Here is a 111,127-nt window from a genome sequence, read left to right as displayed (position 1 = left end):
AGTTTGTGACCATTGTTCCTTGTTATCCCAAGAGGTGCCCTGGTGAACAGAGTATCTCCAAGCCCTTGCTGCTTGAATCCCCCTAATGAATTTGTAGCCAGCCACAGAATCACCTCACCCTTCTCTTGCGGAGGCTGAAGAGGTCCAGGTCCCTCAGTCTCTTCTCATAGGTCTTGTCCTGTAAGCCCCTAACCATGAGTGGCCCTCTTCTGGACCCCCTTGAGTCTATCACCATCCTTCTTGAACTACAGCACCCAAAACTGGATGCAGTACTCCAACTGCAGTCTGACCAATGCTGCATAGAGGGGAAGTATCACCTCCCTGGTTCTATTCGTCATGCATCTGCTGATGTATAATAAAGTGTAGTTAGCTTTGTTGATGATTTTGTCACACTGACTCATGTTCATCTTGGAGTCTGCTATGACTCCACGATCCCTTTCCGCTTCTGTGCTGCTGAGGGTCACTTCCCAGCCAGGTGTGCTGGATATTTTTGCACCCTCAGTGCAGCACTCTGCACTTGTCCTTGTTGTACTGTATCCTATTATGTACTACACACTTTTCTAACCTGTCCAGGTCTGCCTGCAATTGTTCCCTACCCTCTGGAATGTGCACTTCACCCCACCATTTAGTATCTTCCACAAACTTGGACAGAGTACACTTCACACCCACATCCAAGTCACTGATGAAGATATTGAAGAGTACAGGTCCAAGGACCAAACCCTGTAGGACCCTACTACCCACATCCTTCCAGATACCAACCCATCTACCTCCACACTCTGGGTGCAACCGCTAAGCCAATTTTCCACCCACCAGACCATGTAAATATCTGTGTCTCAGCCTCCAAATTTATGAGAATGAAGGGCCTGTCCTTCAAGTATAAGACTTTCACACATCAGTTATGGGCCCAGGCTTCACTACCTTGTGTTCAAGAAAACACCACAGCCCATGGGGAGAAGAAATGTTTATACAAGCATAAATTACCTTTGGGGGTTGTAGGGGAATGGGACTCAGGCAAAAAATATGGACACAGTATACAAAAGCATACTGTATAGTACAATAAAGTGCCTTCTGTCCACATCCATCCCAAAGTAGCCAGCTGCAAGAGGCAAATGCTCCACCCTCCTCAGTAGGACAGAGCAACGTGTACGTAGTATGCAAGCAATCCTAGGCTAGCCATTCATCTCTTCATTCCCAACTGCAGTGTAATGTACATTGTTATACGAAAAAACTGATGCAAGTTACCAGGGGGCAATTTAGCCAGATTCAAAAAGGGATCAGACACATTCTTAGAGAAAAGGTGCATCAGTAGCCACTGAACATAGGAGTTAGGGGTACAGCTTCTGAATCAGAACTTCCTAGAGGCCCTAAATGCTGGAGGCTGCAAGTGGAAAAGGTCATACCCTTGTCATTCTACCACTGTCTATGACACAGGATCCTGGATATGACAGACCTACAATATGATCCACCAAGTGCAACCACTTCTTGCATGTTCTCATTTGTCTCTCCAGGACCCAAGATGTACCAAATACTTTTCAGCTCTCTGAAGTACAGGCGAGCACTTACTTGCAGAACGATACAAAATCCTTCAGTTTCAAGCAGTTTTAACAACTTTTAAATCAAAGTAAGGAACTTAATAGCTCAGTGTTTGCTCCCTGGAACTCTGCTGGCTCCATTTGCCAGGATAAGTACATGCATCTCATCTTACATGAAAGACACAATGTGGTACTGGAAAAAAAATCCTTTATTTTAGTCACCGAAATGCAGTGCCCCTCTTCATGCACGTCTGGCAGCACAGATATTCACTGCTACTTCATTACAGCCGTGTAGAATGAAAGGTAGATACACCAGGATTAGTCATCTGAAAGAAATCATGCACATTTCAGTTCATCTCATATAATCATCAGGAAACCATTTCCAAGGCAATGAAATACTAGAAAAGCAACTAAAGCATGTCATTTTATTCCTACCTAGGTGAGAGACAAAGCTTGACAGTGCTATTGGTGATGCTGCAGCTTATGCAGTGTAACTAGTAGGAATTAGCACCTTGCCTATCTGCCCATAACCATCATAGGTTTCAAGGGGAGCCTCAAACTTCAGGACCACTTATACAGCTAAAAATGAGCTGCATCTTATCAATGGAAATATTCTGAGCCATTTTCAGAAGTGTTAACTGCCTAAACCAGGAGTGGGCAGTTATTTGGGCTGGAGGGCCACTTAATGAGTTTTGGCAAGTTGTTGAGGGCCACACGCATTCACTCCCCACAGCCAGGCCAGAGTTGGCACATGAGCAGCAACAGGAGCCCAGGGTCTGCAGGGCTGGACTGCATCTGCCAGGTACTGTGGGGAACACTGGGCAGAAGCAGCCCCTTCCCCAACCTGGCACCATGAGGCAGGTCCTGGGTAGGCCACACATGCCCCAGCCTCTGCTGGACACCATTCAGTGCTGGGTGGGCAGGGAGGCAGTACTGCTTCCACCCAGTTTACCTGGCAGCACTGGGGGAATAGAGCTTAGTCCTACAGACCCTGGGTAGGCTGGATTGCTTCTACCCACTGGCCCCCACTTCACCAGCAGGTCAGGGCCTGTCTCCCAAGACTAGACTATTTTACATAGATAAGGTTATTTCTAGAAGAGTCAGTCCAAAGACATCTGCATACTATGTAAATTACTATGGCTTTGGGCCCATATTTCAGCTTGGATTGAATGCTTGATGTGATTGGATTTGAAATCAAAACCTGTGTTGTTTCCCAAACTATTACCTTGAAAATAGCAGTGAAAGACTGCAGAGTATCTCTAGGCAAAGTGCGTAGAACAAAACTAGACCATTGTGTTCAGTCACGCAGAGGAAACATCAAATTCACTCACTAGACAATACTACTGTGTTAAAACAGCAGTTAAGTTAAATGCAAACTTTTCCAAACTAAACCAAACCTTTCACTTGGTATACTCTGAAAGAGTCATGGTCATTATCATGACTGCTAATTTAATTCTTTTCTACTAAGGCCAAATAGGAAATATTTATAATGCAGGTCAGCCCATAAGAAGAGTCATGGCAACATTAAAATCTAATTTTCTGATGCAGAAATAGCTAGTTTACCAAAAATAATTTTATGCTGAACAGTCATCCAAATTGCCACAGCCTAAATGTCAAACCTTACATTCTATACTTGTTTTTCCATATAAGGCTCAGATTCAGAGTTAAGGTCCCTAACCTTCGATCAGGGTCTCACATAACCGCAGATCACTCTAAATCAGAGGGGCTCAATGAACCCCTCCCTGGATTTGCATGAACTGAGTGGCACACACTTTCAGAAAATAAAATGTATGCACTACAGTGCTTGTTTCCTTGCAGAGGGGATGAGGCAATAAGAGGAGGCGATCATCCAGACAGGGACAAGCCTGAACCTATGCTTATCTGCTCATGTCCTCACACCTTGAGGCATCCTTTAAAGCACTGTGTTTAGGGACCTCAACCAATGGGACACGATCCAAAAAAGGTGGCTCATCAGAATATATGAACAAAAAGGATTCTCCCTTAAAGAAAAGTGTGGGAAACCCTGGCTTTTCCCTTGCAGACTCTCAAGAGTTCCAACCTGCAAGGGGCTGCTCAGGGCCCCCCATACCCACACACTCCGCGGAATAGGTTTCAGACTGGTCATCAATATTGACAAAAGGGTCCCGGTACAAAAAAGGTTGAGAACCACAGCTTTAAAACTATCTCATGGCACCCCAAGATGTCACAGCACCCTGGTTAAGAATCACTGCTCTATAGTCCAGGCAGATACCCCAGCTCTGTGCTTAAGACAGTCAAATGAAGATCATCATGCAAAAACATCCGTTTAAAACCTGAAAGAGAAATAGATGAGTTACCAGGCTGATCAGCGCAACCTCCTTGCTTCACGTTCAGATTCCAGCAGCGTTAGGACATCCCCCTCGCGGACGGGTCCTTTCACGTTCCGGATAATGGATCGGCTGGTGTCATCCATGAATTCAACGCGAACCTACCAGGGACCCAACAGAAAAGTCTAAACAAGTGTATTTCACCATACCCTTCACCCTCTGAAACTCCTGTTCCAGATCGCTACATCCTACTCCTAACATACCCGCTATTCATGGCAACTAGAGGTGTGCCAATAGATCGGTTAGCTGTTGGGTTGGCACCAATAAAAGGTGGAGTGATGTTATCGGCTATTGGCTTTTTTTTGGTCGCTGTAGCTGATATTTATGGCCACAGGCCCAGAGCACCCTGATGAGCATACTCCTGTCCCTCTGCCCCACCACCAGCCAGAGGCCACCACAGCAAGCAGTGGGAGGGGGAAGGGATGTCAGGTAGCAGTCACAGGGCCCCATGCTCAGCAACTAAGTGACCAGAGGTCCTGCTTTGTGCACACAGCAGGGGCCTGAGCACTGGGGCAGCAATGGATATGTTGGACTGCGCACGGGTGGGGTAAGGCACTATGCAAGGGACACTTTGCTCCTCCGGGGACCAGGTGCCTTTGCAAGTGGCTCCTCCCTGGTGGCCACCGGGAGCTGAGCTATACAGGGCCCACTGGTGGTGGTGAGACAGCCATGTGCTCTGGGGCTCCAAAAACACCCAGCACCACTGTCCACGCGAGGGTCGGCCCTGCCTGCCAGGGACAGCAGCGGTGCAGGGAGCGCGGCTGCGCACAGGAGCCGTGAGCGAGCAAGCGAGGCAGCGGCATTCGTGGGTGCCTTCCTCACCAAGGAAGCGTGCACATGTGTATTATAAACACAGAACAAACAATCAAAGGCTTATGTCAGTAGTTTAAGATGCCTTGCACCACTTCTAAATATCAGTTATTGGATCAGCATCACCTATTGGTATTGGCCAAGAAAGCCTGTCAGTGTGCCCCTAGCGCCAGCCATCAAGTCTCAGCATCTGCCCTTAAAAAGTTAGGGACAGAGAAGTCGAAGCAAATTAAAATAACGAATCCTCCAGAGAAAGGTCAGGAACAGCCCGTCCCTCAATGACACAAAGAAGATTGCGAACTGACCGGGAAGGGGGAAACCGGTACCCAGCACCAGGCCACACTGGCAAGCACGCCTGAATACGCGGTGCTCAGCGCTACGGGACAGTGCCCAGGCCCGGCCCCAACGATTCAAACTAAAAGCCCCAGACGCCAGGATAACACAAGTGCATTTCTCGAAGGGGGCTTCCTGCGGCCAGGCCAGACCAGGCCGTGCCCGCGTCAGGGGTCAGCAAGCGAGACTAAACGGTAAGAGCAGCGGAGCCCGGGGCGCGGTGCCGGGCAGGCTCAGCCCCAGGGCCAGGAAACCCCCCAGCGCGGGCTCCTGCACCGCGGGAAGGCCGGAGCCGCCCCCCCCGCCGGGCCGCAGCGACGGAGCCGCACCGGCACCACCCGCCTGCGGCGCTCACCTGCGTGCACTGCCCCTGTGAGCCGGTCCGACCCAGCACCTTGGTCACCTGCGGACACAGACACGCGTCAGTGAGCGAGCGAGCGAGCGAGTAGACCACCCCGGCCCCGCACCCCCCGGCCCCGCACCCGGGCGAGCTTGATGGGCTGCACACGGCTCGTGTCCATGATGGCGGCGGCCGCGGCGCGGAGAGGGGGAACGTCCCCCCCGTCCCTTTATATAGGCATGCACCACGCGCTTCCCGCCCTGCACCGCGCTGGTCTCCTGCTTCCCAGCCTGCACCGCGCTCAAGATGGCGGGCGCTACCCCCATCGTCCGCTGGGTCCGCAACTTCCTGTTGGGGGTGAGCGGGGGGGTAAGCGAGGCGGCGGCCCGGGGTGGGGGTCTGGGCGCGGCTCCGCCTGAGACGCTGTCCCCTTGCCTTGCAGCGGAACCTGCAGACCAAGCTCAACCTCCGCTACACGGAGATCTCCAAGAGGTGCGTCCCGCCGGGGCCGGGCGGGGGAGCAGGCAGTGTCTTCCGCCCGCTGCGACCCCGCTCTCCAGCGCCCGCGGGCCGGAGCTGAGAGAGCCCCGTCTCGGGTTTTCTGGGCAGATGTGATCACAGCTGAGTACCAAGTTCTTGGGGTGCAGTTGCCCTGTCAGGCACCGGGAGTCTCTGCTGGTCTGAGATCTCCAAGGGCCAGGAGACGCTGAGGGCCTGGCAGGATGTCAGCGAGGATGTAAATGGTGAAAATTAGCAAGATGAGGTGACGCAGACGAGGGAGGGGGAAGAGAGCAGGGGGGAAAAAACGCTAAAGGGAGACATTAGGTATGTACGTGGGGATAGTAGGTATGTAGGGATCAAGAAGAGAGCAAATGGGAAAACGGGGCCTCTGCTCAGCAACTCAGGACAGCCAGTTACCGGTACCCAGGAGAAAACTGAACTCCTGAATGATAACTTTGCATCCGTATTTCAACAAGCCCTGGGGAAAATCACGCTGGATAGGGTACAGAATGAGCAGGGTAGACATGGCTGCCTTCTTACTGTTGCTGAAGAACTGGTGTGTGATCAATTAAAAAAAATATATATAAGTGAGCAGGACCGGATGAACTCCATCTGTGGGTGCTGAAGGAGCTGGCCCGAGTCATCACAAAACCCCTGGCGAAACTGTCCCGAAACTCGTCGTGCTCTGGAGAGGTCCCTGAGGACCGGAAGAGGGCCAGTGTTGTGTCCTTTAGAGCTGTGTGAAATTTCACCCCCAGGTTTGTTTTGATGTTATTTTGGGGTCAAAACAGCAAAATCAAAACGGAACAGATATGGTCGACACAGCCTCAAAATAAAACGAGGCAAGTTGAAACGTTTTGCCGTTTTGATGCTGTTTTGACATTTCACCCACAGGCTACAATGGGGAAGGTTAAAACAGCCTGTAACACTGTCATTTCTGGCCAGATTTGAATGAAACTTACAGGAATGGTAGCCCCTTCTGAGGGCATGCAGCGTGCCAGGTTTCAAGAAGATAGGTGCAGGGGGTTCAGAGAAACTGCACCCCAAAGTCTTGAGAGCCAAACTCATGTCACATGTATGTGTTAAGCCACAGTGGGGTTGAAACTGCAGGGATGGTAGCCCTTGCAGAGGCCACGCAGCCCGACAAGTTTCAAGGAGATAGGTGCAGGGGTTTGGGGGGAACTGCACCTCAAGCTGTGGATGAGCAAAACTCGACATGGGTAACACTGTGTGTGTTAAGGCACAGCAGGGTGAAAGCTGCAGACCTGCTAGCCCCTGTTGTGATGCCTGCCAGCTGTCAAGATGATGTGTGCAGTGGCATTCTGGGGCCCGGCACCACTAGCTGCTGATAGGCAAAACTTGTGCTGAAGATGCCCCATCACTTGTCACCAAGACCTGGGGGTAATAATTGACCACAGTATGAACATGAGCCGGCAGCGCGATGCTATAGCCAGCAGGGCCAACAACATGCTGGCATGCATCAATTGATACCTCTCCAGCAAAACCATTGCAAAGAAGTGATTCTCCTGTTCTACTCAGCTCTTCTCGGCATTGGTGAGACTGCAGCTGGAGTACTGTGCCCAGTTCTGGGCTCTGCACCTTAACACGGATGCGTTAAAGCTTGAGAGAGTCCAGAGAAGGGCTGCCCATATAATCAGAGACTTGCATGGCAAGCCATATGAGGAAAGGCTGAGGGACCTGGGACTCTTCAGCCTGAAAAAGAGATGGCTGAGAGGGGACTTGGTAGCAGCTTACTGCTACATCAGTACATCTAGGGCTCAGTGAACAACTGTTCACCAGGGCATCCTTGGGAGAAACTAGGAATAACAGTCACAGTCAGGACACCCTGGTTGTGAAGTAGTTTTCCTAATGTTGAGCCTGAAATGAGTCTGAAATGATCTTCCAGGAGATGGTGGGCTTAGCTGTGAGACGGTTAGGTGGGCACAAAGCTGACTGTGGGGTAGGACCCAGGGAGTCCTAATGAATGGATCAGTGTTGTCTTGGCGAGAAGTGGGCAGTGGTGTCCCGCAGGGGTTGGTGCTTGGTCCAGTAGTTTTCAACATCTTCATCAGTGATTTGGATGCAGGGACAAAGAGCTCACTGGCCAAGTTCACAGATGATACCAAGTTATGGCTATGTATGAGATGACACCAAGTCTCAGGCTAGCTATCAGGAGGCACTGCTTCACAGTCAGGGTAGCTAGGGTCTGGAACCAACTTCCAAGAGAAGTGGTGCTGGCTCCTACCCTGGGGGTCTTTAAAAAGAGGCTAGATTTACACCTTGCTGGGGTCATTTGACCCCAGCATTCTTTCCTGCCTGTGGCAGGGGGTTAGATTTGATGATCTGCTCAGGTCATCTGCTCCGACCCTACCAGTTATGAAACTATAGGGAAGCATAGTCATGCTTGAAGATAGGCTACAGATTCAGATGGCTCTAAAGAGGCTGGCAGGTTAGGCGAGTCAGAACCAAATGAAGTTCAACTCTGAGAAAGATAAAGTGCTCCACCTGGGGACGAATAATCCCCTGCACACCTGCAGGCTTGGAAACACCGATCTGACCAACACCACATGAAAGAGGCCTGGGGGTTATAACTGACCACACTAGGAACGTGAGCTGCCAGTGCAACTGTTGCCAGCAGGGCAAATAATACTCTGGCATGCATCGATTGATGAATCTCCAGCAAGACAAAGGAGGTGATTCTTCTGCTGTACTCAGCACCGGTGAGACCGCAGCTGCAGTACTGCGTCCAGTTCTGGGTGCCACATTTTAACAAGGACGTGGTAAGACTTGACAGAGTCCAGAGAAGGGCCACCTGTATGATTAGAGGCTTGCACAGCAAGCTGAACGCAAAAAGGCTGAGGGACCTGGGATTCTTCAGCCTGAAAAAGAGAAGGCTGAGAGGAGACTTGGTAGCAGTTTAATGCTACGTCAGGGGAGTACATCAGGGGCTCAATGAACAACTCCTTCACCAGGGCACCCTTGGGGAGAACCAGGAGTAAAGGCCACAAACTCCTAGAAGACCATTTCAGGCTCAAGATTAGGAAACATTTCTTCACAGTCAGGGTGTCTAGACTGTGGAATAAGCTCCCTCTAGAGGTGGTGCAATCACCTACCCTGGAGATCTTCAAGAGGAGACTGGACAGTCACTTTGCTGGGGTCACCTGACCCCACCTGTCACTTTTCCTGCCTGTTGCAGGGGGCTAGACCCAATGAACTTCTGAGGTCCCTTCCAGCCTTACAATCTATGAATCATGTATTAATACCACTGTAATGTTTCCATTTGGCTTCTCTTTCCTCTGCCTTCTTCCCCCCCCACTTTACCTTGTTTCTCCTCCTTCCCTATTTATATTTTCACTACATCCCCTCACACTTGTAGTTTCTCTCATTCCTGTTTTCCTGATCTCCAACTATTTTCTTTTTAACTGGTTAGCCTCTTTTCTACCTTGTATTCTGTCACTGTAATGTCTCCCTTTAGCCTTTTTCCCCCTGCTCTCTTCCCCACGCCCTGCTTCACCTTTTGTCTTTCTAATTTCTACCTATTTACATTATCACTGACAATCCTGCCATATTTGTATCTTCTCTCATTGGAGTCTCAGAACAGCAGAGACTTCCTGTGCCTGAAGACGGGTGACTGGGCCCAAAAGCTTGCTAAGAACTTTTTCCAACTACTCGGTCTAATACAAGGGATCACATCTACCCAAAGAACCTTGCCTGCCTATGTCCTTAGACCAACATGGCTACAACCAAAAACTCTGTCTCGTTACAGCATCCTTGTTCTTCCTGCAGATGTGTTAGTGTAGCCCAGTGCCAGGCCACAAGTTCGCTCTACATATCCTTTTTTACTAGTTTGCAGCTGAGCAATACTGAGTCTCTTTAACACACTCCATAGGCCTTGGAGTATGAGAGCCCCTTTTTGTATTTCATTTGCAGAAGACCAGAATATCCTGCTGTGCTCTGTGAGCCTTTAGTTTCATTAAAAGGTGCTCTAAAGTCAGGTTTCTAGTTCTGAGTGATAACCTGATGCATTAATAGTAAGAATCTGGTTTTTTGCTTAATATCTTGTATGCTTTGAAGCTTTTTTTTTTTTTTTAAACTGTCTTCTTAGAACTCAGCCACCACCTCAACTTCCCTTGGGTCCCAGTCACAAACTTGCGGATAACTACTACTGTACCCGGGATGGACGCAGAGAGACCTATCCTCCAATTATTGTTATGTCACCACAGAAAACCCTTGTATCAGGTGCTCAAGCTGGCAGGTAGGTCCTGTTTATCCTATGGCCTATGACCATACAAGATCTGCTGTGACTTTGCTAGCTAAGCAGGGTCAAATTAGGTTGAAAATTAGTGTGGAGTACTATAAGGAAGCACACAGATGCTAGTAATAGGATGCTGAATAAATGCCTCTGTGGATCTTCTCTTGAGAATCAGTATGATTAGGGCTGGAGCTGGATTCCTTAAAACCTCTGTGTTACCAGTAGCTCTGAGAGAGTTATATGTGTGAATGGGAGGGCAACAATGGGATCTGCCTTAACTCTGCAGTGAAAACACCTCCAAAACAACTAATATCCAAAAGAGTTAATGATTCCTGAAGCCTAGTCTCTCCTTCTTCCCAGCTCGGACTCTACAGTAGCAACAACTGGGAAAAAGGGAGTGACACCAGGAGTTCCACCAAGGAAATGGGAATTGTCAACAGATGAACCTTATCTGTAAAGTAAACAAGTATGAAGAGAAGTCTCAATATGACGGTATTTCTCAGGATTGATTTAAAAGAAACAGTCTGCCTGAAAAGTGAGCAAAGAGGTTAGCTTTGGTAGTATTAATGAGAACTTGCCTGTCTGAGAGAGTTTTGTTGGTGTCTGGTAAATAAATATTTATCTGTAATGTCGACTTTTGTTATTTTAGAGGACTCTCTCCATCTAAATGAGTTTTGGGAATGATTATTTCCTCCCCCCCCCCACAATTTTCTGTTTAAAGAAAAAAAAAAGGGGGGTCTGACTTTCTAAACTCCACATTGGTGGAGTTTTAGACCCAGGAACCCCTTGGAAAATCCCATCTCTTAGCTTTCATTTGTTTTCTTGACTATGGAGAAATAATAAAGCAATTCTTCTGTTGCAAAGAACTCAGAAATACCACAACAGGTCAGAATGGTTTTGACACTGGTTTCCTATTTGAAATCTCTGGATTTTGTGAATCTTGTGTTGTTTTTGTACACGTAATATTGCATGGCACCCTGTGGCACCCTCAAAAGGATCTCATGGCATCCTGCAGTGCTGCAGCACCCTGGCTGACAGTCAGTGCTCTAAGCAACACAACTTGGCTAGCACACAAACCTAGCAACTCCTGGAGAGAGACTCCAAAACACAGTTGTTGTACAAAGTAGAACTGATGATACTTCCATGTTAATTATTACCAGAGGAATACTCTGCATTGCTGCTACAGGGCAGGGTTTTGTAAGTGGTGCCATAGCCAGGATGGGGATTATAGCTCCAAATTCCTGATCACAGATGTTGGCTACTGAGACTAGCAATTTCCAAGCGTCTCCGGCCAGAGACATTTGTCCAAATTACTAGGACTAAACTCCAGCTCAAATATCACTTCAGACATGTGCAATTCTAATTGAAAAATTCTTCTAACAGGAGGTGAAGAACTTTGAGTAGTTGGTATAAAGTGTGCCATTCCATATGGTATGGAAACCTTTTCGACTGATAGTCTGAGAGATGACGTGCATTAAGTGTGATATTGACTGTTGTTCGTTGCCCAAGGAATCCATTTATTTCCTCTGCTGGCCATGTCAAGCTTTACTGACAATTTCTTATGCCTTTGGGACATACAGATTGCGCTTAATTCCAGAGTTTCCTTGAAGTGTAGGTGGGTTAACCTAGCCTGCAGGTAATGCAGCACTCAAATCCCTGGGCAACATGCATGGGTGGGGTGTGTGTACCCATGTGTGTGTAAGGGACTGCAAACTGACTAGGTCTTCTGAGTTTATATCCTTGTGCAGCTCAGTAAGCTGAGCTCTACTGATTTTTTTCCTTTTTCCCCAGTGAATTTTAAGGATTTGTTTGACCTTCTGGGTACACAGTGGGTAATTGCAGGAAGGTATTAGAATACTCTGGCATTTGAGCAGTTTAGACTTCATTCTTGTGAGACTGGTGAATAACAAGCCCAAGTGAAAATAGTACCTACCTTCTATCCTTCTGCCTCAGCTAGGTCAGGCTGAAAGCACCTCATCATATATGAGACAAGGTTGTATGTACAGATGGGAGGGGAGTAGGGCAAAAATGGGCTGTGACTTAACTCTGCAGTGAAAACATACCAGAAAGAGAACCTGCAATCAGTCATTTAATCACTCAGCAAACAAGTATTATGATTTCTGCTTTGCATGCAAAGGACACTAATAGGGGATATTGATTTGCATCAAAACTTAAAGGAAAATATGGCCCCTGCTGAGCCATGGGGTTTTGGTGACATTGGTGTGGGGGGGAAATAGGGGGTGTTTCCTCAGCAATCCCTTTCCCCTGCCACCCAGTCCTACCCTGCCCTGCCCTGGGGAAAAGTGACAGCAGTAATGTTTTCCATGTGCCAGCACCTGGGTTCCACCTGAACTGGCTCAATCCAGCCTGTAGCCCTAAAAGGGTGCTAACCCCCACCTCAAATAAAATGGAATTAGCTTGAGTAAAGCTGTGCTCACTGCCAAGAGGTCTGCTTACAGCAAGGTAATAAGCAATCTCACTGCAGAAACCTACTGAAAACAAGGCAATACAGCTAGGCAAGGTCAGCCAAGCTTCACTTGGACTGCAATGAAGCTACTTTTTCCTGTCTTCAGTAGTGTTTTACAGCTAGCTCCCTTAAGATATAGCTAAAGTAGCAAAATAAACATATTTTTAAAATGCATCTAATCTAAGGCTGATTAGGTTGAATAGCATCTAGCCCTTATGGCAAAGTGAATGATTAACCTTGCCATTTCTAAATCCAGTTTTAGCTGAATACTTGGTTCCTAGTCATAAAAGTAATACTCTATAAAAATCAAGTCATAAAAAATAAAGTTATAATGGTTTTATCTTGTATTTAACTTGGGCTGTATCTGCTTCCTTCTCAGACTTAAGAAAGGACCCTGAAAGACTGTCTTAACATCTCTCCCATGTATATAGTTGGTCCAATAAAAGAGGTCACCAAACAAATTTTCTTTGCCTGTTCCCTAGGCTGTCATGGTTACACCACTATTTCAGGTCTCATAAAATTGTCAGGGCAAATTACATCAGCTTTAGCATGGGATTTTGTTTCCTTGGAAGACTGCCACACCTTTTTCTTAGTCCTTCAGACTGTCCTCAGTATGTTTTCTAGACATTTATCTCAGGTTTTTTCTTGTAACTTTATCCCATTGCATGGATGTTTCCACTTGAGGCAATTATTTATCAGATTCATATGCCACCAGTCCCAAAAAAGGCTCAAGGACATGGATAAATGTACCCTGCACGGAACTACAATACTGTAGTAGATGATTTCCACCCCTCCCCCCAACATATGGTAGGATTTTTTTAAGCCATCCTTCTACAGCCTCTGCAATTGAAAGAAGTTTTTATGGAAGAAAACTTTCTAATCATAGAAAATTAGGGTTGGAAGGGACCTCAGGAGGTCATCTAGTGCAGCAGTTCTCAACCCTTTTTTTTTTTGCACGAGGACCCATTTGCCCCAGCCCGTGCCCCTCACTCCTGCCTTGCTGCCCCCCAGGCCCCAGTGTGCGAGGCAGGGGGCCCCAATCACTCCTTGCAGGCTTGGACTCTGCCGGCCTGCGTGGGGAAAGCCATGGTTCCTATGTTGTTCTCCTTTAAAGGAGAACCTGTGTTTAAAGTTTGTTGATCCATATTTTGTTTGCTTGCGACCCTTTCAAGTATTCTTGTGACCTAGAGGTTGAGAAACACTGCTCTAGTGAGCCCAGCCCTCTGCTCAAACCAGGACCAGCCCCAACTAGCTCATCCCAAGTGAGGCTTTCTCCACCAGGGTCTTAAAAACCTCCAGGGATGGAGAGTTCGCTGCCCCTCCGGCAGCCTGTTCCAGTGCTTTATAACCCTCCTGGTGAAAGAGCTTTTCCTCATTTCTACCCTAAACTTACGCTGCTGTTGCAGCTTGGAGCCGCTGTTCTACATCCGCCACCACGGACATCTGTAGAAAATTGAATTTTGCAGAATAGGAACATCTCCTTGCCCCTGTCCCCGGCTCGGCAACACGTCGGGGGGAGGAGGTGGCTATTCGTACTTGGCTTTGGTTCTTGCTGCAGAAATTTGGCAGAAGTCCCGGAGCAGGGAGGGGTGCAGCGCGGGAAGCCGGGTCAGGTTTGGGCTCAAGGGCGCTGACACACGTGTGTAGCGGTGGCACATGCGCACCAGTCCCCGGGCAGCTGGGGGCAGAGAAGGGCCGGGCCCACGTGCGCGGCACCGAGGCCACCAGGGGTCGCCAACAGCTTCAACGCGCATGGGTACTCCCCTTCGGATTTGCGGGTGCGATGTGCGCGTGCGTCCCGCGGTCCCGCCCCCCAGTTTTCTGCGCCTGCACCGACCACCGCGCGCTCTCCTTGTCTGCTGCTGCGTCGCGGTCGCGGGCAGATGGCGGATCGGCGGCTGCTGCTGCTGCTGCTGCTGGCGGGGCTGCTGGTGCCCGCGCGCCTCCAGTCGTCTGGACAAGGTCGGGATGGGGGGTGTCGCTCGAGCGCAAAGGGCTGTAAAGCGGCGCGGGCGGGACGCGCCCTCGGCAGCGCCTATTGGCTGCGCGCCGCGTGTTTCCGCCCCCCTCGCACACCCGCACTTCTCATTGGTGCGCGGGCCGCGTGGCGGGGGGAGGGGGGGCCCAGCTAACGGCCGCGTCCGCGCAGGGCCCGCGCCATGCCCCGAGCACGAGTTCCGCTGCGCGCCCGGCGGCGCCTGCTTCCCGCGCACCTGGCTCTGCGACGGCCACGACGACTGCGACCACGGGGAGGACGAGCGGGACTGCGCGTCGCCCAGCGCAGGTGCGGGGGGGGCCGGGCTGCCCCTGGGGAGGGCCCCCAGCGCGGCCCGGAGCGCTCCCCTCACCGCCCTGCTCTCCCCTGGTCGCAGAGGCGCCCCCGTGCGGCGTGGGCGAGTTCCTCTGTGACGGCCGCAGGGACTGTCCCGATGGCACGGATGAATCTGCCGAAGCCTGCCAGCTCCGGGAGGCCCGGTCCTCTGCGGGGCCCAGCACGGCCAGCACAGGTCAGAGGTGTGAATGGACCGAGATGGTCGCAGGCTGGGTGCGGGGCAAGAGCGCCGGCAGGCGGATGCTGGAGCTGGCGGGCTGGGAGTGTATAGTTGTGGGTGGAGATGCAATAAGGAGGGGATGCTTTGCCTGTTGGTCCTTTACAGAGGCACATTTTGCTCCTGAATGACTGTTTGACCAGACGTGAGTCACTTGTGCGTTTCCAGGGAGTGTTCGAGGCCCGAGACTTTCTTGGGTTGGGCAGAGGGAGTTCTTCAGTTTCCCCCAGTGCTATGTTAGTTCTGTTTGTGCCCTTTGCCATCTAAGTCACTTTTTCCTGGTGCACGTGGGCTTTTTGCACAGAAACAGCAGGGGTAGATCTTGCTTGAAAGATCCCCCTGTGGTGGTGGAAAGCAGGAGGGCTCATGATCTTGCACAGACTCCTTTTAGAGTTGGCCTCAAGCTCAGTGTGACAAAGATCATTTAAATACCCAATGACTGACTGTCCTGTGCTTTCATTTCAGAGACTCCATATGAGACCCCAGGACCATTTCTGCATCAAGCTCCCTTGTGGGTGATAGCTACCTTTGGTATGTGAGACTCCAAAGCTGCAGCTCATCTTGGCTTTTGCTTAGTGGAGTCAAGTGAAACAGGGCTCAGGTCAGAGTGATTCAGATGCTGTTTGTTCAGTAACAGCTTACCGGAGCCTTGCCCTGCTAGGTTTCTCAAACTCCCTCTTCTTGCAGCATGATGTAGCCCCACAGCCATCTAAGCCGTGTTGTGCCACCTGCTGCTTGAAGCGGAATCACCCAGCATGGGACAGGCACTAACTTCCCTTCCTTTCCACTCCTCCAAGGCACTCAGCCTGCTGCTTATCCTTAAAGGTTTTTGACTGGCCTGTCTCATGGGCACTGGGCTGGAGCAGCTGAATTGCATCTACTGTCTAATATAAGGTGATATTAAAGCAGTTCTCTGCTCTTTACTATGCAGTGCTCTTGAGTGTCCTGGTGGGTATAGGCTGCCTTACTGCATGGCAACAATCCAGAAAAAAGACCAACTTCACCAGTATCAGCCTTGAAAAAACTTCCAAGGAACAGCTCATGCCTGCCAGAAGACCCTCAACTACGTTTCCTTGATGGGTAGGTTTCTTACCCCTACGCTGGATCCAAACCATTTGGTGCAGCTACTCGGAAGGGGAGAGAGCCCACCCCTTCCTGAGCACCTTTGTTCTGGAGGGGAGAAGATGCTCCTTGTCCCATCCCAGCTTGCCACGAGCTCTTCTCTCTGGGAGATTATCCCCATGTCTTTCCTGTAAATGCACTTCTCAGCTGCCTGTGCCCCAGTGAGTTGTGTTCTCTGTGTGTGTGTGCAGGAGAACATTTTCCCTCAACACATGTTTGCACGCATGCATGCATAGTGCTCATCTCTGAGTAAGAGTAAGGATGGGGTCGCTCCCCACTGCCAAATTTTTTTTGTGGTATGGAAGTAGTTTTGACTGCAGTTCTACCTCCAGACTCCTCTGTTCTGAGAAACTTGCTGTCTCTTCTTTCAGTGGCTATTTGATAACTGGCCAGATGCGTGTGGGTGTTGGGGCAGATGTGTGTGGGTGTTGAATCCAGGGGAAACATCAAACTCCTGAATGCTGGGATACTTTGCTGATCTTTTGGCCTCTTTAGAGTGGTTTGTTTTCCCCCCACAGCTTTAAAACTGAAATGAAATCCAAAGCCCTGGCACAGAAGATTATCAAAAATAACACTTTTGTTTTTCTGCTTTTTTCAGGAATTTCCTGCCTGCAGGTTGGCTCAATCATCTTTGCACTCCCTGCAGATGCTATTCAAATAGATCTTGACAAGTTCTCAGGGGTTTGACTGGGTGACAGTTGCACTAAAATAAGGACATTCCCCCAGCACAAGTATATGTACTGTGGGAAATTGGCACTGGAGAATCAGAAATGACCCTTGTGGTGCTGTGAAATCAAATGTGCCATGAAGGTGATGGCAGTTCTTGGGATGCCATAATGGTTACCCTAGAGGGGATATTTCACATGTTGCTTCTCACCAGAGATTATAGTCATGATATAATTTTACTGTACTACAAGTCTTCAGAGTATTACTTGCTGGAATTAACCCATCAAGGAGTTGAAAAATTGACATGCTTCCTGTGCCCCTAGGCTTTTCACTGGTGACAGGTTGAGCTTTAGCTGTAGGCACATGATGTGGCATTCAGGACCTAAGCGCTCTTCACTCCCACTGAAGTCTATGTAAGAAGTGTTCTCTGCTTGTGTATTCAGCCTAGTGTTTCTATCTTAACGCTTGGTTTCCTAGAAGTTGCCTGTTTAATGTAGTTGGAAGAGCATCTGAGCAAATCTTGTCAAAACAAAAAGCAGCAGGAGTCAGTTTTGTACTTCATTGCTTTTAACTCTTTAATTTTGGTGTCATAACCAGTTGTTTCCTTCATGTTATCCCTTTCTGAAATCAATGCATGCAGTATACCATTGGCTTTTCAGTGTGTGTGTGTGTGTGTGTGTGTGTGTGTAGAGGGAACTGCTAGCAGAGGGGAAGGGATGTGCACTCTTTTCCCCCATTTAAGCCAGTAGTTACCTCTTTCCATGTTCGCTGAATGCAAGTTGAGAATTCTACTTAGAGGGCAAACACTCCTTCCAGCAGTCTCAGAGAGCAGGACTCCTTGGGATTTTGTACAGCAAGCACCTGTGCATTTGGAGCACAGGGGGGAGAGTTTGTAAGAGTTATGGATTATTTAAAATTCCACTTCTTCCCAGCTTTGGGATAGCACAGAATGAGAGGCTGAGTCTGTGAGGGTGCAGCACTCTGCTTCTGGATGACTGACAGATACGTGAAAATGTTACAGTTTATGGGGAATAAAACTCTTTTAAAGAACTGTTAGCAGCTGTTTGGATTTTTATTTCTCGGGTCATGTGTTTTGTGACAATGTAGCCACTGTGCTCAGCAGTGTATTGAATCCAAGAAGACCTGGCTTCTGGCCTTCCTGATTTGGAACACAAGCACAAGCATCCAACACTAATCACAACAGGATAGCTCGGCCCAGGGTGGAATGCACGGCCTTTTGATTTTGGATTGTGCAGGATCTTAGATGGTTAACAGGAGAACGATGTCCTTGCTTACCTGGAAGTAGGAAAACAATTGGCTTTTCTGCTTTCTAAAAAAATAAAGCATAAGTTGCGTAGGGTCAGGTTCTACCTCTTATGTATTCTGTCTCCTTAAGCTTGTGAAGTTCTGCCTACATAGTAAGGTTGCTGTCTGACAGTGTCCCTCAAGTATACTGTACTCATTTGGCCAGGCTACCTCCAGAACTGAGAACTGTCACTGTGTCTGTATGACTAGGGAAATGCTCGTACCGTCACTCAGCAGTACTGATTAGTCCACATGAATTGTAACGTGGATAAAGTTGCACTGTAGGAAGCAGCTTGCACAGAGCATCATAGAAGGCATGGTGCTGCTGCTGCTGGCGCCAAGAAGTTTTCACCATATCAGGGTGGTACTGGATTCCTTTAAACTCTGGAATAGGTCTTGGGTGAGCCTGTGTGCCAAGCAATTCACCTATCACTTAATTTGGCATCATCATGGAGTCTTAAGCAACATTAATGTGCACACTTAATAGATGCATCTGCTAATCCTGTACTGGGGTCTCAGCAGTCAGTTCAGGGTTCCTCAGTGCTCAATAGTAGTAAAATTACCCAGTAGGCTCTATGCAAAAAGGAATATATAGACGATTATAGAAAGGGGCCACAGAACACGTGAGATCAGAAGCAGGGCTTTGTTTTTTCTCTAGCCTCTTCCACTGGAGATTCTCAAAGCAGGTGACATATATTAACTAATTCACTGCAAAGTCATCTACAATGGGTTTTCAACATTTTTAACAAGTGTACACCTTCTGCCTCAAAGTTTCAGCTTATTTACCCCTTTATATTTTTTCCTGTTTTTAAAGGGGGGCAGGGGGGAGAGCAGATCAAGACCCCACGCTGAAGGAGGGACTGGACAGGGGCAGGCACTGCCCAGCTGGGGCAGAGTGTGGGACGGAGCCATGAATGGTTCTGCAGCCTCCCCAAAATTTGCTATAGCCCGCCCCCCCCCAGCACTGCTGTTGCCTGCCCTGAGTACAGCCCGGGCCAGAACCCCCTGCCGGGAAGAGCCCAGTGTGGCCCTGGCCCCAGCCCACTCTGTGTGCAGATGTGGTGGCACACGCCCCCTGTGTCCTCCCGGGGTGTGCACAGCGGTGGAGCTGCACCCCTGCCCATGGCTCAGTCCTACACCCTGCCTAGCTGCCAGCCCCAGTCCCAGTTTCTCCTCCGAGAGCTTAAGAGCTGGACCCAGCTCTTCTCCACACGGCCCAGCTGCATTCCTGGCCTCCCACGTGCTGCGCTGCAGCTGTGTGCATGCATGCAGTTCCACGTACCCCTTATGACCCTTTAAATACCCCTAGGGGTACACATATCCATAGTTGACAACCACTGAGCTACAAAATGGGGCAAAGAGTCAGCTGTAGTTGATCATCCTGCCTTCCTGTAGGCTGCTGAACAACATGAGGGGAACGACAGAAGCCATCAATACTTTCTTACTAGACTGTACAAATTGAGACAGGTTTTGGCTTGCATAGACTGGGCTAAGAGCCGGCAGATTTTCATCTTAGTTCTGTCTGTGAAAGCTTCTCTTGTTTCAATGCTGCAGAAAAGTAATGGTGGAACAGACAAGAGTTTTAATGCACAAATAGTTAATGAATGAACAAATCTTAAAGCAGTGCCTGAGCTGGAGGTAACTATGTTAGAGTTGACATTTGTTTTTGTTACCTCCTTAGCAATTAAGACATTAGCAGGGATTGAGTGAAAATGAATTCCCATGATGTGCTTTTTTTTTCCTGATTCAGGTACAGAAATGATAAATACTTGTATCTGTATCTGGAAATGAGCAAGAAGCAACCAACTAGAATGAAGAGGATAAAACGAGGAATGAAAGAAACGTATACCTGGATAGAGCTCCTTACATAAAAGGGCTAACACTTCAATCTTCCTAATGTTTTAAGGAGCTAGAACTTAGCTACCTCTGACCTCCACAGCTTAATTCCAGTCAGTAAATCTCATAAGCTATCAGCTTTGTGAGCCTAGCAGTACACAGAGCTCCAGCACAGCCTGTGGCCTTTGGCATTGGGGGTGGAGCACTCTCAATAGCCTCTTCACAAGCTTAGGGAGCTTTTCTTAGTTAACGTATGTAAGGGAAACACAAAGCCAGAGCCATCAAGCCAGAGGCCATAATTTTGTGGGTCTCTGGTGTGAAATGTCAGGTGCCATAAGGCAGCTCGGGATGAGGCGTGCGAGTCTCTACGCCAACCTGAAGATCGGGAGCCACCAAGATTGCTGTCCAACTCCAGAGAAAGAGGTAACTGTTTTCCCTTTTGCACAAGGCAGCCTGATTAAGCAGTGGAGCTCCATGCAAAATGTGACTGACGGGAACCAGGAGAAGAGCAACGCTCCTGTGCAACAGAATCGCCACTTCCTCAACATCAATGTTGGGGGCACATCTTTTCGGATTGCTTGCAAAGTGGCTGCTCGTTACCCCATCACCAGAATTGGGAAGCTGGCAGTTTACACAGACCCCATGAAAAAACTGCAGCTCTGTGATGACTACTCAGTGCAGAGGAATGAATACTATTTTGATCGTGACCCCTTCGTTTTCTGTTACATCTTCCATTTTTACCAGAGTGGGGTCCTTTGGATAATGGATGAGCTGTGCCCTGCAAACTTTGTGGAAGAAATTGAATATTGGGGCATTCATCTGCAATACTCCCAGCGGTGCTGCCGGATCCTGTTTGAGGAGAAGCAGTCTGAGCTCAAAGAGTATCTGAAAGTACAGAGGGAGCTGGAGGCAGAGCTTGAGCCCGCAGACCGGGAGGAAGAATTTGAGGGCAAGTGTCTGGGAGGGTTTCGGAAAGCTGTTTGGAACCTCATTGAGAACCCTTATTCTTCCATCCCTGCCAAGATCATTGCCATCATGTCCAGCTTCTTTGTGCTGATCTCCATTGTGAGCATGACACTCAGCACAGTGGAGGAGATGCAACACAAAACCGGAAAGGCGTGTATGGAGCAGCTGGAGGCCATCTGTGCTGTCTTCTTCACTTCTGAGTATCTCATGAAGCTCATATCAACATCCAGCTTTCAGAAGTTCTTGCGAGCTGCATTTAATGCTGTCGACATGCTGGCCATCCTGCCCTTCTACATCCAGATTCTCTTTGAATATTTAACTGAAGGGGATGTTCTCTACCATGAGGAACTGCACAGAATGAAGAGTGTGAGCAAGCTGGGGAAAGTCCTCAAACTCATCAAACTCCTGAGGATCTTCCGCATCCTCAAACTGGCTCGCCACTCCACCGGCCTCCGGGCCTTTGGCTTCACCATCCGCCAATGCTATCAACAGGTGTGCTGCCTCCTCCTCTTCATTGCCATGGGTGTTTTCACATTCTCTGCTTTGATGCACTCGGTGGAACATGATGTCCCAGGCACCAACTTCACCAGCATCCCTGATGCCTGGTGGTGGGCAGCGGTAAGGTGCAGCCATTCCTTACAAAGGGAAGCATTTTGTTTGGGTCGGGGGTACATGTGGGTAGTCAAATCATTCTGCTGTCCTGAGCTCAGTGCTAGGGGAATATTTACCACCCTACTGGCTGGACTCTGATGACAGAAGTCAAACTTGCAACTGAAGATGACAGCGCAGCACGCTGAACTCCTTAGATAGCTGGCAGATTCCCAAAGCCATCTTGGCCCAGAAGCAAAGCAGTTGATCAGGGGGCTCTGGCTCTGGCCTACAAATGTAGTGGAAGGTCACTGAAGTGGGGACACAGAGCACCCTGTGTCACAGCAGTTCAAGAAACCCAAGGGCAGCAAGAACTTCAAACTATACATCACATCTGGGCAGGATTAACCTCTACCCAGGCTGTGATGGAATAAGAACCTTGTGATCTGGATCAAGCCGCTTCACCTCTGCTCCTCTGTTTACTCATCTGTAAAATGGGGATAAGCACTTTACAAAAAATGCTGTGTGAGAGCTGGGCAGTGTTGCACTACTTTGTTGTAAGCAAACATTTTATAACAGAAAGAGCCTTTGAATCACAGGGCTCGGATGCGTGCATCTGAGAGGTCTGACAAGGTCATCCAAGGAGTGGACCTCGGGTACCAGGCAGGGAAGGACTGTCTGAACACACCAAGCACTGTGTGTTCTTGTTAATGGTGTTGGGTGATAAATCCTCAGGATCTGGGAAACAGTGAGCATCTGAAGCCAGAACTAAAGGGTGCCACTCCCCAGGGCAGCGGGACACTGAGTTCTAATGTGGCCCAGGCTCGGGGAGAGATGGGATGGCTGGGATCATGTTGGAGGGAGAGACATGTCTGTGGCCAGTGGATGATGCAGGAGACTCGCACGGAAAAATGCTTGAACTCACAGCAGGGACAGGAGGGCATGGAGATCAGGGACTGAGGGATGGTGATGTATCTTCAGGCCTGGTCTCATGAAGCAAGGGACATTAATAAGGCTGGATTTTATCCCCAGAGGACAGAAGGTACATGAACCTGGCTTGGCCAAGTGGGGTGTAAAGGGGCAACATACCAGTCAGGATCCAAAATCGGGGTAGAGAGAAACACGGGGAGGCTGATAGTGGGAAATGGGGCATGGAGCATGAGGGGTGGATCTATAGAGCAGGCCCCTACGTCACAGGAACAACAAGGGGGAATGGACCTGCACAGGGTAGGGGGGTCATTGAACTGAGCTGGGCTCAAGACAAATACACTGAGTTGCACTGTTCTGGCCTGAGTTCAGGTGAGAGGGCAGAGCCTGGCAGAGGGTGAAGCTTTTGTATTGACAATACGAGTCGTGGTTCCAAGAAAAGAAACAAAACATTTGAGACTCCCGGACTAAGCAGGGGTTTTAATCAATCGGTTATAAGGGCAGAAGGGACCACTGCATTTATCTAGCTTGATCTTCTGCATGGCCCAGGCCTCGCAACCACCCTGAATTAATCCCCATTTAACCTAGAGCTGGTCTTTTAGAGAGAGAGTCAATATTCAGCTCACACTGGCAAAGAATCCGCCGCAACAGTGGGACGTTGTTCTTAATTATGGCGAATTGTCCTCTCTGTTGTAAATTGTTCCTCATTTGCAGTCCGTATTCATCTGGCTTCAGCTTCCAGACATTGGCTCTTGTTCTGCCTTTGCTTGGGTGAAGAGCCCATAATTGAAGCTGTGTTCCCTGTGTAGGCACTTACTGTTTATGATTGAGTTTTCTTCATTTCAGTAGCTCCCCCTGTTCTTTCCCAGCGGTTGTATGGAGCCTACTATGGGAAGAACCAGCAGCTTTGACCTCGCTACAGATGATATCTGAATTTCCTAAAGGAACAGTCAGTCAGAGACAGTTCTGACTAGATAAAATTAAATCCCATTTCTTTGGAAGACGCACACAACAGCTGAGGATAGAGCTCAGTGTTCAGCCCTGTGCTATTTGTGGCTGAGCTGCTGGAAAAAATCACAGGCACAGCAGGATCCTCCTCTACCTCAATATGTTCAAGTTCCTGTTCACATACTCCCACCTTAAGTCCCAAATCTGAAAAATGTTGGTCCTGGATCAGCCTCATATTGCGTTCACAGCGTGCTGGGCCCAAGCCAACTAATTAACTCTACCTCTGCATGTTGTTAATTAGCTGTGCAAAGCGCTGTACTGGGGCAACTGATAATGAACTGGAAGAGGGGTTGACTACTTCTGGTTCCAGAACCTGCGTAGCATGTTTGTCCCAGATTTTGCTCCCTGGAAGTCAGTCCCTTATCTGTGTACCCCTTCCTTAGTCCAGGGATCTGATCTGTGAAGCTCTTCCTGTGCAGGCCTGGGCCCTAAGCTCTCCAAATCTAGTGGATGATGATGAAGGTTTAGCTCAAACTTCTGGGGAAAAAAGTTTGTGAAATAAGCATAAGCTTGAGATGAGGGAACTGATTCCCTCTGTGCTGGTATTTAAACCACTGCAAGCAGCAGGTAGACATCACTAGATCAGGCAGTGGGAGTCTCACACCAACGTGGCCTTGGTTTAAGTGGCTAAACAAGACAGTAGCCAGACCCATGAGAAATCAGAGTTCAAATGTCTGGATGCACTTCAAGTAAAGGAACTGACTGGGGCCCTCAGAGCTTCTGGTGTTCTCACTCGATTACTGTAGCAATAGGCTCAGATGGTGCTGGAATAACAGGACACAATCACAGATAAAATCATTAGGCTGATGTTCTTTTTTTAAAATCAGAAATAAAGTCACATGTATATATAGACAGTTATTTGGTTGTACAGCTCGACATCATCCTTATAGGCTTGGCAGCGCTACGTTGGATAGCACTACAGAAGAAAGAGACTTGCGGGTCATCATTGACCACAAGATGAACATGAGCCTGCAATGCGATGTTGCGGCTAGTAAAGCGACCAAAACGCTGGCTTGCATCCATAGATGCTTCTCCAGCAAACCCTGGAACATCATTCTCCCCTTGTACTCGGCTTTGGTGAGGCCGCAGCTGGAGTACTGCGTCCAGCTTTGGGCTCCACAATTCAAAAAGGATGTGGAGAAGCTTGAGAGAGTCCAGAGGAGAGCCACGCGCATGATCAGAGGTCAGGAAAACAGATCTTACGATGACAGGCTGAGAGCCACGGGACTCTTTAGCCTGGAAAAGCGCAGGCTCAGGGGTGATCTGATGGCCACCTGTAAGTTTATCAGGGGTGACCACCAGGATCTGGGGGAACGTTTGTTCACCAAAGCGCCCCAAGGGATGACTAGGTTGAACGGTCATAAACTCCTGCAAGACCGTTTCAGGCTGGACATAAGGAAGAATTTCTTTACTGTCCGAGCCCCCAAGGTCTGGAACAGTCTGCCAGCGGAGGTGGTTCAAGCACCTACATTGAACACCTTCAAGAGTAAATTGGATGCGTATCTTGCTGGGATCCTATGACCCCAGCTGACTTCCTGCCCTTTGGGCAGGGGGCTGGACTCGATGATCTCCCAAGGTCCCTTCCAGCCCTGATGTCTATGAAATCTATGAAATCATGACCAAACAGTTCACACAAAACACCACTGCCAGTTACATTTACATTTCCACTCACTGCATCTCCTTTGCCCCATCCACAGCCCTACAGCCGCATCCCAACTGACACCAAACCCTCGTCTTTCCCTTCCCAGTCCAGATTCATGGCACCACTGGTCCTCAGCAGTCGTCTTCTGTGTTCGTGACGTGAAAAACCATGTGCCATGTTTCTTCTTCCAGGTTTCTGCTGCCTCTTTTTCTCTCCCATTTGTCTTCCTCTGCATCACCTAAAAGACATGCACCAGCGCTACTGCAGTAGCACCAATTATGGTGCATTAACTTAGTATCTGTTGTTACAGGTCCTAAACTTAATTCGCCATAATAATTATGGCACATTAATGCATGTAGAGATGTGCCCACTGGGGAACACACTCACCAGCAACAGTCTGTCTCTCACCTCCACTACTACTTGCATCTTGCAGTAGTTCATCAGGGTTTCTGGGCCTTGTCTTTCAGCTCGTAGGAGTTGTGGAGCTGCTTTAGGATCTGGTAGGATCCCATAAGTGTGTTCTGGGCACTGTGTACACCTGCCATGTTGCAGCAGGCCGCCATCAAAATACCAGATAAAGCATGTCACCTTGAACCCTTCTGTTACTGCCAGCTTATAGACCCTGGCTCATTACTTTGCCCAGAGAAACAGCAGTATATCTGGAAACCCCCAGCCCTCGGTCAGTTTAGCTTTGTACTGGGTGGGTCTAGCTGGCTTTGCCAAGCTCGAGCCCTAGAAGAAGATACACATGTCCCTTTGGATCCCGCAGACAGTCTGCCGTGAGGGCCAGTATGAAGACCAGTGTGGTGTACAGAAGCACTGGTAGCAGCACCACCCTCATGAGCCATGCACCCTCCCATTGACAGGTGGCATGAACTCCACAGCCCTAATCTCTGCTTGACTGTAGCCTCAGTCTTGTCATAAGCCTTCTGACCCATCAGCTCTGGGTCCAAGTCTACCCTGAGGATTTTATCCCCCAACTTGCAGAGCTATGGATTGCCATGAAAGGGCTCAGGCCCGTCAAGTCCCCAACCTCTCCCCGCTGCATGCAGGTGCTCTTACTCATGTTTACCAAGGCTTTCTGGCCACAGGCCAACAATTATGCTAGAACGGTGGTGTTGTCCTGGCCAGCTACGCCCCAGACTCTTATTAGACTGAAGGGAAGAGGTAGGAAAGGTAAAATGTCAATGTGCGGGTATGAGCAAGGAGTGAAAGTTCACATTCGAAGTGTTCAGGACTTAGCCAGAGGGTCATTTGTTGGATCTTGGCTTAAGGCAGTGGTTCCCAACCTTAGGGTCATGACCTCAACGGGTTGCAACACTAAAAAATGGGGTCACAAAGACACTCAACAGTGACGACTGGTTATGATGAAAATCACAGAAAAAAGCAGGAATGGTGGGTTTCCCTATGCAGGCTGGCAGACTTCGAGCCTACAAGGGGCTGCTTGGGGCTGGGGAAAGTGGGAGGGGGGCAATAAGGAAGGGGTGCCATGTGCATGTGCACACACAAGTGCCCATGGCAGCCAGGTAGCATCTTGCAGTGCCCTCCAGATAGGTGAAGTGGGGTGGTGGAGGGCAGATTGAGGACCCCACGGTGAGGGAGGGAGGGAGGGGATGGGGCAGGGTTGTGGCTGGGGGTGCTGCCCAGTCAGGCTGGTGCATGGAGCCCAGGGCGAGAATATGGGGCTCAGCTGGGGGAGCAGGAAGGAGCCAGGGGTGACTTGTCTGGGGGACAGCAGTGGTGCTAGCTCCCTGCTGCTGCATACACTTCTGGGGAAGGAAGCATGGCAGGGGCATGGCCCCTCTTAGATTTGTGTATGGTGCAGGGGCAGACGCAGGCCCACTGTGGGCTCAGGGCTTGCCTTGCTGCCCTCCTGCTCAGTGGGCTGCCGAGGCCCCTGGAGGAAGGGCAGCATGGCGGGAAGTCTTCAGTGGGAAGCCTGCATCCTTCCTCCCCACCCTGATGGGCTCCACTCTGGCCGTGCCACATGCCGGGGGCAGGGGCATTGATCTTGTCTGCATCATTTTGGGATGGCAAAAAAATTCCAATGTTTAAATGGGGTCATGCTGAGAAAAAGGTTGGGGAGCAATGGCTTAAGAGGTACGCTCACACGAAAGGGTGTGAGCTCCACCACCCATTGACTGGGGAATATAGTGTGCATGGACCTTCAGACAGCTGGGCTGCACTGTCTTTACCTGTACTGATATCCTGAACTGGGCAGGCAAGGCCAGAGAGGCCATCACTCGTCATCATCTGCACCCACTCAAGGAATTTTATCTTTCCTGCCTCTTTCCTTCAGTCTAATAAGAATTAACGGCCAGAACAACACGGTCATTCTAGTATAATTGTTAGCCTGTGGCCAGAAAGCCAGCTCCATAGTCCCTTTAGTCTGGCCTTGGTAAAAGCGTGCTCCATTATAAAAATAGTTATGTGTTTTTTTGCCCTCACTACTCCTATTTGAGGCTGTTCCAGAACCTCACTGCTTTGATTGTTAGAATCTTCGGATATCCAGTTTAAATATGTCCATGGTCAGTTTATATTCATTTGTTCTTGAGCCAACATTGTCCTTAAGCTTAAATAGTTCACTTCCTTTCTTGGTGTTCATCACGCCACCCCGCTTCCCAAACTGTATTTATACAGAACAATAAGCACAGTAGCAAGGAGGTTTGGCACCCAGAGCAAAGCCTGCAGCAGCAGCTCGCCCTCACCCTGTGCACAGATCCGGTGGGGCACATGCCCCCCCATGCTTGCCTGGGAGTGCATGCAGCACTGGGAGCCACCCTCCTCCCATCCCCGTGCTCCACAAATGAGCCACTCTGTCCTGTGTCCTGCCCTGGCTGGGCAGCACCTATTGGCACCCTTTCACTTCAGTGACAGGGGAGGTTGCTCTGCTCCCCACCTCCTTTCCCTTGCTACGGCACTGAGAACAATTTCATCTCCCCTCCTGGCCCTGACTTCTACTTCACTGGGCTGAACAGACCTTTGGCTTCCTCTTACGTAAGACAGGCTTTCTGTTCCCCTGATTATCCTTGTAGCCCTTCTGTATGCCAGTTCCAGTTTGAGTTCATCCTTCTTGACTATAGCAGACCAGAACTGTACACAGTATTCAATAGGAGGTCTTACCAGTGCCTTGACAAATGGTATTAATACTTCCTTATCTCTACTGGAAATACCTCATCTGATATACCCTGAAATCACATTTAGTTTTTTCACAGCCACATCACCTCAAGAACTGATGCTCATCCTATCGAATCAGCATAGGAGGCATTTAGCTTGCAGCTCACTGCAAAGTGAACAGGCTATCAACCCAAATGAAAATAAAACCTAGGTTCTACCTCACACTCTTAGTTGGTCCAGATCCACCAAACCCTGATGAGATTGTTCTGTATTTTAATAGAAGGGCTGAGAAGCAATGTCTGCAGTGAAGGCATACCCATGAGTTTGGAGAAGAGAAGATTGTTATCACATGACCAGGCCTGAGGATGAAGGAGTAACACATGCATGGACCCCTGGAGTTGAGGAAAGAATGTAGTGTAGCACAGGTCGTGGGAGTGGAGGGAGTCATGTGCGGTTGTGGCCATGAGGGGAAAGAACACAAACTAACTCTGTCTGGGCATGAGACCTGATACAGTGAGGTGGACAGTCAAACTGATCCCCAGCTTGGGCACATGGAAGACATGTGGAGTGATGCCAGGCTTGTGTAAATGGGGTCTGGGGACTCATGAGAGCTATTACCCAGCTTTCAAATGGGAGAGACAGGTCAGACTGTGAGAGTGAGGACAAGGACCTTTTTCAGTAGTAGGGACCTGGCTCACTGGGCAATCAGGCCAGGAGCAGCCTGCCAGGACATGAATTGATGGGAGTTTATCCTTTCTCAACCCTCTTCCAGGTCAGCCTCTCCACAGTGGGCTATGGAGACACCGTGCCCGACACAGTGCTGGGCAGGATGGTGGCATTTGGATGCATCTCCTTTGGCATCATTCTCAATGGGATGCCCATTTCCATTCTCTACAACAAGTTCTCTGATTACTACGCCAAGCTGAAAGCCCATGAGAATGAGACTAGCCTCTCAGCCAAGCTTGGCAAGAAAATTTGCTTTAAGGAGAGAGCCATGAAGAAATTGGCTGAGTGCTGTCGTGCTGATACCCACATCCACCACTGAATAGCACAACCATGCCACTGAAACTCATTACTCCTCCTGTCCCTTCCCTCCTCCATGAAGTTGTGCCATCCAGCACTTCTACCCATACCTCCAGAGCCACGTGACCTGGTTATTACCCAGCAGACCACACAGCCCCACCCATCAGCCTGGCCACACAGGGACCAGCCTACTCAACTTGACTTCCCACTCACCAAGTCATGAACCTAACTGTTCTACCCACCCACCCAGTTGGCCACACACCTGGCTCTTCGACTCCAGAATGGGCACCCACCGACCAGACCACCATGCGATCTGACTACTCCACCCTTAACCAAGTCACCTGATCCCCCAGTGGGTGCATCTACACGTGCGCTTTTCTGGAGAGTAGACTAATTAGCTCCGCAGTAAAACATCACTGTCCACATGTGTGCTGGTATTAGGGCGCAGTAAACGAACTAAGTCTGCCATAAGATAGAACTTTTGGGGAGCACACGTGTTCAGTCCCGGACACCACGTTACCAGGGAGCTACTGATAAAAGGGCAAGAGCTCTTGGGTTGCGAGGCTTGGGGAAACCAAGGCAATGGTCACATAAGGGACATTTCAGCTTAAAAGACAAACCTTTGGATAATTATGAGAGCCTGAAATGCAGTGGTTGTGAGCAGTATTATTTTAATAGCCAAGGAGTTAATGGGTAACTCAGAAAGTCAGTGCCCTTATACTAGCTCCTAAATTACTGCAACCGAAGGACTCAAACCTGTCATTTTTTAATAAAGATCATCAAGTTCAGAACAGCAAGTGAAATCTGAAGAAAACAGGCTTGGGACTGAAGCAAGTTTGGCAACTATTGATCCTTCCAGATCATGGTGTGTGCATGACAGGCCACCCAGACCTTCAGTGCACATATCTATGCCGAAGTTTTTGGAGGAGTGGAGGCCATCCAGACCGTCTATCCCAGCTTTAGGCCACTGAGACAGAACCCAAAGGCCAGGCTAGGTGTAGATGTTTGGTGCCTCCATGGTTGGATTTTTGTGCTGAACTGTGGTCCCCCGTGTGGCGGACAAGGAGTCCACCACTGAACCACAGGGGACTCCATTGGGGCAAGTAACAGATATATTAAGCATTAACATTGCAAATCAGATAGTTCATCTTAAGGCTATAGCTGTTGTGCATAGAACACAACACTCAACTAATTTCTGCTTATTTTTACTGGGAGAAAACTCAATACCTGCTCATTCAAGTTTTTGATGTTTTCTGTGGGCCACATTTGCTCTCTTGCCTTGCATCACTGGGTTACCCACAGGGCAAAGCACTAGTCAAAGCAGGTGTGCCAGACTTGCATGTGTGTAGAGACAGGACGGCAGGACAGGCAAATGCCTGAGGCTGCCCCTCGCATGGGAACCCCTGCACACCCCTTTGGTAGCGTGCACCAAACACAGAAGCGAAGTGAAAAAGAAAAACAGCATGCAGCTTTTAAAAATAGAGTCCATCATTTTTATGCCAGTCTCATGACTGCAGGGAGCCTGACTCAAGAGTTTTGAATGCCTGGATTTAGTACTCAGTGGGCATGTCTACATGAGATGCTACGGTGCCGTAGCGTTGCCAGGCACAAACTGTGACGGTGATGCTCCTGCACAGTAGTAATGAGCTACTGCGCAGGAGCATCTAAAAAAAACTGTGCGGTGACGATACTGGGCAATAACGCTGGTTACTGTGCAGTCATTTAGTAGTTGGTTAAGCAAGTACTAAATGACTGTACAGTAACAACTGCACAGGCCACCGCTCATGTAGATGTGGCCACTGTACACTCCCCTCCGGCCTGAGCAGCTGGGCCAGGCGGTATGAGAGAGGGGTGAGAAGTGCTCCATCCATACCTTGCACTGGCTAGTGAATGGGAGCTGGTGGGAAGGACAAATAAAAAGTCCCTTTCTAGGACTGCAGTATTTGTTGTCCTCTGAGTCAAAGCAGGGAATGATAGTCTGAATGACCAGTTCCCCCCTAAGCTCCTGCCAAGCTAGTGAGACCCACATGACCCTCTACACCATATCTCACCTTTAATACAAGGCTAAACTGCTCAGGCTTTTTAGTTCGAATATCCCGATTTCTCAGGCACAACCCATTTGCTAACTGAAGTGTACTGGGGCAGGTTTCTCACATCATAATCAGGAGGAAGCAGAGGGCAAAGCAGATGTGACCTGACTCCATCTTGACAATTCATTAGTGTTACCCCCAGGGTTGGGTTACTGTGTACTTCAGTGGGCTGAGAGCAAGTGCATCCATGTACCCTACCCACGGGTGGATCTGCAGCAGGGACCAGACCTGGAAAAACAGTCTCCTACTGCTCAAGCCAAAAGACCTAGTTCTGTAATCCAAAGCTTCGGACTCATTAACCTACATCAGTGGTGGTCAACTTTTTTGGCAGGTATGCCACAAATTAGCCCCAGGCCTTTACTTAAGAGTGCCACTCTAATCCCCTTCTCCTGCCTGATCTGTTTTCTGCTCTCAGTCCTATCTGCCATTGTGCTACCTGTCCACTCCCCAATCTGCCAAGTGTCGCACACAGAAGTTGCCTGTGCCACTGGTGGCATGCATGCTGCAGGTTGCCACCCCTATAAAGGCTCCAGGGGAGGTGACAGGATGCCATACCGAACGGGTGCAGGTCAGACATGGAATCAAGCTGGCATTCAAAGGCCATGTCCAGATGAGCACAGACATTTGGTTCCCCAGGGACAACTACCAGCAGCACACCTTGTGCCACTGCTAGCTGTCCCTGGGGAATACCTGTGCCATGTGCCCTCTGGCACCCGGCAGATTACCCTGGGTGGGGTGGGGAAGGTTGGGGTCAACAACCAGCAGCTAGCCCCAGCAGCCTTACCTGGGGTCCTGGGGGCCAGAAACACTGCAGCCATGTCACTCCTGCAGCTGGGAGCCTGGCCTGCAGCCGAGTGCAGCTCCAGTTGGTTAAGCTATGGGTTTGGGCAGTGCACACTGGCTCCTGCTCATCTGGACACAGCCAAAGGGGTTTAGATACTGCACAATGGTGCTCAAAATTCATGTGATAAATTTGCTAAGCAGGAAATCAGCACGCCTCTTGAGCTCTTCTCCGCTGACCTCAGACACTTAGGGCTGGACACTCAGATTAACCCCTGTCCCCTAGCAGGAGGGGAAGGGACAGAAACTGTGGAAAGAGCCTGATCCCAAAAATAAACACACTTGGGGAAATAGCAGCTGCATGGCAATCCAGGTGTATCAAGGGAACCTACCTGTGAGGTGTGTACTGAGCAGGCTGCCACAGTGACCAAGGAGCTGTGCATGGAGAGGATGTGGCTGGCAGATCACAGGATTTGTTCTGTAGGGAAATCTAGGATCAGTCTGTGAGAAATGGGCAGAAGGCAGTGCAGGGGCCCTGGTGAGATCTGCCGCAGAAGGATACTGGCCTGGAGACAAGTAAGTGTTTGTATTGCTAGCAGAGCCTGCCCTGGAGAAGCAGCCAAGGAATAGGCCAGAGGAGCCCGACTCCTTTAGTGGATTGCTTGTTTTATGATAAACGTCAACTGTTTAACCACTGTCCTTAGGGTATTAGACACCTTTCTGCCAGCCCTAGGATCTACCAGTGCCAGTGCCTGTGGGGCTTAGCATCTGAGGCTTGTTTAGGGATCACAGCGTGCTTGGCACTCTACCTAGCACCTTAGGAAGATGGAGTGGCAGCAGTGCAGTCATTACCTCCCATTCCTCAATACTCGCCCTCCCCATGCTCCTTCGCTGTAGCAGTTTGGATAGCTTCCACCCTTGGGGTTTTGAATCTGTATTTCAATTTCCCAGTACAGTGCTCTAACCAACACACCAGTAGGGCATTTCCAAGTCCCTTCCACAGCCCTCCTTTTGAAACTGGCCCCCTGGGTAGCCAAGACAAGTAGACGTGGGAACAGGAGGAAGAGTGTATGCGACAGACTGTGTGGCCCAGTGGGCATGTCTACATGTGCATTAATGTGCTTTTCTTAATGTGCATTACTTTTAGTCCTCCAATGTGAGGTACTAAATAAATGCACATTAGGCTGCCCTAATGCTCAGCAGTGAAAGCCTATTTTATTATGCATTAGCATATTTGCAGTTTTTATGTGATGCTTTAATGCACAGTAAACTGGGCTATTGCACTTAAAGCCCATGTGTAAATGTGCCCAGTGAGCTGGATATTGTTCCGGAAGGAAGTAGGCCTTGGATTTTAGCCTGGACCATTTCTCCCAGCTTTTCTACTGTGTTCCAGCTATTTTATCTGCTGACTATTAAATGCAAGGGGCAGTATCTCAGCTTCAAAAGGAGCTCTGGAGAGAGGACTGGATAATCCCTCATCTGTGTGTATGTGCCAAAAATGTCACTTGCATAGCTGGGTAACTGCCATTTGGGCACAAAATGTGACATAAAATTCCTCCCCAATAGTTTAGGTAAACTGATAAGGCCCAGGATCTGATCTAATCTGAACTCCTTGTCACAGCTGCCTTATCCAGCAGTCAGCCAGGCTGGGGTGGGTGGGAGGGGGATATTTTGCCATCACAACTGCTTGTGGATATACATTTGGTGATTAGCAGGCAAAGAGCATCTGAGCAGAGAAATCAGTTCAGTCTCATCTGCATTCCCAAGGCTAAGCAACTGCTATTTTGAACCTGTGTTTGAAAGAAGATTGGGACAGGATTAGCCCTGTTTATTGGCAGTGGCAGAAGGCCAGTTTTCAGAATCACACACGCGTAGGATTTGGTGATCAAGGGACATCACATCTAGAGCTAAAGGACTTTGTACAACATTATGATCTGGATGGTGAGGGAGCCAGTGAGTCTCATCGAATGCTTTCTAAGATAGAGCAGCCACCAGGGACTGGTCTGAAATCCTTCGCGGCTGTTTCACCGCGTGCTGTAAGGAGTGGAAGAGTCAACTGAAGAATCCAAGACAAGTTGACTCAGGTCTGGAGAGTCCATTATTGACGCTCAACACAAGGGCCGAACCTGTGGATTGGATTAGCTTCATTTCTCTCTCTCGTCTGAACACTACGGCAACCACAGATTTGGCTGCTTTTTGTGAAAAGGAGCGATTTGTCATGTTGGCTAAACTAGGCTGGCCCCTGGATCCATTTCCGGGGGCCCTTGCTCCTTTTGGAAGTAAAAATTATGCCCAATCACTGCAGTGAGTGTTGCCACCTCCTGAAACCAGAACTTCATCAGCCAGAGCTCAAAGTCAATAATTGCTACAGTGACCTTCTAAACATGTCAAAAATGTCAACAGATAGTTGGCCAAGTGTCATACATAGCATTAGGAAACTGCTGGAGGCGAGAGTGAAATAACACATAGGTGTTGTTGCTTGGACCTCCCCTGAGCTCCCTGGGGCAAGGCAGCAGGGCGCAGAGCCCCAGCCCGCAGCAGGCAGCCGGCCTCTGCCCCGCTGAGGGCAAGTGACTCCATGCCTGCCCCAGGGGTGCACGCTGCTGCGGGAAGCTTCCCCCCGACCCTTGCACCTCTGGACAACCCGCCCTGGCCCCAGGGCCCCATGCCCCCCTGCCCCACTCCCTCCCTCCCTCACTGTGGGGCCCTTTCCCCCCCACACACCCTTTTTCCTCCATTTACTAACTAGAAAAATCTGGAGATATGAGGGTTGGATTGGGAGATTGCGAGTCGGAGTTATTTTGACTTTGAAATCCCAGGTCTCATGGTGGTTTCACGACCTTTGGCATTACTGGGAGCAGTAAGTGCATAGGAAGGTAGGGGCTGTGCCCATACGAATGGCACCCAGGGGCCTCAGAAAGGCAGAGCTGCACTGTGTAATAGAGAGGAGCATGACTCTCTCCCAGATTCAAGAGCCCATAACAACAGCGAAGCTCTTTCATCACTTGCAAAGGAAGCCTCATCACAAGCACTTCTCTCCTACATTTAATAGGCACTCTGAAATCATTTTACAGGTAGCAAAAGGTCATATTTACAGGCATACTGTACAGGAGTTTTTCCATCATATATTAGTGCTTCTGCTATATACATATTGTACAATCGGCAGGGAGGCCTTTCCACGGACAATGATGCCTAGCAGCGGTCTCCACACTACCCTGTGGGACTTGGCTTTCCTCTTGCCTGGCACTGGAAAGCTTTGTTCTATCATTTCATTTCAATTTCTTTCAAATGCGCAGAGCCCAAGGATTTCACAATAGTTCACAGATTTAACCATGTTGTAAAGAGCACACCAACACCTCCAGGGAATCTGGGCTGCCAAAGGGAACTCTGCCACAGGTTGCTTTTCATTAATCAAAGCATTTCCTAGGCCCTGTAGGCATTCGGTGTAATTGCCCCTTTGATCCAGGGGAGGGTGGCTAGAGATATGGATACAGGACGGAGACTTGAAAAGGCAGGCGTTTTGCCTGCTAGCCTGAGCAGAGAAGCACAGCACAGCCTCAGGCGGGTGAGAAACTCTCAGGAGGGCTCCCGGAAGCAGCCCGCTCTGCATTTTAGGGAGTTTCCTTGCCTCACTGGCCCGTCCCTGCTCCTCCTTCGAGAACCAGCTTCAGTGACAGCCACAGCTCCCAGCCACCATGTCATCGTATTGTTTAAGGACAACGTTCTCATCGTCATCGAAATAGAGGAGGTTGATGGAGAAGAGTTTGTCTGGGACACAGCAGGGGCTGTTCACTCCCTCGCTCAGTTTGAGAGCATTGATAATAGACTGGACTGTAGCGTGGTTTGTTGGCCTCATGTTCTCACCCAAAGGAAAGGGGCAAGAACCTTTACAGTGATATGCGTTGTACCCTCGTGGTGAAATGATCCATCCAGACCAGCCAATTTCCTCAAAGTCTACTGAGAGGGGGTGTCTCTGGCAGGGCAGGACTGGATCCAGCGAGCGGGTGATCCGTGGGCCATTCAGTTTTGGTGCCATCGGCTCAGCAGGGGGGACGGGAGTCTGAGGGTTTATGTCTAGGCAAGAGCAATAAGATGAGAACAATGTCATTAAATTGAACATATGAACTGAAGTAAGAGTGAGAGTGAAGTTTGTCTCCTTCACCAGGCTTTGCCCACCAGTTACCAACCCTACCATCTAGTCGTTTCTCAAAAATCTTGCTTATATCTGGATCACTGGGCCCTTTGGGTCTGGTTTCTCTCTTTCCCACAGACTAAATCAGGAGCGCCCCCACTTATGTCCAGAGTTTCAACGGGGCAACTCCAGGAGAGAAGAGACACAGAAAAGAGGGGCTCACATTCATAATGGAACGGATATAGTGCAAGTGAAAGGTAAATGTATGTTTTAATGTCTGCATCCATGTTCAGACAAAAGATCTCTAAAGCATTTGTTATGAAGAGTTTCCTCTGTTAACTGCCAAGGGAACTACAAACCCGTCACGTCCTGTTGTTTGCAACAGAACTTAAGACTCGTGGGGCGCTTCTACACATGCTATTAATGTGATTGAATAAACTCCGGCACAGTTCATGCCAGTGTTTATTGCTTCTGGGATCTGCGTTTACACATGTGCCAGGACTGCAGCAGCCCGCCAGCCTGGAGCTGCTTTGACTTGGTTGAACGTGATGCGGAGGGGCTGGCTGGGGCACAGGGGTGCCCTGGTGTGAAGCTAGCCGGCACTGAAGCACCCTCATGCCCCCCATCCAGCCCCATTAGCATGTACACATGCATTGTAGCGCACTAAATAACACCGCCGCAGGATAGCGTTTACAAGTACTAACCTATGGCAGCATTTATCAGTTTACTGTGGCCTTATAGGGCCACATGTGTAGATGCTGAAACTTTATTATGGAGCTAGTTAGGCAACTCTGCAGTATATGTCTTGTGTGGACGTGCCCAAGTGTAAGCTAGGCTTTACCAGGCCAGAATATTGGGTTTATCCAGTCCTACATGGGGACAGTACTTGGAAGAGGCCAGCCTCGTAAAACATATGGCTAAACAGTGCAATGTTTTGTGTAAGGAGAAGGGTCCTAAACCCTTGGGAGACCAGTTTATAACCTAAAGCATGACATTAAATTACCCTGCTTTAACACAACTGTAGCTGTTCGTGTCCACCCCCAGGGCAGCACTCACTACTCTGCAGCAGGAAGCTCTGCTGGCAGATAGCTTCCACAGGTTGGAAGGAAAACCACTTCTTTCATTTGTTTTCAGTTTAGCAATTTGACAGAGCGATTGTCTTATTCCTGTTTCCTAAAACAGCCTAAGACCAAGGAACTTCAATAGCTACACTTGGTAAATAATCCCCTTTCACCTGAAGCTCCCATGGTGTTTTCCAGAGGGGTTGGCGGGGGGAAAGGGCAATTATTGTGCCCATTTCACAGAAAGGAAAACTGCAAAGGCTAGAGAATTACAGTTGTTCTTCTCTGAGAATGGGCTTTATCCCCATGGCATCAGCGAGGACGAAGACTTCCACTGACCCTACACTGAGTTTTCATCATTTTGATATAATCCCAGCTGCAAGCCCTGCAAACTCACTCTGGGATCATAGCCACACTGCGTTCTCTCCGATTCATGCGTCTGCATCAGTAATCAACATAAAAAGTAAAACTGGAAAAGTCAAACAGGAGGTAGAGACCAGCTTCCTACCCTATAGTTGTATTCTAGGCTCTGACAGAGCAGTGAACCTTATTTTTGTCGGTAAAGTAGCAAGGAAGGAACTGAGCACAGTCCCGTTGGGGCAAAAGTCACACTTCAACTCGCTCATGATTGCAGTAACTCTGCGTCCATCCCTGTAGAGTGCAGGGGCGTTTCCCTCACCTGGGGAGATGTTGGCTGGCCCAGAAGCTCCTCGTCTCCCGTCATCAGTAAACAGGACCAGCATCGGCTTCTTGCTTTCATGGTGATCTCTTCCTGACGCAAATCGCACCATGTGGGGGGCATCCACTGAAGCCCCTGCTAAGCCACGAACACTGACCAGGAGGCCTTGGTTGCTGCTTTCATCTTCAGTCCAGTCACGAACCTGCAAACCGAAACGCGTTCAGAGTTGTCTCAGAGGGGTTAAAGAGGCAGCTCCCTGCTCCGGGAATGGCATCATGAGGTTCAGTATGCTGACAGGGGCTATACATACCTTTCTTCCAACCCACTGAAAACATGTCAGTTCTGAAAGAAATCCACATCTCCAACTGCCCCTCCAGTTAATAAGGCCAGCCCCCCTCTGGCGAAGGCTAATGCATACAACACCAATGCTTACTGATGCCAAGACAGATGAAGGCGCCGAGTATGAGTAGCCCCCCCGCCCCCGCCCCTCCAGCCTGAATCCTGGCTGCTCAGGGCGACAAGTGGAAATCATCCTTCCTGTCCCCATCCCAGTCATTTCCTTCTGGGGAGCTCATAAAGAGCCAGCCGTCATCCGTGCTACTTAAAGTCAATTCGCAGTGGACCAAGGGGGTGCCCTTTACTCTCAGACCCTCTGACTGTGACAAGAACAGTCACAACGGTGCTAATGTCCATGGGCTGAATCAGGAAGCAGGACCCAATGTGCTAGGTGCTATACACACACGTAATAAAGTGACAGTTCTTGCCCCAGGGCCCTGTGATGATATAATGCCATGACCCTGTTGTCAGCAGCATGCAATGCACTTATGCCTTCAGTTGGACACTTCATAGCGACAGAGATGAGCTATGCACTGCCAAGTGTAAGGCTGGGGGTCTCATAAACACTCTGGCCACTTAGGAAAGCCAGGCTTTATCTGCAGCACATCAGCCTTCCTCTCCTCACCTCTTGCCTTTCACCAAAACGATGAAAAAGTCTGATGTTTGTCATTGTGTGATCCCCCACCCCTCCCCGGACTACCACTCAATTTAGGAAACATTAACTAAAAGCACTTTGATCAGAGGCTGTTTGTTGGTGTGTATTTGTGCAGCACCAGACAAATGGGGCCCCGATTCCCGATGTGAGCTGTAGACACCCCTGCAGTAGAAACCAGCAATGTTTAATAGTAGGGTTCCTTTTATGATGAGCTGCAATTATGGACCTGACTGAACCATGACTAATGGAGATTTTAAGTGACTAATCTTGTGTTATAGGGTCCAGCAAATCAGTGGACTGCCTGTAACCAAGTTTATCATCCAGTAAACCTTGCACTGCGGTGACTGTAGGCACCTGCCACAGACCTTATCTGTTAATCATTTATTATCCTTCATAAACTACTTATAAATGTAACCTTAATATCAAGTGTGACTATAATGAAAATAAAAACGCAATAGAAATGGAAATGAAATAAATCCCTAATCCCAATCCCTGCAGCCCATCACCAGCTCCCACCCTACAGCTAAACTCTGATTTAGAGCTATGTGGTCCATCAAACACCTTTACAGAGGTAAGCAGATGTACAACTGGCCACCCCTTGTGGCATTTTCTCTACAGTTTATTTCTTACATTTTTATAATAGTTCTGAAAAATACTTTTCTTCTTTTTCCTTTGAAGTTGGGATCCACAAAACTAGTCCATGATATTTAAAGTGCTTTTTACCAAGGTTCCTAAAAACACACGGCATTTGGTATCACCCCAAAAATGTACACTCTGCTTCAGATATTATCCCACATATATCCATACAGTGCTGGGGCACCACCTTGCAAATATGCAGCAGAAACATAAATATTTCTGAAATATATATATTTGCAGCGTAGCCCTGCTTTGGGAAAGGTCAGTCTGCAGAGCTTAAGTGTTAGGACAGCAGAAGAGGAGCTTGGCTTACAGGGACATCTCAAGAGGTTCAGGCAGTGAGATGTTACTTTATCACCTGTCTGCACACCTAAGCTTTGACAAACAATCCCTCCCCTCAGCAATCAACCCCCTGAGCCAAGGGATCTGTAGGGCAAGTATGGGGAGTCCTGTAATTTAAATGGCTATGCGCTGCAGTTTGGCCATACAACAGAGATTCTGTTCTTCCCCCCTCTGCACATTTTAATTTGGACTGTAGACACTTACAGCTTGTGTGATGGCAAACACCTCCCAGCCTGAGCCTTGTAGAGAGATAAGCCTGGCTGACAACAGCTTCTTCCCTTCAGAGGAATCTAGTTTGCTCTTGTCCAGGACTTGATAGACACTCACCTGTTGGGAGAGGAAAAGACCAAACTCTGCTGGTTAAGAAAAACCTCCTTGAAACGTCTATCGCAAAGGAGCGGAGGGGGAAATTATCCAAGTCAGCCTAAGGTCCACTCCAAGCTGCATGGGTTTTATTAGAAACTGGTTCAGTTGAAGTGGTAGAGTTTTTCGTATGGACATGCTAAAATGATTTTAAAATTGGCTTGTGTCAATTGAACTTAAGTCAATAAGTAATCAGCTTGGGCACGTTCAGGATACAAGCCAGAAGCCTAATCAAACTCTTAGTAAAGGTAAGGTAAATTCAAATGCATAGCGGTTTCACTCAGAGCAGACTTTGTCTAGTGCAGTTTCTAAGCAGACGCACGTGCACGCTTTCACTCGCCTTACCTGGCAAAAGTGATGTCTCTTGTAGGCAGGCCCATCAGCCACCCTGGCCCTCATTCTGAAAAGATGCAGCTCGGCAGTAAGGACCTTCTCATTCTTAGCCACGCTTGACAGGATGAACAGGAAATGCATATTATCACTGTGAACTGGAGCAAAGTGTCACATTAAGCAACAGCGTCATGCGGGCACATTCAAAACACAGCAGCAAAGGCTTTCTAATGCCGCACAGGCTGTGCTCACTTACACCAGGAGCATTGCCTTCTCGGGGTCTCCCCCTTGGCTTCCAGTGGCCAAGAGGCATTCAGGGCACCAAACTCTTGACAGATAAGAGCATTAGTACAACCGAGGTTGCCAGGGGTCTTACTTTTATCCAAGAAGCTGCGGACGGTGTTTCCCTCTAGGATGTCAGGGTTCTTGGTGACACCATCAGCATCTGCTACCGTGTTATATAAGTCCACCATGTACTGGGGAGGCTGTTTGAAATGGTGGGGGGAACGGGGAGGGTCTTCTAGGCCAAATAACTCCAGAAGCCTCCTGATAGCCTCGGCTCTCCTGTCTCCTGCATCTTCGCCTGGCAGGACACGGTGGGGCCTGGGTGAGCAGCCCTGCTTCCTGACCAGGAGCAGCAGGAGCAGCAGGACTCGCAGCATGACTGTCTCCTTCTAGGCTTCCTTGCACAACTGTCAGTGTCTCTCCGGGGCCACATTTATAACCCCGGGAAAAGATGAATTAAACCAAATATGCAAAAGAGCAATCAGGATGGGTAAAGAGAGCTAATTGCCGTGCTAACAAGGTGCAAAACTGGGCTACTGAGTGCCTTTCAGCAATTAGCCCTAGTACACAAGCTGTAAGGAGCGGAAAGCCCAGTTGTGTACTCTCCTTTGGCAGCAGAATGGGGGCAGCGGAGGCAGGGCTTGGAAGGAAGGGGCAGCAGGCAGGAAGGGACACCTGGACTTTTCTTCATAGTAAACACAGCCCTCTTTAGTAAGGCACTGACTGAGCTGAGTTTGCTCTCTGTAGGAGACTAACTGCCTTCGAATGGTGGCATTAATGAGGCAAACAGGAGAACATTTGCATTCAAGAATGAAACCGGTCTGAACAAAGAGCGGGAAGAAAGGATGGAGCTATGCTGCTCATCCAGCAGGTAGGAAAAGATGCACCCTGGAGACAGCAACCACTGTCCACATGGACATTTTCTAGTGCAATGCCCAAAGGCATGAAGGAAACCAAGAAAGGTATTTCACAATTGCATAACTCAAGGGTAAAGAAAGGTGAGAGACAGCAGCTTACCACCGAATATCAACTAAACACCTGCACCCTGGGAAAGGTGCAAAAGGCCAGCCACCTGCAACCCCCAACGTTACAACCCCCTCTGGTGTCTAGACCAGAGGCTCCCAAACTTTTTCTTATTGCGTACCCCTTTCCAGATTTACCAGCTGCCCACGTACCCCTACCAGCAATCCTTATATTTGAACCCCTTAAATGCCAATTATTATAACGAAAATTAAAGCTGCCATTATACAATTTCTTCCATGTACCGCCCCCCAGAGATGTCTTGTGTACCCCCAGGGGTCCGCATACTGCAGTTTGGGAACCCCAGGTCTAGACCTCTTTTGTGCATGATGGATGGGTGGCTGGAACACCTGCCACTTATGGACACTTATACTCCTAACATTACTTCCATGGCTTAATACTGTGTGGACAAAGTGGTAAGTGGCTTTATGTGCCTGTGACACCGTGTCAGGGATGAAGTGGCTCAGCCATTCCTGTCACAGGGATGCATTGGAGGCTGCAGCTCAGCAATGCATGTTACAGGGGTATCCGGTATTCTTGGGTATTCTTGTCATACAGGTATGGAGACTTAAAACAATTTCTATCACAGAGGTGTCCTGGGGGCAATTAAGCCATTCCTAGTAGAGAGCTCTGTTGGGAGGAGGTGTCTCAGATATTCATGTCACAGGGTTGAATAGAAGAGGGATCCCCGTTGCAATCAGGAGGTATACTGAGAGCTTAACCATGGCCAAGCCAGCTGTGCAGTGGGGATTCAGCCATTTCCGTCGCAAGGATGCACTGGGGGAAGACAGCTGTTATTGCACGTTGCTGCACAGGGTGTGAAGGCCAGAAAGAGAAAAAAGCCATACCTGTCACAGAAGTGTGCATTGCAGGAGTGGAGGCTGGATGAATATGTTACCGAGAGAGTCCCCTCCTGTCTTGTTGTCAGTGGGGGGCTCGGTGTTAATCCCTGTCTTGGGCATCAGTTGAGGGGAGGGGATCCTTCTTCTCCGCAGGTGTGTTGGGGGTCTTAACCATTGCTATGAAAAAATGGTTGTTGCAGGATGAACTCATTCTCTGCCATAAAACCATGTTTAGGAGGCTTTTCATTTCTCTCACAGGAGTGTATTGCAGGTGGCGTGGGTTCGGCCATTCCTGTCACTGGTAATTTGTCATGGCAGTGTTTGCATTACCTAGCGGTTCTTGTTAAGAGGGACATTTGCCGAGCTGGACATAGAGGGGAGTTCATTCAGCCGTTCTTGTTACAGGGGGGTCTTGGCAGACAGGGGCTTAGCTATTCCAGTGTCAGTGTGTGTCACGGGAAGAAGGCCCAGCAGGTTGGCCTGGGGGGGGCCCTCCTCCTGCTACGGAAGTGTTGTGTTTTCTCGGCCTTTCCTCTAGAGCAGGAGGGTCGAACTCATCAAGCCGCACAAGCTGGATGAGTAGCGTGGGGCCAGTCCATGGGCCAGGTGAATGGCACAGTTCCTCTCCCTGGGGTGTGTTAAGAAAGGATCTCAGGAGCCCTTGGTAGAGCTGTGGACCCGATATGTTCAAACCCTGCTTCCTTAGGAGTCTGAAGAAATGTGCTGAAGCAAAGAAGGGTGAGAAGGAAAAGCTGTTGGCTCTGTCACATCCACCCCTGGCTGCAAAAGGAGGCACATTCAAGGGCACAGTATTCAGAGCTAGCTTATTTCATTTAGGCAAAGGGGTGACATCTTTGCAAGATGCAAGCCACTTTCAAGGCAGTGTTTTGGTCAGAAATTGTTGGGGTAACAGACCATAGAAACAAGTGTCTTTGCAGCAAAGGAGGCAGGCAATTTCAAGAAAGGGTGATCCTATTGCTACTGTAATGCAATAGGACTGCTTTCTATATCTGTCTCTGTCACAGGACAAGTTTCCAACTGGTGCTGGGCCAGACCTTTACAACAATATTTTGGCAGGTGGTTTTCCATTTTGTCCTTCATCTCTCTAGGCCTCTGTTCCCCTTTGTATAATGGGGAAAACACTTCTAGCGGGGCTCCCAAGAGTGCTATATAGACTGAGTCGTTTTGGGGGGACAGGGAAGAATGGGAAGTTGAAGAGGTGCTTTCCCTGGGGACTACAATAGCAACTGGGAACATCTCAGGACCCCTTCCTAACAAGCCATTTAATTTAATCACAGGACTCCTACACATTGTGGCCTAAGCATTAGCAGCAGCGATATGGCAGTAACTGATGCTGGGGAACAGAGTGCAGTGGACACAGTGGGCGGTCACACAGGCGATTTGCAGCACCACAAGTTGCACATGGCACATGGGCGCCATGCTGCTAATTTGCAGCGTGGGGGGTGGTTTTTGACACTGGGAGATTCCCATCTTAAAAAAAAAAACCCTGCCACTAAAAAAAGCAGCCGGTAAGATCAGGATTGTAATAGCAGGTGAATCAGAAAACATTGTAAAATTACGAATAGTCCAAAGAAGATAGATCTAGAGCATCTGTCCTCTCTATCTCAATGTAACACAATACCAAAGAATATCAGGACATCCTGTGAAATTAGAAAGGTGGGAAATTCAAAACTGATGAAATACTTTTCACAACATGTGGATTGAACTACAGAACTTATTGCTGCAAAACATTTAATAAGATTAATAAAGGGACCAGTTATTTATATGGGTGCTACGGGTAGCCTGAGTTCTGATGAATTAGAACAACACTTTCTGGAATGGATATAAATCCTTGTACCTTAGAGCTAAAGCCAATATTTAGAGACCAGGACAAGACTGCGTGGAGGGCAGATTGCCCCACGTATGGCGGTGTGGGGTTGCCACGTATGGCTTTGTGGGGTTCTGACATCTTCCCCTGAAGTATCTGGGACTTGAAGTATCCCAGGGGTGGGATATGGGACTACATGGACTTCGAATCGGGTCTGACCATTCCTCTGTTGCTTTGTAACTTTTCTGATTGTCACGATCACATGTTTTTTGTAAAGCTGAGTCTGATATTTTGAAGTTTCACCATGTGGAAGAGCGTGGGGGGATGGTAGCAGTGTGTGTGCATGCATGCGTGCGTGCAAGAAGCAGAACAAAGAGCTGTATAAGAAATACATTACACACGCTATCACACATCATCTGCTGGGGATGCAGTGTGTCGGGAAGGTGTCTCACCGCAGTTCCAGAGGCGTGAGTGCTGCTTTGGACTTGTGTAAATGTCTGAATGCAGTTGATTCAGGTATAAGTCAATACACAATCATTCAGACTGGAGAATCAGAGGTGTCTGGACGTGATCCTAGCCACACTGCTCCCTTGCAGCTTTAGCAAATCTGCCTTAATCATACTAGCCCTATGAACTGGTATACTTGGGATGATTTTTTATATATTTATGCTCATTTTTATGCCATCTATTGCTAATAAATGCAGACGCACCAGACAGCTCAACATCAGGGTCTTAGCCAGAGGTCTACAACACACAGCTGGTGTGTGCGGCCCCTGCTGTGTTAAAGGAAGTACCGTCTTGCACCCATTAGTAAGCTTTCACTAGAAGTAGCCCATCAACACACAGACGTATGAATAAGGGATTAAGTAGAGTTGCACTGGAAGATTTCTACCAAACTCAGATGTTTCTACCGAAATCCTTTGCTAGAAGACAGGGAACAGAACCTAAAATGCTGCTCACCACAAGCGTCTGCTTCTTTCCAGCCTTGTGCAAGCTAGGATGATGATGGAGGAAACCTAAGAAATAAGGGCGGTTTAAAGAGATTTTGCTGGGCTGAACATTTTTGTCAAAGTTTTGAAACACTGCTTTAGGTTAATAATATGGGCAGGATTAAAGAAAGTAAAATTCAAAGGCTGATGTGCAGGATAATATGTTTGGGCCAGGTGTGTCAGTTCTGTACACCTGAAATCAGACTCCTAAGTTGTAGTCTATGTAAAAGAAACCTGATTTTCACACACACACACCAGTGTAACTTAATTCAGTGTCAGATCTGCCCTCTTTTGTCAGGAGCCTAACTTTATGCAGCCATCTTAAAACATTTGGGGGCCTGGAAAGGAAGTATCCAAAACAAATATTTAATAGGAGGGAGATGCTTGGGAAGAACAAATGCAAAAAATAGACCAGCAAGTCATTATGGGCAGCAAGTTAGATCCGACTTTGCAATAAGATAGGGCAACATGTTTGTAGCCAGCAGTGGCAATGTGCATGTTTAAGGTATTTTCCGGGTTGAAGGGGTCATGAGCTTCTGTGTATGACTGAATCTGCAAGCATGGATGTTCAGGAGTAACTACATTCATTGTCAAGCATATGAAATAAATTCTGTGTTTAAGTATCTGCAGGATCAGGACGAAACTTGTATTCTTCTTTGTTGTTTCTGACACTGTAATACACAGAGGTCCCAGTCAGTTCCTGTTGTATAAAGCGACACAAGGTGCTTAAATTATGAAAGGCCTAATTAGGAAAGGCAGAAGGAGCCAGAAAAGTAAAAGGAGTTACAGTGGGTCACAAAAGGAAGTTGTCAAATTAGATGAGCATCTGACTTCACTGCAAGATTCTGCGTTTCAAGGAATGGGCAAAGATTAGGTTCAGTTCTTAATGTATCTAAATTGTTTTTCTACCTTTAGTTATATATAAAGTACGTTAACACAACATAGGGAGCAGCTGGAAGTCATTGTGAAAAAAACGGCAGTGTGGGGAGGCAGTCAAGAAGGCCAACCGTACCCTGTCATGCATCCACAGATGCATCTCGAGCAGGTCCAGGGAGGTGATCCTCCCCCTCTATGCGGCACTGGTCAGGCCGCAGCTGGAGTACTGCGTCCAGTTCTGGGCGCCACACTTCAAGAGGGACGTGGACGATATGGAAAGAGTTCAGAGGAGGGCCACTCGTATGATCGGGGGTCAGCAGGGCAGGCCTTATGAGGAGAGGCTATGGGACCTGAACCTGTTTAGCCTCCACAAGAGAAGGTTAAGGGGGGACCTTGTGGCCTGCTACAAACTGGTCAGGGGGGATCAGCAGGTATTGGGGGAGTCCCTGTTCCCCCGTGCGCTGCCAGGAGTGACCAGGAATAACGGTCACAAGCTGGCGGAGGGTAAGTTTAGATGAGATATTAGGAGGCGCTACTTCACAGTCAGGGCGGCTAGGGCCTGGAACCGGCTTCCAGGGGAAGTGGTGCAGGCTCCTAGCCTGGGGATTTTTAAAAGGAAGTTAGATGAGCACCTTGCCGGGGTCATCTGACCCCGGTGCTCTTTCCTGCCAAGGCAGGGGGTCGGACTAGATGATCTACCTAGGTCCCTTCCGACTCTAGCTACTATGATACTATGTTCTGAAAATATTTTCTTCAATTTTAATTGAGTTCATTTCAGATATGTTCACACCTCTCTTGCTATCACTTCCAACAAATATTTGAGAGATCAGCTTTTGGTCGCACTGATATTTGTATATCGTGAACGTTCAGCTTACGTGCTTTAGTTTTCACAGAATGAAAATTTAAAGTTTACATTTCATGAGTCATATACACTTTATTTTAAAAGCAACCAAGGATGGTAACAAACAGCATCTACCACAGTTTATGTAAATTATAGTAGATGCTGTTTATATACATACATACATGCATGCATGCATACCTACCTACCTACATACTTACAACTTGCAACGCAGAGTTTTAAAAGGAGTTAGCTGAGCAAAGCTCTGGACAATAGACATTAGCTTAAATAACTCTTGAAAACCTAAAAATTCCTTATGACTGAACTAATACCAATAATCTGCCAATATTTGGGCAGTGTAAATAGGATAACTGTGTTTACAGATCAAGTTATACTGGCATCAGCCTTCGCAAAAATAATGGCCAGGCTGGTGTGACAGAGAAATAAAAGTAATGCCACTGACTGTGGTTTCATGGAAAATACATCTTGCCAAACAAAGGGTAAAAAACCATAAAACTGTAGATCTTGTGATAAAGGTTGTGTTGTGCTGACATACTATAATCTGATTATACTTTGTGTTGGATTTAGCAACATATGAAATTCTGAGGAAAAAAAAAAACCCAGTACATATCACAGATGAATTAAAAAACTGCCTGATAGATCTCAAGCATGCTTGGTCATAGGGAATTGAATTGTCTGTGAATGGCGTCCCTCACAAGGTAGTTCTCAGCACTAATCAACATTTTTATCAAGCTCGATCTCTTAGTCAAGTCAAGCAATCCATTTTTTTTTTTCCATACAGTCTAATGTAATGTCAGAAATTTAGGGAAAAAAAATAGGTCATTACTCCAGGACTAGTGACTGTTCTGTGGAAACCAGTAATTTTGAAAAAGGTTTATGGGTCAAAACCAAATGAACATGAACGTCCATTGCAATACTGTGTCGCAGCGATTTATATGATCCTTGGACATGTTGGAGTAGTAGTGGTCGTTAGCAATGACACCACTTCTCAATGACTTTATCCAGTTCCAGTGTCCACACTTTCGGAAAACAACAGAGGGTTGAGAGAAAAGCTGCAAAAAAAAAAGGGAAAATAAGAGCCTCAACCAATTTAGCTTAGCGGAGGTAAAACAATGATTTGAACACCACCTATGAATAGCTGCATAGTGAGAAAATACCTGATGCTAGAAGGCTTTTTAATGCAAATGGTTGCAATGGCTGAAACTAAACAAACTCAAATAACAAATACGATAGAAATTAAGACTGTAGGGAACTAGCCTTACTTAGAGAAGTAGTAAATATATGATTTTTCTGAGACTTTAAATTCTTAATGAATGTCTGTTTCTAAAAGATACCACCAGTTACTGGGATTGTAAGTGTTACTATTTATTTAATAGGGAATTACCTCCTGTATAAGAATTAACTTGTCTGGTTTATGTAATATATTGGGTTAAATGATGAGAACAGGTCCGGATGGCTGGGTATGACTGGGCAGCCCCTGCCAGCTTGTGTCATATGCAACCCCAGTCATAACTGGGAACTGCCCTGAAGACTGCATTGTAGTTTAAGGTAGGGGTGTCAAACTCATCCAGGCCCATGGGGTGGGTGAGTGGTGCAGGGCTGGTCCACAGGCTCAATGAATGGTGTGTGTTTGGCCCACTGGCTGGACTGGCTCCATAGACCTGCTGTGTGTCCGCCCACCACCCTTCCCCCCCAACTCCCGCCGCAGTGCATGCCAGATCCAGCGCATCTGGTCCTTGCTCTGCCAGTCCAGGACACACGCTGGCCAGTGGGGGCCATGTGCATTGCGAGTCCCGGGCCTGCCAGGGCAGGTGCAATGTGCAGGGCATGACCTGGGCCCTATACTCATCACGTGTAGCGTGTGGGCCAACTCAGGACCTAGGGGCAGCACTGGGAGCCAGATGATGGGGCTCTGTGGGCTGGATCTGGTATCTTTGACCCCCCTGGTTTAAAGTAGAGAATAATCAAAGAGAAAGGAGAGTCATCCAGTGTTCTTCCTATCACCTGAAATGACAAAGCTCTCTCTTTACTGAGGAAAGCTGCTGAGTTTGGTTTCACATGTAGTTGTTCTGCAAATCCTCAGAAGTTCGGCCATCTCACTAGTGGAAGTAAGCAGCAGGCCGCCTTTCTTCCTCCTCTCCTTACAGGCTGCCTGGGCTCCTTTCACAGGAGTGGGCAGGGGCAGAATATTTCTCCTATCCCTCTTCCATCAAAACCAGACCGGCTGAACAGAAGTGACCCTCTTCTGTGGCCAGGCAGTTTCTAGTTTTGTACGTCCCCACCTCTCCTGGCTGCAGAGTACAAAAGACTGAGGTCTAACAGGATTATAATAAATGCTGACGTCTCCTTAGCAAACCAGTGTCTATAATTTATTATAACTAGAGGTAGCATAGGTACGAGGGCTAATTATCCAGAATACACAGGAGGTTAATTGCATACAATTTGAGCAGGTTTTAGTTAATTGGCAGAAGGAAATTATTCAGTCCTTTCAGTCCTCTCCTTCTGCCTTTCTGGGCACAAGTCCTCACTTACAAGGCCAGCAAGTTTGTCTTCCAGAAAAGTGTAGGTCCAGGACTGTTCAAATCCTACATTACAGGGCAGGGAAGCATTTGGATGGGCATTCACTCATTGCACTTTTTTCCACGCCTGCTCCTTGTGGTACCCACTTCCCTTGCTTCACCCACTTACTTGGTCTCTCCCTCCCCATTCACCCTCCACCTTTTGTGGGCGTTATGGGCCTTACCGGGGCCCTTACTTATATCTGCACTGGTATGAAAGTGCATGTCTGCAAAGACGATGTAAGCAGCAGATTCTGATGGATCAATCCTTACTGCTGTGGAAGCTGGGAAGACCATTTCACTGGACCACTGAATTCTCCCTCTTTGCTGTGATGCCTTGTGCTTATTTGTCAGAGGACATTTGGATAGGAATATCTATCATGCAGCAAAATGCGTAACGTGAGGAGACCATAGACAAGTCCATCTTAAACCTTTTGGGGATCTGGCTCTTACATGGCCATATCTTGACAGTGGAGTCTGTACAAGCTGTCAAGGGGTGTCCTAGAAACCAATCATGGACCATAATGTTTGTTTAAAAGTTTTAAAATATTTTGGAAGCAATTAATTTCCACGCTGCTGCTGTTGAAAATGACTTTTATTTATAAAATAGCCTTATTTCATTTACATATAGTACAGAAAGTCTGCCAGAGGCTGCTTCAGGGGCAATGGGGCATGGCTGGACATCTGATTCTATGAGTCAGTGATCCTCATTCTCTGCTCCCTGCGCCCCCCTTGTACGCTCTGAATCTGTAGTCCCCAAAGTTTCTAATTCTTACATTTACACTTCTCAATAGCAAAGACAGTGCGGATGGGGCCGCTGCGGCTCTTGAATGTGTGAGTGTTGTACTGATCAGGCACACAGCGACTGGAGGTGCCTTCCGCCCAAACCAGGCACTTCTCTCCACTGTGTGAATCCCTGCAGTTGAAAAAACAAAAATGTTAACTACCCAGAGAGGCAGAAGATGGACCACTCTCATCTGCCTTGGGTTTATAGCTCCTATCCTGTTTACATGACAAAGCTGAATTGATACATAATCTGGTCTCTGCAATTTAACTTGGTTCACAGCCCATGGTTAACTTATCATTACATTGGTAATATCTAATAACAATACCCAGCTCTCATGGAGGGCTTTCCAGCAGTATATTTCAAAGCACTTTACAAAGAAAGCATTATTTTACCTTTATTACCAATGTGGAAACAGAGGAATAGGAAGGCAAAGTGATTTGCCCAACATCATCCAAGAGGCAGGAGGAGAAGGTAGATCATCTAGGCTCCAGGCCAGTGCTCTGCCCAAGTGCCTAATCATGGACCAGGATCCTAGTGGGCTAGGCCTGGACAAAAAGGTGGTCTTTGTTCCAAACAGCTCACAGTTTTATGCATGTAATGAACAGTTTAAAGATGACGACTGAATCCAGAATTGGGAAGGATGTCCTTGGAGTGGCTGAAAACCTGCTTTCTGTTCTCTGCTTTATCACAGATTCCCTCTGTGACCATTGGTAAGCCACTTAATTTATAGGGGACTATTCATTTATGTATTATTATATTTGCTTCCATTTATACCTACCAAAATTCTCCAGGCTCAGCACAAAGCTAAAATACAAACCACAACCTTATTGTCAACAGGCAATTAGAGACTCAGTCCTTCCCGGCTCCAGACTAGGTCTGACCACCCTAGACTTTAAAGACAAGCTCTGACAAATCATTCTGATCCTCTGTCCACCTCCTCTAATTATCCTGAAAAAATCTAAAAGAAGCAAGAGAGATTGCAATCTATGGAGAAGATGCCCAAATCCAGGCAGTAGCAAACTAAAGAAGAACATGAACTTGAAAGTCAAAGATGATCTTCAGTAAAACTTTGCTGCCAGCCTGCTACCATTCAAATCAGGTGTGAATTTGGAGCCCTATAAAGGACCATGTATGGAGTAGGGTAGAAGGCAGAGAAAGATGCAGCAAGGATGGCACATCCCCATTTCTTGCCCTCCTGGGGCAGAGAGGATTATCTGAATTTGGGCCACGTAGTAGGCCCATCTTTCTGTAATTGCTGGTAGGATCTTCAGTAAAATTCTCATTCATTTTGGTGTCTAAATCATGTGGTGTATTGGCTATCTAATAGTATAAAAATCTCTTAGCCATAGGCAAGTTACAGTGTTACAAGTTCCAATGGACCATAAGCTAAGCATGAGCCAGTAGTGTGCTCTTCCTGCTAAAAAAAAAGCCAACTGCTTTTAATACTGGGTTGTACTAACAGGAGTGCAAATCAAGGGAAGTGATTCTTTCACAGTAGGCAGTGCTGGTGAGGCCTCACCTGGAGTACTGTGCCTGGTTTTGGACCCCCCAACTTCAAGAAGGATGTGGTCAGATTGCAAAGAGTCCATGGGAGAGCAACAAACACGATTAGAGGCCAGGAAACATGACTTATAAGAAAAGGCTGAAAGAACTAGAACTGTTTAGTCTGGAGAAGAGAAGGTTGAAGGGGGATCTGATAACAAGCTTCAAATACCTGAAGGTCGATTGTAAAGAGGATGGAGATAGACTTTTCTTGGTGGCTGTAGGGAACCAGACTGGGAGCAACGGCTTCAAGCTGCAGCAGAGGCAATTTTGATTGGAGATTAGGAAGAACTTCCTATGAGGACAGTCAAGCATGGGAACAGGCTACCTAGAGAAGCTGTGAAATCTCCATCTCTGGAAATTTTCAAGAATCGGTTGGACAGACACTGAAGTGTGGGATGGTTTAGTCAGGGATGATCCTCTCCTGAACAGGAGGCTGGCCTAGGTGACCTCATGAGGTCCCTTCCAGTCCTCATCTCCTATAATCCTAAATTCTCCAAGTTTTTATTCTGCAACCATTTCTGCAACAGAAGTTTCCCAGCCATAAAGCTCACAGTCCGACTCCTACCACAGCCTTCAAAGTCTGCACTTGCCTTTGCTGTAATCACAACACTAGTTTGATATTACAAGAAACTTTGTCATGAGATGTGAATTAGTAAAAGAAAAGAGAACTCAGCATAGAATATATTGACCTGTTACCCTACCAATGCAGTCACTCAAAGCACAATGAATAAAGTTATATTCACTGGAAGGTAAATGACAACGACAAAGAGCCCTTGGAGACAGCTTGTACACTGGATTCACATTCATGCAATTGCACTCGGGATAAGGAAGCTACGTGGATGTAAGCCTGGGCAAAATTTGTTTCAGCCTCTGGAACATCTGCATTCTCCAGGGGTTTCACATGGAAGGGGGAGGGAGATGTGTCCTGACAGCTGTGCTTACCTAAGCAAGCAGCGATTCCCTACGGAGCAGCTCCCCAAGCACCGTCCCACATCAATTTCCTGGAAAGATTTGCAAAACAAAGACAGGAAAATCACTTGTGACATCCTATTGATACACACCCGAAGGGGAACAGCATTCCAGCAAGTCCTCCTTTTGAGCAGCGCCGCTTCCTGTTGTGTATACACAAGGGGTCATTTTAACCTGTTTTCAGATAACGAACAAACTAAGAAACATGCCATTGATTTTTCCTCCCAGAAGAGGAAACTTTTTGCCTTGTACAAGACTAATTACTTCAGCTGGGCATGTGACTTCATGACAATTTGTTTTTGTCTGTGCAACCCATAGTGAGTGGCTGTGTCTACATGAGCAGCGGACTGAGCAGTTGTTGCTGCGCAGTTATTTAGTACTTACATAACCAGGTCCTAAATGACTAAACAGTAACCGGTGTTACTGCACAGTAATGTCCCCACGTGGTGTTTTTCTGACACTACTGTGCAGTAGCACCTTGTGTAGACACGGCCTGGGTGTAGTTATACTCATATAAAGTTGCTTACAACCATACGGGTTACTCACCCTTACTATAAAGAAATAGCCTTTCTACCATTATAGCAGCATTCACACAGGAGCAGGTGTACTATTTTAACTATAATGGTGTAATTTAAACAATACAGCTCTTGATTATTTAAACAATACAGCTCTTGATTTCAGACAGGCCCCAGGACTCTTAAAGCTGCATGCACTGGACTAACCTTAAGCCGCTCCTCTCTGTCTCCAGCTGAGTTGTATATAATTTCATAGTAGTATTCCACGTAGGAAATTCGATAGCAGGGTTCTTTCATTTCACAGTTCTCCAGAGTTTGAACCACCTCAGCGCCGTTTGGGCTTTTGATCAAAACAGAGTCAAACTTTGTGGGGGCACAGAAGAGTCCATCTGGAAGAGAATGGGAGCGAAGTTTCATTGCACATGCAGCATTCCCGCTGGGTATCTTCACTGGGATTTCTATGTACAGAGCAGTTGCATGATCAGGCTTATAACACCCAACATGAGTTATGAAAAGTGCTCATTTGCTATTCCAGGAGCTCTTCCCCATGATTGCAGCCTTGGACACGTTTCTTTATGCCAACTCAGAACTACTCTTCCGGGTTTTATTGTTTCTCTCAGAGATCTCACGGCATGGGCAAGGTTATTTTGCCTGATGAAGAAATTATACACCCAATGGATATACTTTGATTGCTAAAGGAATGAATCCCAAAGTCCATTTTCTAATGTTAGAAGGGGTTATGTCTGCGGAAGAATTGCAAGCCTTAGACCCAATGTGTAGCTAATAATAATAATAAAAAAAACTCTTGGAAAGTAATAGATCTATGGCGGAATTGCCAACAAATCTACAGAGGAATAAAGTTTGCATTTACGTAGCTTATTTCATAGTGCAAGAAGCCAGAGCTTTTTCCAAAGAAAAAGGATTTTGTATTTTGGGGGAACCGGGTAGTGCTGTGTTTTGCTCAATTTCTCAGCATCTCCTCTTGGATTTGATTAGTTCAAGTCCAGGCTCCCCACGTTGAATTGGGCAGCCCCACTTTACTGTGATGCTTTCAATTTAGATCTCAGTGGTTATTTCATTGACAATGTCTTGCCTTTCCATAATGCTGTAACGTTACTTCCAAAGGAAGGCACCCCTGCGGTGCTCCCCCAACCAAACAAGAGCAGCCCGATGGTAGCCTAGAGTGCTACGCTATGTGAAACAGCTTTGCAGATCTTCTGGCAGTGCTAAGCGGAGGAACCGCTTTCCTATAGAAAGGTGTAAAAGCAACAGCGATGCAGTTTGCAGATAATGCTAGCACAAGATGGGGAGCAAAAAACCTGGTCAAAACCTGCAACATTCACACAACAAAGAGAAAATCAGCACTCCTAACAGGAAGTCTGCCAGGGATGTTGGCATGCCACACGATCTGAAATGGTAGTGAAGTGCCACTATGAAGAGCCAGGTGAGTTTTAACAAAGGGATTTGTTCTTTCTTGTAACGTGTCCCATGAATTACAATGTTCCATACGGTTCTGTTTTGTCTCTTCCTTTCCCACCCCCTGCTGATAACAGCAGTATATTGAAGCAGATGCTGGCTCAGCATAGACACCTACTCTTGCATCCTTCCTGGTACTGGAGAAAAGCAGACCACATCCGCACATCTCTCCTGCTGATTCCTTACTTCTAGACAATCAGACTCCCATGCACGCACCATCAAGCTTTCTTTATAACACATGATTGACCCCTTGGTAATGAACACCCAGCCATCATACATCCTCGGTGTGAGATTTCTGGTCCCCCTCCATCTCATGCAGGCTTCCCAACTGCCGTCAATAAACACATCCACTGAGACATCCGCTCCTGTCCTGTCTAAGATATTCTTCCATATTAATTCCTCCTCTCAAGATTTTTTTTAGCTTAGTTTCACCTTTTCTACTTCTCCCGGCCAGCCACGCTTCATTTATTCAGTGCAGACTCCCTACCGAGTCTGCATTTAATTATGCCAGTCGCAATTTTACTGTCGCTAGAGGCGACTCAAATATTGACACTGGACCTGCTGTATCTAAGGGGAGTATAAATGGGGTACAGGACTGTGGAAAGAAACCCCTGTGACTTTTTAAGCTGGCAAACCCCCACCCTCTCTGCAAACATCCAACCCTGTTGGAATTAATTGAAATATGGGATCTGAAGCAACTAAATGCTAAAGTATCCATCAGCTAATCCTCTTTCCTCTAACTCTTTCTTCTCATGTGAGACCCAAAGACTAGAGTTTTTCCAACAGTCTACCTTTCTTTTCTTTTCTGCATGCCACAATCATATGAAATTACCTTAATCAGCAAGATCCATCTATATATTGTCCTAGCAAATTACAACTTTTTAAATACACAACACTATGTCTCCCTCAATGTGTTGGTTGAATATAAGGACAGGCGCCTTGGTGTCCTGGCTCCTAGCCACACCCCTGCTTGCCACTTGGTCCCCCCCCTCCCCCCCCCCCCACCCATCCCTTATGGATTAAGCGTCTCTTTTACACATGAAGGAAAAGAGAGCAGGTAGCCAAATGGCTTGCTTGTGATCATGTATCAGGTAACTATGAGATGCAGGGGTCAAAAAGTCTATTTTTGGCCTGCAAGATGAGGCCCAGTTTTCATCTTCATAGTTTTTTAAGCAAGTCATTCAAACTGTGTTTCCCAAGCTGTGAAATGGGTGTAAGAATTCATTGCAATTTCAAAAGTGAATATCTCAGATCAGCTGGAAAAAAAAGGAAAGGTGTCCTAGACCTCTTCTCAAAAATGACCTGCAATTGTAGGTGCTTAACAGCACATCCATGGAAAGGGCTGGGTTTTCTGAGGATGGGCATTCAGCACTTTCTAAAAAGTTAAGGCCATTAGCGCTCAAAATCACTGGTCACTTCTGAGAAAATAGACGACAGAATAGGTGAGATTTGCAAGTCCACAGCTGGTATCCTGTGAGCTAAGTTGTGCCATGCAACTGTGCAATTTGCAGGCAAAATGCTTCCATTCTGATTTAGTCCCACACAATTTAGTTTTTCTTTAGCCACGTCCTGCTGCCAGACAACAAACACGCTGGACTGCTGCAGGAATCCAAAATATATACCCCGCTGCACAAACAAACATTCACAATAGCACACAATTTGTTTCTTTTCCTCCTGGCCATTAGCACTAATTTCTATGCTCCTGGTGCATGCATAATCTACATTAGCAGAGTGGTTCTGTCTCCCTCTTTAGTTTCTGGTCCATAAAGGAAATTTATGGACCAACAGAAGTGGTCAAAAATTCTCTGGTGGAACATTTGTTGGGAAATGCTGATTTTCAAATTATTTCAATGGCAAATGAATATACTGGCTCATTGCAGTAAGGATCAAGTGATTCCTTTTGATAAAGTTGAAACATTTCATTTCAACTTTGTCATTTTGACTTTGATGTTGTAATAGCATACTGCAAAATAATCGTGACATAACCAAAAAGCACAAATGCTGACTATTAAACCATTTCAACCTTATTAAAATGAAAGGTTTTGATAAAGGTTCTTCAGTTGTTTATGAAAAGAAAACGTTTTGCAATTGTTATTTCACTGTAAACTTGGACATTTCTACTTTTCACTCAGATTCAGTCTGGCAGGAAGTATTGCAATGTCACCATTCCTGCAGAATGGAAATTCTGTTTCCCAAACAACCCCATTTGTGAGCATATGGCTGCTTGTTGTTACAAGAGTGGCTCGGTTAGGTCCAGCAACAGAAAGTCATGCTTTTACCACTGAAAATCCCCATTTTAATATCCCTTCCCATGGACTATGAGGTAACCTGCACCCTTTTAACTTCAAAGAGCTGTGTAAACTGAATGGGGGCAAAGTGGACTTCAATAGTAACTCTTTCACTACTGATTAGTCTAGCAGGATCATCCCTCTGCTGTACTGTGCTTATCCCCGGTCTCAAAATAACTCCAATCAGTTGTCAAACACCAAAAGCCCCATCTGTTATAGGCTTTCTTTTCAAAGTCTCATACAAGTAGTACATGATCTTGCACAGGTAGGGAAGGCCTGGACAAAAAGATGGTCTTTGTTCCGAACAGCTCATAGTTTTATGCATATAATGAACAGTATAAAGATGGGGGCAGAGATGCAAACAGATGCAGGCAGTTACATACTGAACTGGATGCCACCCGAGTCGGCAGGAGAAATGGAATTAGAACCCATGTGTCCTTGGATTCAGTGTCCATACTTCATCCATCTAACCACGCTTAGCACAATGTGTCTGGAGCATTATAATTTCAGACAACATGAGAAACAATCTGCTTTAACCAAGAGTCAAACATTAAGTTCCTGGGTCACCAGTGGCATTTGAGATGCTTAACCCGGGGGATCCTCCTCAGCCCCTCTACTCCCGCTGCCTCACAAGATGAGCATCCCCACCATTTCCATACCTTCTACGTGGGAAGGGTTGGAGCATTTGCCAACATCCACAGTGAACTCCAAGGGGGAGTCTGGAAAGAAGGTTTTCAGGGCTGGCAGCCGAAGACACTCCTTTGGGCTTGTGTTACACTGACAGGTCTCAATCACTTCCACTTCCTGGAACCCTTCGAGCAGCAGCAGTCTCTCCAGGTGAACCCTAGTAGGTTCACAAAGGGAATCCAAAGGGCAGGAACGCTCTGCTCCACTCAACAGAGGCGACTCCATCTGTCTATCCTGCAGCTGCACAGACCAGTTACAAGGAAACAGAGAAATTCCCCCTTTGAAATCAGGTCACTGGAGAACCTGGCTCCATTTGAAACTCATCTTTCATTCTGGAACTAGCTTGGACCAATACAGCACTTTCTTCGCCTAGCTGCGTTGGTGCTTTTGGCCTTTTTAAATTACATTTCTAATAAAACCATTTATTTCAACTAATTCTCTAGCAACTAGTTGATAAATCATCCTAAACATATCTTTGGAAAGACAAAAACCTCCTTCTAGAAGTATGGTAGGACTATGGTGAATGGTAGAACAGATGGTTAATGGTGACTCCCCATAAGCCTCCCTCGCAAAGAGTGGGGAAGGGCTCTGGCAAGGCTCTCTTGCTCCTCCCATGGGCCACGAAAAGAAGTGATAACACTCTCTTTGTAATGAATGTTAACACTGGTCTACCTGAACTTCTGGTCCCTGGAGGACTCCACGGGTTATCGGGGTAATGGCCAACTGCTAAGCTGTTACAAACTTAGTAGCTGCTGCATCACACTGTTACACAGATATTAGGGTACCTTATCTAAGCACATTTCCCTTTCTCATACAGAAGCAGCTATGCTAGGATAAAACACATGTATACCAGTAAAGCAGCATCTTTCCCAGTGGGGAGGATATTCATATAATTAAATCAATAAAATGTGTGTAGAGAGGTCCTCAGAGGTACCACCTCTCTCTAGCTTGTTAATAAAGGACTCTTTTTCTTAGCTGAAGTGTCACAGGCTATTTTTCACAAATGGGTTTAGAGTATCTGTATCAAAGATCCCATGATAGGATGGTAGCATGCTCCAAAAAAATAAACTGGCTCTCTGGCCACTAGTTTTGCTCATACAGGCAGGAATACGTACTGGGCCTCTTCCCTTCTCTACAAAGTCGTAAGGGGAAATTAACTCTCATTAATGAAAACCTAGTGCGGCGCCAGCATGGCCTAAAGTGCCCTCATCAGCACTGGGCTGCAGACGGTTGTTTTAAAGGATCTCAGACATCATCACACAGCAGTGGTTTTCAATCTCTTTTCATTTGCAGACCCCTAAAAAATTCAAACAGAGGTGTGGACCCCTTTGAATTGTATGTGTGGGTACTCCCATCCTTTTGATTGATCATAATCATCTTTCAGCATAGTCTGTGGGTTCCCAGGGTCCGCAGACCACAGGTTAAGAACCACTGTCATAGAGCATCAAGATATAATAAAATGTGAGTAACACCTCTGTACACAACCAAGCTCTGACTGTTTTTTTTTTCCCCAGGTGCTTTTTGACAGCCAGGGAGACTCTCCTTTCATATAACCCAACTATTGCTCTTGTTGGTAGGCTGTGGCAGGACAAGAGATGCTTATTATACTTCAGAATCACACAACTTCAGTGAGTTCATGCATGTATTTAGGGTGCACATTTCTCACCTTCTTAGTTCTAAGGAAGTCCAACATGGAGGAATGCCTGGAGAGGCCTCGAAGTCCAGGTTGATATGAGTTTATCCTTTGGGATATGCAATGGGACCTGCACATCCCAACATCCACACTTACAGGACTTCCAGAGATGTCTGAAACACAAGGAAGATGAAATGAGGCTCCCTACAGCCCGTAGAATATTATTATTAGTCCTTTGCATTGGGAGAGGGCCTAGGAGCTCTGGAGAGGATTGCTTCACTGCCTTCTAAGAAAAGCCAAATGCACAGAAGAGCAGCCACTGGCTGGCTGCCCCCCTTCCCCCCATTGTGGAGAGACATGCATGTCTGCCTATGGTCTAAGTAAACTCTTTAAATCAGGAGGAGGCAGGAAAAGTCAAGCCAGCTTTCACACCACCAGGGGGAGTGTCAGCCAGACAGGCTAAGTATTTCTAGTCGGCAGAAAGCCAGTGATTATAGCTTCCCAGAAATACTCCTGAAAATTGGTCGTTACTCTCCAAAACCCTTATCGCTATTCGAAGGGCTTGTCGACGCTAGGTCTTAGTTCAAACAGCCACTTTCTTCCTCAAGGAGACCATCTATACAGTGGTTTAATTATGCTATAAAAAAAGACCAAATATTGGCTTCACATCTTAAATTAACTTGTTTTAATTTGCCTTAGTTTTCCTGTGTGGGCATGGCATTCATTGCACCAATTTCATTTAAAACTGGATTTTAACTGAATGATGCAAAGTAGCGTAAGCATCCATTTGATGAATTAGTGCAGTTAGTGCAAAGCAGTTGTCTCACTCTTCAAGTTCATACTTACTTCACAGCAGCTTCCCCATAGAGACAAGACATCAGGTGTTTCCGTATTCACATGGTGGGCATGTCGACATGAGATGCTACTGTGTGTAGTGGTTACTGCACATTTATTTAGTACTTGAATGTAATCAAGTACTATATAAATGCGCAGTAATTGGAGTTACTGTGCAGTAGCTCCAGTGAACGCCTTTTAAGTGACACTGCTGTGCAGTAGCCTAATAATACTGTGCAGTAGTGTATTAGCACTGTTGGTGCTGTGACGTGCTACTGCACAATATTATTCGGCTACTGAGCAGTTAGCCTCTTGCGTAGATGTGCCCAGCATGTGGGATAAGGACTACAGGCAGTCCTCGACTTACACCATTTCGAGTTACAACATTTTTGACTTATGCTTATAAATTGACACCCTGTTTCAACTTTACAGTGCCAGTTTTGACTCAACGCTTGATCCAATGCAATGCCCTGCCAGCGAACAAGTTCGCTGCATCACTCATCTCCCTGGAGAACACCTGTCCAAACTTCCTTGGACACTTTCTTCAAGAAAGCAGACAGGACTCCAGAAAAACCTGCAGCCAGGACTCCTGAGAAGGCTCCAGGCAAAAACCCTTCAAAAAAGTCCAACCAAGAGCCTTTCAAAAAGTCCAGCAAAGTCACCTCAAAGAAGTCCTTCTAAATCAATATGATTGCTATTTACAATATAAATACATTAATATAGCTATAGTACTCATCTCTAATTGATCAGGTACAAAATTCTGGGGTATTTTTGGTGAAAATACAGTATCAGGCCTTGGTTCAGGAACAAATCCCCCATTTATTACATTGTTTTTTATGAGAAAATTGGTTCCGAGTCAAAACGTTTCGACTTAAGATGTGGTTTTCAAGAACCTATTGTGGCGTAAGTTCAAGGACTGCCTGTATAACAATACTGTGCTCAGCAGAGTTAAAGGAACATCTCCAGACCCATCCAGAAAGAGCTGCAATAATTTTGTTTTTAGGCCATGTCCACACAAGCACAGACATTTGTTTCCCTGGGGGCAACTAGCAGTGGCTATTTGGGGGTCAAAAAAACAATAACCTGACAGCATGGAAAATAGCAACACCACATACCGCACAGCCTGGCTCGTCTGGATGTGGCCGTAGACTTTACCTTATAAGACAGGAGAGATTTCTTTGCACCGTAAAAATGTGGAGTGGGGTTGCAAATTGTCCTTTCTGCTTTTCATTTTTTCTCCGTTCTCTCTAGTACTGAGGTACATGCCATGTAAGAGTAAGTTATTTACCCAAAATTATTTGCCCAGAGTCACATTACGGCAAAGATGAGATTCTCAAGGGTTTTATCCATGAAGACAAATCACTACATAATGCTAATTTATAGCCAATTTTATAGTCAAGGCTCATTTATGAAGTCCTTTACCACTATACTGTGAGAACTGCAGAATGAAACAAAACTATCTGTCATTTTCAAAAGTTACAGCTATTTTTCAGTACCAAAAGGTTAGAAAGACTTCCTCATCCTTGTGCACAGCAAAATAAATTTGCCTTATCTCACTGCCACTTCCAAATAAAAATCTTAGCACCGAGGCAATGTGGAACGTTGTACCCATGAAATAATGCCCATTCAACAGAAGGAAAACAATTTCCTGGGAACAAAGTTCAATATATTAGTTACAAAAATTGAAGACTATTTAATTCAGATATACTGTACTGTCTAATTAACCAGTTTTTCCACTAGAATCATAGAAAATTAGAGTTGGAAGGGACTTCAGGAGGTCGCATCTAGTCCAACCCCCTGCTCAACACAAGACCGACCCCAATTAGATCATCCCAGCTAAGGGTTTGTGTACACAGGTCTTAAAAAACCTCGAATCTTGAAAACCACACTAGTTAGCATGTTGTTAAAGCAAACTGAGGATATTGTTGCTATACTGCCTGCCAACAGCAGATTAGGCAGAGCGCCTGCTGAGGCTCTGTCACATTTATTTGACTTTTGTCTTTCACCGCTTGGGGGATAAAAAGACAACGATGTCTTGTGAGCCTCAAGAAAATGCCCAGAGGGGCATCAGTGATCCAAAGTAAGTGAAAAAATTGAAAGAATCAAGCTTCTTAAAGCCTAGGCAAGATATTCACTTACCATGTCCAATGTAGAGGTAATGGCTCTGCCTCCTACAGCAACCTCTGTCTGCAAATAAGTTCCTTTGCTCACTCTGTCTGCTGATGGCTCCTGCACCTGCAGCCACAACATGCGAAATTCAGGATAGCCCCACTTTAAAACTCAGGCTGCTTTCTTGCTTTCTTTCTTGCCAGGGGGGACTAAAGGCTTATCCACACAGAGCAGTTACTGCTATGTATGCTAGGTGAATTTAAAAGGGGGCTTACTGAGAACATTCACCCAGAGGGTTAGCATGGACCAGCAAGTGCACTGTAAATTCCCATTCCAACTTCCAGCACAGTGACTTCCTCCTACAAACCAGCCCGAAGTTATTTGCTGAGTGCTAAGAATCAGCTCAGTGCTCTGTAGAAGATGGAGCAGGCAAGTCGAAGATGTCATCGCCCAATAAAGGATGCATCCAATATCAGCTATAGCAACCCATCGTGTTAATTCACAAGTACCAGTACTTTGTTTCCAAAGATCAGAACCAAAAGTGCTAAAAACCAGAGGATAAGAAGAGAAAGGGAACTTACTGACAAAGCTGGGAGCGCAGAAGAGGCCAATCAGAAGCACTGTAGTTGGGGCAAGAAGCCACATAGCTGCACCCTTGAAGATACTGAATTGTCTCCAGTATTGCTGTCTCAGCTATTTATACCTTGAGCATGCAAGAAGGTGCTTGCCTCTGAATCAAATGGATGTCTATAGTGTTGACAAATGTTCCCAAGACGGTGATCTAAAGAAACACCAAAGTGACCCATGTCCTAGTGGAGTCTCATTAACTGCTTGTCTAGGGGAGCTGGTTCCAGGCAAACTTCAAAGCCTTTCTTTGAAATGACAGGCTTTTTTCCTCAGGCTGGGGGATTTCTCCCTAGGGAGTCTTTGTTCTCACCACCGCTTTTAACTTTATTAAACTCTGGGTAGCTTGGAGTTACCTTTAAGTTGCCTAATTTGAAAGGGCCTCTCAAGTTCTTGTCTTATCCACTACAATCAATGGCCTTTTATCTAGAGATAATCTTCTTTTGCCACTTTTCAACACCAGACTTCACACTAAAACTAGTCTTTGATATAGAAAAGGAAGTGCAGATCTCAGATACCCTGGCCTTCCTTTCAGCCTCTTTTTCCTTTGACCAAAAACCTTGAACTAGGAAGAGCTTGCTTTCTTTCCTGATCAATTAAAAATGTGTAATTAATTCCTGAGCCATGAAGAAGACCCTTGGCTTCTTGGGGTTGCAACATAACTCCCTAGAATGAGCCCTTATGCCTTTCCAGCCTACAAAAATGGGATTTTTTCATTTAAGTTTAGCTAATTCATCTGAATTAACTTGACTGCAAAAAGCACTTTTCTTCCTAATTGCAAAAAAGCCACATGTGCAGGTGGCAGAGGCTCATGCTGTTACACGAGGGCTATAGGAACAGAGCGGACAGCATGCAGAGCTGGAAAAGGTCAGGATTGACTGTCATGAAGGCAGGGCAGCGTGGCACCTTATGGCCCTGGTGCACATTCATTTTATGCTGTCCGAAATGCATTTGCGACACTCCAGAGTGTGAGCAGACACATGCTCAAGACATCACTTTCCTCCAGCATCCCAGGATGCACCACTCCCTGCCTTCACTCCTGCTCCGAGGCCAATCTCTCATTCAGTTTGAGCTCTACTCTTAAGAGGGCAGCAATCAATATAAAAACCCTGGGAGAAAGGCAGCCCCAGAAACTCCCCAAAGAAATTGGTGTGGTGCGAGCAGTGCCCAAGGGACGCAGCTTGATGGCAGGAAATAGGGTTGGGATGAGGTTGAGAGAGAGGGATTGACTTTCCATTCCCAGCTTGGAGGCAATAATTAACCATCATTCAAATAGGCTGTGAACTGGCCCATTGGTCCTTCTTACATTTTACCCAGGTTAAGATTTTACCAGGGCGTCCAGGGAAGGAGTGGAAGGCGCCTCTGCACATCTGCCTCCCCTTTCCCCCCATGCCTCAGTTTCCCCCACAAGCCCACCAGCCCCCAGCCCTAACCTTAGTTTCCCCACTAGCTGGGGCAGGCTGGGAGTGACATCAGTCAATTGGTGCTTTCCTTGGGGTAGTTCTCAGAAATCCTGAGAGCAAGACTGGCTTGAACAGGGTTTGGCAACCCCTGGCACGAGTGCCAGAGCATGGCACATGAAGACATTTTGCTTGGCATGCATGCCTTGGGGAAGAGGCCAAAGCTGTGCTGTCACAACAAGGACTGGGTCACAGCTGCCCTGCCATCTGCCGCTGGCACGCCAACATCTTATAAGTCGAGGTTGTGAGGGGTTTTGGCACTGCCCAAAAACATTGCCACCCTGGAGGGCCAGAATATCGGCTCAGCATCCCCACAGTGGTGGAGCACAAGCAGTGCAAGCTCATGCTCAAACATGAACGTGGCCTGCTCTTTTTACATCCCAACATGCCACAGATTTGGAATGGCACAAATTGAGCATGTACCAAGGCTCTTGGAGACTAACTTATTCAGAGAGGCATAAGTTTTCACAGGGAGCAGCCTGCTTTGTTAGATGCTATGGATGGACTTGCAGAGAGTAGGGGTACTAAATAGAAAGTAAGAAAGCAATTTAAATATTTTGTGAGCAAATTAGTCTCTAAGGTGCGACCTTTCCTTGCCTCTGGCCTAACTTCAGGATGACACGGATAACTGCCTCTCTCAATAGACTAGAACAAGAAACTTTAACATAGTGGCATCTGCTGCACAAGCTGTTGAGTGAGTGATCACAGTACAGGGGCAATAAGCAGAGATGGCAGATCAGTAGTGTAACAATGGATGCTTGTGTGGGGCACAAATCCTGAGTGCTGCCTAAGTGGGGGAGGGTGCCTCGCCCTGCCATCTCTTGCACCCTCCCATAAAGCCTGCACCTTCCCTGCAGCAGCTCCAGCTTTGGCAGTGGAGAGGGCAGAGCAACAGCAGCAGCACACAGTACCCTTGGCAGAGGTGGCACATGGTGCAGGAGCAGTAGCAAAAGACTCACTGCTGCAGGGGAAGATGTCACCTTTTTTTGCAGGTGAACATTAGTGTTTAAATGGCCACTCAACACATGCTGGCAGCAAAAAAAAAGAGGTAACATCCCCGCACTACAGCAGCAAACCTCTGGCCACTGCTCCTACACCATGCACTGCCACCACCCAGGCAGCAGAACCGACTACAGTACTTACATCTCTGAGACAGCTGTGAGCACAGAGAAGGAAGAAGGGCTGGGGGCACAGAACTGAGGGCACAGAGTAGTGAGCAAGGAGAAAGTGCACTGAAAAATGCTTCTGTTGCATTGTATGCATCTTTGGGAGGGGAGGGGTGGGGGCTGACACTGCAACTGGAAAAGACCAGTTGGTTCAGGGGGGCATGAGCTTTCATGAACATGCATTCTTAGCATCTGATGAAGCACGCTTGCCTCCTTGGACAGCTTAGGGCTCTATGAATTATCTAGCCTCTAAGGTGCCACCCTGCCCTTCCTACTGCTTGACTTCAGATCAACACAGTTAATCCATGTAGTGGGCCAGATGTGGGTTGAGCAAGGCCTTATGGAAAGGTGCTGGGATGAAAGTTCTCTTGTTAGCAAGATGATTATAATTATAAGGAGATCCTGATGTCTACTTTCTCTGCTCACAACTGGTTGAACTGGGTTTCTGGAAATCTTATTAGAGCATGTGGGCTGATTGCAGACTCCTTATTGTGAAGGGGTGCATTACTGTGTATGCACATGACAAGGAGAGAAAGAAAAGCATCATTAGGAGAGAACTGAAACACTGAGTTTCACACAAACACCTGTGCACAAGTGGGAGGCTGTAAATTCTCCCTTGACAAATGAGACCCCTGGTGCTGTGCAGATCAGAACAGTCTGAATTTAAACAGTGGTACACAGACCACATTGCATTTGTTGGCCAATATATCATCTTAACACCTCCTCATAACTAGAATGAGTTATGGCAAATCTACCAGGTTTACCAGAAGACTTCTGTTGTTACATCCCTAGTTCTTAGTCACTCAGAACTTTATGAAACCTTCATCTTTGAAACGGATGTTTCCAGACTAAAAAACTGAAAGGCCTGGAGGTGAATTTCATGTTTGTTCATGTAGGGCAAAATCAGCTAACCCATTCTTAGCAGAGTGCAAATAAAAGTGCACTGTCCACAAGATACAAATATGTTACAACTTTTGTTTCAACTGTTTCATAGCCAAAGATTTTGAGCCTGACTTGGACAAGAAAATCATCCTTCCCAGGAGCAGCAGCTTTCCTTTATCTAAAGGAAATTATTTCAATTCAACAGAAACACCCACGTTTGAAAATCACGTAAGCATCCATAGCAGCAATGTTGTCAGAAGTGTGCACCTATGAATGGTTGCATGCTACATGTCTGTAGAGCTAACTTAGCAGTACAGTACAACCTACTTTTGCAAGTCTCCACTAATTTTGGATGCCTCCATTTTTGGGTAGCCAGCCGTAAACACAGGCAGTTCAGTTTTGCCCTCAATGACATGGGTATAATCTACAAATACCAAACTTGAGACCAGGGCCTAACATTTGAAGGGTCTAAGCACATGCACATTCCATAGACTTCATTTGAAGGTGCTCGATAGCGCTAAAACAATCAGACCCTAGTATCTCAAACGGTATTCACAGGCAGAGGCCTCCAGAGCTCGTTTCCAGATGTAGGCCTAAACTGAATTCGCTTGTATTCTCCCTTGACAATCTGATTAAGTGGATTGTCATAGACATGTAGACTGATAAAGACATAGACATGAATCTGATAAAATAGACTGCCACGGACAGGCATTCCTTCTGTAATGGCTTCTTTTTGTGGGGGAAGGTCAACTAGATTGGGAGCCAAAAGATCTTGAATTCTGTTCTCACCTAGTCTGCTATATGACCTCCATTCTCTTTGCATCACCCTGTTATGTAGGAAGACCACATATTTCTAATTTCAGTACAAGGCAAGTATTTTTACTCCCACTACAGAATATGTAAGGAAGGTTAAAAAAAGGCAGTCATGGAAGAGTACAGAAATCTTAGGAACAGATGCCTGGACCTCTAAAACGAGCAGTCCAATTTAGGTACATTAGGAACACAGATTCAAATGTACTTACTTAATCAGGTTGCCTGAAAAATGGGGCTAGTCATGCTTAGTCATCTTTTTATGAACTTTGAGATATGGGGGTAAAAAGTGCTATATGCTTCCAGGTTATTACTAGGCCCATTCTACACACAGAGAGACACAAAGGTTGACTGATTCTCAAAAGGCAACACACAAATTAGGATTTGGGCTGGGATTTCTGAGGTGAAGAGGTATTTTCACCAGGCACTAACTTTGGTATCTTCTGTTAGCCCTAAGGCATATTATGAATGCCTGCCTTATTAGGTTTTCATTATGAGGGCATTATTGTTAAGAGCTCAGTGTCAAGTTGGTCAAATGTAATTAGAAGAAAGTAGGTTTGGTCCTCATGGAAAGGTCTGTGCCAGATCCAGCACCAACATGGGACTGAGCCAGCAGGCAGTCACTGAGTCACTGGCACTCATCTGACATTCAAGACGTAGGTGAACAAATGCAACTTATGACCAAAGGGCTCAACTCCTACCAGGTGCAACGATTGCTAAAGTTAGGGAAGCTGAAGAGACAAACCACATTTCTGAAGCTAGAACTAGGCTCAATGGGTCAGAGGGCCAAGGGAGATGTAGCAGGAAAAGCAACTGACAGGAACATTTAAGATAAATTTTAAGGCATCTCACACCCCAGACTTTCACATGTGGACCCTTCTTCAGCCTCTCCCAACTTCACTGCAGGTTACATTTGCTCACAACAGGCCTGAACTGCTCCCCACGTAACATCAAATACAAGTAAGATTTTGCACACCCCGATGTACAGATGGCACATCTAGCCAAGTTGCACAACTGTAATGTGCATTTATTTTACATCTAGCTCAGCACCACCAAATAACACATGCTGTTTATATCAGTGTAGATTTTGGCTCTAAGGAAACAAATGTTTTTGTTTTTAAATGAGGCAGAAAACTCACTGAAAAATTTTAGATAGAAAAGGACAAACTGCTAGTTAAAATTGCATGCATTTCATTTCTACAGTTTTAAATGTTTACATTTGTTTTTACTTTAATTGTTAAATTCCAGTTTAACACACTTAATTTGGATGTTATTCCCACATTTCACCCTTAACTCCTGTATGTGCTCTGAATTTTAATTCTATCTTGATACTATGTCAGGGAATTTCTTTTTGATTCAAAGGTCTATATAAAGAACTGTTTTGGAGATATACTTTCAGTCATTAATAATGTTAAATTCCAATTTTAAATTCCAATCAGATTCACTGATACAGCATATGGGCAAATCAGCTAGAGGGTATCAGCTCAAAGCAGTCAGAACATACAGGCCAGTTAGCTGATTTTATAGCTGCATTATTTTGCTAAAGCAGCTAAACATATACCCCATTTTCTTCCTTTTTCCTTGTCCTCCAAATTCTTCCTGCATCACTGCACTTTCTTGCATTCCCCTGTATACCAGCAGAGAAAAATTTGCTGCAATAAGCATCTTTTGAAATTATATATGATAATTAATGGCATTATTTTGACCTTTGTTCCATAACACTAATACATCTTAAGAGAAGCTCACAAAGAATTATCCTTTTTCCAAATGGTTGCCACCTCTTTTTGCTTTCAGTGAAACCAAGGTCAACACTGCCTTCAGGTAGGAGGCCTTTTTCAAAATGGCTAGCATTTCCCATCAATCTCAACAGCCAGAGCAAGATAACCTCAGGGAGAACATGCACACCTTGTGCTGTCTGTCAGCAGGAAGCAGCTCTCTGAGTGGTATCTTGCAGCCTCCTCTCATAAGGGTATCTTGTGGGCTATCACAATGAAAGATATCAAACCATTATGAAAGTTTCATTCTTCACTGAATTCTCTGTAGTAAAACAGAAGAACTTCACTTTGGAAAGATAAAAGGGAAAAAAACATGCATTAGTAGATCAAGAAAAAAACTGCCATGTGCCACCTATGTATAAGGTTACAGGGCATTTTAACAATACTGAAAGTCTGAAAACTCCACGTTCTTCCTTTAGTAAGGTGCCCGGGGTGAAAAAGAGACAGCACGTTCTACTTTTATTAAAGGACACATTTTTAATTTATGCTTTAGCTTCTTATCTATGGAGTTCCTTGTAAATTCCTAGAAAATTAATACTACGGCTAAACTGATTCCAATCATGTGACAACCCCAATCAAAAGGCAGCCTGCTTTGAGGTAAAGCATCTTGCCCTTGAAGCACAGGAGAGACTGGAGGAAGGAAGAGAGGGAAATCCAGGCCTACAGCCCACTTTTCCCTGAGAAAACCTGTAAATTCTGCAGGCAGATCTGTGGCTCAAGAATTGGACTCAAGTCACCTCAAGACCCATCAATGAACTATGGCAAGTCATCCTTGAACCAAGGGATTGTGACGATGCAATTTTGGGAAGGATAATGTTCTATTTTCCATATGTAGGAGTTTGCATCCCTGCTATAAGAGGAAAAAAACTCAACCCAACTTTAACTATGGAGCCTCAACTGGCATCTCCACAGTACTGACTAGATTTGTCAAGCCAGCGATATAAAAAACTGATTGCAAGGCCAGCTTTTCCTCTCCTGCATGCAAGAATGCCCTCTCCTTGCCCACATGCACAGAAAGAGAAGAAACTATATATGCCGCCCTCCCCAGAAAAGACTCAGGGCAGCATATTTATTAGTCAAGAAATGCTGAATTCTGTTTGGCCAGGAGACAAACATACAGAAAAGAAATACATTTCCATAAAAATAACAACTATAATCAGACCTCAGAGGCAGGTTCAATCCATCCTCAAAGCTTTTTATCAATGGAGAATTTTAGAATAGACGCAAATACAGCATTGCTATACTGCGCTATTGCTGTGTTATACACCAAGTTTGAGATGAGCTCTGAAATGTGACCTGGAGGACACAGTACACTGACATACAAAGTATTTATGAAAAATATGTATTTAAAATAAAGAACTATAACAACTTAAACTTTATACAAAACATTATGATCAAGACATTCAAAGCAGTCTGTAAAACACAGACAACATTATTTAAACTAAGTAGATGAGTCCCATTCCCATTGACTGTTTTGAAAATCTCATCCCATGCATCTTCCCAGCAGGTGTTCCCCGTCCCTTTCTTCTTATAACTCCTTTCCTGGCCAGGTCAGTCCAAAGTGCCTAAAAATTCAGAGAGGAAAATCACTAGGGTCAGAAAAAAGTACAGATATAAAAACAACTGAAACTATTTTGCAAGCTGCCAAGGGCAAATGCTGTAACTTATCAAAGCTTAACCACAGTTTCTAATGCTGAGTGCAACGCTATCAGGTGAGCCATTAGCTGTGAAAGCCCATGGCAGAAACATCTTAAAAGACTGATTTTAGATTCTTCCTTTCTAAATATGGAGACAATGTATGTACAAGCACAAAGTAAAAATGAAATCAAGGCATACAGAAACTCACCTTCCAGAAAAGCAAACTCATCAATGGCTTCAATGGCATTATCTGCAAAACAAAATGAAGGAAAACATTTAATACAAATAGAAAAACGCAAATCATAAAAAAGTAGAGCTCCAGAGGTCATCTAGTCCATCCCCTTGCAGCAGGATCGTCTCTATCCAAACCATCCCATACAAAACCTTGTCTAACCTATTACTAAAACTACACAAGCAACCCTGCTGCACAACTACAAGGCGCAGTACTCTAACTTGTCACAGGTAAAGCAGGGGGCAATGGTGATCAATGTCCTGCTTCTCCAAGTGTTATTAAAATGCACTTGAGAGATCTGAGCAGAGATGCGGGGCAGAAAATTTTCCAGTGCTTTATTTTTCTGTGAGAAATTTTCCATTTCTAAAAATTCATTGTTTCATAAAATTCATTAGTAACAATGAATGGTTGCCAGTACAATATTAGGCAAGGTTGGCAGTTTCAAAGTTGTAATTAATGTATTTCAGCTGATTATCCCTAGGAACTGTGCGAGAGAGTATATATACGTTTTACTGATTTGTACACAGGAGGGTAAATACACTCACATCATAATCCAAACCAAAAATCAAGTTATGGTTTCACCTAATTGGCTGTGCAGGTCAAATCAAAATCAAAGTGCAGCATATCATGCACAGTTCTTTGGGTATGCTAAAATTAGTGTGTCGACAGTTTTTTTCTTAAATTTAAACAAACAATGTAAGGGGAGTGCATGCTATTGTGTATTTTACATTTTTACAAGTATTCCCATTAAAATAATGTCTTTCCTCATAAAGCTTTGGATTTGTTTGAATATAACATTTAAACCATATTAAGTGTGCTGTATTTCATTTTTTTTCCTTATCAGCTATTTCAGTTCAAATACCTGTGGCTCTTGGGGCATAAAATTAACATGGGGGTACTTTTGTCATTTTGTTTACTAAATGTAAGTCAAATAAACATGCTAAATCAGATCACACTTATTTAGGACATTGGAAAATTTTCCCATTCAAAATTTTCTGTAAAACCCACATCTCTGGATGCGAGGAAGAGGGCTACACTCTCCCACTTCAGAGGAAGGCAAAAATGCCTCCAAGTCTATACTAATCTGACAATGGAGTAAAAGTCCCCTTCCCAAAATACCTTTTCATCCAATTTTTAAACCATTCATAGAACCATTTGTATTAAGCTTGGGGTTTTTAACCTTTTCATTTAACAAACACTATGATTTGGGCCTAAATCAAACAGAGTTTAGAGCTTTGTGTGACAGCACGTACCAAAGTTATTATCTCATGCAGTCACATCTTGACATTATCCAGACACACAATATCTGTGCTATATGAACAGGTAAAAAAGGAAGTCTACATAGGTAGAAAGATATTAAGAATCCCAACCATCATTAACAATACTTTACTCCATAAGTACCCAGAACAGGGATTCCAGCAACCTTCTCTAAAGCAGATGGTACTGCGTAGGGTAGGCAGGAGGATACCAAATTACTGTATTTACCCAAATCCAAGATTACTTTAAATTTAAGATGACCCCTCCCACCAAATAATTAGATTCTATACATGGAAAATGCAGAAATCTCTTATACCCTGCCCCCCAGTAACTTGTCTCCCCCACCCCTGCACCCACTAGTGCCTGACTCCCCCTCCCCTGCAGCCTCTGCCCCTTGCTGCCACCTTGCCTCTGGCTCATCTCCAGCCCCGCTCCAGCCAGGGCACGGAGCATATTGCCTGCTCCAGCCCTAACCCAGCCACTTTGTGCCCCAGGCTGAAGCAGGGTTGGTGCCATGCCAGAGCTAGTGGATAAGCAGCAGAAAGGGGAGAGGTGGGGGGAGAAGGCAGGGACAGAGGCAGTGGGGGAGCCAGGAGGCAGGCAGCAGCTGTAGCTCTGCACCCGACCCTGGGTAAGCGCCAGAGTTGCAGCAGCTCCCTGCTCCCTTCCCACCTTCTACCCAAATCCAAGACAGCAGGGCAAACCACCTCCATGGTTAATGGGGGGAAAAACTCATCTAGGAACTGAATAAAACCACTACATGCAGAAGTATTTTGAATCGATCACATTAAACTTCTACAGCAACTAGTCACATAAATTCACTCATTCTGGAGGCTGTAAGTAAAAGGTTGTACTGTGTAGTCTTCCTTTCATCTCTGGGAACAAGAGGGTAAAGTTTTAAATCTGCACCTACAAATGTCACTTCACAAATAGAAACAGATGGAAAACATTTATTCTAGCAGCTTTACTGACAAAGGTTAGCACAGGAATATTCTTCCTACCCAAGTCTTTTCTCTGAAGAGTTTTCCTTTTTCCTTGCTGGGCATATACATAAGCATCTTTAGCTATGGTTTCAACAAACAATTCCTGTAGGATGAAAGAAAGAGTTTGTCACAAAGACTGAAAGATGTGAGCCCATTTTGTTATAAGCAGCCAGAGAAAACAGAATCAGGCAGAATTTCAGAAGGAAACTGTAACCCCTGTCAAGAGGCTCCCTTTTGCTTGAACAGCTCCAAGACTGTCTGACAAAATCATTACATTATTAAGACAATTGCTGCATAACAGGGAAAAGTATAAACATGGCAAAGGCATCCTGCATGCGTGACTCTTGCTTTTATTCTCTGGCAAACCATCAGCTGTAAACATGCAACATATTTTTTTTGATTCTGTGAGTCAGTCTTCAGCTCTGTGCCCAAGCTCGACATTCATACCCCAAGACCTGAAACTGGTTTGGGATTTACTTTGGGAAGCTCCAGTCTGGGCTTCCATGAACCAGTGGTACTCTAAGTCCAGGAAATGATGTAAAGCAATGCTTTATCCCAGGTCAGCAACCTATGGTCCACAAGGTATCAGTAGCACACAGCTTGGCCCAGTACATTGTCCCTCTCCACCCAGCACCGTGCAGTCGATCCCCCCCGGCAGCAACCCCCGTGGCGCACACTGCTCCCCGTCATCACTGAATTTAGGCTTTATCACTACCCCTGGGGCAGGGATTGGAGGTCCATGGCGCAGGCAGGTGTCACTATAAAATGGAGAGGTGGCCCAAGGCAGCAGGAAGAAGCAATAGTTCATGGTGACAGCCAGGTCACAACCAGTAGCCCATCACTCTAAAAGGCTACAGACCCCTGCCTTCAATAAGGGCCGTCCCATTTCTGGGCAGCAGGAGCCACAGGTCCAGTGGGCTACAGTCTCCCAGGTTGCAGGCAAGCTGGGCTGCACACTGTGGGGGTGGTCCTCCTGGAGCCCCTCACCACAAAGGCAGTCAACAACCCCCACAGGTATCACCGCATGCACTATGCGGACAGTCAAGCTCCTCTCCTGACCACCTGCACAGCCCAACTAGCCCAGTTCCTCTCCCGGGCATGCATGAAGCTCAGCTCCCCTCTTGGCTGTGCACACAACCAGGCTCCCCTCTCCCTTGGGTGCATGCCAGACTCCTCCCCAGTACTCCTCGCACTGTGCTGTCCCATGCCCAGGAGTGAGGAAAGGAAACAGAAGTCAGAAGAGAAAGGGGGATCCCACAGACCCTGGCCACCATAACAGCAGGAGTACTGGCAGTAGCGGTGCCCACAGGCTTCATGTTAGCCCCTTGCAGGCTGCGTGTGGCCAGTCAGACAACCCTGCTTTCACTCAAAGAGGTGGCCAATCTGTTCAAGGACAGCTCCACTCAAAGTTAATTATGACACAAGATGAGTTGATGTGGCTGTGCAATCCAGTGTAAGGCATTTGTCAGGGATACCCATCACTGCTATGAGAGCTGATACTACTTTTAAGAGACAAATTGCAATGACTTGTAATTACCTTCTCTCACTACCAAGACAGCTTCTTCACTGTAGCAAGTGACTACATCATATGCAGTGCTTGGAAGGCCACTAAACTCAGGCTGTGACTTATCATGGAGGGGAACAAGGTCTACGGCTGAAGACCTCATCCAGTGCCCACATACCAGCTTCTAAAAGAGCAAGCCTTGGAACCAAGAGCAAGAGCAGCCCACCTGTTCTCTTTCAGACTACCAGGAAATAGTTACCAGAAAGACCATTTAGGTTCCAGGATACTTACAGCTAATTGATCCTAACACCTGGAACTGCAACTAGAAAAAAAAATCAGCTAGGAATCAGTGTAGAGCACTGACTGTGAAGTAGCGCCTCCTAATATCTAATCTAAACCTACCCTCCGCCAGCTTGTGACCGTTATTCAGACATGGGAGCAAAGCCACTCTCAGACTTCTGCCGGCCAGCCAGCGCCACTCTGGTTGACTTGAGCCTAAACTGGCGCAGAACCATCTATGTTCCAACCCTGCCCAAGAAAAGGCACAAGGAGATTGCGGAGCTAGTTAGAGTATTTTCAGTGAGGGCAACAAGGTGGAACATTGCAGCCTCCCAGACCAGGCAGCCCAGCAGGAGATGAACTATACCTCTTCAAAACCTCAAAAGAGCCAAAGAAGAGCCAAAAAAGAGAGCAAGAGAAGCCTCTGAAAAAGAAGCCAACTTGTTCAGCAGCCACAGGAGCAACTGGTGTTCAAAGAGCTGCAACAACATAGACCCAAAGTGCCTAACACACTCCAGCTCAACAGGAAAAATCCCTCCATTAGCGAACACCTGCACAGTCCGACAGGGGAGCCTCCTGCCATGGATCGTGTACAGCAAGTCAGACATACCCAACAAGCAAACTCCTCGCACTTCCTACAAAGAGCTCCAGGTGAGAAGAAGAGGCTCAGGAGTCAGGGCTGGACTATCCCCATCCTCCCCTGGTGAAATTCGCAGGGCATCCCGTCTCCTCTGGCCTCCTGTGGACGCAGGAGCCTGCGGGCGAGGCCTGCGCGGTGCAGCCCTGCACGCGCTTTTGGCAGCCGTGACAGCCGCGCACCTCCGGTTCCGCCAGGTGCTCGCGACATACAACCTCGCTAGCTAGTGCACAAAGGTACCCAGTGTCAGGCCAGGCCTCTCTTGGACCGCCGTGCGTCACCACGTCAACCGGCACAGCCTGCCGCGCGCCCAGCTCTGGGCGACTAGCCCCGCGCCCCGCCTGGTCCGGCCTGGGTGAGGCGGCGCGCCCGGCACGGCCCAAAGCAAGAGCCAGCCTGCCCATCCACGCCCCGAGGAGATGGGCCAAGCCACCAGCCGCGAGAAGCGGCTCACCTAACCTTGCACCCCGCCGGCCCAGGCCCCCGTTTAGTGAGGGGCGTGACAGCAGCTGAAGGGTGCGGCGGCCCGAGGGCGCCGCACCACCCGCCTGCTGCTGGGTGTCAGTCGAGGCAGCAACACCCCCCCCGCCGCAGGGGCAGCGGGGGGAGGAGACGCGGCGCTTCCCTCGGCCCCGGCCCCCTCACCGCGGCGCGGGCCAGGACGAAGACGGCCTCCTGGCTGGCCAGCGTCACGTCGGGGTCGGCCTTCACCAGCGCCTTCACTCGGGCCAGCGGCAGCCGCGCCAGGCGCAGCGGGGCCGCACACGGCGCTCCCGGGCCCGGCTCCTCCTCCCCCGCCGCGCCCGGCTCCGCGCCCGCCGCCGCCGCCGCCGCCGCCATCCCGCCCCGCGCCTGCGCGCCGCGCCCGGCCCCGCCCCTTCCTCTGCTTCGCGCGCGGGTGCCGCCCGGCCCGCGCCGTCTTGCCCCGAGAGACCGGCGCAGCGATCCCCAGCCGGGGGGCCGGAGCGGCTCCAAAATCGCCGGGTTTGCGGGGGAATCGCGGGGGGCGAGTTGCAGGCCACGCTGCGCTGGACTTCCGGACACCTGCACGCGGCTCACGAGGAAACCCCCGAGATTTCGCGCGGGTTTCGCGGGGCGCGAGGCCCTGCCCCCCCCTCTGGCCCCGCGACCCGCTGCCACGCGGCGCGGACACGGCGGGCGGCTCCGGCCTGATCTCTGTCGCAGGGCCAATGCAAAAGGAACGAGACTGACGCCGCCTCCGTGCTCTGCCGAGGCTCAGGCGGCTGCCCGAGACGGGCCGACGCCATTCGTGGTGGTGTCCATGGCGGCACGACGGCAGAAGGGTTGGACGGCGGGAAGACGCCGGATCCATTCCCGGAAAGAGCTGCGTCCTTCCGCGCGCGCCATTTAAGGCAGGCTCCTGCTACACGCTGCGCGCCCAAACAGTAGCGATCCGGTTACATAACCGCCTTTCTTCACGCCTGTGCCGCGCGTGGCCTGGCTGCGTAAGCCGCCGTATAGCTGCTGTGGCACGCGGAGCAGGGAGGCGGTCCCACGTCTGGGCATCAGCTCCAAACCTCTGGTCCAGCAGGGATCAGGAGCCCAGAAGCCAAGGGCTCAAGGCACTCACCCAGGAGGCGGATGGAGGTCCTAGACTCCTCTCACCTGAAGGAGGTTGAAGCTGCATCTTGCTGACTGCCCAGAAAATTGGTCTGACCACCAGGTCACCGATAGGACAGGGGCAGGCAGTTGTTTGGGCCCAGGGGCCACACAGGCAGTTCTGGGGAGCACCCCCACGCCAGCAGCCTGGAGCCCATGTGCCCTGTGGCTCCTCCCTGCCACCGCCGACAGCGCACAGCCCTAGCCCTGACCCTGGCCCCCCCACGCTCGCTCCGGACTCGCCCCAGCCGGAACGGGCACGCAGAGCCCTAGCCCCGGCCCGCCCTGCCCGCACCGAGCAGTGCCAGCAGCTGGGCAGAAGCTACTGATCGGCGCGGGGGAAAGCGGCCACCTCCCCTTTACTGCTGCCAGGCCCTTCTTGCTACAGCCGCCGGGAGCCTGTACCTAGGCTGCCCTGTGGCTCCTTTCTGCTGCCACCGCTGCCTGCTCTGGGCCGCCCAGCGAGGCAGCAGTGGCAGTGCAGAGGAGCCGCGAGGCAGCCGAGGCGCAGGCTCCGGGCTGGGTGGTGGCGAGAGGCTGCTTTTCGCCCACACCCAGCCGCAGCTTCTGCCCAGCCGCCACTGCTGCTGCCGCTGCTCAGTGTGGAGGGGCAAGTCTGGAGCAGGTGTGGGGTGGGCTGGGGTCCTGCCAGTACCACAGGGCTGGGGCCAGCAGCAGCTGCAAGGCGCCACTGCTTGGGCTGCCTAGAAGCAGGGTGTGCACAGGTTGGACAGGACCCAAGCCAGGCAGGACTGAGGGACCCACCGCAGGCCAGAGTCTGTCCATGGGTCAGATCTGGCTCACCGGCTGTATTTTGCCCGCCCCGGGATTAGAAGCTAGCTAGCCTACCTCTTGAAGCTGAACCACTGCATGTTGAATCTAATATTTACTAGATAGAAAGTAGAAGGAACATTTACATGCCATTGGGAACCAGGCTCCAGGCTGGAATCCAGGGTCTGTTCCCTTCCAGAGCAGCAGCTCTCTCATTAAGCCACACACTTTCTAGCATGCTTGCTTGCTTTTTCCTGGCCCCATGCAGTTTCCTCTCCCAGCTGCCCAGGGAGCCGATAGAGAGGGCATGGAGTAATACCTAACCTGCAGCCTGATGGTTAGAAGACTAAACCTGGGAAGGTCCAGGTTCAAACCTCTCTGCCTGAGAGGAACCTGGGTCTTCTCTTTCCTGGGTAAGAGCCCTGCCAACTCAGGTCATGGGGCTAAAGTCCAGATGGGCCTTCTGCCCCATCTAACACCTCCTAGTAATGGGTTTTTGTGACTTGAATTTGCCTGCCATAGTGCATATGGGGTTAAGTACCTGCTTGGCCAGCTTGCAAGCTACCATGCATCCTCAGTAGTTATGGGGATGCTTACACATCCAAGCTGCACATGGCATAGGATCTCAAGTTGTGTGAAAGTGTAAAAAATGGCAGTTCCTGGGCTGGTAACTGCTATTTGGGCACTTAATGTAAAATAGGATTTTGCCCTTTGTGTTTTGTTAGTTTCCTTGCTGCTTGCTCCTTTCTGCGATTTTTATATGAGTATTCAGATTAAATTCTGGTCTGGTGGAGAGGTGTTTAATCTCAGATAGCTGTGAGCAAAACCTAGGGTGCTTGAAAACTTATCTACAAAACTTTTATTTCCTGATGCCTGTGCCTTGGTTGCTCATTCTTAGGAAGATATCCAAGTCGTCAGCACAGGGCAGAGAGGCCCATTGAACTGCCCGAGATAGACTTGCCATTGGCAGGCAGAAATGATTGACCACCTCTTCTGGGACTGCCCATACGCCAGAGAGGTATAGAAGAAAATCTGTGCACTCCTCCTGGTGGTGACAGGTTTCAGAGACCTGACCAGGGAAGTGGTTATCTACGGGCACCTGACCATACAGCAAGGGTCCCCGATAGCTCGCTTCGACCAGTGTATATCCTGCTTCAGGTATGCACTGTGGAAAGCCAGGAACCTGCTCATCAACAAACACACAGACCCCACAGTCATGGACTGTATTCAAGTGGGACTAAGTAAGATGTACTGGTACTACAGGAAAACAGAAAATGATGATGGGAAAGAAGTGGTAGACCTCATTTGATGGAAAGGGGTCTGGCTCAGACTTTTTTCAGGGGCAGGCATGGAGATGGGTGCATGGATAAAGGGTGTGAATTGTGTAATGGGTTTTTACCATGCTTTAATTTGCCAAGTGAACCACAGGGGCCACTTGGCAGTGTTGGAGGTAGAGTTATATGTTATTTATTTCTATATAGAAAAAATATATATATATTTTGTGCAAATATAAAGGATCCCAAGTAGCTGCATACTAGGTCTGTGTGAGTTGGCAGCGATCCGATCCGGCTTTGGATCCAGCTGCTTCAGATGGCAGTGATGCGATCTGGAGCTCCAGATCGGGTTTCTGCCTTGATCCGGCTGAAGCTTTGGAGCCGCCTCAGAGATCCGGCCCTAGGGTATAATGGGGGAATCAATGAACTATCTATAACTTTGTTGTTTTTGTCCGATTTGAATGAAACTTGCAGGGATGGTAGCCTCTGCTGATAGCATGAAATCTGCAAGTTTCAAGGAGATCAGTGCAGGGGTTTTGGGGTAACTACCCCAAATTCTTGAAAGCAAAACTCCTGTTATGACTCTGTGTTGCACCACAGGGGGGGTCAAAGCTACAGGACTGGTAGCTCTTACTGAGGCCACAAAGCCTGCCAAGTTTCAAGAAGGTCGGTGCAGGGGTTTGGTTGGACCTGAGCTGCGGACAAGCAAAACTCGTGCCATGGGTGACACTGTGCGTGTTAAGGTGCAGTGGGGTGACAGCTGCAGGGATGGTGGCCTCTGCTGTGGCTGTGACTCCTGCCAGCTCTCAAGGAGATTGGTGCAGGGGGGTCCTGGGGCCCTGCACCCCTAGCTGCTGACAGACAAAACTGGTGCCATGGGTGCTTGTGGGACTGACTGTGTCTGTCTTAGGGCAGTTGATTGTGTGTATTGATTATTTCCTCTCCTTAGCCTGGTTTTGTAGGTGCTAATTGATGGTAATTAACTGGCTACATTAGCTAGGTCCTGTGTATTGAGCTCCTCCCTGAGTGAATCATGAATCACAGTAGCTTAGCAGCCAGGTCTGCAGTAGTGTCTCCCATGCCCCAAGAATTTGGGGTGCAGTTCTCCCCAAACCCCTAAACCAATCTTCTTGAAACTTGGCAGGGTGTAACAGGGGGCCTTCTCGGGGCCGATCTACCAACGCCCCACCCACCTGTTGTGGGCCAATGGCCCACCTACTCACCTGCCATGCCTTGTTGTTAATTAATTATCTTAATCAGGCAGGAGGCTGCCTATTTCTTGCCCTGGTGCCAGGGCATGCCATCTGCAGCTCTGTTCCTCCCCTACACTGCAGCCCAAGCCTCACAGATGGCATCCACAGATGTTAATCTTACTGGCCCCCACACTGGGCCCCAGAATCCTCCAATCAGGACCCCTCTAAGATCCCTGCATTCAGGCGGCCTACCCCACCTTCATTCAGGCTCCCTAGCTCCCTGAAACTATTTCCCCTCTTGAGCCCAGTCGCCCTGGGACCTTTGGCCACACAGGTCCTGGCCTCACCTCCACAGCCACCCAGAACCCTAGGCCCCAGCTCCCTCGCGGCGGGCCCCTGGCCCTTTTGACTGTTCTGGTCCTGGCCTCAGCATTGACCAGTCAAGGGGAGTCTATATCAGGCCTCTGAGCCTCTAGCCCCACTGTTTCTCCTGGGTCCGCCATCTAGCCCCTACTAGGGGGTAACCCACCCAGTTGTGGGAGCTGGGGTTATTAATGCGCCCCGACCCACTTTTCACCATGGTGGTAACTGGCCTGGCATTTCCTGAGAGCTCCTGTGCCACTGAGAGCCCCACCAGGCCACCCACTCCTGGCAGGGTGCAGTTTGAGGTCATGCCCAGGACCAAGAGCCTCCTAGCCATCCCCTACAGCTCCTCCCTTACCTCCAAGATGTTCCAAGCAGCCTTGCAACCAGGCGATGTTACTGCCTGCCTGCCAGCAGTGAACTGATCTGTTTATATAAGCAGCCAGGGATCTTAAATGGCTGCTGCAATCAAGCACCTGTTGGCCCTTAAAGTGGAAGGTACCAACAGTGCCCTGCCACAGCAACCATGCCCTGCTCCACCCCTGGGGCACTCCCCATCTCTCCTGCCATGCCTTGATGGATTATAAATGAATACAAAGGGAGGCTGCCCACAGACCATTGGCCAGGCCCAGTCATACTGGGCCTCTGTAGTCCACTATGCCCAGCTGGGGACCCAAAACCTCAGGCATCCACAGGAGGCCTCAAATGCCTCTACACAAACACTCGTAGTATGGGGAACAAGCAGGAGGAACTCACTCTCCTGCTAGCTGACACCAGCCCAGACATAGTGGGGATCACTGAAACGTGGGACCCATCCCACGACTGGGCAGTGAATGTCAAGGGCTATAGGCTGTACAGGAGGGACAGGATAGGAAGGAAAGGTGGGGGTGTGGCACTCTACATTAAGGAGGAATACACATCCTCATCAATTAACAAAGAATCAGAGGAAGGGCACTCTGAAGTGCTCTGGGTTAGATTACAAGGCAGTTGAGGGGAAAGAGACTTAACAGTGGGGGTCTACTACAGACCTCCCAACCAAGGGGAAGAGCTAGACCAGGAATTCTTAGGTCAGCTCACGGAGGTAGTTAGGTCAAAGGATGTGGTTGTCATGGGGGACCTGAACTTTCCAGACATCTGCTGGGAAGAGCAGTCAGCCGGGTCTGACAGCTCACCTAGGTTCCTAGCCAGAGTGCAGGACCTCCATCTACCCCAGGAGGTGCACAGCCCCACTGGGGAGACGCCTTGTTGGACCTGGTGCTGGCCATGGGAGATGACCTGGTGAGGGGGCTGCGGGTGCTCGACCACCTGGGCGACGGTGATCATCGCCTGCTGGAATTCACCATCCAGCGCAAGGTGGCAAAGGCCTGCAGCAAGGCAGCAGTCCTAGATTTCAGGAGGGCGGACTTCAGTGACCTAAGGGGAATAGTCGGGGAAGCACTGAGGTCCCGGAGGGGAGGGGAGCCAGGTGTCCAAGGAGAGTGGTCGCTCCTCAAGGAGACGGTCCTCCAAGCCCAAAGAGAGGTAATCCCAATGAGGATCAAAGGGAGCAGGAGGGCACACAAGCCCCCATGGCTCACCAAAAGCATCTGGGAATGTCTCCTAGCTAAAAGGGAGGCGCACACCCAACGGAAAGGAGGGGCCATCACCAAGGATGACTACATTGCAGTTGCTCGGGGATGCAAGGGGGGCAGTCAGGAAGGCCAAGGCGGAGATGGGACTGGGACTAGCTTCCCAGATTAAGGACAACAAGAAGTCCTTCTGTAAAAACATAAGGGGCAAAAAGAAGGTTCTGGGTAATGTGGGGCCCCTGCAGGACACGCTAGGAAATTTGGTCGTCACACCAGATGACAAAGCAACATATTTAACAATTTCTTTGCCTCCATCTTCCTAAGTAGGGACCAGAACAGCCACCCCCCAGCTGGGCCCCCCTCGGGCCCCAGGGGAGGCGCACCCGGGCCAAGGGTCAGTGAGGAACTAGTTAGGGAACTTCTGGAGGGACTGGATGTATTCAAGTCAGCCGGTCCGGACGATCTCCACCCCCAAGTGCTGAGGGAACTGGCTGAGGTCATTGCAGGACCCCTGGCACGGCTGTACGAGCACTCGTGGTGCTCTGGTGAGGTGCCAGAGGACTGGAAGAGGCCAACGTGGTTCCCATCTTCAAAAAGAGGAAGGAGGACCCGGGAAACTATAGGCCAGTTAGTCTTACCTCGATCCTGGGCAAGCTTTTTGAGAGAATTATTCTGGCACACATCCAGGAGGGGCCAGCAGGGGAGATCATGCTTGGGGGCAACCAACATGGGTTCGTCAGTGGCAGGTCCTGTCAGACCAACCTGGTGGCCTTCTATGACCAGGTCACCAAATCCTTAGCTGCAGGGGGAGCAGTGGATATAATCTTCCTGGACTTCCGGAAGGCTTTTGACACTGTTTCATAGTTTCATAGTAGCTGGAGTCGGAAGGGACCTAGGTAGATCATCTAGTCCGACCCCCTGCCTTGGCAGGAAAGAGCACCGGGGTCAGATGACCCTGGCAAGGTGCTTATCTAACTTCCTTTTAAAAATCCCCAGGCTAGGAGCCTGCACCACTTCCCCTGGAAGCCGGTTCCAGGCCCTAGCCGCCCTGACTGTGAAGTAGCGCCTCCTAATATCTAATCTAAACTTACCCTCCGCCAGCTTGTGACCGTTATTCCTGGTCACTCCTGGCAGCGCACGGGGGAACAGGGACTCCCCCAATCCCTGCTGATCCCCCCTGACCAGTTTGTAGCAGGCCACAAGGTCCCCCCTTAACCTTCTCTTATGGAGGCTAAACAGGTTCAGGTCCCGTAGCCTCTCCTCATAAGGCCTGCCCTGCTGCCCCCTGCCCCCTGTCTCTCACTCTGTTCTCATTAAGAAACTGGGGGCTGTGGTGTCGACACCCACACAGTCAGACGTGTCGCCAACTGGCCGGAGGGCCGCCCCCAGAGAGTGGTGGTGGATGGGTCATTTTCGACCTGGAGGGATGTGGGCAGTGGGGTCCCCCAGGGCTCGGTCCTCGGGCCCGCACTGTTCAACATCTTCATCAGCGACTTGGACGAGGGGCAGCAGGACAGGCCCTACAAGGACAGGCGACGGGACCTGAACCTGTTCAGCCTGCAGAAGAGAAGGCTGAGGGGGGATCTGGTGGCCTGTTACAAACCAGTCAGGGGGGATCAGCAGGCACTGGGGAAGTCCCTGTTCCCCCGAGCGCTGCCAGGAGTAACCAGGAATAGCGGTCACAAGCTGGCAGAGGGTAGGTTTAGGCTAGATATCAGGAGGCGCTACTTCACGGTCATGGCGGCTAGGATCTGGAACCAACTTCCCAGAGAAGTGGTGCTGGCTCCTACCCTGGGGTTTTTAAGAGGAGGCTAGATGTATGCCTTGCCGGGGTCGTTTGACCCCAGTACTCTTTCCTGCCATGGCAGGGGGTCGGACTAGATCATCTACTCAGGTCCCTTCTGACCCAAGAAACTACGAAACTATGAAATCTTTTGGTCTAGGTGCATGGCTCCAAACTTCCCCTATATCACACCCCATGCCTCACAGGCATTATCAATATATTTCCTCTGTTGTGGCCTCAGCCTTTAATGTAGATAGCTAGGCCTTCTAGGCTATGCCCACTGAATAAGACCTGGCTTTGAGGCACCGAGCACCTGGCCCCTCTGTGGCTGCACCCCTCTTGGATGCTTCTCTCCACTCAATAAGCATTTAAGCCCTGCCCCTGGCAGGGCTCAAGGCAGTCAAATGCCCCTCTCAGAGGCTGAGGCCTCCACTTTCCCTCATCCAGAAAACCAATTAACACAACGTAAATACAAGCCCCTGGGCTATAACATAAATGCCAACATGTAGCAGTCTTCCACCCCTTCAAGAGTATAAACCCTCGCTAACCCAGCATCCTGGACTCCCTTCGCTAAGAACTCCTTTCTTGGTGACAACCAAAATAAAGACTACCATACTGGCCCCAGCCCTGAGCTTATATGCTTCCCTGGTCCTGCCTGCATCCTGTCGTCTGACTGCTTGCACCTGCTGGCTAATTAGCCATTAGCCAATTGCCCTGGAGCCCTGCAGCTGCTGCCCCCTGCCTGCAGAGCTCCATGGCTGGGCTGCTTTTCCTCTTTAAGTAAGAGAGAGTCTGGGGCTCTCTGTTACACTCTGCTGCTGGCTGTTGTATGACTTTGATGAAGTTACTTCCCTTGTCTGTGCTTTGTTTTCTCCAAAAGTACAAGGAGTGTAATGATGCTTCCTCTTTGTGCATGTGTCAGCACAGACTTTCTGACTAATCACATCCCTTGGAGCAACACACAAATCCTGTGTCTTCAAGGAGAAAGAACAATGCCTTTTTGATACCCTCAGCATGCATCCTGTGACCCACCTTCTATAGTCCGCAGTTAAGTTAGGCTTCAGATGGCGAGGTATCCAAAGGAGGGGCACAGTAATTTCACCCTTCGTGTCCTCTCGCAGGATTTAGGTGCAGTGCAGTGCAGTGATGTGGTCGTATCCCACTTCAAATGTTAGTGGATACTCAGTGAATTCTCTGCTGACAACCATTTGTCACCCCCCTCTCCCCGTGGCACTGAATTGTCTGGCATGCTGCGTTTTTCCAAATCCAAGATCTGCCTGTGGATTCCAGGGATGAGGCACACATGCACCTGCAGGATCCATGTGGGCTTCAACATCTCAAAGAGCCAGTTACAGAAGGCCAAGCAAATTCTCTTTTCCCCCTCTGCTAAGTGCCTTGAGATTTGTCAATGAAAAGCAAGTTGTAAGAACAAGGTATCATAGTCCTGCACAGGAACAACTCCAAGCTAATGGAGATGGGGACAGGGCTGAGAGAGAAGCTAATTATTAATCCCTTGGTTTCAATGTAGGTTTCACGATGATCTGAGGACAAAAACCACAGCTTGTCTACTTCTGCCATTGTAAAACCATAATATAACCTACCCCCAAAATCCCCAGGGACACAGCTATCTTCAGCCTCTGACCTATCTTCATAGTTTTCTTACATCTGAGGCTCCAGCCTGTGTTATCCACCTTATGGACTACAAGACTCAGTGCTACCAGTGTAACCTCAGCACTTCTCTCCTCCTCCTCCTCACAGGCATCAAAGCTAGGTGTTTAGAAATAGCTGCTCCTCCTTCTTTCACTGTTTTACATAAGTCACAGCTACTTCCTGAAATTAGACACAACAGTTTGCCAAACCCCAGGAAAAAGCTTCCATTTCAAGAATAGGCTGCATGGGTAGAGGGTGACCATGCTGCATGCAGATAGTGGGTCAGCACCTTCTATGAGGAATTTTGGTTGAGTGTACTTGCTTCTCTATGGAAAGGTGGTGAGGAGGGGAAGAAGTGACTGCTGATGGAAAATGGTGAGTAATACATCGTCTCTGGCTGTACACACCTGTGCTGTGCTGTATGCAGGGATGGGAGGATCAGGTAGCAACCCTTCATATCATTAGCTGAGAAGGATTGTCTCTGCTTCTGTTGCTGCAAACAGGTGGCTGCTTCATTCGGCAAGGGAGGTGCAAAAGACATTATGCAGCAAGCATCACCCTTTGGACAATGTGATGTCTGTACTGCTGTGTATAATGAAATTCTGAAAAACCTCAAATTGCTTTTTACGGTAAAATATAACCTAGATGCAAGATCCACTTTGTTCAGCATTGAAATACAGCCACCTATAGGTGCACACATAGTTGAATAGCAGCATACAGAAATATTTCATGGCTTTCAGACAAGATGAGATATCTTCCAAGAGTTGTGTCACAAGTTACTGAGCTTGCTGCAGGAACCATGACTTGTGTAGGAGGTCAGACTAGAGTATCATGGTAATCCCCTCTGGTTCAAAAACAATGAAAGAAAAGATTACTATATTTGAATGAAAACAAGAGCGAAGTTGGAATTGTGGCAGGACACATGGGCAGAAGGCAGGGTAGATTTGCACCTTATAGACTAACTATATCAGAGATGCACAGCATAAGCTCAGCAGGCTCCCTTTGTCAGATGTAAGCCTGCTTCCTGTGAAAACTTATGCAATGCATCCATTGCAGCTAGTATGAGAAGCACAAATCTTCCCTTTCTGCCTGACTTCAGACTAACGTTACACGACTACCTCTTTCTGCTCACGGTGAAAGAGATTTTGTTCATACCTAAACAGTGTCATCAAGGTTTTTATTAATGAAATAACAGCAAGATTTTTTTCAAACATTTATATTAAAAAAGTCAGAAGTCTGGACAAAACAAAGTTAACTTTTGTAAATGTGGTAAAGAGTGCTTCATTACTCAATTGTTCAAAAGCCACTGGGTCTACTGAGTTTAACAGCCATGAGACAGGAAATGCTGGTCTCTGTCTCCATCTCTGCCTGCCTTTAGCAATACCCTTGTTGCAATCCTGTTCCAGCTGTGAAAGGAGGCTACACCCATGTGTGATCCTAACAGTATCAGCAGGAGCTGGGGAGTTCACACTTTCCTTAGGTACCTGAATTTGAGCACCAAGGTTTAAAAAGATTTGCTTCAGCTTCTCTGTATCTTAGTTTTCTCATTTGTAAAATGAAAACAATTCACAAGCACAAAATAAAATTGAAATCTGGGACCATTGGGGAGAAGAGCATTAAGAGAAGAAAAATGATCAGGCTAATTAGCTATTTTGTAACCAAATAGAATTGGTACTTCACGGTCCACAGATGATAGCTTTTTGGGATATGGTCCATGTAATTAATGCTTAATAAGCTTCTAAAAATCCAACTACATTGCTTCTGCTGCTCTTCTTACATACCTTGCTTTTGGTACAGAACTACCAAACCAATGTAGACCCTTTTTATTTACTGCTATTTCCAACACAGATGTTTCTAGGACATTCAGACAACTTTTAAATGCTGTTCTAGAGGCTGCCTCTTCATTGGTGCAGAGATGCAGGTCTGACCTATTTCACAATGCAAGCATAGCATAATGGGAAAGCCACAGGAAATACATGTGCACTCTTAAGAGGAGGGTAGACTCCACCCACACAAAGACAGCAACCTCCCATACCAGCCATGCAACTAGGACAGCTTCTAACTTTAGCACTAGCCCTTGCATGTAAGGCTGCTACTTCTGAAAGGCGGTATTGTCAGCTTATACCGTTAACCAAGACATTGCACCTGTGTATCAGGAAGTGGAATTTGTGCTAACCATGCCTTTTCAAAGAAAAGTGCAAACGAGGCACAACCAAGTTTGTCCCAGTTAGCATTAGCATGCGTGCCTATTGGGCTGTGGCTGGTAAAACGCACCTAGGAGCATTTAGAACCCAAATCATTTGTGCTGGAAATCACACTTGTAAACGTCAGAGCAGCAACCTGCACCAGCAGCAGTGCTTATCTCTTAGGCAAGCCAATACATGCAGCAGCCAACGTCATCTTCCAGTATTGGACACTCAATCTACACTGGGGCCAGTCTTCAAAGCTAGTGAGCCATTATGCTGCATGGTGGTCACTGTTCTCACATTTCAGAGTCAAGAGGGAGCTTTGGTATTCCATTTTTCTGGTCTTCCATGGAAATCAGGAGCAGCACGGAGCCCACTGCTGAGCCCTGTGCACGATATAGATGTTAACTCTAACTTTAGCCATATTGATATAAATATGGAGGGACCCCAGGGCCAGGTGTTTCCTCCTATTGAAAACACTTAGAAAGGAACCAAGGATAAAAAACAGAGAAAACTGAGTCTTGGAATTGACCCCATGTTGATTTCTCATGGTGATTTTGTCAAGGAGAGGGTAATTTTGCACCCACTCCCACCTCCAGAACAAGCAGGGAGGTTCAATCCCATGGGCAGATCTAATTGAAAAGGGTGGTGGAGACGGTGAGGTGCATCATCACATAGAGAACAACACATATTTTTCTCTAGTTAAAAATAAACTAGGAGCTTTACTAATACCTTAGGGGCCCAGGACTGTGCCATTCAGTTTAAGACTGAAGCAAAAAATGAGTATAACTTCATTGGAATGAGTTAAAAAAAACCCTTAGGGCTGTGAAATAGGAGTTATGTTACCAGGAGCAGCTAACAGACTACAGAATTGCAGGATGAAGGCTTGCTTACTTGGCAGGACATCAAGACCATCAAAAAGAAGAAAGGGTCCTTAACACCAGTGCAAGGAAGAGTTAAGAAGGGATCAGGCAGATGACAATGAGCCATGAAGTCAATTGACTCCCTCAGCACTTCCAGGCTAGAAACGCTGCTGCTGCTGCCAGACAGTTGATTTCAAATTTTGGGTGAAGCGCAAATCAAAGGGGAGTGTTTTCAGATGCCATTGCCAGCAGTACTGAGGCTCTGTACCACCACACAGGCTCCAGAGCTCTTTGGGGAAGGGCCTTTTTCACCTCTTGGCAATTAGGCAATCCAAATAATAGACATTTATCAAGCAGAATAGGAAATGTGTGTGGTTCTAATTTCACTCCATGGACCTTTCTACCATGAATAACTAACACTGTCCTTAGTGTTATACAGAGCTGTTTGGGAATTAACAATGTCTGTTCTCTTCCAGGAAGGACAAGAGGGTGTTAGACATATAAGGTCAAAGTTTGAAGGGCACAGGCATGAAGTCTCTGAAAAGAGTGACAGGTCCGTACATCAGCCAGCAGCATCACTTGCAAAGCAGCAGAGAGATGCGCTTCAAACTGGGTTCAAGAACAACCAATCACCAAAATTAGCAGAACCAAAAAGGACGGATTTAACAAATGCTCCCTTGTCTCAGAGTAAAGTCCAAGGCCTGGGACAAAGATTACCAGATCATCATTTTTGTGAAAAACCTGCGTTGGTGCCCAAGTCAAAGAATGGGAAGGTAGTGGAATCAGCTGGTCTGAAAACAGGAATGAAAGCAGGACCACAAAACCAGAGGGCTGCAAGGAGCAATGTAGACCTTCCTCAGAAAACCCTGAATCTGCACAAATGGCCACCGATCCAATATCCTAAGAATGAAGGAGTAAGTTCGGGTACTTTGCAAGCTCCTACCACAGGGACAGCTGTCCCAGCCCCAGTGGATACTCCACAGAGTGTAACTGAGAAAGACCTCGCAAAGGTTCCTAGGAAAAAGCCACTCCCGCAAGCAAGACCACTGCAGTCAAAACCAGTCAAACCCAGTCGCCCTCCTGTAGTGGACCTAGAGAAGTTCAGGAAGGCCCGAGCACATGCTTCTCCTATACCAAAGCCACAGAGAGATGTGCGGCATGGTATGTACAGGACGTCTGTCACGTGACAATCCCATGCAGCCAGGGAGGAAAGTGTCCTAGAATGCATAGTTCTAGGAAGAAAGTGGTGCACAGTGCAGAGTTATGCATAGCTGGTGCATAGTGCATAGTTGGTACAATGGTGCATAGTTCAGGAAGGAAATGGTGCTGAATTAAAACAGACGACTCACGTTAGGTAGAAATGTTGAGGCTTTTAGGGAAAGGTGGGGCTACGGCTTTTATAAACATAACAGGGTGGAAAAGAAGGAGCAAAACTGATGTAATAATTGAGAGTGAGGAAGCTGAAGGAAACCCAGAAATGAGTGAAAGCTGACTTGCTTTCTTTGAAAAATACACAACAAGGGAAGGGCTCTGACTATGTGGGAAGCAACAGTGACCGCTCCAAACAGCTAGAGAGAGGACCTCATATACCATTTATCTTAAGGAATTAGCTAACTCTGTAACTGCTAGCACCATATCTGGCATGGCCTCCACCCCAGACAGTCCTTTATGATGTGGCTCCTAATACGTATGTGAAAGAATTGCAAATCTGAGTCACCAGGATCATCCAAATTGGGTCCAAGAAGGACTTGGTTTTTGTGCTCACCTTTGACACAAGCTATCTTTGCCACTAGATCATTGATCCAAGGTTTTGGCTCTCTTTTCAACACCCATTTGTTCTACAAGTTTGCAGGGGGTTTCTTCCCTGTCTTCTGAGCCTTTAAAAATGTCAGGCCCTTTACCTGGCTCATGCTGGAATAGCTCAACTTTGGGGCCCACGTTAAACTGTTATTCTGTAACTTTGGGGCCCACATTAAACACCTTATTCTATAAGGTGCCTGCTATTGTGATTCAGTGGTAGACTCCTTGTCTACAAAATGGGAAACCTGGGTTTGATTCCCAGGTGCACATATAACTACAGCCATTGTGGTCCCAAACATCTAGCCTCCAAAGGCCAGACTGAGTCTGTCTCAATGGTTGGAAGGCCTGGGCATCCTCCCACCTAGGTCTACATGTCAAAGATCCTGGTGATGTCTCATGTGTACTTTGCAATCCAGAAGGATTGATGGTTGCCTACTTTATCTCAGGTATTGATAGGGACTCCATTACTACAATATTTGAGTATCCTGCACTTATGAATTAGGGTTGTTTGTTGTAGCCATGTTGGTCTAAGAACATAAGCAGACAAGGTTCTTTGGGTGGATGTGATATCTTTTATTAGACCAACTAAATACAGTAGCTGGAAAAATTGTTCTTTGCAAACTTTCAGGTACAAATACCCTATGCCTGAAGAAGAGTGTTTGTGCCCAAAAGCTTGCAAAGAAAATTTTTTCCAACTACTGTATTTAGTTGGTCTAATAAAAATACCACATTTGCCCAAATAATCTTGTCTGCCTGCACTCATGAATGTAGTTAGGTTCATAGCATCTGTGTGAGGCTGAGAAATGCTATTCCTTAATACATTCATTCTCTTTGTCCAGATGTGAAACTGGGACCAGGGACTCGAGTGATATGCCTGAGGTCAGACAAGGAACAGCTCTCATGAGTGCTAGGGCAGTGTGCTAATTACTAAAATGCTCTGCTTCATCAAGCAAGAGCTCCAGTCCACACCATAAATCTTCATAGTCAGATGGGCTCTTCTCATCCATCAGTGATGTTGGACTCCTTGGGTGTTTTCAGTCTGAGACGCCTTAAGGATAGGTTACTCCTTGTTCTCTGTAATTAGACTGATCTCCTCACAGGTTTCAGCTGAAAGAACAGGCTTTTTGTAACCCTTTTACTATTTTGAAGGGAGGCTTTTGTCAACTTCAATCTTAAAGTGCAGTTCAATTAGCAGAGATAATTCTTCAGATAAGAATCATCCTATAATTTTAGTTTGGCTCCACTGTGTTGTAAAGCTAGATTTCCATCCTGTCTTGCTCTATAGTAACTGGTGCATTTATTAGGTTTCATGCAGAGTCCAACCTCTCCCCTCCCCTTCTGTGGGTCAAACCATATTTTCCTGTGGTTTTAACATCCATGCCACTGAAAATAAAATGGTCTAATATCAGATGCACTGGCATTATTCAAATGAACCTCATGTGCTACCTTTGTGGTATACAGGCTTCTGTAGGCTTACACTGTCTCTAGCTCTCCCCAGCTCTGTCCTCACACACGGTAATGACTCACAATAGTCTTTGCACCGGAGTCTTTTCTTACTGTGTCTTTTCCTTTCAGTTTAGATGTCCATTTTTAGGCCAACATGAAGCAAATCTGTTTTCTGCTGTTTTCACAACCCAGCCCCAGAGTTGCCCCCAAGGCCACGCTGCTTTCTATTACTTACCCAACTACGTCTGTGAGCTGTGCACCCTGCTGATACAAATTCTGACAGTCCCTGGCCTCTCACATTAAGCACATTCATATTGAGCATTAATAAATGGCTGGGGTGCATCTCCAGTTTTTCGGGGTCCTCTTTATCTGTGACAAGACAGCAGGCGATACTGGTAACTGTGAGCAGTCTTTTCACAACAATCAATTCCTTGGGATCTTCCTTTTCTAGGTCACTATCGACTTCATAGTCTGCCTGTAGTAGCTGAAGAAATGCCTGGTTAGCAATCGCATTCCTAAACACTTTAAGAAGATGGGAATTGATTTTCCTTGCTTTGTACACTCAAGCTTTCTTATAGCAAATCCAGCCCCCCTTGCCTTCCGGGGATCTTTCATATGGAGGATAATCCTCTTTTCTTGATTTGCAGAGTGTATAAGCTTGGAGTTTTTAAACCAACAAAACCCACCTGGCTCATCTGATCCTGTATCAGCAAAGCCTTTTACACAATCGTGGCACAGAAAACAGTGGCTGATCTAACTAACAGCATCCTGGATGTGCCACCAGGGGCTCCTGACATTGGGACTCTGTCCCCTGTGGCTTGTGTAGCCCTAGCTCAGCAGCAGGACAGGGAAGAGCAAGTCAGTCTGGAAGCTGGGGGTCTAGGTGTGAGGAGCAGGTGTAGCGGGGTGCCGAGCAGGGGAGGAGTTACCACTCCATGGGCCAGAATGTAGGAAGGGGATCAATGAATGGATGCTAAGGGAGCCAGGTACGGATGATCTGGACACTAGATGGAATTAAGATTTAACAACAACCCTGTCTGAAATTAGAAGAATTGAGTCCTTCTCGTGTTTCTGCTAGAGCTCTGTTGTCGGCTCTTTAACCCTTAAGTGCTGGGTTGTATCTGCCAGTCCAAGAAGGATTCCAGCAGGAGAGTGGATTCCTGTTTCTTTTCTTTCTGAGAGGTGCAAGTCTTAATTGCCGTCCAGCAGTGCAGTTCCCATTTTACTTCCGTGAACTGGTGTAATAGAGCAAGGAAGTCCATAAGAGAGAAAAACTCACCACCATAAAAAGTAAAAAAGTACCCATATGATCATGCCGTTTAGATACTATTGATCATTTGGTGGGCATCTCTGCTTCTGGACTGCAAAGTCTGATGTTCTTTGGTCCTAATGGACAACTTGAGTTATTTAGGCATTATTATACTTTTCATAAGTGCTCTAATACTGTACCATGATGAGGGGCACTATAGAAAAAGTGAACAAAGGAAACAGGAAAGAGTGATCTGTTGGAATGTACTTGTTTAGTACTATTTTTTTTTAGTATGCTTAACATTTATGTACTTACGTATACTTATGTACCGGAGAATGGCAAATTGGTGACTGCTATGTTCAGGCCATTCTGTTTCCACCCTCCCAGCAGCTCCTCCTTACCTCTTCCCATGTCATTGATAGAAGCCTGCAGTATATGGAGTGAAGATATAGGGACTGCTTTTGGTTACTACACACTGAAGGGCTGAAATACAATGAGAACAGGAGACCCTCAGCTTGCATTTCAAAAGAGAAGTAACTTTATAACCAATATGGTTGTTGAAGAAAGATTGAACAAACCATCAAAATGTTATCTAAAAAGAGCACCAAGATTTTGGAGGGAGCTGACTCATGCTTTTCCATTAGCTTGGCATTCTTGATGCTGGGAAAAGTATGTCTAAGGACCCCTCATCTAATAGTGGTTCCAGCTGCAGTTGAATGGATACTGAACCTAACCATGGATGAGTTGGCTAGAAGTAACTTGTTAATTGGGATTAACTCAAGCCTCACAGACTCGTGTAGTACCAAGGATATTTGCATTTGCTGTCAGTCAGTTTTTCTCTTTTCTGAGGGAGGTCATCAGCTGTGTGCGTCCAAAGCCAGGCAAAAGGCCGAGTACATTTGCACCTTATAGACCAGGGCTGTCCAACTGGTGACCCACAAGGGGTTAAAATGTAACCACTCCCCAACCCCAGGCTTCTGCCCAGCTGCCACTGCCCCATCACTTGGGGTAACAGCAGCAGGAGTCTCTGGGCTCTTCCTCCCTCCACCAGCTGCTAGTTCCTATACCTGATCCAGGGAGGCGGGCAGCGAGAGCCTGGGCTGTGCAGTATAGCAGGGAATGAGAGTGGGCAGGTTAGGGAGGTCACAGGCATGGCGGGGGGGGACGCTGAGCATGCAGTACTGCAGTGCAATGGTCACAGGCATACAGTGCAGCAGTGTGGGATGGTTTGCAGGTGCACAGCGCAGCAGTGGGGGGCATCTGTGGGATGTATAGCCTGGGGGGGCCATAGGTTGCTCTGGTATGCGGCCCATGCCCTGCTTGGAAATTGGACAACACTAACTAAATCAAAGATACATAAGCTTTTGTTATCACTAGCTTAGTTCATCAGATGCTAAGAGGTTACTGCTTATGAAAATATATGGCTCTCTGATTTAGTTAGTCTGTAAAGTGCAAATCTCCTTTGCCTTCTACCTTGCTTTTCTGAGCCAAGGAATGTCATTGTAGTTCACCAGAAACATTGAATCAGAGAAAAATAGGGCTGGAAGGGAAATCTGGAGGTCATCTATTCCAATCCCCTGCTTGAGGCAGGGTCATCCCTATCCACACTGTCTCATATAAGTCCTGGTTTGTTTTATTCCTGAAAGCACAGAGCCCTGTTGCATGACTCTAAGGCATATTGCCTAGGGACATCAAAAGCATCCTGACCTGCCACAGTAAAAGCAGGAGGACAACAGCAATCAGTGTCCTGTTGCTGCAAGAGTTAATAAAATGCACTGGAGAGGGTTTTTTGGACAAAAAGAGAGTTGTGACACGGATATGAGCCAGGTAATAAGAGCAATAAAAATAATCATTGTCATGATGATGGTGAACCAGCCAGGTGATCGATGAGGCAGCAAATGAATGAGCAAGAGAGCACATGCCATTGCAGTATCTATATGAGACTATGGTGAAGTTGGTTGTTCACATTGAGCCTGTCTTAGTGTGATGGCTTGGGATTTATATCAAAGCTCATCATACCATATAAGGCACATCCCCCATGCCAGGTTTCATTTTTTCCCCCGCTGCCAAGGCCTGCCCCAGTACTTGCCCTGGCTGACTTCTTCAGACAGGACAGCCAGGTTTGGAATCTTAGAGCAGGTCCCAAGGAGAGGGCTGTATTTCCCCTATCAAGTCCAGAAAATTGGTTTAAAGTAATCAGTGATCTAACTTCCCTTCTTCCCCATCATCTTCCACCTTTGCTATAGGTTACTCGAAGCCAGATCCTGCTTCCTTTGGACCAGTTCTACCTAAAGCTGCTCCATTTCCTCATGTCTCAAGTTTAGCACGGTAAGTTCCGACTTGCCAATTCTTTCCTTTTTTCCTTTGCATCTCCAGGTACAAGGTGGCTTGCTGCCTACCACAGACAAGGGTGAGGCACACAGGCCAGCATTTTTCAGCTGCTTTTTTTAGATGTCAATACTAGATGCCCATCTTTGGTTAGCTTCACCATTGTGCTGCACCTTGTGCAACTGCCCTTCTGATCTACTTTGCACTAGTTTAAATGAGTGTGCATGGTGCAGAGCAGAAGGGAAGTGGGCCTTTTGGGTGATTCCTTCTCAGTGCTGAGCAATTCAAACTCCATAATAAGTAGCAGCCTTCAACTTAAGAGCAGCCATCAACTACCTAAAAGAGGGGTTTCGAAAGAGGATGGAGCTAGACTCTTCTCAGTGGCGGCAGATGACAAAACAAGGAGCAATGGTCTCAAGTTGCAGCAGAGAAAGTTTAGGTTAAACATTAGGAACATTTTTCTCACTAGGGGGGAGTAAAACACTGGAACAGGTTACCCAGAGAGGTGGTGGAGTCTCCATCCTTGGGGGTTTTCAAAACCAGGCTAGACAAAGCTTTGGCTGGGATGATCTAGCTGGGGCTGGGGCTCTGAGTAGGGGGTTGGGCTAGATGACCAACCCTCGCTTTCTATAATTCATGGGAAGGCCAGTGGGTCTGTATCCACCCTGCAGTATCCCACATAGCAGACCTAATAATTTACATACTAATCATCTTTTTTCTCTCAGTGTCGCCAAGGCACCGGTCCACAGCACAGCGTGCAGCTGGTTGCGGCGCACTGCTGTAAGCGAGGTGCACGCTGGCCAGAGCTTCGTAGAACACCCTGCACAATGGCATTGCCACATGCAGTGCAAGGCCAGTCTCATTAGCACATTATGCCATAAATTATTCCTGTTTGGACGGATGTCTGCTCTCAGCTCTGATACACTCCTCTCCCCTTCTACTCCCCCCTCTTGTATCATTGGCTTTTGATTGTATATTAAATTCTAGTCTCAGACTGCAGTGGTAGCCACCACAGCTCAGCTTTCTTATCTCAATTTTCCCCATGCCTCAGAGAACAAGATGAGATATACGATGATGTAGAACCAGTTGGGCCAGTCAACAAGGGCAAACAGCTCCTATTACTCCCCAATTCCCAGGCCACAGCCTCTTTCCATTCTGGACAAGGTAAGTACAGAGCAGGCTATAACATTCATTAGTCAGCACAGAATATGCAATGGCAGCTCCAGCCTCTGAATGCAGCTGCCACCAATTCAGCTTCACTCTGAAAAGGGAGTGTGTGAACCTGACCCTGTGCCCACTGGGGAACTATGGGGATGCCCTATGTAGCCTTGAGCCCCTGAAAATCCCCCCAAGCCCCAGGTGCTCACATGGCTTGGGCGTCCAAAGGTTTTCTGAGGGCCCAGCCTCCATAGAGGGGCCCAAATAGAGAGCTTTGGGTGGAGCGGGTGGAGACTGCCTCATTCCCTGCTTCCTGGTGGGCTTCTGCAGCACCTGTGCATGGCATGGAGAAAGCACCTGACAACCGGTCCCCTTTCTCCTGGCCACTTCTGAGGCTTTTCTGTGAATATAATAACCAGAGAGGTCATTGCCCTGTCTTGGCAGTGTCTGAAACCCATGACAGGGTCACAGAAGGGTCCTGCATGATTTGGGGTAGATGCAAGGGGCAGTAACATGCAGGCCTCATTTACATGGGAAAGCTTATATAGCACCATGTTTATAGTTAGATTGGTACAAACCTTGCATGGGCAGACTTATGCTGACATAAGGATGGCTTTTCCAGCTTAACTGAAGCTTTCAAGAAACATTGTAAAAAAGCCATCTTATACTGGAATAAGAGTGGCCCCATGTAGGGATGAGCTGGTTTAACTCGATCTGCTTCAGTTCGTTCTTATACTGGAAACCCTTACTTGTAGCCCAGGGTAACAGGAGCAAGTGGAGAGCACCATGTCTTATGGCAGTGAGGTCTGGAAATCCCGGGAGCTGGCTACAGAAGTGAGGTCTAAGCACCATCCCAAATGAAAGAGAGTAGGACAGGATAACATTTGAGGTGCACATCAAGAGGTCCTTGCTGACAACAGGGTGGATCTAGGTGGGGAGTCATTTCCTCACAGGGAAGTCCCTTATAAAAACTAAATTACTGAGACCTAGAGGCCTGGACCGCTGGGTGGCAGAAGTAGGACCCAGCCTCAACCTCTGAGCTCCCAGGAGCTCTTCTAAGTGGGTCTCAGCAGGTGGTTTTGGCAGACCAGCCTCACGTGGACTCTTCTTCTGGCATCTAATTATGCAGGTGGAAGGACTGGTCTGATCCCTGGCAGATTTCCTCCAGACTTCGCCACACTGAGGTAATACATGGATTTATTAAGTCTGAGAGACTCACTTTTCTAAGCTCTGTGCTCCACATTAGGACTCTCCTGGATTAGTTGCAGTGTCCTGCAAGGGCACCGTTGTGCCAGACATTAGTAGGGAATGAACTGGGAAACTTCAGGAGAGTTCCCTTCTACAATGGGTTTCTCATTTTGAGGATGGTATCCAGGTTGGTTTTGGTTCAGTTTTTTTCAAAAATCTTGTTGGTCTAATAGAAGATATCATCTCTACTCCAAATCCTGATTGTCATTTTGAGGAAGGCAGATTCATATCCTCTTAGATCAGGCGGGGAAGGGGGAGGGCTGTCACTCACTGTCACTAATAGGTTATACTTCCTTCAATCTACACACAATTGTGTCCGAGTGGGGTTTTCAGGCACGCTTGGTGTTAGCCTAGCTGCTCGCAGGTGTAGTTTCAAGGTTAAACTCTCTGACCTCAAGTGAAGCAAAGCTAAGATGAGGCAGTACTTGTTTGCAAATCCTTAGCCACCGCTGGCAAAGATCCTGTGCCCAGGGCCATGTAATCCATGACAAAAAGTACCCCAGAAGTTGTGGTAGGAGCTCTGGGCAGAAAAGCTGTTCTGTGGCAGGATCATTTGCCTTTAACAGTAGAAGGGTTTCACTGAATCGAAGATGAGTACATCAGTGAATGATGCAGTCATTGCAGCAGCCCCAGATGATTTATGTAGCTACTAAATTGATTGTTTGATCCTCTCCTGCTTTTTTCACTGGGCTGCCAACATTTTTAAAATCTCAGAGTTGGAAGGAACCTCAGAGATCATCTGGTCCAACCCCTGCACCGTGCAGGAATGGTACCAGAGGTTTTGCAGCTGGGGAGTAGATGTGGAACAAGCACATCAGCAGGGCATTTCAGGTTTCTGTGTTAAGCCTCCCCTGTCGGTGTACTCGTATGCACACATTGCATCTTGTATGAAGCTGCAAGCATTTGGGGGCTGGAACCATCTTTTTGTTTTGTGTTTGTACAAACAACCACGATTTGGTTTGTAATGCAACTTCAGCTTACAGCGCAGACTTCCATGGCTGGAATGGGTTCCTCAGCAAATTCCACAGCAGTGGAACTGCACACCTTACGTAGCCTCGCATAGAGACTTGCGGCCAGAGTAAGACATGGCATAAGGCTGAATTCCCCGCTTGTGGTTTCAGAAGTCAACTTATGGTATTAGTGCTCCGTGCTAAACACCCCCCATGTCTTTCTAAGAGAGACCGCTTCTTATGCTCTGCATGTCTTGGTCTTGCATCTCTCTCTGCCAGTTTGGGCATGCAGAAAGATAGCTCTGACTGGAGAAATTCAGTAGAGGAGAGATCAGAGGAATTTGTGGTGGACTTCTTCCTTTCTTTTGTTACCTGTGCCAGCTAAATGGAAGCTGGAGGGGATAGGCCTATATATATATCCTCAAGGAGCTCAGTGTTTAGCTTAACAAAGACTTGATCACAGGCTGTAAGTAGGTACATGGGGAACAGAAGTGCAATAATAGATGGCCCTCAGCCTAGCAGAAAAGATATAGCAAGATACATTAAGGTCAAGTTGAAACCAGACAAATTCCAGCCGGACATAAGGCACAGATTTTTAACAGCATGGATAATTGATCTTGGGAACTTCTTAACAAGATCTGTGCCAGAGGCTCCAGTGCTGGAAATTTTGAAATTGAGATTGCAACTTGTCTTTTAGAAAGCATCCAAACACTCTGGTTTGAGACTTAGCCCTTCGTCTGTTGGGAATCCACCTGGATCTCTGGACCAAGGACAGCCCTAGGCTGACAGCAGGGCAGAAGGGAGACCTTTCTCCAGTGAGTGCATTAGCCTGGGTGATTTAAAAGGAGCTGGACATCAGGTGGCGAGGTCACTGGGTCACCTGAACCTCAGGGTTATTGTAACTTTTAATTACTCTACAGAAAATCCCATATTTCAAAACAAAGAAGGGAAAATGTGAAGAATCTCAAAGACCACAAAAAAGAAGAGAAAGCAGATAGGGAATTTCAGAAGAAATTTAAGGTGAGTGGGGTTGGGATGGCTGTAACAGCATTCTCCCATGGTATGCAGCTATTCATTTTCCTGTAGGAGTGTAATACAAAGCTGGAGAGAGACCTACTCTATAAAAAGTATTCAACAGAAACACAGGCACAAATCCCTATTAGCTTACAAGTAATTATCCTAGGTTTAGCCCCTCCCCACCCCTCATTACAAGACATGCTACAGCTCATAGAAGACACAGTGGGTAATTGCAGAAATCAGTAGGTAATATTCTCTGGCCTGGGCTAGACACAAAGCCAAAGCAGGCCTCTTCTGGCCTCAAATACCTGGTATCTGACCATCGCACAGTTCAGTGAGGCACAGAGAGATGCAAATCATTCTTATAAATCCCTTAATGGGCAAAATGCAGCCCATGGACCATTCTATCCGGCCTGTGGGGCCCCTAAAAAATTTAGGAAATTAATATTTATCTACCCCTGGCTGCCTGTCATGTGACTCTCGATGGCTTGCCAAAAACTCAGTAAGCGGCCCTCCACCTGAAATAATTGCCCGCCCCTGCCTTAATGGGACTTAAGCAGAAATAGGCACATAATAAAAAAAAACCAGTCCCTCTCTGTGGTCTGAAAGTTGATGAGGCACCAAGATGGAAACACAGACTCAGAAGCTAGTATCAAGATCATGTGCAGAGGTGACTAACTCCTCATGAAGTCCTTTTGGGGTCCACACTGGAGCTTGGAAATGCCTCAAATCTGCTTAAGTTCCCATTCTTTTTGCATCTACAGAGGACAGGACAGATCACCTCACTGACACTAATGACTGCACTGACTTCAGTACAAAGCACGGTGCACGTGACCCACTTTTGCTTTCAAAAAAAAAACAACCCCTCTTCCCCACCAGGCAGCCAGCAGTGTGGGATTCAGGGGGGCAGAAGGAGAACAAACAAGAGGAAACATGACCCTGTAACTCAGTGATGAGAGCACTACCCTGGGAGGAGAAAGCCCTGGGTTCTGGTCACTGCTCTCCGAGTGCGAGACAACACCTTTGCTGGGACAAGGTCCTAGAGCACCTAGAGGGTTTTGTAGTCCTATCAGGGATTTGTGGCTCCCATTGTCGTCCCCCCCTCCCCAAGTCACCTGGTTCCTCATTGGAAACTGCATGGGAAGGCCCAGGCTGAGATGTGGCACTGGCTGGCATTTGGGCAGCTGCTGGGTGGTGCTGCAGATCAGGCTTCTGCCTCTGAGTGCAGAAGATCTGGATTTGAACTCCCAAGGTCCTGACAAAACTATTCAAAGGCTTTTCCTGTCATTGCACTCATTCCTTTTCTGTGTGCCCTGTAGAGCTGGGCCAATTTCCAGAGGTGCCCTGCTTGGGTCAGCGCTCAGAGAGGCCCCAGTCTCCTCCTACAGCATGTTTCACCATGCTACAGTACTTTGCTATCACAGCGAGGATCTGAGCGTGGATATGTATCCTACATGATGTTGTGCCATGATTGAGTTCCCACAAAGCCGTCTCTATTGTTCACATCACAGTTCGAAGGAGAAATCCGCGTTTTGACACGGATGATGATCGATCCCGCTGCGACCGAGAAAAAAGGAGGGGGGAAGAATCTTCCAGTCAAACGAGGAGAAATTGTGGATGTCATTCAGTTTACAAGTAGTGAGCAAATGCTCTGCCGAAACAGCCGGTGGAAATGTAAGTTTGAAGTCCATCCAGTTCTGTATGTGGCCATCTGCCAGTGGAAGGAGACAGAGCCCCACATGAAGTGGTTGTGGGTTAGATGGGAAGGATATAAATCCAGGCTGGACAGACAGAGCAAGGGAGCTACTCTTCTAAGATGATAGATTCCTTCCACTTCAGCTTTTCCTTGTTTTCTTTCCTCCCATACTGCCAGCTGGATAGGTCTTCCTTAAGCTACATCTTTCTCTGTTGACCTGCCACACTTTCTTCTCCACCCATAATGGGCAGAGGTCACATTGCCAAAAAGTTGGTTCCACCTTAGCTTCTCAAGACCAGTTCTGTTTTTTCCCCAGGCTTATAGGGCAGGTACTCTCTTCCCTCGAAGGCTTACATCTCCCATATGTAAGGCCGAGCTTATATCAACTTCATACAGACTGCTCTAGTTGCCCATAGTACGTTCCTGCCCTAGTGCTCTGGAACCATGTACTGCTGCACTGTCGGTGCTGAGACAATAGTAGTTTTGCTGGGATAAGCCCCCAGACACCAGCTTACCTTATTCCTTCATTGCCTGGGTGAGTGTAGAATGTATATTTGTATTAAATACCCCTTTCTACCTGTTCCAGATGGCTACATTCCCAGGGCAGTGCTGCTGCATCTGTGAGTACAGACACTCTTTGCACTGGCTTTCTTTCCACTTTGAAAATCTGTTTCATGCTCTTAAGATTATCCAAAATGCCTGGTAATGGACAAGGACCTTGACTTAATGGACATCCTTGCACACAGTCAACTGGCAGCAGTCAGCATGACACAGTTATTCCTGACTATAAACTAAACCAAGAGGGTAGGATACATGTGGAGGTGGGAGAGAGTGCTATACCAAAAATATATGATGAGAAACATTTATTAAGTAATCTGCATTAGTCTGTGGTTGTTAGGGTAGATGCTGCCCCACTCCTACCCTTTCTAAGTAATAAGGATGTGATGCTTTCAGGGAGTTAAGATGACAGAAGAGGTTCTGGAACAAACTTATACAAGAACTTATCAAAGAACAGCAAATTCCCCAGCTCCTTTCAGTGGCTTGAAGAGTTACTTTTCTGTAACACGGATAGCAGTCTGGGCCCCTATACACATGCTCTGGGGTGGGGTGCGCTGCATTAGAGTGGCTCCCACAACCCTCTCTAATTAAAATACCTGCCGTGTCTCGTGTATTCAGCATCCCAGATTTCAAAATGGTTGTGGGGGTGCTTTAAAGTACCCCCACCACCCTTTTGAAATGTGGGGATGCTGAATACACAAGATGCTGCAGCACGCTGGAGCACTCCGATTAGACCGCTTGAGCAGATTTGATTAATCGGTGGATTCCAATAAGAATGTGTCAGAGCACACGTAAGTGTCCTGATTAAAGACCCTCCCAAACAGAGAAACTTCACAGTGGGACTCTGCTGCAATTCCCAGGGTCATATGGACAGAGCCTGGTAGATACTACAGTCTGCAGCTTTTCAGCCCCTTGGTTGCCTTTGGGAGCATTTCCATGAGGCAGTTTGCAGGCTGAAGGATTCCAAGCACTCCAATCCCATAAAAACTGTGGCTCAAGGAGAACCAGTTGGCATAAGTTATTTGGACTTGTGCAAAAGTCCTGCTAGTTAAGCTGCTAAGGAAGGCAATGTGGTGAGAGAGGTAATGCACTCTTAGCCAATTTCTGATCTATGAGAGTGGAATCCAGGGGTCAGTTTTCACTATAGGAAATACTGAAGAATGGGATAGTCCAAGGGCTGTATTAGGTCATATAGTATTTCCTACATTTAGTCTGAATCATGAAGAGAGGGTGAGCAACATGGGTAGGTGACACAGCACTACTTAGCCCAAATCAAGACTAAATAAAAGTGTAGGATTTGTAAGTGGACTAGTTGTTTAATATGGATAAGGAGAAGATCTGCAGTTATTTGAGAAAAAGTATGTATTCCTACACCAGGGTATAAATCAGCCTTGACCTAATGAGGCTTGCACATCCCCTTGTGGGCCTGTTGTTCCATTAGTCTCTATGTGACAGGGAGCATGGTAGGGGTTGAGTCCCATGCCAGCTCGCCCACCTGTCTATAGGGCAATCCACCCCATCTCTCCTACCATGACTTTGCTGTTCCCATAAATGGATGGCAGATGTGGGAAACTGCGCATTACATGCCCCAATGTCAGGGGGTGCTATCTGCAGCTCCGACCTCCCCTACACTGCAGCCCGTGCCTCACAGATGGCATCTATGTGTTGTAACCATACTTTGCACCACAACTGGTGCTCCCAGGGACTTTCACTCAACCTACCTGTCTTACTTTCATCCTACACTTGGCCTTCATACCATAGAGGACCTACTGGGATCAGGACTCACCCCTAACCTTCTGGCTGAGCCCCCTACTCAGGCCCTAGCCCAAACTATGACCTCAGGCATCGACAACCATGCCTTGGCCTCTTCCCCACACCTGTAATTCCTACTACACCCCCTCTAGGGCCTCTACACCACACCACACCCTGGGGTCTTTTCTTCATGATCAACTATTCATGGGGCTGGCCCTTGTGCTGTCCTGCAGGCTTACTCCTGATTTGGCCTTACACAATACACCCCTGGGACTGCCCTTCAGGCCTACTTCTCATTCAGCCCTACTCTGTGCAGGGCCATACAATTATGCTTTTCAGACTACCCACTCTGGGGTCTCTGGGATCTCACATCCCTGCTGGGCTGAGATGGCACTCTGCTTGCCATGCCTGGCCCCACTACTCCCACAGTTGCCTCCAAAGCCCAGCCAAAGGCAGGGAGCCCACCTTTCAGGAGGGAGGTAACTGGCCTAGCATTTCCTGGGGACTCCTCTGCCACCAGAAGCCCCACCAAGTCACCCTTCCCCAGCAGGGGGCAGTTTTAGGTCATGCCTAGGACCAAGAGCCTCCAGCTCCTACCTGCTATATGGCTCATGCAGCCCAGCCAGGCAATGTTTCTGCCTTGGCTGCCAGCAGCAAACTGCTGTCTTTATATAGGCAGCCAGTGTTTTAAAATGGCTGCTGCAATCAAGCACCTGCTGGCTGCTTGACTCAGCCCTTAAAGTGGCAGGCACTGCAAGTGCCCTGCCATAGTCTACTATTGTGGTTTCTTGTACCATCTTTTGAACCACTTGACAGTGCCATAATCTCACAATACCTGTCTTTTTCACTTCTAGGGATGCTGATATTTATGATGATGTTGGCATTTGTGGTAGGTACAAACATTAAACCCATTGCCTCCATTTTAAAGGGTAAAATACTTGTTATTTACTTTCTAGCCCAGCCTAACACTAACCTAACTCTGACTTCCTTGGAGATGCTCAGCACTAGTCATGACCCTCTTCTACTCCCACCAGGGCTGTAGACATTAATTCCCCCATTTCTGCTGTTTGGTTATGGAGCAAGACCCCTTTCAGAATGCTTGAAGGATGCTCTTTGTCAAGAGAGCTCACAGCCTCCTAAAAGGCAGAGTTTTAATATGTATCTTTGCATATTCATAGTAGATAGGATTTGAATATTGATTCTCAACACTTTTAGACTTGAGGCAGCCCTCTAACTTTGTGAAATGATAACACCCAATTTCAATAACTAATTTATTTTTACAGTGTTTACCTCCTTTCGGAGGGGCCAGGCAGTGGGGTGGGGGGATTGGCCTGGCAGGGACAAGTCTAACCCTGAGCCTGCACTTAACCTACTTATCTCCTCATACCTTGCAACATCCTTCAAAGAAGCTGGTGGTACCCAAGGTGCCATGGCACCCTAGTGGAGAATCTCTGGTCTAGGTCTTGCTGGATCAAACATCAGGTTTGTTCTTGGACCCCTAACCTCCCCTTTCCAGGGGATGGCAGGTTCAAGCCTCTCCCCATGACTCCATTTCTCCTCAGCAGCCAGGTGATAAATCCAATCCTATCTCCTGGGGCCTATTCCCCTTCTCCCTTATTTTAGGGGACAGCTGAGCATCTTTCTCCTTCCTTCTGCCCTATGCAATTTGCTTCTCATCAGTTCCCCTCCCTAGAGACACCACTGTCTCTTTCCCATCAGGTGTTTCTGAGCTCTCCTCTGGTTTCACCAACCTTATTTCCTCTTTCATTTGGTTTTCTGTCACTACCTATCTTCAGCTTGCTCCCTAAACCTGCCTCCCATGAATCCACAAAGGACACAAGAGCTCATGTTACTAGTTATATCCTGCTGGCTGAGCATCTTGCCCTTTCCTAGCTAGTTATTTGGGGTGGGGTTCAGCATAGTTGTGGACAGACCCAAAGATATAGTATTTTCAAATGGGAGGTGGGATAACTTACTGCTGAATTAAGCAGAGTTAAAGTGGCAGAGGTTTAGCCCCACTTATGCTGGTAAAGAAGCAAGGAGTTGTAATCATTAGGGCTGTGCGAAGCTTCAGGTGGTGATTCGATTCAGAGGAGATTCGGCCCGATTCGGTGGCCAAATCTCTGATTCTGAATTGAATCGGGACCAATTTAAAGGTCCAAATCGATTCAAAGCTCTCCAAATCTTTGGCAAAGTTTTGGAGAGATTTGATGATTCGGGCAGTCCCTGGTGGCTGCAGCAGGGAGCTGCAGCCGACTCCGAGCTGACAAGAACTAGGGGCCAGGGAGGAGGGACTGGGGGAGGGGGGAGAGGACCATGGGGGGACCCCTGCCGGCTCCCCTGACCCCTGCTCGCTCCCCCAGCACCCCTCTCCCACCCCAGCTCCTGACCCTTTAAAAAAAAGCCCCAGTGCTCACCGGGTTCTGCCTACAGGGGTGGGGGGATCCCTGCTGCCCCCCACTGCCCCATGCTGCATGGGGGTCTCTGCCATGAGTCCCCCCTCCCCCCCACTTCTGCAGCTCCAGCCCTTTAAGAAAAAAACCCCAAGAAACCCCCCTGGGACTCACTGCTCCTGTGGCAGCCTCAGGGCTTCAGGAGCTCATGCAGAGCCCCCACATGGCACAGGGCAGTGGGGATTGACCTTGCCAGCAAGAGCTGTGAGTCCAGGGATTTTTTCAGGTTTTTTTTTTTCTAAAAGGGACACCTGTGTGGGGACTGGGGGAGCAGGGGGGTTGGTGGGCTCTTGCAGAGCCTCCCATTCAGTGTGGGGCAGTGGAGAGCAGCAGGGATCGCCCCCCACCTGGCAGCACCCACTGAGCGGGTGCTTTTTTCCCCCCAAGGGCTGGGAGCTGGGGCGGGCAGGGCGGCCATTGCCAGGCTGAGAGCGGGGTGGGGGTTGGGCCTGGTCTGGCTGATTCGGAGATTCGGCAGCAGCCAAATCTCCGAATCAGATTCGGCCGAATGGATTTGGGACAGTGATTCAAATCACTGAATCGAATCACTGTCCCCCGAATTGGCCAAATCCAAAGCGAATACTTGCCGCTTCACACAGGGCTAGTAATCATTATATCAGTTCAGTATGACCCACAGTAAACTGGTATAAATTAAATTTGGTATGATTGTTTCATGATCATGTAGCCTAGGGCAGTGGTTCTCAACCCACGCGCCACACGCAGCCCAATCAGCACACTGCTGCAGCCCACGCGGCATCCTGGTGAATGGAAATAAGTTGTGTGAGTGCGGCCCACGTAACACATGGAGAGCTGCAAGTGTGGCCCACTATGGCAAATGGGTTGAGAACCACTGCCCTAAAGATATGCAGAGAAAGGATTTCTGGTGTGTATGTGGGTGACTGTATATGGCCTTATATATATTGACCATGTACACTGAGGGGTAGGTACAATAGATCATTTGTAACTACAACATATCTATTTATGTACGATCGCTAATGAATAAATATGTTATGTTTCTCTTCCTCAGATGAAGTAATGAATGTTGCAGTCAAAACTGGCAAGTGATTTCACAAGCATAGGATGTTATGAGGACTAAAATATCAAAAAAAAATGATATGCAATGTTCATATTGCATGGGAGCATCCTTCTCCAGAACTTCCCTGTAAAAGCAACCAGTCCTTTGTACCATTTGTTTGGTTTTTGATTTTGAATGTGTCAGAATTCTGGAAGGATTTTGTCCCGCTTGAAAGCAAAATTCAGGAAAATTAGGAACTCCAGCAGTATTCACAGAGTTTGCTTCCAAGTGTAATGAGCCTAGGCCCAGCTGGGGTACAGCCAGTCCCAGGCTCCAGCTGGGAGTAATCCGGGAAGTAAACTGAGTCACCCCACACAAAGAAGTTCCCTGTCCACACTGGGCTTACAACCTTGGAACGGATGGCAACAAGTGATCTGGGTAATAGATTGTCTCGGCTGGTTTGCAGTGTCCAACCTGACCCCTTTGGTTAAAGTGTTGTTTGGGATTTAGATTTAATTTCAGTTCCTGGCTTTTCCACAGACTTCCTGTATGCCTTCAGGCAAGTCACTTATGTGTTTTAGTTCCCTTTTGGGGCAAGGACTGTCTCTGTTTGCTCGTATTTACATACAGTGTCTTACAGACCCCTGACCTTGGTTGGGACCTCTGGGCACTGCTGTATTGCAAGCAGTAATGCTGGGTATTTCAAAGAGTTCCTTACCAGCAACATTTCTGGTTACTTGTTCTCTTACCTGTTCTCTCTCAGGAGTTTGCATATCACCTTTTAGTCGGGGCAGATGTTCACTGCAAAGTTAACTCAAGTCAGCCACATGACAGTAGTTTCTCTTGAGTTGGCCCAGCTCGAATGAGAGTGGCCATGCAGTGAAGTAATGTTCATACCGCCGTGTCCACACTGGCACTGCATTCACTGCTGTACTTAAACTTCCTGGGGCGCATCCCTGCAACTCTTTTGTTCTGTCAAGCTGACCTATTCTGTGACTTTCTTCCCAGAGACTTGAAGGAAAGCTTGTTGGTCCTGTCTGGGCAGCTGCAGGAGCCATGGGAAGACCCTGAAAGATTAGTTGTGCGCTAGTGGGGGGACACACCCCTGCGGTGATTGTATTAACAGCCAGCAAGTGTAGTGACCTGGGGCGATAGCCTGTAACAGGCCAGCTCCACTTCAGAGCAGTAACCTGCTCAAGATAAGGGTTTGTGCATGCATAGGTCTTGAGTTGGGGGCAACATTCAAGTTGCAACTTGAGTCAACACTGCATTGAAGAAAAATGTCCAGCTGAAATCATATCAAGGGCCCCTGCCCTTCAGCAAAGCCTCTTGTGGACTTTGGTATATTCCATTGGTCTTCTATCAGGTTTGGCTGGAGCCTGCTTGCTCAGACTCAGGCCTTACACATTTCTAATGTCTAATATAAATGCAACTTATCCATGAGTTATTGCTTTAGAAAGCCTCTTCAGGGTGCGGGTGCTGTCTTTAATGTCATTCCTCCATGTTATATATGTGAAGTCTTGATATTACTCTGAAATAACAGAGCTGATCCTTGGATGACCGTATTAGGAAATGTTCTTTTTGCAATTCTCTCTTACACTGCAGAGTCTTATGTTAAACCCATGTGTGGTGTGTGGGGGATATACTAAAACAAATTATAGGATTTAACTATTATTATAAACATATACATCATAGACATTATCAAGACCCTGTTATATCACAATATGTCTATACTGCTCCTGCCCCAGGAATACAGCTTTCAAACACACCCAGCCTACCCACTTGATGTGCACAGATCAGTCTCAGAAATGAGATGGCAAAGCTGCTCTGAGAGAGCCCCCTGGCATCACTCTCCAGCCAGCTGGAGACAGATATCTCAAGAGGGCATTCCCAAGAGCACCACAAACATCATACAGGCAGCCACAGGGAATCAGAAATGAAGTTTCAGACCTCAATTCGTATGTCATAATTGCAATCGTAGGGTGCCTATACATGAGCAGGGAGGCTGCTCCAATGCACTGTAATTACAGCATGGCAGAGCAGACACAATTAATCGAGTCTGCTGGAGCATGGTAATTACCATGCTCCAGAAGCCTTTGACAGCTCGTGTATCAGTGTCCTCACACTTCAAAACGGTTCGGTTGGAAGACATCACTGCAGCAGATGCCAAAGACAACTGGCCCTCCCACACGGCCCCTCCACTTCCATGACCGTGTCTCCCCTTTGGGGACCACGGACTTGCAGCCCTCACCAACACCTGGGGTTCACGTTGGGCAGCAGGCTTGAGCTGGGGGCTGCATATTCCCTGCCAAGGCTGTGCTGCTTCCCTGCGGCAGGACCCGAGCCAGGTGTGGAGCCACAAGGAGTGGAAGAGCTCCCCCCGGACCTCTCATCGGGGCCGTGAGCGAACTGGGGCTGCCAGGCTCTGCTGCCAGAAGCTGCTCCAGTGATCCCTTGGCCTAGTGGGCTGAATGCTCCCACCTAATCCGAGCGCTCCTGCTCCCCTTCGAGACTGGCCTGGAACCGCTTGGGGGACCAGGACATATGGGGCAACTGCCAGCAGTTCGTGACCATGTGCATTAACTCTTTATCCTGCAACTCTCTCAGCTCCGCTGCACCATCTGGAGCCCCCAGTCATGTGATTTGGCAGCCCGGGGGTAAGAAGAATGGCCCCCCGGCCTGTCCATTTCTCCTGTACATGCCCCAATTTGTTCCTCTTGCCAGTCTCACGGCCCCCGGTGACAGGAGTCCATGGTGCATGGCCTGAGATCACAGTCTGCGACTGGAGCTTATAATGACTTTATTTTATTTCACCGGCGCCTCATACACATACCTTTCATTCACTCAGCAGGTGTTTGGCTGCCTGTCCTGGACCCACCTTTCTGTCCCCTGCAAGCTGGCCTTCTGTGCACAGATGTGGAGCCTGCAGACAAGGGGGAGGGTTGCTTAGTTTTCAGGACTTGGGGGGGGGGGGGAGCATGGGAGGGAAGCTGGGGGTGCCCTGAGGGGTCAAGGGCCTGCGCCCTGAGAACTGGAATCAGCCAGTGCCCACTGGATCTCACCCACAGATCAGATCAGAGGGGAA

The 111,127-nt window shown here is 47.7% G+C and overlaps 8 protein-coding genes across 10 annotated transcripts; 4 read left to right on the top strand and 4 right to left on the bottom strand.

The window, feature by feature from the left end:
* Positions 1-1,723: 1,723 nt before the first annotated feature.
* On the bottom strand, positions 1,724-5,634 carry RPS28 (ribosomal protein S28). 2 transcript variants are annotated; one of them, XM_090028020.1, is made up of 4 exons: positions 5,524-5,634; positions 5,397-5,444; positions 3,869-3,999; positions 1,724-1,858 (listed from the first exon to the last, which is right to left on the bottom strand). In XM_090028020.1, exons 1-3 carry the CDS (start codon positions 5,560-5,562, stop codon positions 3,877-3,879), a joined length of 210 nt encoding a protein of 69 aa, XP_089884146.1. In that variant the 5' UTR covers positions 5,563-5,634; the 3' UTR covers positions 1,724-1,858; positions 3,869-3,876. The 2 variants fall into 2 exon arrangements, with proteins under 2 accessions (XP_089884146.1, XP_089884147.1); XM_090028021.1 differs by having other exon boundaries at positions 1,724-1,821.
* Positions 5,631-10,762, top strand: NDUFA7 (NADH:ubiquinone oxidoreductase subunit A7). Its single transcript, XM_090028019.1, has 4 exons — positions 5,631-5,738; positions 5,824-5,873; positions 9,988-10,137; positions 10,495-10,762. Exons 1-4 carry the CDS (start codon positions 5,688-5,690, stop codon positions 10,589-10,591), a joined length of 348 nt encoding a protein of 115 aa, XP_089884145.1. The 5' UTR covers positions 5,631-5,687; the 3' UTR covers positions 10,592-10,762.
* Positions 10,763-10,911: 149 nt separating this feature from the next.
* LOC149853343 (subgroup A Rous sarcoma virus receptor pg950-like) lies at positions 10,912-17,989 on the top strand. Its single transcript, XM_090028018.1, has 6 exons — positions 10,912-14,563; positions 14,751-14,885; positions 14,974-15,108; positions 15,616-15,681; positions 16,082-16,230; positions 16,871-17,989. The coding sequence occupies exons 1-5, from the start codon at positions 14,485-14,487 to the stop codon at positions 16,225-16,227; spliced, it is 561 nt and encodes a 186-aa protein (XP_089884144.1). The 5' UTR covers positions 10,912-14,484; the 3' UTR covers positions 16,228-16,230; positions 16,871-17,989.
* A 2,429-nt stretch (positions 17,990-20,418) lies between these two features.
* KCNV2 (potassium voltage-gated channel modifier subfamily V member 2) lies at positions 20,419-29,372 on the top strand. The gene is made up of 2 exons (XM_090027757.1): positions 20,419-21,663; positions 29,100-29,372. Exons 1-2 carry the CDS (start codon positions 20,428-20,430, stop codon positions 29,370-29,372), a joined length of 1,509 nt encoding a protein of 502 aa, XP_089883883.1. The 5' UTR covers positions 20,419-20,427.
* A 6,331-nt stretch (positions 29,373-35,703) lies between these two features.
* LOC149853341 (bone morphogenetic protein 2-like) lies at positions 35,704-41,416 on the bottom strand. The gene is made up of 5 exons (XM_090027925.1): positions 41,131-41,416; positions 40,770-40,912; positions 40,266-40,388; positions 38,093-38,294; positions 35,704-36,294 (listed from the first exon to the last, which is right to left on the bottom strand). The coding sequence occupies exons 1-5, from the start codon at positions 41,414-41,416 to the stop codon at positions 35,888-35,890; spliced, it is 1,161 nt and encodes a 386-aa protein (XP_089884051.1). The 3' UTR covers positions 35,704-35,887.
* Positions 41,417-50,748: 9,332 nt separating this feature from the next.
* On the bottom strand, positions 50,749-63,053 carry LOC149853340 (uncharacterized). The gene is made up of 6 exons (XM_090027584.1): positions 62,885-63,053; positions 59,945-60,084; positions 58,251-58,518; positions 54,035-54,216; positions 53,286-53,344; positions 50,749-50,927 (listed from the first exon to the last, which is right to left on the bottom strand). The coding sequence occupies exons 2-6, from the start codon at positions 60,047-60,049 to the stop codon at positions 50,777-50,779; spliced, it is 765 nt and encodes a 254-aa protein (XP_089883710.1). The 5' UTR covers positions 60,050-60,084; positions 62,885-63,053; the 3' UTR covers positions 50,749-50,776.
* A 7,692-nt stretch (positions 63,054-70,745) lies between these two features.
* Positions 70,746-77,332, bottom strand: POLE4 (DNA polymerase epsilon 4, accessory subunit). Its single transcript, XM_090027510.1, has 4 exons — positions 76,747-77,332; positions 73,700-73,784; positions 71,418-71,459; positions 70,746-71,136 (listed from the first exon to the last, which is right to left on the bottom strand). Exons 1-4 carry the CDS (start codon positions 76,939-76,941, stop codon positions 71,123-71,125), a joined length of 336 nt encoding a protein of 111 aa, XP_089883636.1. The 5' UTR covers positions 76,942-77,332; the 3' UTR covers positions 70,746-71,122.
* A 7,392-nt stretch (positions 77,333-84,724) lies between these two features.
* PRAM1 (PML-RARA regulated adaptor molecule 1) lies at positions 84,725-110,924 on the top strand. Of its 2 annotated transcripts, XM_090027649.1 has the most exons (10): positions 84,725-86,698; positions 89,849-90,533; positions 96,114-96,195; positions 97,247-97,359; positions 98,483-98,537; positions 100,472-100,571; positions 102,080-102,242; positions 102,851-102,884; positions 105,429-105,463; positions 108,055-110,924. In XM_090027649.1, the coding sequence occupies exons 1-10, from the start codon at positions 86,696-86,698 to the stop codon at positions 108,090-108,092; spliced, it is 1,308 nt and encodes a 435-aa protein (XP_089883775.1). In that variant the 5' UTR covers positions 84,725-86,695; the 3' UTR covers positions 108,093-110,924. The 2 variants fall into 2 exon arrangements, with proteins under 2 accessions (XP_089883775.1, XP_089883774.1); XM_090027648.1 differs by having other exon boundaries at positions 84,725-90,533.
* The last annotated feature ends 203 nt before the right edge of the window (positions 110,925-111,127 follow it).

Source organism: Crocodylus siamensis, chromosome 14 (assembly GCF_052110815.1).
Source record: "Crocodylus siamensis isolate JL-2025a chromosome 14, ASM5211081v1, whole genome shotgun sequence".
NCBI lineage: Eukaryota > Metazoa > Chordata > Crocodylia > Crocodylidae > Crocodylus > Crocodylus siamensis.
The sequence above is the reverse complement of the archived record's forward strand: the minus strand, read 5'-3'. Positions and strand labels throughout refer to the sequence as shown.

What these genes read in the sequence shown, in the direction of transcription:
- RPS28 (XM_090028020.1), bottom strand. Translation starts at nt 5,562, where the DNA reads ATGGACACGAGCCGTGTGCAGCCCATCAAGCTCGCCCGG. An exon ending in AGCCCATCAAGCTCGCCCGG is followed by an intron (nt 5,445 to 5,523) that starts GTGCGGGGCCGG and finishes CTGTGTCCGCAG; the next exon opens with GTGACCAAGGTGCTGGGTCG. An exon ending in CACAGGGGCAGTGCACGCAG is followed by an intron (nt 4,000 to 5,396) that starts GTGAGCGCCGCA and finishes GGTCCCTGGTAG; the next exon opens with GTTCGCGTTGAATTCATGGA.
- NDUFA7 (XM_090028019.1), top strand. Translation starts at nt 5,688, where the DNA reads ATGGCGGGCGCTACCCCCATCGTCCGCTGGGTCCGCAACTTCCTGTTG. An exon ending in TCCGCAACTTCCTGTTGGGG is followed by an intron (nt 5,739 to 5,823) that starts GTGAGCGGGGGG and finishes CTTGCCTTGCAG; the next exon opens with CGGAACCTGCAGACCAAGCT. An exon ending in TCAGGTGCTCAAGCTGGCAG is followed by an intron (nt 10,138 to 10,494) that starts GTAGGTCCTGTT and finishes CCTTCTTCCCAG; the next exon opens with CTCGGACTCTACAGTAGCAA.
- LOC149853343 (XM_090028018.1), top strand. Translation starts at nt 14,485, where the DNA reads ATGGCGGATCGGCGGCTGCTGCTGCTGCTGCTGCTGGCGGGGCTGCTG. An exon ending in GCCCAGCACGGCCAGCACAG is followed by an intron (nt 15,109 to 15,615) that starts GTCAGAGGTGTG and finishes CTTTCATTTCAG; the next exon opens with AGACTCCATATGAGACCCCA. An exon ending in GTGGGTGATAGCTACCTTTG is followed by an intron (nt 15,682 to 16,081) that starts GTATGTGAGACT and finishes TTTACTATGCAG; the next exon opens with TGCTCTTGAGTGTCCTGGTG.
- KCNV2 (XM_090027757.1), top strand. Translation starts at nt 20,428, where the DNA reads ATGAGGCGTGCGAGTCTCTACGCCAACCTGAAGATCGGGAGCCACCAA. An exon ending in ATGCCTGGTGGTGGGCAGCG is followed by an intron (nt 21,664 to 29,099) that starts GTAAGGTGCAGC and finishes ACCCTCTTCCAG; the next exon opens with GTCAGCCTCTCCACAGTGGG.
- LOC149853341 (XM_090027925.1), bottom strand. Translation starts at nt 41,416, where the DNA reads ATGCTGCGAGTCCTGCTGCTCCTGCTGCTCCTGGTCAGGAAGCAGGGC. An exon ending in CCGCAGCTTCTTGGATAAAA is followed by an intron (nt 40,913 to 41,130) that starts GTAAGACCCCTG and finishes ACTTTGCTCCAG; the next exon opens with TTCACAGTGATAATATGCAT. An exon ending in AGAGACATCACTTTTGCCAG is followed by an intron (nt 40,389 to 40,769) that starts GTAAGGCGAGTG and finishes CTCTCCCAACAG; the next exon opens with GTGAGTGTCTATCAAGTCCT.
- LOC149853340 (XM_090027584.1), bottom strand. Translation starts at nt 60,049, where the DNA reads ATGTGCAGGTCCCATTGCATATCCCAAAGGATAAACTCATATCAACCT. An exon ending in CAACCCTTCCCACGTAGAAG is followed by an intron (nt 54,217 to 58,250) that starts GTATGGAAATGG and finishes ATTCTCTTCCAG; the next exon opens with ATGGACTCTTCTGTGCCCCC. An exon ending in GGGAATCGCTGCTTGCTTAG is followed by an intron (nt 50,928 to 53,285) that starts GTAAGCACAGCT and finishes TTTCAACTGCAG; the next exon opens with GGATTCACACAGTGGAGAGA.
- POLE4 (XM_090027510.1), bottom strand. Translation starts at nt 76,941, where the DNA reads ATGGCGGCGGCGGCGGCGGCGGCGGGCGCGGAGCCGGGCGCGGCGGGG. An exon ending in TCGTCCTGGCCCGCGCCGCG is followed by an intron (nt 73,785 to 76,746) that starts GTGAGGGGGCCG and finishes TTCATCCTACAG; the next exon opens with GAATTGTTTGTTGAAACCAT. An exon ending in TCTTCAGAGAAAAGACTTGG is followed by an intron (nt 71,460 to 73,699) that starts GTAGGAAGAATA and finishes TTTGTTTTGCAG; the next exon opens with ATAATGCCATTGAAGCCATT.
- PRAM1 (XM_090027648.1), top strand. Translation starts at nt 89,831, where the DNA reads ATGTCTGTTCTCTTCCAGGAAGGACAAGAGGGTGTTAGACATATAAGG. An exon ending in CATGTCTCAAGTTTAGCACG is followed by an intron (nt 96,196 to 97,246) that starts GTAAGTTCCGAC and finishes CCCATGCCTCAG; the next exon opens with AGAACAAGATGAGATATACG. An exon ending in AATTTCAGAAGAAATTTAAG is followed by an intron (nt 100,572 to 102,079) that starts GTGAGTGGGGTT and finishes TTCACATCACAG; the next exon opens with TTCGAAGGAGAAATCCGCGT.